Below are 113130 nucleotides of genomic sequence, written 5' to 3' on the forward strand. Positions count from 1 at the left end.
CCTGAATTCTGGGGCCTGTAGGCTGTATGTAAGTTCCCCTTAATTCCTAAGGTCTTAGCTACCTGATGTACTACTTCAGCTATAAAGGCTGGGCCATTCATTATCTGACCCTATGGTTAAATGCCCTTCAGTAACACCTTAGTGACTTATCTCGCCTTCTCCATGCAGGTAGGATATGATTCAACCCAGTCTGAAAAGGTATTTGCCAATGTTATCTCTGATAAAGGTTTAATTTCCAATATTTATAGGGAAATCATACAACTTAACAAAAGGAAGATAAGCAATCCAATAAAAAAATAGGCAAAGAATCTAAATAGACACTTTTTGAAAGAGGACATACAGAAGGTGGAGAGACATATGAAAACATGTTTAAAGTCACTAATCATCCAAGAAATGCAAATCAAAACAATGAGGTACCATCTCACACCTGTCAGAATGGCTACCATCAACAAATCAACAAATGAAAAGTGCTGGGAGGATGTGGAGAAAAGGGAACCTTAGAACACTGCTGGTGGGAATGCAGACTGTTGTATCCATTATGGAAAACAGTATGGAGCTTCCTGGAAAAATTAAATATGGAACTGCCATTTGACTCGAGTGTTCCCACTTCTGGGAATATATCTTAAGAGACCCAAAACACCAATCAGAAGAATTTATGCAGCCCTATGTTTATAGCAGCACAATTTACAATAGCTAAGATTTGGAAACAGCCTAAATGCCCATCAGCAAATGAGTGGATTAGAAAACTGTGGTACATCTACAAAATGGAATACTACTCTGCTTCAAAAACAAAAAAAACAAAAAAAAAAGGAATTCTTGCCAAAACTGGTTTTGCTCAGTGGATAGAGCATCGGCCTGTGAAAGGTCCCAGGTTCGATTCTGGTCAAGGGCACATACCTTGGTTGCAGGCACATCTCCAGTAGGGGTGTGCAGGAGGCAGCTGATTGATGTTTCTCTCTCATAGATGTTTCTAACTCTCTCTCTCTCTCCCTTCCTCTCTGCAAAAAATCAATAAAATATATTTTAAAAAGAATTCGTACTATTTGCAACACCATGAATGGACATGGAGAGCATTATGATAAGTGAAATAAGCCAGTCAGTGAAAGAAAAATACCACATGATCTCACTCATTTTTTAGAATATAAAGAACATTATAAACTGATGAACAAAAATAGATACAGAGTCAAAGAAGCATTGAAATGTAGCTTCAGAGACTTTGCATTTCATGTGGAAATCTTAAAAATAAAAATATCTCAGAAGGAAAAAACACCAAAAAAAAAAACCCCCAAAAAACTAAGATATTTATTTCCTCTACTAGGCCCTATTTCTGTAAAGTCTACCTATAGATCTTCAAAGGGAGCCTTCCCACAGTGCTGAATTCCTATTGGCCCTACAGGACCCTATCTTGCATGGTTTTGTGCACAGAGAAGGCAGCACTGAGAGTCTGAGGTGCATAAGGAGGGGAAGTGGGCAATTAGATGGTATCTGCTTAACAAGGCTTCTAGAGCCATCTTCTCAAAATGGGTAAGTTCATGCTGCTGGAGGACTACTCTATGAGCTAATTGTTCTGGAATGTAGACCCTATGATCTGGGAATATCTACCAACCTTCCTTGGTCTTTTACTTCCTTCTCATTGAGCCCATTCTTCTTCTTGAGGGGTGTATTTCGGAGGTTCAGGTAATTCAGGAACCAGCATGATACACCACAAGGCTGCCTGCTCCTTAGCAGCTAGCCTTGCCACTGTGTCTGTACAATGGTTTCTCCTGACATTGAGTCTTTTTCTTTTTGGTGTCCTCTACAATGATTACTGCTACTTCCTTGGGCTCCCAGACTGCTTCTAATAACTTCAAGATCTCATTCTTATTTTTTATTCCTTTTCCTCCAGCTGTCAGGACCTCCTTTCCTTGTATATGGCCCCATGAATATGCAGGTTAGCAAAGCCATTGCTCCCCTGGTTGTAAGTCTCATGGGGCCCCTTAGAGGTAAGGGGATATGTGCCAGGGGAGGGAGTAGGTAGAGGGGAAAGGGAATGACAAGGGTGTGCTCCCTGGAGAGCATGCCGGGACCTTCATTTTTATGGGTTTTAAAGTCTGGACATTTAGGAAATGTATTTGGGATGGATCAAGATAATATTCATTAGCTTTATGCTGAAATAAAATTTATTCTCTTAATTTGTCTGTCTTTGGATGTGGTTGGCAAATGGCACTTAATTGGATTTCTATTATGTCTCCCTGAGTAGTGTGATTGAAGCAATTTACCCACTGGTGGGGAGGAAGTGAAAACCATTTACTTTTTTAAAAATTTAAATTGTTTATTGTTTAGTGTATTACATGTCTTCTTTTTTCCCCATTGACCTCTCCCTGGCTGCCCCCAACCCCCAGCACATGCCCTCACACTGTCCCTCCCCACCCCCCAAAAAAAATCTGTGTCCATTGTTTATGCTCATATGCATGCATACAAATCCTTTGGTTGATCTCTTACCCCCTCACATTTACTCTTAAGTGCCCCTGGTTTAAGGAAGATAAGATTTACTAGGTGTCTGAAAACCCCTGTTTAACTATATGCCTTAGTTTCCCTATTTTGCTTGTCCTGGAATTTTCCTAGCCTCTTACTATTCTATAACATAACCTCCTCAGAGATTTCCACCCATAAAATCTTTTGGGGTTGATGAGGGCAGATGGTCTGTCTTTAGTAACTGCTTCCTGCTGATAATGGGTGTGTTCCCTACCTAAATTAGGGACCTAAATTAGGGTATGGAAATCTCTCTCGCTGCCTGATCTAATGGGGACAAGAGAATGGGATTTGAGACTGAAATAGAGAGGCCATTGGTTGATTTTTCTAAAGTAGGGATGGGCTGGAGTTCCGGGAGGGTCATCATTTTGACATGGAGTCTCACTTCAGGATATGGTGATGTAGATAGTGATAGATTAAATAGAGAAGGTAGACCGGAGACCGGGATGGCAGGACACACAGGCTTTATTGGAGGGAAGGGTACCCCTGCCGGCTGCTTCCACGGAGAGGAGCGGAAGAAGCGAGCAAGGGGTTTACAAGCACCTTTAAGGATAGAGGGTGGGCCAAAACCGGTTGGGCTCAGTGGAGAGAGCATCGGCCTGCGGACTCAAGGGTCCCAGGATCGATTCCGATCAAGGGCATGTACCTTGGTTGTGAGCACATCCCCAGTAGGAGGTGTGCAAGACGCAGTTGATCGATGTCTCTCTCATCGATGTTTCTAACTCTCTATCCCTCTCTCCTTCCTCTCTGTAAAAAATCAATAAAATATATTAAAAAAATAAAAAAAGGATAGAGGGTGGGGCTTAGGGCACTCAGCACATGCTGATTGATTAGGGACCTAGGGACTTAGGAATGGGGGCTTTGGGTATTTGGCAGGTGCTGATTGGTGGTTCAGAGCTCAGGAATGTCTGGCCGCAGATAGGGTTTATGTCTGTCCATCAACTGAGGGAAGGAAGGATCTATCATTCCAGGCTTCTGATAATATTTTTTAAAAAATTGAGAGTCCGGGCAAGGTCAGGGGGCGAAGGTCAGTCTTCCGTAGCTACTTCCAGCTGTGAGGGGGCGTCGTCTTTTAGGGTGTCTACCTGGGGTCTCAAAGATTCTGGTGTTCGGTTCTGAATTCAGTGCCAGATAGATCTTTCCCACCTTCTGGTTGGCGAACGCCTGCATTCTGTTCTGCAAAAGACTAGTGAAACAATGCATGAGAAATGGGCCAAAGAGCAAAATTAAGAGTATAATTAAGGGCCTAATAACGGGAAGAGCCATGGGGTACGTGAGCAAAAAGCAGGCAGTGTTTTTCCGTGCTGTTCAAGGGGTGTGCAGCAGCATGATTTCCCCAAGAGAGTGGTCGGTGACAAGAGCGATCCTGTTGAGAGCAATCCTGTTGAGTCACTTGGGAGGTAAAAGCTGGTCATGAGGCTGCCACGACATCACTTGTCTGGTTTTGCTGTTTTTCTGGGCCTGGAGCTGAAAGACAACCTGGGGGGTAAGATTCTTGGGGACGTAAAAAGGTGTGGCTCCTTGGTGTAGCCCGGATTCCAGTCAGGACCATGGGCAGAAAGTCCAGCCAGGAGCTGTAAATTTCTAGAGAGAGAGAGTTTAGTTTAGGGGTGTCGAACTCAATCAGAGAAGGGGCCAAAATCTAAAATCCAGCCTAAATCGCGGGCCGAATGGTTTACTGAACAGTCATAAACTGTCATTGTGATGGAAACGCAGCGGAGTGAAGTGATGACAGCGAGGTGCGGGCCACATTGCAAGGCCTGGCGGGACGGATTTGGCCCGCGGGCCTTGTGTTTGACACATGTGGTTTAGTTAGATGGTCTTTAAGAAAGCTGTTGCTCTTCTGGATCTTACCCAATGAATGTAGGTGGTAGGGTATGTGCAGTTTCCAGAAGATGCCAGAGATTATGTGTGTTATAAAGATCTCAGCCATAACCTCAGCAGTTTCCTTGCAGGTAGGGAAGGCCTCTGTCCACCCTGTCAGGGTGTCTACCATGGTGAGTAGATATTTGGTGGTCTTGTGGGGAGGCATATGGGTGAAGTCTACCTGCCAGTCCTGCCCTGGGAGGTGTCCCCTTCATTTGATGGGTAGGAAAGTTGGGGTACATTCCTCCCTGGAGTGAGGCAGCTGCACACGTGGAGCAGGAAGAGCAGGCCCTCATGACTACCTCTCGCAGTGTGGATGAGGTGAAGAGGGATGAAGGCCATCTCCAGGGTCCGTTCCAGTGTTATAATCGCGTAGGAGGCTTTCCAACGTTCCTGGGGGACTAGACACAAGCTTCCATCCACAAACAGAGTTAAATCAGGATTAGAGAGAGGAACCTGTGAGTCCCACTTGAGGTTGAATGAGGGCCTCTGACGACCTCAGGGCAGGAGTGCTTTGCTGCAGTTTGGGTAGAGGCAGCAAGAAGGAGAGTGGCTGAGTTCATCGCTGGGGACTGGGTTAGGGAGATATCAGGACTCTCGAGGAATAGGAGATAGAGTTCCTGCCACCACAGTTGTTACTGAGCCAAACCAGGTAGGGTGAAACTCAATTGTTAAAGAGACAAGAGTGAAAAGAGTCAATCCAATCATGGATTGTTCTAGGCCCTACAATCTAGGGTAAATAGAATTAATAGTAAAGTTGGAGAAAAATGGGTGATTCTTGGTATATTTTTGCAGATTACCACAAGGTAATCTCCAGGACTGCTTATGGATATATGTAGAAAGTGAGAGGAAGCTAGGAATGAAGAACATAATTAAAAATAAATTGGATGGTAGTGCCATTTGCTGATGAGGGAACGACTAGAAAAACGATGGGTTGGTGGAGGTAAATATCCAAGTCTTCTATTTTGAACATGTTTCATTTGAGATGGATTTAGACATTCTGAGGGCCTTGTTAGGGAGTCATTGTATATAGGAATCTGGAGGTCAATAGAAAGGTCTGAGCTGAAAATAAACAGTAGATTTAGAAGTCATAAGCCTATAGATAGTAAAGTTGTGAAACTAGATGAGAGTTTTAAGGGAAAGTAAAGTCAGAAAAAAACAGACTAGGAAGAAGGGAGCCCTGGGGTGGTATAAGATTTAAAGAAGCAGAGAAGGAGACATAAAGGGGATTGAAAATCTATCAGTGAAGTAGGAAGAAAAATTATGGTGGTACAAAACTCAAGAGAATAGAGTATTTAAAGAAAAGAAATAGTGGTAAACTGCATTGAATGCAGCTGAGCAGTTGAGATAGAGTATAGGGACAGAGAAATTACCATTTCTTTGGATAATGGGGGTTACCAAAGACCCTGTCAAAAGCAATGCCATAATAAAGCAGATTTAGGAGAAAAAATACAAGTGGAGACAATGATCACAGAGTACTTCAAGAAATTTTGCTGTTAAGAGCAATAGCTTGATGGAAATATGAGGTCATAAAGTTTTAAAAAAATAAATAGGACATATTAGAACACATTTTTATGCTGGTGGAAATTACAGATTGGTCATGCAGAGGAAAATCAAAGGACTGGAATACAAAGTACAAATGAAGGGGATGGCCTTTGAAAGGAGAATGGATATTTTCCACATTATAATAACCTAACATTTATTAAGTTTACTATGTACCAGGTAATATTCAAGACACCTTACGTGTATTCATTTAATCCTCATAACAATCCTGTGAGGTAGATACTATTATTGCCCTCATTCACATGAAAAATGAAAAGAAAAACAAACAAACAAAACAATGAAGAAAAACCTACAAGCTCTGGCTGCTTTGGTTCAGTGGATATAGCACTGGCTTGTGAACTGAAGGGTCACAGTTTGATTTCCATAATGGGGATGTACCTTGGTTTCAGGCTCAATCCCAGGCCCCTGTCAGAGCATGATATTTCTCTCTGTGTGTCTCTCCCCCTCCCTTCAACTCTATCTAAACAAGTTAATGGAAAAATATCCTCAGGTAAGGATTAACAACAAAAAAGAATGCAAAAGTTAGTGAGGAAAAATATGATTAGAAACAGAATATATCTTCCTACAAATATTTATTATAAAGAAAACGAGTGGCCCACTGCATGGCTTTGTGCACATTGAAAGGAAATTAATTAGAAGAAATATTTTAATATCACTATTCGCCCTTTCTCTATAATAGAAGTGTCAGAGATGAAAGAAAATTAGTAAAATGTATATGAAAATATATAAATTGATTAATAAATACCAACATGATATAACATTTCTGAAATTTGATGACATGAATTTTAGCTATTACTTTGCCAAATAAGTCAAATTTATATATATAATTAAAAAAAAGCATTCAGCTTAATATTAAAAACCTTGGCTATGAAGTCAGGTCTGTTTTCAACTTTTTTCCAACGTTTTAAATTATTTATAACTAGAGGCACAGTGTATGAAATTCGTGCAGGGTGTTTGTCCTTCAGTCTCCAATCTGGGACTCTTTGAGGGCACAATTCAGGACTGCTGGCTCTCAACTGCTCATCTGCCTGCCTGCCTGATTTCCCCTAACCCAGTGGTCGACAAACCACAGCTCGCGAGCCACATGTGGCTCTTTCACAAAATACCACGTGCAGGCATGCACATACAGTGCAATTGAAACCCATGTTCAGAAGTCGGTTTTTGGCTCTCAAAATAAATTTCAATCATTGTACTGTTGATATTTGGCTCTCTTGACTATTGAGTTTGCTGACCACTGCCCTAACTGCTTCTGCCTGCCAGTCTGATCAACTTCTAACCACTCCCCTGCCAGTCTGATCAATACCTAACTGATCCCCTGCTGGCCTGATTGCCCCTAACTGCCCTCCTCTGCAAGCCTAGTCACTCATAACTGCCCTCCCCTGACAGCCTGGTCGCCCCAACTGCCCTCCCCTGCAGACCTGGTTTACCCCAACTGCCCTCCTGTGCAGGGTAGATACCCCCAACTGCCTTCCTGTGCAGGGCTGGTCCCCCCAACTGCCCTCCCCTGCAGGCCTGATCACCTCCAACTGCATTCCCTTGCTGGCCTGATCACCCACAACTGCCCTCCCCTGCTGGCCATCTTGTGTGTTGGAGTGATGGTCAATTTGCATATTACCTCTTTATTATATAGTATATCTACCCATTTGGAGTTGCATGTCATGGTTATGACTAAATCAGGCTTGCCATAATCATTACAATTGCAGTAGCATCCTGATATTGCTGCTGCATATTTCTGGGACTACCCTCAAAAAATGATGGAAGTATTATCATTTTACCAATTGGCACAACTGAAGGTGGAATCCCCTGACCCTGCTAGGAATTGGGCTCCTACTCTCTCATTACGGGGTGCTTCACCCAAGAACCACTACTGCCAAGTCACTGCAGTTTAGCAGTTCCTGTGTTGAGTGTCTGCCCCCTGTTGGTCAGTGCTCATCATATGTACCGGTTGGTTGGACAGTCACTTAGCCTTTTACCATATATATATAGATAATAACTTTACAGTGAAGAGATACAGTAGACACAATCTTAAGCATGTGATAAGCAAGGTTAACATCACCTTGAGGTACTAAGGTACCAAAGAGGTACTAAGACACATCAGCAAGAACCTCCTTATATAATGCACTAAAAAGGGCACATCACTTCTGTGGTATTCTTACCAAAAATACATAACCTCAATCTAATTATAGAAAAACACCAGAAGGAGAAAACAAAATGGCAGTATAGGTAAGCACCTAAACTGCTGCCTCGCACAATTTCAAAACTACAACTAAAGGACAGAACGGGTATCATCTAGAACCACAGGAAAGCTGGCTGAGTGGAAATTCTACAACTAGAAGGAAAGAGAAAAGCTCATGGAGAATCAGAGGTAGTGCAAAGGGTTGAGATACGGAGATATGCCCACAGAGATGAAGGGTGACTGAGTACCTGGCTGGCTTTCTCTGGCGGGAGGGAGAAGGAAGCTCCTGACTACACTGAACCTCAGTTCTGGGAGAGATCCTGTGGACCCAGGCTGTCAGGTAAAGAGAAAGGCACATAGAAACTCAGGGATCCGTGGAGGGCAGGGGTTTGGAGGCACGTACATGAGTGCACACAGAGAGGACTGAGTGCTGAGGTTGCCACTGGCTTTTCCTAGCAGGAGGGAGTCAGAAGCTCCCAACTGCACTGAACCCCAGTTCTGCTTGAGCCCCTGGGGACCAAGGCTCTTACGGGGGGAATCTGGACTGTCAGGTGGAAACTCAGGGGATCCTCAAAAGGCAGAGATCTGGAGGTGCACGCACAAGTGCGCAGAGAGGACTGACTGCTGAGTGTGCCGATGACTTTCTCTAGGTGGAGGAAACTGGAAGCTCCTGGTTGCACTAAACTCCAGTTCCAGGCAAGAATCTGTGAATCCAGATTCACGGGGGGGGGGGGGGGGGGGGGGGAGAAACAGGACTGTCTGGCAGTAGGCAAAACTCGAGGGTGGCTTTCTCTCAGAGGTGCTTGCAGCAATTATAGAGGAACAGTGAGACCCAGGGGCCTCAGGACAGGGCTAATGGGAAGCCAAGAATGTCTGCTTAGCCCTGAGACCCCGCCACATCCACGCTGAGCACAGAGGCTTTTTCAATTTTGCAAGTCTTGTCTCATAAGACTATCTTCATGACAGAAGATCTCCCAGCATAGACACAGCTCATACTCACAGCCAATTGGCCTGAAGGTCCATTCCTTCTAGTGCTACCAACAACAATCAAATTTAACTACACCAAGGCTATACATACGGTCCACAAAGAAGTGCACCAAGAGTGTCCACCTTAGATAACTGTGAGGCTGACCTACTGGCCCATATAGGAAACCTAGCACACAAAGCTACTCTAGCAACTCAGGGAATCAGCAAAAATGTGGAGACAAAGAAACAGACCACAAAACAAAAGAAATGGAGGAAAACAAATGACTGGATATAGAGTTCAAAACCACAGTTGTAAGGTTTTTAAAAGAGAATTTTCTAGAGAAGGCTGATAAATTTAGTGAGACCCTCGAAGATATGAAAAAGGACCAACTAGAAATTAAACATACACTGAAAAAAAAAATATGGAGAAACCAAGATGGCAGCATAGGTAAACACCTAAACTTGCTGCCTAGCACAATTTCAAAACTATAACTAAAAGACAAAATGTCTATCACCCAGAATCATGGGAAAGTTGGCTGAGTGGAAGTTCTACAACTAGAAGGAAAGAGAAAAGAGCACTAAGACGTGCACAAATGCTGAAAAGCTGAGGTACGGAGGCCTGCAATGGGTGTCTGGGTACACTGCTTCTTACAACCTGAAGGGAGACAAGCTCCTGGTTATTTTGAACTCCAGTTTCCGGGGAGATGCTGGGGATCCAAACTCCTATAGGGAGAAGCTGGACTATCTGCCATTGGGTTAGAAAGTGAGGGAGGCTTTCTTGCAGAGGTGCCCCCAGCAATCATTGTTTACTGCACTGGTGCACAAGATGTGGAGACTTGGAAATGCAGAAATGCAGAGAAGGCTGACTGGCAGCCATCACTGTTTGCCACGCCCTAGCCTAGTGACTACCTGAGACCCCACCCCGCAAAATCTACAAACCCACCCAAGTTCCATGCAGTAGCTTTTGCATAGAAATGGCCTGCCATATCACAGCTTAATCTAACAAACTACAGCTCTGGTCAGACAGCTCCAAAACCTCCAAACCCCAAGCAAAGAGGAGAAAACTATAGTTCTCACTGTAGCTCCTGATGGGTGACCTTAGACTGTAGTTGACCTGCACTCCATTGGAGATTCAGAAGCTAGTGTATATAGTGGTGAGTGTAAGATGACATCATATTTCAACTACTCACATCCGTAAGGGACACATTCAAGAGGCAGACTCAGTGAGCACCAAAGCCCCACTGAAGCAAGTCCTACCCCATAAGCGTGTCTCCAGCGCAGTTCTTCCATTATAGACACGGTGGGTCTTCACAGCCAATTGGCCTGGAGATCAATTCCTCCCAGTGATACCAACAACAATCAAGACTTAACTACAATAAGGCTGTGCACACAGTCCACAAAGGGGTGCACCAAAAGTGTCCACCTCAGGTAACTGGGAGGCCAACCCACTGGTCTATATAGGACACTGAGCACACAAAGCCACCCTAGCAACTCAGGGAAGCAGCAAAAATGCAGAGACAAAGAAACAGGTCACAAATGAAAGAAATGGAGGAAAACAAACAATTGTATATAGAGTTCAAAACCACGGTTTTTTCAAGAATTTCCTAGAAAAGGCCGGTAAATTCAATGAGACTCTCAAGGATATGAAAAAGGGCCAACTAGAAATTAAACATACACTGACTGAAATAAAAAATATTATACAGAGACCCAATAGCAGACTAGAGGAATGCAAGAATCAAGTCAAAGATTTTAAATAGAAAGAACCAAAAAACACTCAACTGGAAAAGCAAAAAGAAAAAAGAATCCAAAAATTTGAAGATAGTGTAAGAAGCCTCTGGGACAACTTTAAGTGTACCATCATCAGAATTATGGGGGTCCCAGAGGAAGAGAGAGAGCAAGATACTGAAAACCTATTTGAAGAAATGACTGAAAACTTCCCCCACCTGGTGAAAGAAATAGACTTACAAGCCAAGAAGCACACAGAACCCCGAACAAAAAGAATCTAAAGAGGACCACACCAAGACATGTCATAATTAAAATGCCAAGAGCAAAAGACAAAGAGAATATTAAAAACAGCAAGAGAAAAACAGCTAATTACCTAAAAGGGAGCACCCATACGATTGTCAGCTGATTTCTCAACAGAAACTATGCAGGCCAGACAGGAGTGGCCAGACATATTCAAAGTGATGAATAGCAAGAACCTACAACCAAGATTACTCTACCCAGCAAAGTTATCATTCAGAATGAAAGGTCAGATAAAGAGCTTCACAGATAAGGAAAAGCTAAATGAGTTCATCATCAACAAACCAGTATTATATGAAATGCTGAAAGGTATTCTTTAAGAAGAAGAAGAAAAAAGTAAAGATAAAAAGTATGAACAACAAATACATATCTATCAACAAGTAAACCTAAAAATCAAGTGAATTAAAAATCTGAGGTACAGAATAAACTGGTGAATATAATAGAATAAGGGGCATAGAAAAGGAGTGGACTGATAATTCTCAGGGGGAAAGGGGTTGGGGTGCAGGAAGAGACTGGACAAAAATCTATGGATGAGGACAGTGGGGGGGGGGAGGTAAGGGCAGAGGGTGGGGTGGGAACTAGGTGGATGGGAGCTATGGGGGGAAAAGGAGAAACAATTGTAATAGTCTGAACAATAAAGATTTATTAAATTTAAAAAAAAACAAAGAAAAACATCAAACTCTTATTTGGGACATTCTACAAAATAACAGACCAGTACTCTTCAAAATTGTCAAGGTCATCAAGACAAAGAGCAAACTGTCACAGATAGGAATGAAATAAGGCTACATGATGATGAAATGCAATGTGTAAACCTGAATTTGATCCTAAAACGATCTAACTACTATACTGTACACCTGAAACTAATACAAAATAATACTGAATATAAACTGTAATTAAAATAAAAATTAAAACAATTAAAGGTTCCTGGATTTGGATCGTTAAAGGACATTAGTGGGACAAATGGAAAAATCAACAGTAAATGATACACTATTATATCAATATTAATTTCCAAGTTTTGATAATTGTACTATTATATGAGATGCTAACATTAGGGATGTGGGTGAAGGATATATAGGAATTATTATTTTTTTGGTGACTTTTAAGAGTTCATTGTCCTAATGTGTACGGGTTTTTTTTTTGCTTATCAGTAATTTATATTTCAGTTTCCATAAATGTTTTCATTTACCTACATTTTAATTGGATAGTTGATTTTTGTAGATTAAGAAAATTATATAAATAAATCCTGTGTGTAGCAAATTATTTTCCTTTTATTGTTGATTTTTTAAAGAGGTATGTGTGTGTGTGTGTGTGTGTGTGTGTGTTTGTATGTTTATAGGGTGATTTTAACTGACCATTTCTGCTGACCTGTGGGCAGAAAATAAGAAATAGTCAAGTGGCTTTTAGTATTCAACTGTAATCAAAAGACCATAGAATAGGAACATTATGTTATGGAAATTACTTTGAGAAACGTTTTCTTTTCTCCATTAAAAACTACATTTATTTTAAAGTTTACATACAGTAAAATTCATCCTTTTTGGTATACAATTATATAGGTTTTGACAAATGCATACAATCAGGTAAATATAATCAAGATAAAGAAAATCCATTATTAAAACAAATTCCTTGTGCTACCATTTTGTAATCAGTCTCCCATTAACCCCTGGCAGCCACTGATTTTTTCCCCCTTACAGTTTTCTTTTCTAGCATATCATATAAACCGAATCAAACTGTAAGTAGCATTTTAAGTTGGTTCTTGTACTTAGGAAGATGCATTTGCGATTTGTCCAAGTTGTTGCATGTATCATAGTTTTTATTGCTGAGTAGAATACCATTGTATGGATATAACAGTTTATATATGCACCAGTTGAGGTTCATCCTCCACTTTTATTTTCCTCTATTGTTAGTGGTCATAGATCTAGTAAAGGGCATAGGTGAGGTTTTCCATTCAATAGGAAGAAATTCCTCCTGAAAAGTCAAGGTTAGAAGTATGACCCTGTGTAACATGTGCAAGAGGTTATAACGGATAACTTACTTCTTGTCCCTTAAACTATATTTAAAATTATAGATTTAATCCTAAGTGAGCAATAGATCACAGAAATAAAAGTTTGCCCTGAGTATAGCTAAATGATATCCTCAGAACAGGTCTGATGAATAGTCTGGAAGCCATCATTGGCAGAGTATTAAAAAACAAACAAACATTTTTAAATTAAAAAAAAAATGCTGAAAATAGTTAAAAAATCACCTGAAACTATACTACTTAAAAAATTTCGTAGAGCAAAAGTCCATCTAATCCCACCTCTAAAAGATTTACCAGGTGTACCAATTAATAATGCAGATTCTGTAATCAAAGAAAATACAGTAATAATTTCAAGAGAAACATCAAAATTGCTTTATTCAAAGTAATGTCCCTTACTAGCTACACATTTCCCCATCTTTCAGGTAATCTGTAAATACCATCCCAATAGAACTTTTCTTACCACAGAACAAATGGTAATCTGAAGGAGCAAGGTCTGGTGAATACGGTGGATGGGTTAATACTCTCAGGCAAGATCTTTTAACATGTCTTTAACTGGTTTTGAAGTGTGTGATGGTTCATCATCGTGAAGCAAAATTAATTTGCCGTGTCTTCTGGAATATTCTGGTCATTTCATGATCAAAGCATGATTCAAATTGATTATTTACTGTCAGGTAGCTATTAGTATTAACAGTTTCACCTGGTTTTAGAAGTGCATAATACACCACACCTTCTCGATTTCACCAAACACAGATCATTGTCTTCTTTCCTAAGCGATTTGGCCTTGCAGTGGATGTTGATGTTTGACTTGGATCAATCCATGATTTTGTGTTTGGGATTCTGAAAATAAATCCACTTTAATTGTCTGTCACAATTTGGTGCAAAAAGACTTTCTTTCATGCCGTTGAAGCAACATTTTACTAATGACTTTTCAGTTTTCCATTTGTCTTTTGTTCAGTTGATGTGGCATCCATTTTCCTTCCTTTAAAATCTTTCCCATTGCTTGTAAACCCTCAAAATTGTTTGTTGAGCAACATTTAATCTTTCTGCAAGTTGTTTTTGACACACATATTCATCCAATAATACTTGTAATTGTTTGTCTTCAAACTTATTGGTTGACCTGGACGTTCTTTGTCTTTCACATTGAAATAATCACCTTTAAAGCATTTAAACCAGCATTCACAAGGATCTTGAGACGAAACATGTTCACCATAAGCTTCCCAAAGTATATGGTAACTTTCAGCAGCCTTTTCTTCAAAATAAAGTAATGAACTAAAACTTCCTGCAAATGATTTTTTTGAGGCATGAAATTGGACATTTTTAAGTGTAAAAATATCTCTGATGTTAACACCTTCAACAAATTTGACATATGAAGTTTTGAAGCTTGCTATCAATACAACAAAATAGCATACATATCAACATATGTATAACTACTGAAAAAACAAAAAAACAAAAAAACACCCCGCATTATTAACCAGTACACCTGGTAAAATTTGGTATGTATATTTCCCAGTATTTTTCCTAAATTTATTTAGAAATAGCTATATATACATATACTATATATACAAATGCTTTTGTTTATAAAAATGTATTCATATTATACAGTTGACCTTTGAACAACATGGGAATTAGGGGCACCGATATCCCACGCAGTCAGAAATCCACATGTATGTAACTTTTGACTCCTCAGAAATCTAGTTGTCTCTGGGTATCCATGAGTGATTGGTTCCAGAATACCTTGCAAATACTAAAATCCATGGATGCTCAGAAATAAAAAAATAAAAAAAATCTGTGGATGCTAAAGTCCCGTATATAAAATGGTGTAGATTAATGCATAGTCAGCCCTCTGCTTCCATGGACTCCTAACCATAGATAGAAACATCACAGGTATTTATTGGGAAAAAAAATCATGAACAAATGAACCTGCAGAGTTAAAAGCCATATTGTTTAAGGATCATCTGTACATATTTCTTGCTTTTTAACCTGATATAAAACCGTGGACACTATACAATTCAGAATGTATTCATAGAAATGCCCCATTATTTTGATGGCTATATAGCATTCCACTAAATGGATATTCCATAATTTATTCATCCATTCTCTTACTGCTAGACATTTGGATTGCATTCAATTTATTTTTCGTGTGACTGAGATATAATTCACATACCACAAAATTTAACCATTTAAAGTTTACAATCATGGTCTGTAGTATATTCAGTATTGTACAATTGTCACTACAATCAATTTGAGAACATTTTTCATCATCTAACCAGCAGTGTTTCCCAAAGTGTGGTACGCATACCCCCAGGGGTACAGGAAGAGTTTGGTGGGGATACGTGTTGCACCGGAGTTTAGTGGGGATATGCACTGCACCATGCTTAGTTGTGCCTAATTCTACATTCTCATGAGTACGAGGGGTACTCAGCGTTATGAAAATTATAGAAGGGTTACACATATGTCAAAAGTTTGGGAAACACTGGAAAGCTTACACTTCAGTTATCACTCCCAGTCCTAAGCAATCACTAGTCCATTTTCTGTCTTTATATTTGCCAATTCTGGACACTTCATATACCAATAAATGGAATCATACAATATGTAGTCTTTGTAACTGTTAATTCATTCAGCATGTTTTCACGTTTTTTCATGTTGTAGTACTAATCAGAAGTGTTCCCTCCTTTATTTTTTGGAAGAGTTTGTGAAGAATCTGTATTAATTCTTCTATAATATTCACTAGAATTCATTTGAGAAGCAATTTGAGCTTGGCCTTTTCTTTGTATTTAAAAACATTTACTAATTAACATCTTTACTTGGTACAGGTCTTTTCAGATTTTTTTCATTGGCTTCAGTAGTATGGGTATTATATTTATTGGCAAATGATTATTCAGTGTTCCTTCATAATGCTTTATATTTCTATAAGGTTGGTATTAATGTCCCTCCTTAATTCCTGAGTCTAGTAATTTGGGCTTTCATTTTTTTTTTTTTCTGGTCAATCTACCAAAAGGTTTGTCACTTAAGCATTTTATAAAATCAATTTTGGTTTCATTGACTTTACTGTTTTTTCTATTCTCCATTTATTTAAACATTTTCTTCTTCCTTCTGCTTACTCTTAGTTTGCTCCTCTTTTCCAGTGTCTTAAGGTATAAAGTGAGGTCAGTGATATGTGATTTTTTAAAAACATAGGCATTTGTACTTACAATTTTTAAAGTATTGCTTTAAGTGCATCCCAAAAGTCTTGGTATGTTTTGTATTCATTTTCATTCACCTCAAAAGATTTCCTAATTTCTTTTGTGACTTGTTGTTTAACCCAGTAGTCATGTTAAAGTGTATTTAATTCATATTTTTTAGGTTTTTTTTTTTCTGTTATTGATTTCTAGTTTCATTTTTATGTGGTCAGAGAATTACTTTGTATGACGTCAGTCCACTTATATTTGAGGTTTGTTTTATGGTAAATCCTGTAGATGTTTCATGTACACTAGAAAAGAATATGCATTTTGCTCTTGTTGGATAAAGTATTCTACAGACCTCTTTAAGATACACACGAGCCGAAACCAGTTTGGCTCAGTGGTAGAGCGTCGGTCTGTGGACTGAAAGGTCCCGGGTTCGATTCTGGTCAAGGGCATGTACCTTGGTTGCGGGCACATCCCCAGTGGGGGGTGTGCAAGAGGCAGCTGATCGATGTTTCTAACTCTCTATTCCTCTCTCTTAAAAATCAATAAAATATATTAAAAAAAAAGATACACAGGATTGCATTTCTCAAGTTTTCTAATTTTTTTGTTTATCTTCTATATAGTTATTCTATTATTGAAAATGGGGTAGCAAACCCCCCAACTCTTATTTCAGATTTATGTATTTCTCCTTTTATTTCAGTTTTTGATTCATGTTATTTTGGAGCTCTGTTGTTTAGTGCATACATATTTATAATTTTTATATCTTTCTGATGTATTGATTCTTTTATCATTATGTCACTCATTATCTCTAGTAACAGTCATCATTTTAAAGTGCATTTTGTCTGATATTAGTATGGTCACTCCAGCTTTCTTATGGTTGCCATTTGCCTGATATTTCTTTCTATCTTTTTACCTTTAATCTGTTTGTATCTCTGAATCTGTATGACTCTGATAAATTGCATAGAGGTAAATCTAGTTACCCCACCCCCAGGCTGACACTCTATGCCTTTTGATTGAATTTTTTAATCCATTCATAATAATTATCATTCATATAGGTATATTTAGGATTGCAATTTTACTGTTTTCTATATGTCTTGTATTTTTGTTTCTCCATTTCTCCTTTTGCATTACTTCACATTAAAATTTTTCTAATGTAACATTTAAATTTTAAATATTTTCACTGTGTATTTTCAGTTATTACCTTGGTTGCTCTAAGAATTACCATGCATATTCTAACTAAATTGTCTTCAGATATGTCCTAATTCCAATGAGATATAAAAAACTTATTCCTATATAAACCTACTCTATTCCCTACTTCTTTATGGTATTATTGATATATATATATATATATATATATATATATATATAATTATTTCTACATGTTATAAACATAATACATTGTCTTATTACTTAACATAATTTTATGTCTTTTAAAGAAGCAGAGAGAGAAGAAAGCAGAACTACCGTGTTTCCCCGAAAATAAAACATCCTCCGAAAATAAGACCTAGCACATGGAAAGATAAGATCCCCTGAAAATAAGACCTAGCGCAACTTTGGGAGAAAAAATTAATATGACACTGTCTTATTTTCTGGGAAACAGGGTAGTATATATTTATAGCTTTTTATATTAGTCTTATTTCCCATTTTTTTTGTTTTCTTCATTTGTTCCAGTGGATTTGAGTTACCATTTGGAGTCACTTCTTTAGTTCAATAGTTTTGCTTCCACCCACTTCCTTTATTCTGTAATTGGAAAATACAGTACAGTTTCATATGTTATAGGCCCCAAAATGCAACTACATACATACTGGTCTATAAAACTTTTCAATTAAAAGGAAAATTAACTTAAACTGGCTTTTTACAATTATAGTAGAGGCCTGGTGCACAAAATTCATGCGCTCCGGAGGGGTCCCTCAGCTGGGCCTGCACCCTCTCACAGTTCAGAAGTCCTTGGGGGATGTCAGACTGATGGCTTAGGCTTATTCCTGGGCCTAAACTGGCAGAGGCTCCCACCACCACTATTGCACTTGCCAGCCATTAGCCCAGCTTCTGGCTGTGTGGTGCTCCCCCTGTGGAAGCGCACTGACCACCAGGGGGTAGTTCCTGCATTGAGTGTCTGGCCCCTAGTGGTCAGTGTGCATCATAGCGACTGGTCGTTCCACTGTTTGGTCTATTTGCATATTAGCCTTTTATTATATAGGATAATTAAATTTACCCATGTTATTTTTTCATGGGTATGTTTAGATTCAAATTACTGTCTGAGTGATCTACCTGAAGAAATTTCTTTACTATTTCCTGTAAATCAGGTGTGCCAATAGCAAATTCTTCATTTTTGATTACATGGGAATATCTTTGTTTCATCGTTTTTGAAAAATCATTTTATTGGATGTAGGATTCTATATTGACATTTTTTTTTTCCTTTGAGCACTTTGAATATGTTATCCCATTGCCATCTCCATTGTTTCTGATGAGAAGTCAGCTGTTAATCTTATTGGCAATCCATTGAGTCTAATTTTTCTCATGTTGCTTCCAAGACTATCTTTGCGTTTTAGCATTTTTATTATAATGTGTCTGTAGATTTCTTCTTGTTACCCTACTTGGAGTTCACTGAGATTCTTGGATGTGAAGATAATGCTTCTCATTGATTTGGGGTGTTTACAGCCATTATTTATTAGAATATTTTTTCTGTTTCTTTCTCTTCTTTTTTTCTGGTACTCCCATTCCAAGTGTGTTGGAGTACTTAATGATTGTATACTCTGTTCTTTTTTTTTTTTCTGCTCTTCAGCGTGGATAATACCATCTCATTTAATTCTTACAACCCAATGAGGTAAGGAGTATTATTCTCTTCATTTTATAGATGAGAAAACTGAGGCTCAGACTAAGTGACTTGTCAAGGTCATGGAGTGGTAAGTGTGGCTATGAAGTTCACAGGTGTGAGTCCAAAGTTTATACCACTTCCTCTATACCATACTGTCTTTCATTTCTCCAACAAATAAGTGGGGAATTTGGGAGTGGCCTCCTCTCTTCTAGATAACTCTTTTTTCCCATATCCCCTTTAGTATTTTTTCTAGTATGTTCCTCTTCTAGAATGCATATACCTAATACCTAACATATATTAGATTCTTATTCAATGTTTATTGCTTGAGATTCAATTATTACTCAATTGTAGCTAATTTAATGACCAGGGAAACATCACTATAGAGATCTAGATGGTTTCATTAGAAAAATATATGGCTTTTTTAAGACACTGATAACTTAATAGAAAGAATTCATTAAATATGTGTATTGACATGTGTATCAGATCCTACTGTTATTGCTGATATTTCTCATTTAACAGCATTTGTTGATGTTTAGGTTTAGGGCCTAGTCATTCATTTACTATGTGAATACAATTAGGGACAAATGGGCTCTAATAAATAAATATTTTAACCTTTAGTTTTTTAGTTCTGTATATAAATGGCAGTCTTGGAAATAATGCTATCTCTAGGGGTAAGTATTTAAGACTACAGATAAAGTATAAAGATTTAAAATATGCTTGGAAATAATCCTTTGTAATTTATCCTGAGAAAATGATACTCTTTGTACCCTATCCTTCATACTTGGTATCTTATTTGTCATGTATAGTCTTTGATTATAGAAAATATTTTCTACCAATTCTTTCCAAAAGCTAAAAGGATTATCTTAATTAGGTTTTTCTTCCTCAGTTTCTCTTCAATTCCAAACACACTGCTATCTATATAGAAATCCTAGATCCAAGATTCTGATGCAAGAAAGACTTCCTGGGACTCACAATCTATATATCTTCTAGCTGCCACTGGTTTTTGTAGTGTTTTCTGTAGCAGATGATCTGAGAGAAGCAGCATGGAGATCAGAATGTTTTTTGTTCTTTCCGAATTCTATCACCAAAATTTTTCCATGTAGTTTATATCCATTTATTAGATGAAATGCTTGCCATGCTATCTCCTTATCTAAAAGAAAGAAAAAAAAATCAATTTACACAGGGTTTAATAATACAATTCTATTTCCAGTTTATTTTTTGTTTGTTTGTTTGCCTTGGAGTTAAATGTAGGCTACTAGGCCATATAGCTATTTGATTTTATTATCTTTTCCATAATTTCATATTTTTATAATTCAGCAATATTACATAAATGGCTAAAAATAATGACTAGAAAAACTTAAAGTGGCTATATGAGAGTGCCTCATAATTTAAAAAAAGAAAAATATAGTGTGCAAAAGAAGGCTAAACTATAACTATTAATACACAAGCCTCTATCTTAGATAATAGATTATAGGTATTGTGAGAATTAAGTCATTTTCAAAATGGGCAACACAAATAAAAGAGGTTATCATGGTATCAAGGTCATTTTGCTACTTTTATCTTTTGATAGGAGAGTAACTGTGAGAGCCCTCATGGAGATAAATAAGTATAATAAACCTTGTAAGTATATGGAGATTTGCAGAGTAACAGTACATAGTGTACAGTAGTATGTGTCTCAGACCCTTGAAGTGGGAAATCAGGAAGGAGTGCAATTATTGACCAGAGTCTGTGAAATCAAAAGTAGATAAGCAATATCTTTAGACTGAACCAATTTATGTATATGCTACAAATTTTAAAATGTGGATAGCTGCTATTATGATTAGTAAAACAGCTATCCATTTGAAAGTACTTAGTTTATAAAGCCTTTTTATTACATATTTTCTTAATTAATATAGCATATAAAGTTTAAAAAGGGTCCCGACACTTAAAAAGTCTAAAAACCACTACTGAAGAACATCCACAAACCTTCTACAAGATAGCAAAGATGGTACAAGACTAGTAGACTTTGGAACTGCTCAAGTGTAAATTACTCGCCTGTATAGAGATTCCTAGGCTGTTTATAAATGATGATAGTTCAGAAATAATGAAAGGAAGAGCTAATAACCAGCCTGCACCAAAGGGGAAAAAAAAAGATAGTCTGGTCTGTCAGAGAAACTGAAATTCTTGTATTATTTGTTCCCTTTAGATTAGGATACTGAAATTATGAATTATGAATTCATAATTATCAATTCCTCTAATTGAATTACCAGTGAATTAGCATATTACTTTATAGTTTCTTAATCTTAAAGGAATAGGGCATTAAGCAAGTGTAAGAGTTCTGATCAGAATCCAAAAAGTAATCTATATAATAAAAGCCTAAGCAACCATTATGGTGGAACAATCAGAATGACAGGTCACTATGATGTGCACTGACCCCCAGGGAGTAGACGCTCAACGCAGGAACTCCCCCCTGGCGGTCAGTGTGCTTCCACAGGGGGAGCCCTGCTCAGCCAGAAGTCAAGCTCACAGCTGGTGAGCGCAGCAGCAGTGGTGGGAGCCTTTCCTGCTTCCAGGGCAGCACTAAGCAAGGGCTCCCAGACTGCGAGAGGGCGCAGGCTGGGTTAAGGAACACTCCCACCTCCCCAAGTGCATGAATTTCATGACTGGGCCTCTAGTATAATTATAACAGACTACAAACATTATTGTTATCAAGGGTAAAATAAATTTTTTAAAGGTAAAGTTAATTTTGCCCTGGCCGGTTTGGCTCAATGGATAGAGCACTGGACTATGGACTGAAGAGTCCCAGGTTTGATTCCAGTCAAGGGCACATGCCCAGGTTGCAGGCTCGAATCCCAGTTAGGGCGTGCAGGAGGCAGCCGATCAATGATTCTCTGTCATGATTGATGTTTCTATCTCTCTCTCTCCCTCTCCTTTTCTCTGTGAAATCAATAAAAATATTTTTTTTAAAGGTAAAATTAATTTTGATAAAGTGAGAAGAAAGTTTCAAGACTGGGGAAAATTGAAGACAACGGAGTAAGGTGGTCATGCACAGTCAATGGACGAGAGGAAGCACAGAAGCAGTACAGAGGAATATTGAAAACATTTTGCTTAATTCTCTTCTATTCTTCTCATGTGCTTGTTTAAGCACATGCTTCTCATGCGTTATATGTAAATCAAAGGATTGTATCCAAATTAGAAAGGGTATACTTAGTCTCTAATGCTGATGCTACAACTGAGTAATTATCCAGATAAAGCTACTTACTGGGAAAGGTGATAAAAGCTTGCCCCCTCATTCGTCCAGTCATCATTCGGAATTGAATTGGAGGTCCTTTTTTCTCCTGGAACCGAGCGAACAATGATACAAGATCTCTTTCGGTCACCCGAGGGCTAAGGTTCTTCAGGTATAACACCTAATATAAATTGAAGATCAACAAAAATATCACATAAGGGAAATAAGGCAACTATTTCATTGTGGTTAGAATAGATAAAGACGGTGGATTGAACACATGCATCTAATTTCACTCTCTCCAGAAAAATCTCAAAAACTGTAGGATTAAAAAAATACAACACAACTCTACAAGGTTAGGAAAAACAAGGAAAAGAAGCAATAGTAACAATATTCTGGAAGCTGGAAGCTTGGATAAGTATCCTCAAGAAAACTGAATCTTCAATCAGCAATAGGGAAAGCCAGAAACCAACCCCATCTACACCTAAGAATTCTCAAACAGTTCAGATATTGGTAGTTTTAGGTAGCACTAGAGATGGATTAAAAGTGGGGTTAAAATAAGGTGTTTGGTTGAAAGCTGTTTAAAAACCAACTAGACTTTAAAATATCCCCTCACCCCCCTTATAATTATGTTGCTGGGTAAAGGCCACTCCCAATCCTGGTGAATACTAGAGGTTTATTCTCTGAATATGGGGGATGCTAGATACAGTTGAAGGTGTGAATTCTGTTTCTGAAAGCAAGGTAATTAAGATAAATACTTCATATTGAATACTGAGGATACCCCAGACAGTTTCCCCCATTTGGCTCCTATATTGCTGGTAGTACCTTCCCAAGCAGTAGTGTCCTCTCTGAAGAATTTGACTAGCCCCAAGAGGAAAGATCTAAAAAGTACTAATTTGGGATGGGGAATTTCTCTAACAAATGGACCAGCCAGATGACTTTAAAGTGAAGCTCAAAGTCAACAAGAACCACTCATGTACTCAAAGCTTCTAATCTGTTTTTGGCTCCTACTCATAAATATGAGTATGGATCATCAGGCATCTGAGGAAAGACTCTAACGTGAAAGACAGAGAACAGAACAAACAAACAAAAAGGAAAGCAAATAGGAGAAAACAGAGACCATGCAAAGAAAAAAAAAAAACTTCAAAAATTATCACAAATACCCTCAGAGAAATGAGACACTATTCTATCTATTCAAGAAAATTTTAAAAAGCTCATTAATGTGATCCAAGTTAAACTCTTATTGACTTAAAATAGATTGTTATAACTTTAAGAAACTTGTTAAAAGTTTAAGTAAGCCCAGACTGTAAGCATAAAGAAAATACCTATAGAAGATACACAAAAGAAAATGAGGAAAAAGCATATAACAACAACAACATCAATGAATCACTAAGGTAGACATTAAGAGAAAAAAAAAGATAAAAGAGTTACAATTGTGACAGAAAACAACTAATAAATGGCAATAGGGAGTCCTTCCCTATCAATAATTACTTGTAAATGGGTTTAACTCCTTTGTCAAACACATAAAGTGGCCAAATGAATAAAAAACAAGATCAATGTATGCTATCTAAAAGAAACTCACTTTTGATTTAAGGTCACATATAGGCTGAAAATTGGAAGGATAGAAAAAAATATTCATGCAAATGGTAACCAAAAGAACAGGGATATATAAAAATAATAGACTTTAAGTAAAAACTGTCATAAGAGACAAAAAAGGACATTATATGGTAACAGGGTCAATGCATCAGGAAGATATAACCATTATAAATATATATGCACCCAACATTCAGAACACTTAAATATATGAAGCAAACATTGAGAGAACTGAAGACAGAAAATAGCAACACAATACTGTTAGTTTTCAATATCTTGCTTTCAATAGTAGGAGGAAAACTAGAAAATTCACAAATATGTGCAAATTCAACAAATTACTTTATAAAAATATATTTTCATTGACCTCAGAGAAGAAGGGAGTGGGAGACAGAATCATTGATTGGCTGCCTCCTATATGCCCCTACTGGGGATAGAGCCAGCAACCTGGGCATGTGCCCTTGACTGGAATTGAACCTGGGACCCTACAGTCCACAGGCCGATGCTCTATCCACTGAGCCAAACCAACGAGGGCTCAATAAATTACTCTTGATTAACTAATATGTCAAAGAAAAATGTAAAAGTAAAATTAGAAAATATATTGAGAGAGCCCAGCTTGTATGGTTCAGTGGTTGAGCATCAACCTATGAACCAGGAGGTCATGGTTCGATTCCGGGCAGGACACATGCCCAGGTTGTGGGTTCTATCCTCAGTGTGGAGTGTGCAGGAGGCAACCAATCAATGTTTCTCATCATTGATGTTTCTATCTCTCCCTCTCTTTCCTCTCTGAAATCATCATCATCATCACACACACACACACACACACACACACACACACACACACACACACACACAAAAGACCTTGAGATTAAAAAATGAAACCATAATATAAAATGTGATATGTAGCAAGAGCAGTACTAAGAGGTAAGTTTATAGTGGTAAATGCCTATATTAAAAAAGAAGCAAAGCCTCAAATGAACAACTTTATACCTCAAGAAGTTAGAAAAAGAACTAAGCCCAAAGTTAGCAGAAAAAAAAAAAAACTTTAGAGCAGAAATAAATAAAACATAGATTACAAGAATAATTCTTAAAAATCGACTAAATTAAGTTAGTTTTTTTTAAAAAGAGAATATTCTTTTAAAAATGTTTTACTGATTTTTAGAGAGAGAAGAAGGAAGAGGGACAGAGACAGAAACAATGAGAAATGTTATCCATTGGCTGCCTCCTATACACTTCCTACTGGGAATTAAGCCTGCAACCCAGGCATATGCCCTGACCAGGAATAAAACTGGTGACCTATTGGTTCCTTTGTTGACGTTCAAGCACTGAGCAACACTGGCCGGGCAAGAGCTAGTTTTGTTTTGTTTTTTAAGAAATTATTTATTAAAAAATATATTTTATTGATTTTACAGAAAGGAAGGGAGACGGAAAGAGAGAAACATTGATCAGTTGCCTCCTGCACACCCCTACTGGGAATCGAGCCTGCAACCAAGGTACATGCTCTTAGATCAGAATCGAACTTGGGACCCTTCGGTTCATGGCCTGATGCTCTATCCACTGAGCCAAACTGATCAGGACAAGAGCTAGTTTTTTTTTTTTTTTTAATCAACAAAATTGACTACCTTTAACAGTACTAAGAATAAAAAAGACTCAAAATCAGAAATGAAAGAGGACACAACTAATGTTGTATAAATAAAAAGGATTATAAAAGATTACTATGAACAATTCTTTGACAACACATTGGTTAAACTGGAAGTTTCTAGAAACATACAACCTACACTAAGACTAAATTATTGTATAAGAAATAGAAAATGTGAACAGATTTATAATTAGTAATGAGATTGAATCAGTAATCAAAAACCTCCCAACAAAGGAAGCACCAGAACTAGATAGCTTCATGGGTGAACTCTATCAAACACTTAAAGAATTAATGCCAATCCTTCTCCAACTCTTCCAAAATATCAAAGAGGAGGGAACAATTCCAAACTAATTTTTATGAGGCCAGCATTATTCTGATACCAAAAGCAGAAAAAGATATTACAAGAAAAGAAACCTACAGGACAATATCCCTGATCAATACAGATGCAAAACTACTCAGCATAAAATTAGTAAACTGGATTCAAAAGCACATTAAAAGGGTTTTACACCACGACCAAGGGTTATTTATCTGTGGAACATAAGGATGGTTCAACACATGAAAATCAATAATTGTGACACACCACATTAACAGAATGAGGAATAAAATCACGTGATCATATCAATTGATGCAGAAAAAGCATTGACAAATTCCATGATTAAAAATGCTCAATTAATTAGGAATAGAAGGAATTTACCTTAACATAATAAAGGCCATATATGCAAAGGCCACAGCAAACCTCTTACTCAGCAGTGAAAAACTTAAATCTGATCCTCGAGGATTAGAAACATGGCAAGGATGCCCACTCTTCTCACTTCTATTCAACATAGTATTACTAAAAGTCATAGTGAGAGCAATTAGAAAAGAATAAAATAAAAGGCAACCAAATTAGAAGGGAAGAAGTAAAATCATATCTGTATGATATGATCCTATATGTGGAAAACCCTAAAGACTTCATAAAACTTAAAAGTAATAAATTCTGTCAAGTTGCAGGATACAAAAACAACATACAAAATTTTGATGCATTTTTAATTTTTAAAAATTTTATTTTAAAAAATATGTTTTATTCATTTTTCACAGAGAGGAAGGGAGAGGGATAGAGAGTCAGAAACATCAATGAGAAAGAAACATAGATCAGCTGCCTCATGCACACTCCCTACTGGGGATGTGCCCACAACCAAGGTACATGCCTTTGACCGGAATCAAACCTGGGACCCTTCAGTCTGCAGGCCAATACTCTATCCACTGAGCCAAACCTGTCAGGGCTTGATGCATTTTTTAAAACAATAAATGGTCTGAAAAGAAAATAATTCCATTTATATAAGCATCAAAAAGAATAATATACTTAGAAATAAAGTTAACCAGGGAGCTGAAAGGCTAATAAACAGAAAACTAATTAACACTGAGGAAAAAATTGAAAAAACAAAACAAAAATAGAATACAGAAATAAACACAAATAGATGAAAAGATATTCCATACTCATGGATTGGAAATATTAACAATGTCAAAATGTCTAAACTATCCAATTCTTATAAAATTCCTAATGGCAATTTACGTAAAAAAAATCCTAAAATTCATATGGAACCACAAGAAACCCTAATTAGATAAAGTACTATTAAAAAGAACAAATCATATATATATAAAAAAAGAACAAATCAGGAGCCATTACATTTCCTGATTACAAATGACTGTTATCAAAATACCGTGTTTCCCCGAAAATAAGACATCCTCTGAAAATAAGACCTAGCGCATGGAAAGATAAGACATCCCCTGAAAATAAGACCTAGCGCAACTTTGGGAGAAAAAATTAATATAAGACAGTGTCTCATTTTCGGAGAAACAGGGTAGTATTGTAGTGGCATAAAAAAGACATATTGAGCCCTAGCTGGTTTGGATCAGTGGATAGAGCATTGGCCTGCCGACAGAAGGGTTCTGGGTTCAATTCCCATCAAGGGCACATGACTGGGTTGCAGGTTGGATCCCCAGTAGGGGGCGTGCAGAAGGCAGTTGATCAATGATTCTCTCTCATCATTGATGTTTCTATCTCTATCTTCCTCGCCCTTCCTCTCTGAAATCAATAAAAATATATTTTAAAAAATACATATTGCCCAGCCGGCATGGCTCAGTGGTTGAGTGTCGACCTATGAACCAGGAGATCCTAGTTAGATTCCTGGTCAGGGCACATGCCCAGGGTTGTGGGCTCAATCCCCAGTGGGGGGTGGGGGGGAGGATGCAGGAGGCAGCTGATCCATGATTATTTCTCATCACTGATGCTTCTATCTCTCTCCCTTTCCCTTCCTCTCTGACATCAATAAAAATATATTTTAAAAAAATACATACTGATCAGTATAACAGAATAGAGAGTCCATAAATAAACCACACATTTATGGTAAATTGATCTTCAACAAGGGGACAATAATACACAATAGGGAAATAATAGTCTCTTCAATAAATGGTGCTGGGAAAACTGTATATCCAGTGTAAAAGAATGAAATCGGATGTTTATATACAATAGAAGAAAAATAGTAATTCAAATGAATTAAAGACTTAAAAATAAGACCTGAAACTCTAAAACTCCCAGGAGAAAACACATGGAAAAAACTTATTGGCCTTGGCAATGATTTCTTGAATATGACATTAAAAGCACAAGGAACAAAAGCAAAAAAAGATAAATAGGATTATATCAACAAAAAAACCTGTACAGCAAAGGAAACAATCAGCAAAGTGAAAAGGCAACCTATGGAAATGAGTAAATATATTTGCAAATCATATATCTGATAAAAGGTTAATATCTCTATATAAGGGTATCCTAGTACTTAAATCTCCCAATTTTAAAAATGGGCAAAAGTCCTAATTAGGAGTTTCTTCAAAAAAGACATACAAATTGCCAATAGGTATATGAAAGGATGCTCAGCATCACTAATCATCAGAGAAATACAAATCAAAACTTCAATGGGATATCATCTCATGCCAGCAACAATGGCTATTATCGTAAAAACAAAAGTGTTGGTGAGGATGTGAAGAAATTTTAACCCTTGTAAACTGTTGATAGGAATGTAAATTGGTACAACCACTATGGAAAACAGTATGGAGGTTCCTAAAAAATAAAAATATAACTACCATATAATCCAGCAATCCCACTTCTGAGTTTTTATACCCAAAAGAACTGCAATCAGAATCAGGAAGAAATATCTGCATTCCCTTGTTCATTCACTGCAGCATTATTCACAATAACAAAGACATGAAACAACCTAAATATCCACTGACAGATGAATAAAGCAAATATGGTGTATAAATACAACAGAATATTATTCAGCCTTAAAAAATAAATCTTGTAATTTGCTACAACATATATTAACTTGGAAGACATGCTAAATGAAATAAACCAGACACAGAAGAACTAATATTATATGATCCCACTTATATCAGGATCTAAAATAGTCCAGGTCATAGATGTAGAGAGTAAAATTGTATTTACCAGGGTTTGGGATCATTAGAAAGGTATTCATCAATGGGTAGTTTCACTTATGTAAGATGAGTAAGTCCTACAGAACTAGAGTACAGCATAAAGCATATAGTTAACAATATTGTATTGGATACTTAAAAAATTTAGTAAGAGACTAGATTCTATGTTTACTAGTAATGTTATCAAAAGAAAAAGGAGGAAGGGAAAAAATCATGGAGGTGATGGTTAAGTTTAAGGCACTGTATATGATGAGTTTCACAGTGTATATTTATCTTTAAACTCATCAAGATACATACATTAACTATGTACAGTTTTTTTTGTATGTCAATCATATATCAATTTAAAAAAGAAAGTAACCAAGGAGATGAAGGACTTGTACATTAAACCACGAAACATTGCTCAAAGAAATTAAAGACTGAAATAAATGCTTCCATGGACTAAACGACAATATTGGTAAAATGTCCACACTACCCAAAATGATCTATAGATTAATGCAATTCTTATCAAAACCCCTACAGTAGTATTTTTATAGAAATAGGAAAAATATCCTAAAAGTCATATGGAGCTATAAGAAAACCCAAATAGCCAAAGCAATCGTGAGACATGAAAACTGGACTTTTTCATTCCAAAACATATACAAATCTACCGAAACAGTATGATACTATCATAAAGGCAGACATATTGACCAATGCAATAGAACAGAGAGCCCAGAAATAACTCCACAAGTATACTAGTATAGTCAACTGGTTGACAAAGGGGGAGGGCAAGAAACACAATAGAGAAAGGACAGTCCCTTCAACAAATGGTGTTGGGAAACACTGACATCCATATATAAAAGAATAAGATTGGATTCTCATACAGAAAAATCAACTCGAAGGATTAAACTTAAGAACCGAAAGAAAAATACCACATGATCTCACTCATTTATGGATAATAAAGAACATTATAAACTGATGAACAAAAAGATAGATACAGTGGCAGTAAAGCAGCAAACAGACTGTCAAATTACAGTGGGAAGTTTAGGGAGAGGTGGGGGCGATAAGAGATCAGCCGAAGGACTTGCATGCACGCATATAAGCATAACCAATGGACGCAAAACTCTGGGGGAGTGAGGGCATGTATGGGAATGGGGTAGGGGGTGGGCAATGGTAAGATATGTACACATATAATACCTTAATAAAAAAAATAAAACTCCCAAGAAAACCTAGAGGGAAAGATCCATGACCTTGATTTCTTGGATAGTACATGAGAAGCATAGGCAACAAAAGCAAAAATTAAGTGAGACTACATTAATCAAAATGCTTCTGCACAGCAAAGGAAATAGCAGAGTGAAAAGGCAACCTACAGAATGGGAGAAAATATATGGAAACCATCTATCTGATTAGAGGTTAATATCTAAAATATATAAGAAACTCCTACAGCTCAACAGCAGACAACTCGATTTTTAAAAATGGGCAAAATATACATTTCCTCAAGAGCACATGCAGAAAGTATGTGTTGATGAGGATGTAAAGAAATTGGAACGCTTGTGCATTGTTGGTAGAAATATAAAATAGTGCAACCTCTATGGAGAACAGTATGGAGGTTCCTCAAAAAATTAAAACTGGAACTATCATATGATCCAGCAATGCTACTTCTAGGTACTTATTCAAAAGAATTAAAATCAGGATCCCTAAGAGATATCTGAATTCACATGCTCACTGCAGCACTGTTCCCAACAGCCAAGAGATGGAAATAACCTAAATGCCCATCATGGATGGATGAAGAAAATGTGGAATATTATTCAGTCAGAAAAAGGAAATCTTGCCATACACAACATGAATTTTGAGGACATTATGCTAAGTGCAATAAGCCAGTCACAACAAGGATAATACTGTATGATATCACTTGTGGCATCTGCAGTAGTCAAATTCATCAAAGCAGAAACTAGAATGGTGGTTGCCAGTGGCTGTGGGAAGAGGAAAAGGAGTTGTTGTTGTTCATGGGATATAAAGTTCAGTCATTCAAGATGACTAAATTCTAGAGATCTGTTGTACAGCATTGTGCCTACAGTTAAGAATACTGTAGCCGAAACCGGTTTGGCTCAATGGATAGAGCATTGGCCTGCAGACTGAAAGGTCCCAGGTTCGATTCCGGTCAAGGGCATGTATCTTGGTTGTGGGCACATCCCCAGTCAGGGGTGTTCAGGAAGCAGCTGATGGATGTTTCTCTCTCATGGATGTTTCTAGCTCTATCTCTAGCCCTCTCCCTTACTCTCTGTAGAAAATCAATAAAATATATTTAAAAAAAAGAATACTGTAATGTACACTAAAAATCTTGTTAAGATGGTAGATCTCAGGTTATGTGTATTTTACTAAAATAAAAAAAGGTAGGGAGAAAAAAAGAGACCTATGTATTTACTAGCATAAGTTATATCCTACAGTATTTTGAAGGAACTTGAGAATAATTCAGACAGGAGCAGCAAAAGCAAAGAACTAGAAAATAGAGCCCACTTAAATTACTTAACCACTGAAACGTATTAATAAATATATTAAACATTGTAACAAGCAGATTTTTTAATTTTTCTAAAAGTCTTAGAAGCTGAATATCCACATATTTAGCATTTAATTATACTTTTATCTTAGACAAGGACATAGAACAATTGATTTGTGGCTTACTTAAGTAATTTTAGGTGATCTAGTGTTTTGGTTTTGAAATACTTATCATGAAAACATCACAAAATTAATTGACTAGCCCAGCCATCATGGCTGAGTATTTGAACTTCGATCTATAAACCAGGAGGTCACAGTTCAATTCCTGATCAGGGCACATACCCGAGTTGCGAGCTTGATCCTCAGTGTAGCACGTGCAGGAGGCAGCCAAACAATGATTCTATCACATTGATGTTTCTCTCTCTCTCCCTTCCTCTCTGAAATCAATAAAAATATATTTTAAAACAAGCTTTAAAAAAATTAAATGACCATAGAAAGGGGGATGTGAAATATATGGCAAGTTTCTCACCAAGTAGAAAAGATCCACACTAAGATTGTTCCCTTTAATATGAAAATTTTAAAAAAATTAAGATGACTTCTGGTCGAGGTGGCTCGGTCACTTCTTGCTTGGCTGCATCTTCTCTGCTCCAAAAACATACATACATACGTACATACATACACACACACAGGTATGTACATATGTACATATCTATAATATACATATATATATATATATATATGCATATACAAAAAGATAAACACAAAGATATAGCTAGGTTCGAAGACAAGATAAATATTTCTGGAAAACAGAAAAACAAACTCCAAGTGGTAATAGAGAATGAGTCTCTGGTATTCCTCTGTAATACATGGTATTGTTTTGTATTTTTAAAACTTTATATAAATGGTATTATACTATATACATTTTTTTCAGCTACCTGTTTAAATAAAAAAATAGTTTATTTTTTAGGACAGTAAAAACACATTTACAAAAAAACTGAGAAACTAGAACAAAGAGTTCCCATATACCCCACACCCAGTTTCCCCTGTTATCATTGTACATTACTATGGTACATGTTAAAACAAACAAATATTGATACATTATCATTTGAAGTCCATATTTATTTAGATTTCCTTAGTTTTTCCTTAATGTTCTTTTTCGGTTCTAGGATCCCATCCAGGATACTGCAGTACATTTTGTTTTCATGTGTCTTCAGGTTCATTTTGGCTGTGGCAGTTAGTCAGACTTTGTTTTTAATGATCTTTACAGCTTTAAGGAAAACTGATGAGGTACTTCGTAGGATGGCCCACTACTATAATTTTTCTGGTGTTTTTTTCATGGTTAGATTGGGGTTATGGATTATTTGAAAAAAGATCACAGACAAAAAGTACAATTTGAATTATCTTACAAGCATACCTATACACTATCAACATGATTTATGACTGTTGATGTTGGCTTTGATAACCTGGCTGAGGCAGTTTTAGGTTTCTATTCTGTAATGCTTTTTTCCCCTCTGCCTTCCCATACTGTACTCTTTGGAAAGAAATCATTGTAAGTAGCTCAAAATGAATTAGTGGGGAGTTATGCTCTCCACTCCTTGAGGTGGAGCATCTACACAAATTTTAAGAATTTTTCTGCATGGGATTTTTATCTCCTTTCTCCAATTTATCAACTTAACAGTTCTATTTATGGACTTATAGATATTTATTCTATACTTTGGGATATAGATCAATACTAATTTACTTAGTTTATTACAGAAATTGTTCCAACTTTGGTCATTGGAAACTCTTTCAGTTGGCTCCTATTCTCCTTTGACAATGTTTTGATGTTGCTGTTTTTAGCACTTCCTTATTTTCTGACACTTCAAAATGCCTATGGCTCATCTTATGTATTTCCTACCCCTAGTACTAGAATCAGCCATTTTTCTAAGGAGCCGTGGTTACTTTTATTAGAGAATGGTATTTAAAAACAAAGATCTGGGTGCTGAACATGCTTGTTACTACGGACTATCACTTCATTTAGATCCTCTTAGCTGACAGAAAAAATTACGTTTAATGCTAACCTGTGAATATACATGCATCTATAGATAATTCTATATGTAATCATCCATATATTAAGTTAAACATGAGTTCATAATGATTTTTCCAACTATAAACCATTACCACATGGATCATTTTATTTTTTAATTAATTAATTTATTTTAAAATATATTTTATTGATTTTTTTTACAGAGAGGACGGGAGAGGGATAGAGAGTTAGAAACATTGATGAGAGAAAAACATTGATCAGCTGCCTCTTGCACACTCCCTACTGGGGATGTGCCCTCAACCAAGGTATATGCCCTTGATTGGAATCGAACCTGGGACCCTTCAGTCCACAGGCCGATGCTCTGTCCACTGAGCCAAACCAGTTAGGGCAACATGGATCATTTCAGTTTTCTCCCTTTGCTTATCTATAAATTCCAAGGGTGAGAAACCTGGCTCCCACCATCCACCATTCATTTACTTAATTGCTCCATTTAATTATACATGTATATCAATACCAGAATTATTAACCTGTAGCCTCATGTTACAAAATCTTATCATCGAGGGCAGTGGTCGGCAAACTCATTAGTCAACAGAGCCAAATATCAACAGTACGATTGAAATTTCTTTTGAGAGCCAAATCTTTTAAACTTAAACTTCTTCTAACGCCACTTCTTCAAAATAGACTCGCCCAGGCCGTGGTATTTTGTGGAAGAGCCACACTCAAGGGGCCAAAGAGCCACATGTGGCTCGCGAGCCAGTTTGTTGACCATGGATCTAGGGTACAGTGATTATATACAGTTCTGTTTACCTCTGTTGCTTCCACATTCCACACATTTCCAAAGATACTTAGGCCAGCACCATTTCCCCCATAGCTTCATATATTTATAACAGATTCTCTTGTCATAATCTGCATTTTTTCCTGAGGTTCTCTAACCTCCTAAATGATTTTTAAAATATTGGTATACATTAAAGGTCATTCTTTGTGCTGTGCAGTATTATGGGTTTTGACAAATGAATGTTTTGTATCCACTATTACGTTATCATACAGAATAATTTTACTGCCCTAAAAATCCTATGTCTCTGTACTTCATCTATTCCTCTCATTCCCATGTCCCCCAAACTCGAGGCAATCATCAATCATTTACTGTTGCTATAGTTTTGTGTTTACTGAAATGTCATATAACTGGAATCATACAATATGCAGTCTTTTCATATTGGCTTATTTCACATATTAAAATGCATTTACAGTCCCTCTATGTCTTATTATAGTTTGACAGCTCATTTTTTATTGCTGAGTATACTACATTGTATAGATGTAGCACAGGTGAATGGAAACAGAAGAACATCTTGATTGCAAGTTTTTGGTAATTATGAATAAAACTGCTATGAACATTCACATGCTGGGTTTTATGTAAATATAGGTTTTAAAATCAATTGCAGTAAATAACTAGAAGTGCAATTACTGGATCATATGGTAAAACAATGTTTCACTTTGTCAGAGCCTGTCAAACTAACTTACAAAGAGATTGTGTTATTTTGTACTATCACCAGTAATGAATAAGAGTGCCTGTTGCTTAGCATCCTCAATAGCATTTGGTACTGTCAATTTTGTTGTGATTTTTAGCCACTCTAATAAGTGTATAATGACATCTCATTATTGTTTTATTTTGCAGTTTCCTGATGACAAATGATGGTGAGCTCCTTTGTATATGCTTATTTGACATGTAAATACCTTCTTTTGGGAGGTGTCTGTTCTTTTGCCCATTTTTAATTGGGTAGTTCATCCTATTACTGTTGAGTTTTAGCAGTTCTTTTTATATTTTGGATACACATCCTCAAAACATATGTTTTGAGAATACTTTCTTCCAATCTGTGGCACATTTTTTTTTCCTCTTAAAAGTATCTTTCACATAATAGAAGTTTATATTTTTAATTAAGTCTGATTTATAAAACCTTTTCTCTCATAAATCATGTTTTTTGGTTGTATCACCAAACACAAGGAGACTTTTCTCCTGTTTATTCTAGAAGTTTAATGGTATTGTTTTACATTTATACCTACAATCTATTTTATAGAGTTAATTTTTTGAAGACTGCATAATCTGTGTCTAAATTCATTTTTTAAAATGCTGACATCCAGTTGTTGCAGCACAATTTGATGAAAAGATTATCTTTCCTCTATTTAATTGCCTTTGTTCCCTTGTCAGAGAACAGTTCATACTATGTGAATCTGATATGTCTGTAGTCTTTATTCTGCCCAACTGATCCATGTATCTTTTTTTCACCTATTCTGGATTACTTGATTACAGTAAGTCTTAAAGTTGAGTAGTGTCAGTTCTTCAACTGTGAATATCTATGTACATACTGTATTAGATATTCTGGACCTTTTCATTTCCTAGAAACTTAGAATCAATGTGCCTACATCCACAAAATAGCTTGCTGGGATTTTGGTGAGATTGCAAAATCTACATATCAATTTGGGAAAATTGACATCTTAACAATATTAAGTTTCCCAATCCATAAACACAGGACATCTCTGCATTTATTTACGGTAGATCTTTTAAAAATCTATTTTTTTTTTTATTAGCTTTTAGATAGAGGGAGAGAGAGGGAGACAGAAACATCAGTGAGAGAGAAACATCAATAGGCTGCCTTCTGCATACTCCCTCCTTGGGATCAAGGCAGTGAACTGGGCATGTGCCCTGATTGGGAATCAAACAGGGAACCTCTTGGTTCATGGGATGACACCCAATCCACTGAGCCACACCGGCTGGACTTATTTAGATCTTTAATTTTTCAGTAGAGTTTTGTAATTTTCTGCATATAGATCCTGTACAAATTTTGTTAGATTTATACCTAATTATTTCACTATATTTGGTGCTATTGTAAGTAGTATTGTTTGTATTTCGATATCAATGGTTCATTTTTTGGTTTACAGGAAAACAATAGACTTTTACATATAAACCTTGTATCCTCCAAGTACACTATACTTACTTATTAGTTACAGAAGTTATTTTAGGTTTATTGTTTGGGATTTTCTTTTTTCGTTTTAAAAATATATTTTATTGATATTCTACAGAGAGGAGGAAGGGAGAGAGACAGAGAGCTAGAAATGTTGATGAGGAGAAACACTGACCAGCTGCCTCTTGCATACCCCCTACCGGGGATGTGCCCGCAACCACTGTACATGCCCTTGACCGGAATCGAACCGGGAACCTTTCAGTCTGCAGACCAACGCTCTACCACTGAGCCAAACCAGTTTCGGCTATTGTTTGGGATTTTCAATTTAGACATACATGTCATCTATGAACAAAGACAGTTTTATATTTTCCTTTCCAATATGTGTGCTTTTTATTTCCTTTTCTTATTTTATTTTACTAGCTAGCATTTTCATACAGTATTTTAAAAAGTAGGAAGAGGAGATATCTATTCCATGTTTCTGATCAAAGGGGAACACATCCAGTTTCTTACCATTAAGTATGATGTTAGCTGTAGGTTTTGTAGATATTCTTTTGCAAGTTGAGGATGTTCTTCTCTATTCCTAGTTTCTGAGAGATTTTTTTCATTAATGGGTATTGAATTTTGCCAAGTACTTTTTTCTACAGCAATTGAAATAATGACATAATTATTTTTCTTTAGTCTGTTGATGTGGTATATTATACTAACTGAGTTTCAACTGTTGAACTAGCTTTGGATACCTGGAATAAATCCCACTTGTTCATAATATAGAATTCTTTTGATATAATGTTGGATTTCATTTCCTAATATTTTGATTTTTAAATAAAAGTATCTCAATCAATTATTATGACTTTCCTAATACTTATGATTTTTACATCTATGCTCATGAGAGAGACTGGTCTGTAATTTTTTTTTTAATTGTAATATCTTCATCTGGTTTTGGTATTAAGATAATGCTGGTCCTCATAAAATGAATCAGAAAATGTTCTCTTTGCTTCTATTTTCTGGGAAAGATTGTAGGGAATGAGTATCATTTTATATGATTCCATTTTTATCCATCTAGTAGCACATCAATTAGACTTCTATTTATAATTTTTAGTGGTTTCCCTAGAGTTTGCAATATACATTTACAACTAATCTAAGTCAACTCTCAATTAACACTATACTAGTTCATAGGTAGTGCAGATATCTTATAACAGTATACTAAATACTAATTCCTCCTTCCTATACCTTATAACATTCCTGCCATTCATTTCACTTATCTTTAAGCTATAATTACCTAACACCATGCTATTATTATTTTGAACAGTTTCTTTTAGATCACTTAAAATAAAAAATAAAAACATTTTACCTTCAGATATCCCATTTTTATGCTCTTCCTTTCTTTATAGGGATCTGATTTTCTAACCTGTATAATTTTCCTTCTCCTGAATAACTGAAAATTTTTTTCTTGCAAGACAGGTTTACTAGCAACAAATTCCCTGTTTTTGTTTGTCTGATAAAATCTTTATTTTTCTTTCACTTTTGAAGGATACTTTTGCTGGATACAGAACACTATGTAGGTGGGGTTCCTTCTGGCCCAAATACTTTAATGTTAAATATTTCACACCAGTGTCTTCTTGTTTGTATGGTTTCTGATGAGAAATTCAATGCAACTATTATCTTTGTATCTCTAAAGACAAAGTGGTTTTCTTCTGGCTGTTTTCAAGATTTTCTCTTACTTCTGTATTTGAACATGATATGCTTAGGTGTTTTTTGTTTTGGTAGTTATCTTGCTTGGTGTTCTCTGCTCAAATCCTATATCAGTGGTCTGGTATCAGTTATTAATTTTGGAAAATTCTCAGCCATCATTACTTCAAGTTTCTTCTGTTCCTTTATCTCTTATCCTTCTGGTATTCCAATGATGTGTATGTTACACCTTTTAAAACTGTCCCATAGTTCTTGGACATTCTGTTCCATTTTTTATGTCTTTTTTCTCTTTGCATTTTAGTCTGCGTTGTATGTACTGACATGTCTTCAAGCTTACTGATTCTTTCCTTGGCCATACCAAGTATACTAATGAGCCTATCAAACTGTTATTCCTATTACAGTGTTTTTTATTTCTACCATTTCCTTTTAATTATTTATTTGAATTTTTATTTGTTTACTTGACCTATTTATTTTTGCATATTGTGTACTATTTCTAATAGACTCTTTAGCATTTAATTATAATTATGTTAAATTCCAAAAATGTATTCATTCCAAAACTAGAGCCATACCCGACTTCAGTTCTGATGCTTATTTTGTCTCTTGAAACTGTTTTTTTTTTCTTTTTTTAAAATAAACTTTATTGATTTTTTTTTACAGAGATGAAGGGAGAGGGATAGACAGAAACATCCATGAGAGAGAAACATCCATCAGCTGCCTCCTGCACACCCTTTCCTGGGAATGTGCCCACAACCAAGGTACATGCCCTTGATCGGAATTGAACCTGGGACCCTTAGTCCACAGGCTGGCGCTCAATCCACTGAGCCAAACCAGCTAGGGCCTGTTTTTTTCTTTTACTATGCCTTTCAATTTCTTCTATGTGAAAATCAAACATGATGTATAACAGTTAACAGGCTGTTAGTGTGATTTTGTTGTTGTTAATCTTGTCAGGCATTAGGCTGTGTTTAATGTTTATTCTAGCTGTAGGTGTCACAGGTTTCAATTTCTTGTAATGTCCTTGATTTTTTTCTCCCACGTTTTCTCTGGGTATCCCTGAAAACTTCTTAGAGTCTGAGCCTTGTTGGTTTTTCAGCGATACCATAGTTATTATCCTAAAGCCCTATTGATGTGGTGGTAAGGTGTAGGGTAAAGGAAACATTCTGAAATCCTATAATTAAGCCTCAGTCTCAATGTGCTTGTGTCCCTAGACTGTAATCTTCAAAAGTGTTTCACAGCTTTCTTTTTCTCTTTCTCTCTCTTCTGATGAGAAATCCAAATGCAATTGTTATCTTTGTTTCTCTATTGACAAAATGGTTTTCTTTTGGCTGTTTTCAAGATTATCTCTGTCTTCTGTATTTTAACATGATATGCTTAGGTGGGACAGGAAGACTAGAGGGGCGTGAAGTAAGATGATTTCCCCTTCTCCCACAGTGGAGAAGGCTTTGGGAAAATTGTTTCAAATTTGGATAGTCCTTTGTTAGGTAGAAGCTCCGGGTGTATTTCAAAATGATAGCTTTTCTGCTCCACATGGCAGGAACAGATTTTTTTCCTTATCTCTTCAACTTGAGAACCTACTGGGGTTCCTGGAGGTATTTATTGACTAATTTCAGAGGACCATGGCTACTATATATGGTGCTTCTAATGTATACTATCTGATTTATTACTAGCCAGGAACAGATTTTTTTCTTGGCTCTTCAAATTGAGAAACTGTTATGTTCAAACACTAATCTACACTCTGACTCAAGCAATTTGTCAAAGTTACCACTTAAGTATTCCTACTAGTTTATGGCTCCTGTGGCTTTCTGCTTCTAATAAGTAGATCTGGGCTGTGATTCTCTTTAATTGCCTGCTCTCCAAATTTCAGGTTGCAGTTTGCTCTGTGAATTCAATTCTCTGATGGGTCCAAGAAAAAGTCATTATTTAATTTGTTCCGCTGTTTTTCTAGTAAGACAGGATGGCAACTTCTAAGCACTTTGTATGTTGAAGCTGAAACCAGAAGTCTGCAACTGGCTTTTTCATTCACATTATGTTTGTGAGCTGCATTCACATTGATACCTGTTGTTATATTTTATTCATTTTCTCTACCGTACAGTATGCTACTTATGACTATACCACGCTTTATCCATTCTCCTGCTCATGAACATGTAGGCTGTTTACAAATAATGTTATAATGAGCATCCTTATAACATCTCCTAATGTGCATAAGTAAGAATTCTTCTAGGATAGACACCTAGGAGTGGGACTGCTGCTTTATACTGTATGTGCATCTTCCATTTTACTAGATATTGCCCAAATGTTCTTGAAACTGGTTGTACTTATTTATATTCAGCCAGAAATATATTAGCGTTCTTAGTGCTCCATATGTTCATCAACACTTGGCATTGTCATGTCTTCATGCCAACATCCTTAGTGTTAAATGTTATCTCATTACAGTTTTATTTTGCATTTCTTTGATTACTAATGAGACTTTGTAAGTTAATTGGCCATTCCTGTTCTCTCCTCTGTGAATTGCCTATTCATATCTTCTGATAATTTTTATTAGGTTGTTTGTATTTTTCTTATTGATTTATAGGAAGGAATTTCCTTGAAGTGACTCCAAAAATGAAACCATCAAGTAAAATACTGATGATATGATTACATTAAAATGAAAGGCTTCTGCTTAACACAAGACATCAGAAGCAATATTAAAATGATAAACCAATCACTGAAATAATATATTTGATAAAGAAAAAATTTGTATTCAGAATTTTAAAATAATCTCTATAAAGAATATGAAAAACTAAACAACCAAGTAATGGGTAAAAAGGAACAGGCAACTCACAGAAGGTTCCTAAAAGAATAAAAGCATGAATACATACATAATTTCACTGGAAATCAGGAACATGCAAATTAAAACAATGAGATACCTTTCAAATGTATTAGACTGGCAAAACTAAAGTCTAATACTACAAAGTCTTGGCAAGAATGTGGAAGAGATCTCTGAAATACTGCTCACAGAGTTGAAGATATACACATTCTATATGGCACAGTAATTCCACTCCTAGGTATGTAATCTACGATAGTGATTCTTAAAATGTCTCTCAGCAGCAATAGCATCTCCTGGGAACTGGTTGGACATGCAAATTCTCAGGCCCTACTTCAAACTTACTGAATAAAAAATTCTGGGGAAAAGCCCAGCAATCTTTATTTTAGCAAGCCTGCCAGGTGATAATCTAACATTTGATAATTACTACAACAAAGCAATATTTTCCAATGTTTTGGACTAAAATCTATAAGAAGACATACATTCTTGTCCCACACCATGTCTATCCCCTCCTTCTCTAATGTGCGTGTACATACATACGTAAAACAAAACCTTCAATAAACAGTAATTACTCTTACTCTATAAAACACCCATTGATATTTTCTATTATATTCTGTTTCATCTCCTTAAAAAGTTGCTGATTGTGACCTACTAATTGTACAATAATGTTTGTTGCAGAATTGAAAAGAAAAAATTTTCAGGAGAATGGACAAATGAATTATACTATATTTCTACAAAGTAATACATAGTCCCTTATAGCATTAGAAACAAATTTCAAAACATTATGTATATTGAGTTTAAAAAGCAAGTTATAGAAAGGTATGTAGAGCATGATTTTATCTATAGTTTAAAAATGTGTTGTTTATTACTATATAGCTATGTAGTAAGAATATAAAAAGATTATTTATAAGTTTACTTAGATATTTGCCAATTTCTCAAGACTTAGAGGGCCTGTGCTTTTACTTTGCTCTTAACTACCAGCACCTTAAGTCATATGTAATATGAAAGCCAGGTGGAGCCTTCTGAAGAGAAAACGCATGTGAGAATAACAAGCCCTACGCACAACTAGGAGGTCAACTGTTTACTGACTAGTTCCAAAGGCACCATGGCTACCAGATATGGAGGTTCTATGAATACTACCTGATTTATTACTAGCCTAAGAAATTGGAGGTTACTTTCTCTTCAATTCAGGTCTTTTAGTAGGTTTGAACTAAAGTCTCTTCAAGATTTCTTTAAAATTCTATGGGTACCTTCGGACCTTAGAAATGCACAAGGAACATCACAAGAAATATGCTACTTATATAGTATGCAGAGAAAGAATAGGAAGGACAAGGAAAAACACAGTCACTATGTCTATGTCACAATTCTTTGGTATAGTAGTAATTAAAGTGAATTTAAAAGTATTACTTTAGTTAGAGGTAAATTAAAATGAAAACAACCCATGTTTTTTGTCTTGGGTTAGCCTATACCTTGTTTGGCTCCCCTGGATTATATGAAGAAAACATAGGAATTTTTCGGATCTCTTCCTCTGACAAACGATTTCTCTGGATCTCATCTTCTGGGACAAATTCTATTGGCTGCGTCAGCTTCTTAGGCCCAGTCCAACACTGCTCAGGTGAATTATCAATAACTTTTGCCACATGGAGACTGGGACCTTTACCCTGTGCTGCCTGTTCTCCCTTGTCCTGGAGTAATGGCGGGTTCTCAGCTGGGTCACTATCTCCCACTGATGTAGCTGAGACCAGTGAGTGGGAAGCAAAGGGTTCACCTCTCATAAGTTGGAACTCTTCAAGACGTTTTTTCATTATCATCTCTTGGTAAAAATTTTCCAGGTTGTTCATGGGATCACCTTTGTTCTTCTTTTGGGGTTCATCTGGATTAAGACAAAGAGATAGGGAAGTTCTACAAAGCCTACCAATACAACCTTTGACAAATTAATTAAAATTAAATCTTTGATCTCAGATTTAGAAACTCTGCTTGGGCAGGTGTTTATAACCTGCAACAAGAGATAATAGTATATAGCTATTTAACCACAGTGCATCCCAAGCAAGGCTGGAACTATTGTGAAGCAAGTACATGCACTTAACTGATAAGGACATTTAAAAATGTAACCAGAATAGCATTATCACACTTCACAAAAGTAATAATTCCTTAATATAATCTAATACCAAGGTCATATTGAAGTGGTCCTGGTTATCACAAAGACATCTTTTTACACTTGGTTTTTTAAACCAGCTTTTGGCTATTATATTTCTTAAAGTTCTTTTATTTTAAAATAGTACTCCTTCCTTCCCACCCCTTCAATCTATTTTTTTACTCTATCCCATTGATTTATTAGAAGAACCACATTTGTTCACAGAACAAATAAATTTGATTGTTTTTCGTGGTATTGTTTAATTTCTTCTTTAATTCCCTCAATTTCTTACAAACTAGCAGCTAAATATAGAGCTATTCTATCTAATACAGTATCCACTGGCCACACAAACCTATTCAAATTAATATTTTAAGTATTAGTTCCTCAGTTAAACTAGTCATATTTTGAAGGTTCAACAGCCACCTGTGGCTAGTGGATACTATATTGGGGGAAAAAAGATAGAGACCATTTACAATATTATACAAGTTACACTGGGTAGTGCTGATCTAGAGGTTTGCTTAGATTCAGGTTTCATATTTTTAGGCAAGAATCCTCCATAGATGGCTGTATACTTCCTATTACATCACAAGGCACATAATATTTGGTAGACCCATTTTTAGTGATGCTAAAATTGATCAGTGTGTTCAGGTGGTATTAGTCAGATCCCTCCATTATGAAGTTTCTCTTTCATCTTTCACCTAATGGGTTTTACATCCAGTGATGACTACTTCTATTAGATTTATTAATTTATTAAGAGTTCTGAAATGGAGCTCCCCTAATTCCACTATTTCTTTGTGTTTATTATTTAGAATTCTCTAATAAACTTACCGTCATCAACTAGTTTCCCTATATACATACAGGAAAGGCAGGATAAATGCACTATTTCCCCCTATGAGAGTAATGAGTTGGTACCTTACAAATGTCCAGTGGTGACCAATGATTATTTTTAGTATAATTGTGAGATTGTGTAATCTTATTATATTTTATGTGTTTCAATTAAATATAGTCATTATTCTTTTTAGCGGTCAAATTATCCCACTTAGAACCAGTAGGAGTCCTTTCAAATTGACTACTATAGTGCTTTTCAGTTTTCTGGCACAGCAAGATATCCCAAGCTCATATTGCACATTTTCTGACTCAAATCTAGACTATTTTTCCAAGGACCCCTGACTCCTTTTAATGGGAAATAGTATTTAAAAAGTATAATTTGTTGCTAGGTGTGTTCATTGCTGTTAAGTTGTTATTGCTTCTAGACATTTTCAGTGGACAAAATCAGAAAAATTTTTTCAAAGAGAAAAAGAAATCATACTGGTATTTCTACTTCAAATGTATGATTATAAGGTTTTTACTCAGACTTTTTATTTTAGACTTGTATATCTCTTTTCACCTGTGCTTAAAATATTGTCTTTTAATATTAAGATTATTTATTTGCTTTTTTATATGTATTTATAGAATTTTTAAATGTCAATAACAATGCTAATATGACTATCAAGAATGAAACTACTGAATGGAGATTTACATCTCTATGCAGTTATCTTTATAGTATTTCCCATTAGGAATGTAAAAATATTGTTTTAAAGTTATTTTAAGTAATTGTTTTTTTCTGTACTTTTATGCTACCAACTTTTTTAATAGTTTAGATTCATTTGTTTCAGGTTGTTCATTAATTTTAGGGATGGATGTTTCCCTTTTTTATTTTAAATTGTGCAAAAATATTTAAATAGGTCTAGAGTAAAAACTGTTATACAGTACCTTCACAGAAATTTCAATTCCATCTCTGTCTCCTTCATCCTATTTCTTTCCTTCCCCATAAATAATAATTTTATTAGGTTTTATGGTTCCATTGATTCTTTTGAAAATATAAGTAAATAAGCATACACACACACACACACACACACACACGTGTGTGTGTGTGTGTGTATATATATGTATATGTATATATATGTATATACATATATCAATATATACTCCCCAAAATGTATATACTCATTTTGAATAATTATAAAGGCAGTATTTATTAAAATACATTTCATTTTCAAAACTGAGCTATCAGTTGTTAAAGTATGTATACATTTTGGGGACACACACTATAATTCATTAGTTATTCCTCTCTCCTACATAAAAAGTAACTTACTAGACACTATTGACAAGTTACATTTCTAAAATGTCTAAAATTTATTAGAGAAAGGGAAAGGGGAGGGGAGGGGAGGGGAGGGGAGGGGAGGGAAGGGGAGGAGAGAGAGAGAGAGAAACTTGGATTTGTTGCCTACAGCATGTGCCCTGATGGGATCAAACCCCCAACCTGGGTATGTACTCTGACCGGAAATTGAACCGGCCACTTTTGGTATATAGGATGACGCTCCAACAACTTGAGCCACACTGGCCAGTGCACAACTTACTTTTTTTGCACTTAACAATATATACTTTAGGTAACTCCCTATTAATATGTAAAGCTCTTTCCCTTCCTTCTGATAGATGTATAATACTCCACTGTGTGGATGTACCATAGTTTATTCAATTATTCCCTACTGATGCAACACTGACTGGTATTATATCTTAGTCTTATTTGCTGTCATGAATAATGCCATGAAAGACAACCTTGTACATACAGGATTTTGTATTTTTCCAGTACAATGTTGAAGTAGATTAAAAGAGGTGGCTTTGATGAGACAAAGGATCAAATGTGTATGTAATTTTTCTCTATATTGCTAAATTCCACATTGTAGAAGTTGTGCTATTCTGCATTTACACCAGCAAGGTATAAGAATACATATGGAAGGCTTCTTAAGTTCCCCAAGACACTAACTATTAAAGAAAAATATTGACAAATTCAACTACATTAAAATAAAAACTTCCGTTCATCAAAAATATCATAAAGACATAGGAAAGTCTCAGAATGGGAAAAGATATTTGCGTACAAAAAGCTGATAAAGAACAATGGGACAAAGATTGAAGAGGCAGCTCACAAAAGATAAAATACACATGGCTAATAAATATACAGAAAATTAGTCAACCATAACAGAATTCAGGGAAATGCTAAGTAAGAAGAAAATACTAAAAGAAAACTGCCATATTGGCAAAAAATTAAAAAGAATGTCAATATCACATATCAGTGAGATTGTAAAGCATATGAAACCCTCAGACATTGCTGATAGGAATGTGCAACCATATTGTAAACCACTATAACATCATTTACTAATGTGCAATATATGCTCATAACATGATCCATCAATTCCACTCCTACATATTTACACCAGAAAAATTTGGGTATATGGGTACCAGGATACAACAATAACAATGGATAGATCACTGGTATATATACAATAGCCTGAAACTAGCAAAAATACAAGTGTCCATTTAAGAAGAATCAATTATTAAATTGTATAATAGTAAGATTATATAATGAAATACTACATTCCAATAAAAATGGGAGATATCTGTAATACTATCAACAATAAAAAATATACTTTAAAAAAAGTGAACAAATTTCAGCTACATATGACTAAGTATTGATAGATGAAATACCCTAATGTATACACTCAAATATATATCTTTATTTAGTGACTATTATGATCCAGCAATTATTCTAGCTTTTTTGAGATACATCCATAAATAAAACAAAGATTTCTGCCTTCAAAGAGCTAAGTAAATTATATTAGAAGGCTATGTGAGAAGATTATGAGTGCTTTGAAAAAGAAAAAAAAATACAGCAGTATAAAGGACAGAAGTGCTAAGAGATGGTAGTATTAGTGGTTGCAATTTTAATATTGAACTAGGTTGGTCTCATTGAGAGGGTACATTTAAGAGAAGACAATGAATGGAACTCCCATTTGACCCAGTAATCCCACTCCTAGAAATATATCCTAATAAACTAGAAATACCGATCAAAAAAGATATATGCACCCCTATGTTCATAGCAGCACAATTTACAATAGCTAAGATTTGGAAATAGCCTAGGTGCCTGTCAGCAGATGATTTGATAAAAAAACTTTGGTATATCTACACAATGCTGCCATCAAAAAGAAGGAATTTTTATCATTTGCAGAAACCTGGATGGAATTGGAGAACATTATGCTGAGTGAAGTAAGCCAGTCAATGAAAGAGAAACACCACCTGATCTCACTCATTTATGGATAATAAAGAACATTATAAACTGATGAACAAAAAGATAGATACAGAGACAGTAAAGCGCCAAACAGATAATAAAAGAACATTATAAACTGATGAACAAAAAGATAGATACAGAGACAGTAAAACACCACACAGATTGTCAAATTACAGCAGGGAGGGTAGGGAGATAGGGGGGAGATAAGAGATCAATCGAAGGACTTGTATGCATGCATATAAGCATAACTAATGGTCGAAAAACTCTGGGGAGGGAGGGCATAAATGGGAGGGGGGGCAATGGTAAGATATGTACACATATAATACCTTAATAAAAAAAAGAAGAAAAAAAAAAAGAGAAGACAATGAAAGTGAGGGAAGCTACATGCTGATATTAGAGTGAGGGTCCCAAGTATGTCTCAAAAATTTTAAAAAGTCTGAAATCATACAATGGGTTTCTCTAACCACAAACAAATCACATTTAGAGATCCACTACTGGAAGAAATCTGGGAAAACACAAATATTTGAAAATTAGACAACACACTTCAAAATAACCCATAGGTCAAATAATTCACAAAGGAAATTTAAAAATATTTTGTATTAAATGAAAATGAAAACACACATACCCAAATTTATGGATGTAGCTAAAAGAGTACACAGAGAGAAATTTGTAGTTCTAAATACACACACACACACACACACACACACACACACACACACATATATATATATATATATATATATAGAGAGAGAGAGAGAGAGAAGGGGGGGGGGCAGTTTAGAAACTGACAGCAGCATAAGTGACACTCTCCCAGGAGCAAGCTGGAAATACAACTAAAATACCACCCTGAAATATCAATTGAAGACTAGCTGGAGAGAACCCTGATAACCAAGGATGGAAAATGGAGACCACATAGAGACAGGTAGAAGTGTGAAGGTGTGAAAGGTGGCCAGGATCCCACAGATAACAGATGAAGATCTTGAGGCATATCTCAGTAGTGGGGGGGGTTCTCACTGAGAACTCTGGGGTCTAAGCCCCAAGCTGGGCTCCCCAAAACAGTGCCCACAGAACAACTGGCTGTGAAAAGCAGCAGGGTTGATGTCCGCCAGTGAGAGAGGACTGGAAATGCAGGAACCCTGTTAAAGAGCCAACACACAAAATTTTACGTGCAGACACTCACCTTGGGTTCCAGTGAAGAAGGGCAGCCAGGTGGTTTTTGCCTGGGAGGATGGAAGTTGCCCCACCCTGTTGGAAGACCTCTAGTTCCACCCTACGGTCTATAACCTGAGGATAATTAAGTCTGGGTGTCAATAGGACTGCAGACAGAGGCAGGTGTCTAGAGGCCAGGAGTCTTTGCCTGGTCTCCTTTTGGGCTAGGGGCTAGGAAAAGCAAAGCTTGGTGCACATCTTGTTATTTTCCAAAGGCACCCAGCCCCAGCAGATGGAGCCACAAGCTTTGGATTGCAGATAGCTCCCAACAGGGCACTCAGGGCTAGTCACAGTGTCTGACACTATCCTGCACTAGGATTTGGGATTCCTAGCAGATCTACTTAATACACAGACACAAACCCAAACAGGTAGCTAAAAAAGAGAGACAAAAAAATCAAGCCCCAAATGGAAGAACAAGAGAATTCTCCAGAAGAAGAGCTAAATGAAATGGAGAAATAAATTTATTAGATTCAGAGTTCAGAATAAGGATGGCAAAGATGCTCAACAGCATGAGAAAAAATATAGTAATTATGAAGAATGACATAGCATTAATGAAGAACACAGCAGATTAGGGGAAGCAGAGGATCGAATCAGTGAATTAGAAGACAGAGTAGGAAAAATTATTCAATCAGAGAACCAAAAAGAAAAACAAAACAGGAGGACAATTAAGGGAGCTGTGGGACAATATGAAAGTAACAATATTTGCATAATATGTATGTCAGAAGTGAGCAAGGGATAGAGAACATGTTTGAAGAAATAATGGCAGAACACTTCCCTAAACTGATGAAGGGATAGGTCACACAAGTTCAGGAGGCACAGAGAGTCCCAGACAAGAAAACCCAAACAGGCTCACATCCAGACACATCATAATTACAATGCCAAAAATTAAAGACAAAGACAGAATCTTAAAGGCAGCAAGAGAAAAGCAATTTGTTTCCTAAAAAGGAGATCCAATTAGGCCAGTGGCTGGCAAACTCATTAGTCAACAGAGCCAAATATCAACAGTACAATGATTGAAATTTCTTTAGAGAGCCAAATTTTTTAAACTTAAACTTCTTCTAATGTCACTTCTTCAAAATAAACTCGCCCAGACCATGGTATTGTGTGGAAGAGCCACACTCAAGGGGCCAAAGAGCAGCATGTGGCTCGCAAGCTACAGTTTGCCGACCATGGCATTAGGCTATCATCAGTGTTCTCATCAAAAACTCTACAGGCCAGAGGGAATAGCATAAAGTGTCCAAGGAGATGAAAAGCAAGGATCTGAAATAAAGATTTCTATATCCTTTATTTCACCATCATTCAAAATAGATGGTGAAATAAAGAGCTTCCCGGGGGGAGAGGCTAAGGGAGTTTATAACCACAAAAGCAGCACTGCAAGAAATGCTAAAGGGACTGCTGTAATGAGAAGAAGAAATACATAGAAACATAGGAATAAGGAATTAAAATGGTAATAAATACGATCCTATCAATATAAACTTGAATGTAAATAGACTAAATGCTACAATCAAAAGATATAGGGTAGCTAAATGAATACAAAAACATGACCCTATTATATGCTGTCTACAAGAGACCCACCTCAGAACAAAAGACTCACATTGAATGAGAATGAAAGGATCGGGGGGCGGGGGGGGGGAGCTGGGGTAGCAAGACTTAAAAATGAAGGCCATTACAACAGACAATGAAGATCACTACATAATACTAAAGGGATTAATTCAAAAAGAGCAAATAACCCTGGTAAACATATATGCAAACAATACAGGAACACAAATATATGAAAAAAACTTCTAGAAGATTTTAAGGGAGAGACCTACAGCAATACAGTAATAGTAGGGGACTTTAACACTTCACTGGATAGAACTTGCAGACAAAAAACTAACGAGGAGCAGAAACCTGTTTGGCTCAATGGTTAGAGCATCAGCCTGTGAACTGAAAGGTCCCAGGTTTGATTCTGGTCAAGGGCATGTACTTTGGTTGCAGACACATCCCCAGCAGGGGGTGTGCAAGAGGCAGCTAATCGATGATACCCTCTCATTGATGTTTCTAACTCCCTATCCCTCTCTCTTCCTCTCTGTAAAAAAACAAACAAAACACAATAAAATATATTTAAAAAACAAAACAAAACAAACAAAAACAAACAAACAAACAAAAAACACTAATGAGGAAACAGAGACTCTAAATGACAGACTGGATTAGGTGGATTTAATTGATATTTATAGAACACTTCACCCCAAAGCTGCAGAATATATATTCTTCTCAAGTGCTCATGGGTCATAATCAAAGATAGACCACAAGTTAGGATACAAAACTAGTCATTACAAGTTGAAGAAGATTTAAATAATTATCAAACATCTTCTCAGATCACAAAGCAATGAAATTAGAAATCAACTAGAATAAAAACACTAAAAAATATTTAAACACATGGAGACTAAATATCATGTTATTAAACAATGAATGAGTTACTAATGAGATAAAGAAAGAAATCAAATACTTCCTGAAAACAAATGAATGTGAACACACAACAACCCAAAATCTATAGTACACACATCAAAAGCATTCCTGAGAGGGAAGTTTGTAGCACTATAGGCCTACCCCAAGAAACAAGAAAAATTAATACTAAATGATTTAACTCCACAACTTAAAGAATTAGAAGAGAATAACAAGAAAAGCCCAGAGTAAGTAGGAGGGAAGAAATAATAAAAATTAGATCATAAACAAATGACATAGAGATTAAAAAAACAACAGCAATATAAAAAAAAAAAAATCAATGAAACCAAGAGCTGATTCTTTGAAAAGATAAACAAGACTGATGAATCGGTAGCCAGATTTGTCAAGAAACAAAGAGAGAGGACCCAAATAAGCAAAATCAGAAACAAAATCAGTGAGGTAACAACTGACCCCACAGAAATACAAAGGAATGAAAGAAAATACTATGACTTACTATATGCCAACAAGCTGGAAAATGGGGATGAAATGGACAAATTCCTAAAAAACCAACAACACACCTACAATCTTCTTAAACTAATCAGGAAGAATCAGAAAACCTGAATAGGCAAACTACAACTGATGAAACAGAAGCAATAATAAAAAAACTCCCAGTTGACAAAAGCTCTAGTCCAGAGGATTCACAGAAGAGTTTTATCAAACATTCAAAGAACAACTAACACCTATCATTCACAAACTATTCCAAAAAATCCAAGAGAAAGGAACTCCTCCAACCTCTTTTTATGAAGCCAGCATTATCCTAATTCCAAATCCAGACAAGAAAGAGAACTGCAGGTCATTATCCATGATGAACATAAATGCTAAAATCATCAACAAAATATTAGTATATTAGCAATATACTAAAAAGATCATACACTATGAACAAATGGGATTTATTTCAGGGATGCAAGGTTGATACAATATTTACAAATCAATAAGTGTGATACATCATATAAACAAATTGAAAGACAAAAATTACATGATCATATCAGTAGATGCAGAAAAAGCATGTGACAAAATCGAATACCCATTTTTGAGAAATCATTTTTCAACATAATAAAGGCCATATATAACAAACCTACAGCCAACATCATACTCAATGGGCAAAAACTAAAATCATTTCCCCTAAGAAAAGGAACAAGACAGGAATGTCTGATTTTATCACTCTTATACAACATAGTACTGGAAGTCCTACCCACAATGATTGGACAAGAAGAGATAAAAGGCTTCCAAATTGGAAAGGAGGAAGTAAAACTGTCATTATTCACAGATGACATGATATTGTATATAGAAAACCCTCAAGACTCCTCCAAAAAAACACTAGATTTAATAAATAATTTGGCAATGTAGCAGAATACCAAATTAATATCCAGAAATCAATGGCATTTTTATACACCAATAATGAATTCTCAGAAAGAGAAACTAAACAAAAAACCCATTTAACATTGCAACAAAAAAATTAATAACACATAGGAATAAACTTAACCAAGGGTGTAAAAGCCTTGTACTTGGAAATCTATAGGGCACTGAAAAAAGGAGATAGAGAAAGATAAAAACAAATGGAAGAATATACCATGCTCATAGATTGGTTGAAATAACATCATTAAAATATCCATACTATCCAAAGCAATCTACAGATTCAATGCAATCTTCATTAAATTACCAAAGCAATATTTCACAAATCTAGAACAAATAATCCAAAAATTTATATGGAACCAAAAAAGACACCAAATAGCTGCAGCAATCTTGAGAAAAGAGAACAAAGTTGAAGAAGTCACAATACCAGATATCAAGGCATACTGCAAAGTCACTGTAATCAAACCCGCATAAGAATAGCCATATAGATGAATGGAACAGAACAGAGACCACAAAAATCTACCAAAACCATTATGCTCTATTAACATTTGACAAAGGAGGCAAGGACATACAATGAAGTCAAAAATGGTGTTGGGAAAATTGGACAGATACATGCAAAAAAATAATAATAAAAAAATAAAACGACACCACCAACTTACACCATGTTCAAGAATAAACTCAAAATAGATAAAAGACTTAAATATAAGGGGTGAAACAAGAAACCATAGTTAGCAAAATCTCATAGCAATGTGTTGTCCGATATATATCCTAGAGCAAGTGAAACAAAGGATATATAAACAAATGGGATTATATCAAAATAAAAAGCTTCTGCACAGCAAACAAACTATCAACAAAACAACAAGAAAGCCCACTGCATGGGAGAACATATTTGCCAATGTTAGCTCCGATAAAAGTTTAATCTCCAACATTTACAAAGAACTCATACAATTTAACAAAAGGAAGATAAACAATCCAATAAAAAATAGGAAAAGGACCTAAATAGACACTTTCCAAAAGGGGACATACAGAAGGTGGAGAGACATATGAAAACAAGCTTAAAGTCTCTAATCATACGAGAGATATAAATCAAAATGACAATGAGGTATCACCTCACACCTGTCAGAATTGCTACCATCAACAAATCAACAAATGACAAGTGCTGGGAGGATGTGGAGAAAAAGGAACCCTCATGAACTGCTGGTGGGAATGCAGACTGGTGCAGCCACTGAGGAGAACAGTATGGAGCTACCTGGAAATATTAAATATGGACCTGCCATTTGACTCAAGTGTTCCCACTTCTAGGAATATATTCCAATAGACCTGAAACACTAATCAGAAAGAACTTATGCACCCCTATGTTTACAGCAGTGCAACTTATGATAGCTAAGATCTGGAAACAGCCCAAATGCCCATAAAAAAGAAAACTATGATATATTTACACCATGGAATACTATGCAGCAGTGAAAAAGAAAGGATGCCTTAGCCTTTGCATCAACATGGAGGTACCTGAACAGTATTTTGCTAAGCAAAAAAGCCAGTCAAAGAAATACAAGTAGCATATGATCTCACTCATATGTGGAATATAATGAACAAAATAAATTGGGACAAAAGAGACCCAGAGACACAGAAGCATGGAACAGACTGTGGAATATGGGAGGAAAGGTGGAGGTGGATGGGTGGGCAGAGATTAACCAAAAACTTGCATGCATATATGCATAACCCAGGAACACCGACAACAGGGTGGTGATGGTCTGGGGTGGGGAACGGGGGTGGGATTGAAGGGGTCAATGGGGGAAAAATGGGGACATATGTAATACTTTCAACAATAAAGATTTAATTAAAAAAAACTGATAACAATGGCTTTAAACTTATAATAGGAGCTTTCAATTTATAAAAGTAGAAAAAGCAAACTAAACACAATACAAGCAGAAGGAAGAAAATAATAAAGATTGGGGAATAAACTAGCACAATAGAAGACTGAAAAATCAATGAAACCAAAAGCTGGTTCTTTGAAAAGGTTATCAAAATGGCAACCCCTTAGCTAGACCAACCAAGAAAATAAGACAGAAGACAAAAATGACCAAAACAAAGAACTAAAGAGGAAACATCACTACTGAATGTATAGACATGGAAAAAAAAAAATTTAAGATTTATACTAATAAAAGAGTAAGATGCAAATTGACCATACCTTTATGACACCCACCAGCCAATCAGGAGTATGTAAATTAACCAAAGATGGCGGTCTAATTTGTATATGCAGGGCCAAATGGCCTGGGGTGGGGCAGGACGCAGGTGTTCCACACCACTCCCAGCTGCTTTGGGCCTCTGGGCAGTGTGGGAAGGCAGAAAGGTGGCTCCAGGATGGAGTGAAAAGGTGGCGCCGGCAGTCATGGAAAGGAAGGCCCATTCTTGCATGAATCTTCATGCATCAGACCTCTAGTAATATTATAAATAACTTTAGGCCAACCAATTAGCTTAGATGAATGAACAAATTCAAAGAAAGATTTCAGTTACCAAAGCAAACTCAAGAAGAAAGAGAATAACTGAAGAAACTTATAATAAGTAGTAGAGAGGTTGAATTAGTAATCAACAAACTGCCCACAAAGAATAGTCCAGGTCCAAGTGTCTTTATTAACAAATTCTACCAAATATTTAAAAAAATAATACCAATCCTACACACATATTGAAAAGAACAGAGGAGAAGAGAATATTTTCCAACTTTTATGAGGTCAGTATTAGACAGAAGCCCAAGCTGAATAAAGAGACATAAGAAGCAAAGGAGACTACAAATCAATATTCATCATGAACATAGGCACAGGAATCTCTAATAAAATATTTGCAAACCTAATCCATCAACATATAAAAATTATATACATATAAGTAGGATTTATCCCAGGAGTGAAATATTGGCTTTCCATCTAAAAATCAATGAATATAGAGGAGAAACCAAGATGGCAGCATAGGTAAACACCTGGTCTGCTGCCTTGCACAACAATTTCAAAACTACAACTAATATACAGGACCTCTATTACCCAAAAACACGGGAAGGCTGCCTGAAAATGAAAGGAGCTCAAGCGCTGAAAAGCTGAGGAGCCTAGGTATGGAGGCAGCGAATCGGGCTGGTGGTGGGCAACTGGGCATGAGGCTTTTTTTCAACCCGAAGGGAAACAAGCTCCCGATCACTTTGAAATCCAGTTTCTGGGGTCACTTGGGGGACCCAGATGCCTACAGGGAGAAGCTGGTCTCTTGGCCATCGGGTCCGAAAGTGAGGGTGACCCTCTTGCAGATGAAGGCAGCCATTGCTGTTTGCCACGCCCCAGCCTAGTGAGTCCTAAGACCCCACCCCACCCTGAGGCCCCACCCCAAGGCCCTGCACCACACATTCTACAAACCCACCCAAGCACCACACAGCCGCTTTTGCATATAAATGGCCTGTTTTGTAGCAGCTTAAGGAAAGAAATTGCAGCTCCAGCAACAAAACCACCAAGTCCCAAGCAAATAGGACAAAACTGTAGTTCTTGCAGTAGCTTCTGCTGGGTGGCCTCAGACAGTAGCTGAACTGCACCCCATTGGAGATCCAGAAACTAGTGTATCTAGTGGTCAGTGTGAGACGACACCAGATTTCAACTACTCTCATAAGAGACACGTTCAAGAGATAGACTCAGTGAGCACCAAAGCCCTACAGGAACAAGTCCTCCCCCATAAACGTGTCTCCAGCACAGCAATTCTTCCATTATAGACACAGCGGGTCCCCAGAGCCAACTGGCCTGGAGGTCAATTCCTCTCAGTGACACCAACAACAATTAAGACTTAACTACAACAAGGCTGTACACACAGTCCACAAAGGGGTGCACCAAGAGTGTCCATATCAGGCAACTGTGAGGCTGACCCATTGAGCCATATAAAACACCCAGACCCAGAAAGCAACCCTACCAACTCAGGGAAACAGCGAAAATGCCGAGAAAAGGAAACAGATCTCAAACCAAAGAAATGGAGGGAAACGAAAGACTGAATATAGAGTTCAAAACCAGTTATAAGGTTTTTCAAGAATTTCCTAGAAAAAGCCGATAAATTTAAGAAGACCTTCGAGGATATGAAAAAGGACCAACTAGAAATTAAACATACATTAACTGAAATAAAAAATATTATACAGAGACCTAATAGCAGACTAGAAGAATGCAAGAAAAAAGTCAAAGATCTGGAATACAAAGAGGAAAGGGGCACTCCTCTGCAGAGGCAAGAAGAGAAGAGAGTCCAGAAAGTTGAAGACAGTGTAAGAAGCCACTGGGACAACTTCAAGCATACCAACATCAGAATTATGGGGGTGCCAGAAGAAGAGAGAAAGCAAGACACTGAAAACCTATTTAAAGAAATAATGACAGAAAACTTCCCCCACCTGGTGAAAGAAATAGACTTACAAGTCCAAGAAGCATACAGAACCCTAAACAAAAGGAATCTAAAGAGGACCACACCAAGACATATCATAATTAAAATGCCAAGAGCAAAAGACAAAGAGAGAATCTTACAAGCAGCAAGAGAAAAACAATTACCGGTAGTTTTACCTACAAGGGAGCACCCGTATCAGCTGATTTCTCAATAGAAACCATGCAGGCCAGTAGGGAGTGGCAAGAAATATTCAAAGTGATGAATAGCAAGAATCTACAACCAAGATTACTCTACCTGCTGGAAACCAAATCAGTTTCACTAAAAAAGAGATGTTGACAGGAAGCCAAGAAGGCTGGTCAACAACCTTAATTGCTCTAACCTTTAGTTGAGATATTGTTAGCTGAAGCAGCCTCCACCTTGTTTGTCCCGTGTAAGTTTCTGTTATTTCCTGCCTAAGGGCTACATGTAAATTTCTGTTTATGTTGCCTAAGATGTTTTCCCCAAAGCCTCAGTAAAAGGGGATGGCAGGGCCAGAGCAGGTAGTAGTTCTCCCACTAGAGCTGGACTACCGCCTGGCCCCCCATATAACCAAATTGAATTTCTTCAAGTCTCTATTCAATTGTGTGCGGCCCTTCTCTAAAAGCTGAACCCTAAATTGGAACTCTTTCTACGCAGGCCGTGAAAGAGAGTCCTATATCTACCCCACAAAATTATCATTCAGAATTGAAGGGCAAATAAAAAGCTTCACAGATCAGAAAAAGCTAAAGGAGTACGTCACCACCAAACCAGTATTACATGAAATGCTAAAAGGTGTTCTTTAAAAAGAGGAAAAAGAAGAAAAAAGTAAAGACAAAAATTATGAACAACAAATACATATCTATCAACAAGTGAATCTAAAAGTCAAGTGAATTAAAAATCTGAAGAACAAAATAAACTGGTGAATATAATAGAATCAGGAGCATAGAACGGAAGGGGATTGATAATTCTCAGGGGGAAAGGGGTGTCTGTGTGCGGGGTACAGGAAGAGACTGGACAAAAATCATACACCTATGGATGAGGACAGTGTAGGGTTGGAGTGGGGGGGAGGAGGTAAGGGCAAAGGGTGGGGTGGGGACCAGGTGAAGGGGAGCTACAGGTGGGGGAAGAAGGAGAAACAATTGTAATAATCTGAACAATAAAGATCAAGATTTTAAAAAAATCAATGAATATAACATATTATATTAATATATTAAAACCTTAAACCATGTGATAAACACAATAGGTGCAAAAAAAGCAATAAGCAAAATCCAACACTCACTCATGGTTAAAAACACACACATAAAAATAACAATAACCCTCAAGTAACTAGATATAGAGGGGAACATCCTCAATCTGCATATGGTAGGCTGAATATAATGGCTTCTTCCTTCCCTCCCATCCCCGTCCCTAAAGATGCCTACTTCCTAATCCCTGGGATCAGTAAAAAATATTAATGGCAAAAAGGACTCTGCACATGTGATTAAAATACAGCTCTTGTGATAGGGGAATTATCATGCATTATGTAGATAGGCCAAATCCTTACTAATAAAAGGCTAAGTGACTGACCATCTGTCCATCCAACCAAAAGTCCAGTACATATGACATGCACTGGCAATTAAAAATAAGGGTTGATGCCGAAACCGGTTTGGCTCAATGGATAGAGCGTCGGCTTGGGGACTGAAAGGTCCCGAGTTCGATTCCGGTCAAGGGCATGTACCTTGGTTGCGGGCATATCCCCAGTAGGGGGTGTGCAAGAGGCAGCTGATCGATGACTCTCTCTCATCGATGTTTCTAACTCTCTATCTCTCTCCCTTCCTCTCTGTACAAAATCAATAAAATATACTAAAAAAAATAAAAAAATAAAAAAATAAGGGTTGACTTGCATATGCATGATACACACAAAGCTCCTGCTTGCACCAATCAAAGAGCATGTGATGTTAAAGTTGTAAATACTTCATCACAAGGGAAATTATTCAAGCACTCTGAAAGTGTTTTTAACTCTTCATGTGGTATATAGAGAGATATTAGAATAAGTTTAATCAATTTATCAGTCATTGTTTTTATCAATGTTTTTATATAATCTTTTTGTTGTTTTTATATCATGTTGTTATTGTTTATTAATCAATTTACATATTATTTTCATGTACATTTTACTAATTTTCTTTCATCTCTGACACTTTTATTATAGAGAAAGAATGAATAGTGATGTTAAAATATTTCTTCTAATTAATTTCCTTTCAATGTGTACAAATCCATGCACCAGGGCACTAGTGTAATTATAATGGTCCTTATAAAAAGGTGGCAGGAGAGTTAGGGACAGAGTATAAGAGATGTAGTGATGAAAGTAGAAGTAGAAATAATGTGAAAAAGGGGCCATGAGCTAATGAACACTGGTAGATTCTAGAAGCTGGCAAAGGTTCCTCTGGAGCAGTGGTTGCCAACTGGTGGTCCGCAGACCACTGGTCCGTGAGGTCCGAAAGGTTGGCAACCGTTGTCTTAGAGAACTCCAGAACAAATGCACAACTTGATGTTAGGACTTTTGGCCTCTAGAACAGTAAGAAAATAAATGTGGTGTTTTAAGCCACAAAGCTTATGGTAACAAGTTATAGTACCCACAGGAAAGTAATATAATGCTGGTGTGGCTCAATAGTTAAGTATTGACCTATGAACAAGGAGCTCATGGTTTGATTCCTGATCAGGGCATATGCCCAGAGTTGTGGGCTTCACTCCCAGTGTGGGGTGTGCAGAAGGCAGCAGATCAATGATTCTCTCTCATCATTGATGTTTCTCTCTCTCTTTTCCTTTCCCTTCCTCTCTGAAATAATAATTTAAAAATGTATTTAAAAACAAGCAATTATAAAAAAACAAAAACTAATGTTTTCCCCCTAAGACTGGGAATAAGACAAGGATGTTCACTCTCACCACTTTCATTCAACATTGTACTGAAAGTTCTAGACAGTGCAAATAGACAAAGACCTCCAGATTGCAAAGGAAGGGTAAAACTGTCTTTATTCAGAGGCAACATGATTATCTTACCTAATAACAGAGAAACATGTAAATTGACCGTACCTCTGCTACGCCCACAGCCAATCAGAGTGAGCATGCAAATTAACCCAATAAAGATTGTGGTTAATTTGCATACATACCTGGGTCCTGGGAACTTCCTCGGCACCCAGGTCATTCCCATTTGGCCATCGGAGGGGCAGGGGAGCCCCCTTCCTAAGCCTAAAGCCTCGGGTGGCCCAAGCTGGCGATCAGAGGGGCAGGGTGAATGGGGGATGGTGCTTGAGGCTTTAGGCTTGGGCAGGGAATGAGCCTGGGATCAGAGGAAAGGGAAAAAAAATCAATGGAAACATATCCTCAGGGGAGGATAAAAAGAAAAAGAAAGAAAGAAATGCATATCTTATGAAAGACACACCTTGAAAATCTCTAAAGAAAGTTTTCTTTTTTTCATGGTGAAGGGACTGGTCCATGTTGATGAAAATGCCTTGGCAGCTGTGGTGACTGGCAGTGGCTGCAGCAGCAGGGTGATGAGGCTAGCGCCTTTAAAGGATCAGCCTGGTCACCTCCCACAAAGGGAGGCCAGATTGCTCCAAAGGGGAGCAGGCCTACCTAAGCTATTAGTAGGCCATCTCCTGGGGGCTACCAGTATGTGAGAGGGGGCAGGCTGGGCTGAGAGACCATTCCCCAGTGCACAAATTTCATGCACTGGGTCCCGAGTCTTAACTAATAAAAGAAAAACATGCAAATTAACCATCACTCCACTACACCCACAGCCAATCAGAGTAAGCATGCAAATTAACCCAACAAAGATGGGTGTTAATTTGCATATGCAGGTGTAGAGCGGTATGAAGCCTGCTATGAGGGGAAGGGAAACAGTGGAGGGAGCTACTGGAGTGGTGTTCCAGACAGAGTGGGGGCTTGCCAGCTCCCGGGAGGCCAGGGAGCGGGGATGTGCCTGCTCTCAGGTGGCCAAGGAGGGGAGCGGAAACATGGCAGCTCCCAGGAGGCTGGAGAGCGGGGACTTGCTGGCTCCTAGGTGGCTGGGAGTGAAGCCAGGGGCCTATTCTTGCACGAATATCGTGCAATGGGCCTCTAGTCTGTATAGAAAATCCTAAGATATCTACAACAAAACTACTAAAATTAATCAGAGTTTAGTTACAGATTATAAGATCAATATAAAATAATCAACTTCATTTCTATATTACTTTTATGCACCAATCAGAAAATAAAATAGGAAAACAGTACTGTTCACAAGAGCATAAAATGAAAAAAATATTTAGACATTTAGAAATTTAATAAAAGTATATTATGTATAAACTTAAAACTATGTAAAACATTACTGAAACAAATTATAGATCTAAATATTCATGGATTAGGACAAGCATGTCAAACTTTAAATAAACAAGGCATGCAACCTTTGACATGTTTGGATTAGAATATTCAATATTATTAAAATGTCAATTTTTCCCAAATTGAACTACAAAGTTACCGTAACATAATTTTTATCAAATTCTAGCAGTCTCCTTTGTAGAAAAATTAACAAGCTGCTTCTTCTAAAATTTACATGGAAATACAAAGGGCCTAGAATAATCAAAGCAATTTTGAAGGAAAGGAACAAAGTTGGAGAAGTTACACTGCTGAATTTCAAAACTTACTATAAAGATAAAGAGATTCAGAACATAAGGATAGGTATATAGATCAATGAAGCCAAAATAATGTCCTAAAATAAACCCTTACCTTTATGGTTAATTGATTTTCCACAAAAGTGCCAAGACAATTGTAATAGTCTTTACAATAAATTGTGCTTGAACAACTGGACATCCATTTACAAAAATATGAACTTGGATCCTTTATCTCACACACAAAAATTAACCCAAAATGGATATTATATCTGATTTTAAGATCTAAAACTAGAAACATTCTAGAAGAAAATAAAGGATTTTATTCTGACCTTGAATTCAGCCCCAGATTTCTTACCTATGATACCAAAAGCCCAAGTCATAAAAAAACACAAATTGATAAATTTAACTTCATTTAAATTAGAAACGTTTATTAAGATACCAGTAAGAAAATAAGGCCCTGGCCAGGTAGCTCTGTTGGTTAGAGCTTCATCTTGATACCCCAAGGCTGCGGTTTGATCCCTGGTCAGGACACATACAAGAATCAACCAATGAATGCATAAATAATTGGAATAATAAATCTCTGCCCACCCCCCGCTCAAATCAATAATTTTTAATTGAAATAAAAAGACAAACTACAGAGTGAAACAAAATATTTACAAATCATATTCTATCTTATAAAGGTTTTATATTCAGAATATATAAAGAACTCTTACCACTCAATTGTAAGAAAACAAACAACCCAATAAAAATTGGTAAAATACTTGACTAGAACATTTAATCAAAGAAGACATGGGAATGACTAATGAAAAAATAAAAAAAGCATTCAAGATTATTTGTTATTATAGAATTCAAATTACAACCACAATGAGATATCAGCACATCTCACTAGAAAGGCTGCAATTTTAAAAAGGCAATAACAAGTATTGCCAAAGATGCCAAGAAGTAGGAATGCTATTACATTGCCCTTGAGAAAGTAAAATGGTGTAACCACATTGGAGAATAGTTTGGCAGTTACTCAAAAGATTATACAGAGAGTTATCAGATGGCCCAGAATTTCCATTCACTCAAGAGAAATGATCATAGTACTATTCATTATAGTAAAAAATTGGAAACAACACAAATGTCATCAAAGTGCTGAAGGGATAAACAAAATGTGGTAAATCTATACAATGGAAACTATTTAGTAATAAAATACACTGAATTTCTGATACATACTAAAATATGAACAAACGTCAAACACAGTATGTTACCTGAAAGAATCCAGATTCCAATGGAAGATTTCATTTATATGAAATATCTAGAAACAACAAATTTATAGAGACAGAAGGCTTGGGGTAGATGTGAGAGTGATTTACTCAAATAAACTAAAGGATATTTTGTAGAGTGATGGAGATGTCCTAAAATTGAATTATTCAATAAAATAAAAATCACCTAATTGAGAACTTACAACAGGTGAAGTTCATCATATGTAAATTACATGCCTCAATAAAGCTGTTTAAAAATTAAGAAAAAACGATTTAGTCTCACAAAATGTTAGAACAGAAAATAGAGAAAATACAGTAAAAGACATTAAAGAAATAATTAAATGAATAAAAATATATACTGTACTCACAGCTAAAGATTTGAAGACTCATATTGCAATATGTCATTGATTTAGGTACTTGATACAATCTCTATTTCTATCTATAGAGATAAATTTGATAAGCTGATTCTAAAATTTTCATAAAAAGCAAAATGTTCAAAATAGACAAAACACATTTGCAAAGCAAGGTAGAGGAAATTGTTCTTGTGCTGTACCACACAGCAAAACATTTAAGAAGTTAAACTGTGTGATATTGATTTTGCAATAGCCAAAAAGACCCAAGGAACAAAAGAGAACCAAGGAAAACATCCATGCATGTATGAACATCTGATATATGATAGAGCTGGCAATATAATAACAGTGCATGGAAAACAATTTTAATATATGGTGTTGGAATAAAGGATTATTTACATAAAAAATAATCTAAAATGCCACTTCATATCATGCACATAAATCAACTCCAAGTGGATTAAAGATTTACATGTGGCCGGGACCGGTTTGGCTCAGTGGATAGAGAGTCGGCCTGCGGACTGAAAGGTCCCAGGTTCAATTCCGGTCAAGGGCATGTACCTTGGTTGCGGGCGCATCCCCAGTAGGGGGTGTGCCAGAGGCAGCTGATCGATGATTCTCTCTCATCGATGTTTCTAACTCTCTATCCCTCTCTCTTCCTCTCTGTGAAAAATCAATAAAATAAAAAAATAAAAAAATAAAAAAGATTTACATGTGAAGGGAAAAAAAAAGTTTTCAAAAAAAGAACAGTATCTTCCTAAACTTATTTAGGGAAGGATTTATTAATCAAAGTACAAAAAGCACTAAGTAGAAAGAAAAATTAATAAATTTTATTACATAAAAATGAAGAAATTTTATTCATCAAAAGACACCATAAAGGCAGTTGAAATGATTAACCACACATAGGATGAAAGACATTTTCAACACATAGAACCAACAAAGAGAAAATATCCACAATAAAGAACTTGTACAAATTTATAAGAAATACATGTAAGATTAGAGAAAAAATTTGAAGACAGAATATTTAGGACATAAAACCAGAATACTTTCCTAGCTCCCTCTTCTTTGTAACAATTACTGAAATCTGTCATAACCAACAGCTTTGGGGCTGAGCTACTGCTTTGATATATGCCTAAGTGACCAAGACTGCATCTGGACACAGATGCAAACAGATGAAAAGATATTAAGGCAGGAAACAGACATTTCCACATTTGCTAAATGGGCAAAAGAATTAAGTAACCATTTCATAAAGGAGGCTATCCAAACTGTCAGTAAATATGTGACAATGTATCCAAACTCAGATATCAAGAAAATGAAATTAAAAACACAATGAAACAAATAATATAGACTCATGAAAAATATTAATGTCCTGAAAGACAGACAGCAGACGCAGACGCAGACACACGCGCGCGCACACACACACACACACACACACACACACAGGAACAAGCACTTTGATCTGGAGAGTTCTCAGCTAATGTGCTCTGGAAATAGCCAGTTGGTATGGCTGGACAAAACTTATACTTACGAGATTAGATATATGACTCATGGACCCATTTAACCATATCAGTAGAAGCCAGGAATAGAGAGAGAAAGGGTTATCCAGAAAGGATCTGTAAAAAACACTCATATCTAATGTCAAATCTTGACATACACGAGACTGACAAGGTTTTTAAGAATTGTATAGCAACTCAGCTGGTGAGGCTCAGTAGTTGAACATTGACCTTTGAACCAGGAGACCACAGTTTAATTCCAGGTCAAGGCACATGCCCGGATTGTGGGCTTGATCCCCAGGGTGGGGCATGCAGGAGGCAGCCAATCAGTGATCTATCTCTCACCTCCTCTCTCTTTCTCTCTGAAATCAATAAAAGTATATTTTTAAAAAGAACAATTTTCTAGCACCAGAAAAAGTGCCAGCCTGGTAAGAAAGTGAAAGAGACAGAACAATGGGGAGGAATGGTGACTCTAAGGGCAAACCTACATATGCAAAAACTAGATAGGATGGGAAGCTAAAAAGGTGGGGTTGTTCCAGAGGGCACAGATAGTGAGACTACCCTTGGGGCCAGAGGACAGAATACTGAGCCCAGAGCATTTTTCTTTTTTTTAATATATTTTATTGATTTTTAACAGAGAGGAATAGAGAGGAAAAGAGAGTTAGAAACATCGATGACAGAGAATCATTGATCAGTTGCCTCTTACACACCAGCTACTGGGAATGTGCCCGCAACCAAGGTACATGCCCTTGACCAGAATCGAACCTGGGACCTTTCAGTCCGCTGGCTGATGCTCTATCCACTGAACCAAACCAATTTCAGCCAAAGCATTTTTCTTAGGCCTTGAAACCTAATAGAATTTGCCATGCTGGGATGCTAACTCGTTTTAGACCAGTAACCTCTTTATTCTTTTCTTTTTTTTTTTTAACCTTTTCAAAATGGGGATACCTATCCCATGCCAATCTCACCATTGTATTTTGGAAACAGATATCTTGTCTAGTTACATAGGTGTCTGGAAACAGAGAAATTTTAACTTAGGATGGAACATACTCAGAGCCTCACAAACACCTGATTTAGATGATTTAAATAAAGAGAGTTGGGACTTTTTGAGTTGATATTTAGATGAGACTTGGGACTTGGATTTGATGCTAGAATAGTTTAAAACTTTTGGAGACGATTTGATGGGGTGAATGTATTTTGCATGTGAGATGGATATGAGATTGTACTGGATAGAATAGCATACTCTCAAAATTAATACACATCCAAAGCATCATGATGTGACTTTATAGGGTCTTTGTAGATGTAGTTAGTTAAGATGAGGTCATACTGGATTAAGCTGGTCCTAAAGCCAAGACTAATTCTATTTAATAAAAGGCTAATATGCAAACTGACAGAACGGTGGAACAACCGGTCACTATGACAGGCACTGACAACCAGGGGGTAGACGCTCAATGCAGGAACTTCCCCCTGGTGGTCAGTGCACTCCCACAAGAGGAGTGCCACTTAGCCAGAAGCCAGGCTCACAGCTGGCGAGCACAGCAGAGGTGGCAGAAGCCTCTCCTGCCTCTGTGGCAGTGCTGAGGATGTCCGACTGCCGGCAGACAGACTTAAGCTGTCAGCCGGATATCTCCCGAGAGCTCCCGTACTCCAAGAGGGCATAGGCCAGGCTGAGGGACTTTCCCCAAGTGCACAGATTTTGTGTACCGGGTCTCTAGTGTCATTATAAGAAGGCCATCAAAAGACAAAGACACAGATCCCACAAGGAGACTGCCACAAGATGACAAAAGCAAAGATAGGAATGATACATCTATAATGCCAAGGAATGGTGGCAACCACCAGAAGCCAAGAGACAAGGAGTGATCTTCTACAGCCTTCAGAAAAAGCATGGCTCTGCCAACACCTTGATTTTAAACTTTTAGCCACCATGAGACAATAAACTTCTATTGTTCTAAGCCACTAGATTTCTAGTAATTTGTTCTGGCAACCCTAGAAAAATAATATAGAAAACTCTTCCAAGAAATTCTGTTGTAGAGAGAAGGAAAACTTTTTCATACACATAGTATAAATGAATTTTAAAAATATGGTGAGTTAAAGAAGGCTTACAAAAGAATATAGAGTATATGTATGGTTTCAGTTATCTAAATTCTAAAACAGGCAAAACTAACCTATAGTAAAAAATATTCATCAGAGAGGGAATTATTGAGAAGTATTATGGAAATTTCTGGAATGATAGGCATCTTTGTGTTGACAGAGGTTACGTTAAACAGATGCAGTGGTGTGCTGGAGATGGGTCAACAATTTATACATCTCCTGCCAACTTCATGTTCAGTGATAACACATTGGTAGCTTGAAATTAGCCATGGGAGAGTATGCAAACCATAGAAACTGGCAAATGATACAAATCACAAGCCTTTTTCTTTCTGAAGATCTGAGTATTAAACATTTACCAACACATCACTACAAAGATGCACACATTGGTCAAAAGTCAACAAATGAACATAAGATTTATGCATTTCATTGCATGCAAATTTACATAAAAGAAAAAGTAAATATTTAATTTTAACTAACAATATGCATACTGAAGTATTTAGGGAGAGCACATATTTGAGTTGATTATTTTAAATGCATCAATAAAGTAAGATAGATTATAATAGAGGGATAGATAGATATGTGATAAAGTAAAATATTAATAGTTGAATCTGAATCTAGTCAATTATCCAATGGATGTGTGTGATAAAATTCTTTCAGCTTCTCTGTCTTTGAAAATTTTCACTAAAGATTAGAAAAAGATTTCCCATTTGGTTATCAAAATATTAACATATGCACTAATTCTATCTTTTTAGGGCTTCAATTTTTACCTTGCATTTTTTAAACCAATTGCTATTTATGGTATATAGTGAAGGGAGATAATTTAAATGTATTATTTACTCAAGTAGCTAAACAATTGAAGGGCATTTACAAAAATTCTAAAGACAGTTCATAGTAGGAGTATGTACACCATGGAAACTGGCAAATAGTGCAAATCATGTTAAAATCCTAAAAGAAAAAAAGCAATACTGGGGATAACTGACTGAGGTCCCCACAGGCAAGAAGAGGAATAGGATCTAGCACAAAGGTATAAAGTTTAACTTTAGGCAGAAAAGTTGTCCCTAGCACTGAGCTGAGATTTAAAAAAAAAAAGGATGCAGAAGTTAGCAGTGTCAGAAAGAAGGGGGTGAAGGTTCTTGCAGATGCCAATGCTTCCTTTGAAGCAGAAAAGAAGATTATCTGTTAAAAAAGAAAAGAAAAAGTAGAATGGAAATGAGTAATGAAGATCTAAAACAGTACTTGAAAGGGATAAAACAGACCACTTACTAGGGTCTAGACTGACTGCTGAATAAGGAAGAAGGCTCTATGCAAGAGATGAGAAACTAGTGGAGGCCCTAATCAACAAAGTTTTATGATTTTTCTCTAGTAGTGTTCAAAAGCCATCATGCATAAATAAAGAAGGCAATTATTTGGACTGATTCAGAGTTGAGGTTTTGCTGGGTGGGTATGATTCAAAGACAAGAAAGCAAGGGGAATGATTCACTGGCAAGAGCATGGGTAAATAATGGATGCTAGAATCTAAGTAAGAAAAGGAGACAAGAAGAAAATGACATATTGGGAGAAAAGAAAAAAGTCAAGGAATTAGAGTTTTTGACAGGGTTAAAAAGATGGTATAATAGGTAAGAGAATTGTGATAGCCCTAACCAGTTTGGCTCACTGGATAGAGCATCGGCCTGCGGACTGAAGGATCCCAGGTTTGATTCTGGTCAAGGGCATGCACCTTGGTTGCCAGTAGGGAGTGTGCAAGAGGCAGCTGATCAATGATTCTCTCTCATTGATGTTTCAAACTCTATATCCCTCTCCCTTCCTCTCTGTAAAAATCAATAAAATATATTAAAGAGAGAGAGAGAGAGAGAGAGAGAGAGAGAGAGAGAGAGAGAGAGAGAGAGAGAGAGAGAGAGAATTGTGAGAGCCAGAAAGATTAGGAAAAGGTTATGGTCACAGAGTAATATACTGGAGTTTAAAATTTTAAAGCAAGTACATTTCTAGAGATAATGTATATTGTTTTCCCATAGATGGTTAGAAAATAGGAAATACGTTAGCCCTCTAAAAAATTTGTATTTTTTTTGGGGGGGGGGTAACATTTTACTACCAAGATATAGTAAGATCACATTTAATAAACCACAAAAATCTTTTTGAATAACATATACAAGTGTCATGATCAGTATTACAAAGTAACATGTAAGAATAGATCCAGATTTAAGTCCTAGCATGGCCACGTAATAATTGACTTTGAGGAAGTCACTTATTCTCTCACAAACTTAATTTTTGTTATCTGTAAAATAGTTATAATACTGCCACTACCTCATATGGCTCAAATAAGTTAATGTGCAAAATGCTTAGCACAAGGACTGGTACAAATAAGCCCTAAAAATTTATGAGCTATTAAGACTTCTGTTTTTGGATAAGATGAAGTAAGTACACTTCACCCTGTCTCTCTCACTGAATACAGTTATAAAACCTAGAGAGAATACATGGAGTATTTGAAGACTGTGAAAAGTATATAGTAGCAGGTGGAATAGGTAAGAAGCCCAGAATTTGAAATAAGAAAGAACCCATGCACAGACACAGTATAATCAAATTGCTGAAAAGTAAACAGAAAGAGTAAAAAGAGACAAATTATTTGGGAAAGGATAGTCTTTTCAACTAAAGGTGCCAGGACAATTGGACATCCATATGAAAAGAAATTAACATAACCTATACCAAACATATAATTCAGAAATTAATTAAAAATGGTTCATTGACTTAAATGTGTGAGTTAAAAGTATGAATTTGCTAGACAAACACATATGGAAAAATCTTCCTGACCTTGGGTTAGAAATAAATCTTAGTTACAAGATTTAAAAAGCAGAAATAAAAAATTAGAAAATTAGACTTCAACAAAATCACAAACTTTTAAACTTCACCTCCAGAGAGGTGACATCAGTGAAAACAGCAGAATAAGGACCCCATAAAACTCTCTCCTCTATAAAAGCAATAATAACACTGGCAGAAACTGGCAGAACCAACTTTTTCAGAACTCAAAATCAACCAAAGGCTTACAGCAATCCGGGGAACATTTATTCAAAAAAAATTTAAGAACATTTAATGCTGAGCTGAATCTCAGTAAGAATAATACGTTTTGTGGCATTTTAAAATGGCGTTTCTCATCCTTTTATACAAGGTCTGTGATAACCCTGAAAACCAACAACACCAAATCACAATGAAAACCAGTAGCCTGGAAGCCACTGGAGAAGGAAGAACAGGGTTGAAGTTCCCTAAATGAGCCATTCTCAGAGTTTTCATTACTTGATATGTCTACTGATTCTCTGTAAGATCCCACAGGCAATGCTGTTTTTATTTAACCTGACTCAAAGCTAACTCAGTGCCAATAGCCTTTTCTCCCACAACTTTTCTGAAAAACAATCAGAGGCACTTGTTGAATTTTACAGCCATCTGAAGTGGTGAAGTTGGGACAAATAATAGGCTGGCTAAAAAGCTGAAAAAGAAATCCTGAGGAATTAAATGTCCTTAAGGACCTCTGAAAAGCTCTGAAGTTATTTCTAGGAAACCAGGAGACCACACACGTGAATAATAGGCTGTCCACATGGCCAGAGCTTTTGTGAATATTCAGGAAAGATCTGAAAAAGCCCTCAGCTCTTAGCTCTGACTAATCTTGAGTCTCTGAGCAAATAGGAAGTGAAGGCTAAAATGAAATTATAAACTGCCTGGCTGAGGGTTGAAGATATCCTCAGCTTGCACACAAAATCCCTCAGTACTAGGAACTCCTTCAAAAATGGGAAAAGTTCTAGACATAATAAAAACATTGTGCTAAGTTAATAAAGGCCACATATTATATGATTCCATTTATATGTAATGTCCAAAATAGGCAAATACATAAGGCAGATAGTAGATTAATTGTTGCCTAGGTTGGGAGCGGAAACAGGAAGTGAGAACAATCTCTGGAGTGATGAAAATGTTCTAAAACTGGATTGTGGCGATGGTTGATCAACTCTATAAATTTACTACAAGTCACTGAGTTGTACCTTTAAAATGAGTGAGCTTTAAGGTATGTAAATAAGTATATAAAGAAGTGAAAAAAATGATCCAATAACATTCTATAAAAAAACTTACTTTTGCAACAAGATGAGGAAGTTATTCAAGAAAAACAGCTGAGTCTCAGTAAGAATAGAAATACTTGTTGTTTGCCAACTTTCCATAATCCCATTCCCTCTCTCCAGCTTTGCAGTAGCCTTATAAACCAATAATCCACAACTATGGTAGTTATAAAAAAAACAAAAACAAAAAACAAACACACACACACACACACACACACACACACAAACACAGCAGACTAATCAATGCTAGAGAAAGAAGAGCAATTCTGGAGCTTCCCAAAACCTTATCCTAGAATAATCTAGTGTCACTGTTTGATCAGTCTAGCACTTTAATGAAAACCTATATTATGAGGACTTGAAAAGCTATATTATTTTGACTCGGTTCACATTTCAGTCTGTGATAACATCTCATCCCTAAGGCATTTGTCAAAAACTAGTCAATGGATATTGTTTAATATTGCAGCTGCCTGAGATGACATTACTAGTTGGGGTAAGAAGAGTGTGATAAAAAAAAAAAACAAAAACAAAAAAAACAACTTTTAAAAGGAAACAGGAATTGAGCATCATAATTTCTCATTTCACAAAACACTATAAAGATATAACAATTAAAAATAGTATGGTACTGGCTTAAAGATAGACATATAGATCAATGGAACAGAACAGAAAGTCCAGAAATAAACCACATATTTATGGTCAACTGATCTTTGACAAAGGGGCCAGGAATACACAATAGGGAAAGGACAACAAATGGTGCTGGGAAAACTGGATATCCACATGTGAAAGAATGAAATTGGAATCCAAACTGACACCATTCACAAAAATCAATTCAAAACTGATTAAAGACTGGAGATCCAAGATGGCTGCTGATGGAATGGCATGCTGTAAGATAGTGTGTGAGTGAAAGAGCATAAGAAGAGTGGGTGGATATGCGGGAGTGTCTGTATTTGTGAGTGAGGGACACTTATATTCCAAGGAATTGTTGGGGACTGCTGGACTGGGCTCCCCTGACTGGACAGCCTCTACTGCTGCTGAAACCTCTCCCGGAGTGGCCAGCTCTGCCGCAGAGACCATGCCATCTTGAAGGGGAGAGTAGCACTGATCTGAATCCCAGCCTTACCTTCAACCAGGGACCTTGGATACTTCCTGAGACCCTACAACCACAACCCCCAGGGATGAGCTGCCTTAGCTGTGAACCCAGGAACACCAAGATTCCAGCCTCTCCGATCACAGGTGCCTAGAAAGTCTGTCCAGAAGGAGACAAAGTGATACAAATATGTAGACAAACCGTGCACCTTCTCACAGAGCAGGTAGAAGGAACAGCTGGAACATGCACCTGGAATTGGCAAATCAAACACAGGTCAGATATCGCCTAGGGAAAGTCAATGCAGGAGAGAGAGCTACTTAACCACACATCCAGAGAGGAGCAGGAGCGATCATGGGGAGACAAGGAAACAGTCCACATATGAAAGAAAAGGAGAAATCACAGAAAAAGGAAGTAAATGAAATGGAGACAAGCAATATGTCAGAGAAAAAATTCAGAGCAATGGTCATAAGGTTGCTGGAAATGATGGAAGACAAATTCAACCACAGGTGTAAGAACCAAGAGGAAATGAAGAAGAACCAAGAAGAAATGAAAAATGAAAAAGAACTCAATAGAAAGCATCAACAGTAGACTAGAAGTGGAGGACTGCATCAGTGAGCTAGAAGACAAGGTAGGAAAAAAATCCAAGCAGAGCAGCATCTAGAAAAAAGAAAACTTAAAAACCAAGAGGAGATACTAAGGGAACTTTAGGACAACACAAAATGCAACAACAGCCACATAATAGGAGTGCCAGAAGGATGGGAAACTGAACAATGAATAGAAAACCTGTTTGAAGAAATAATGACACAAAACTTCCCTGATATAGGGAAGAAAAAACTCACGCAAATCCAAGAAGCTCTAGAGTCCCAAACAAGATGAACCCCAAAAGACCATAACCAAGACACATTATAATTAAATTGACAAACACCAATGACAAAGTAAGAATATTAAAGGCTTAGAGAGAGAGAGAGAGAGAGAGAGAGAGAAAGAGAGAGAAAGAAAGTTACCTACAAAGGATCCCCCATTAGACTAGCAACTGATTTCTCAACAGAAACACATCAGGCCAGAAGAAAATGGAATGAAATAAACAAAGTCATGCAAAGCAAAGGTCTGAATCCAAGACCCTTACTGTACACAGCAAGTCTATCAATCAAAATTGAGGGTGAAATCAGGAACTTTACAGACAAGAAAGGACTAAGGGAGTTTATTACCACCAAACCAGCAAAGCAAGAATTGCTAAAGGGTCTGCTGTAAAAGGAAAAATATGAAGGAAAGGAGGAGCATAGGCATAAAAAATAAAAAAGGCGACAAACAAGTACTTATCAATAACTTTGATTGCAAATGGATTAAAAGCTCCAATCAAAAGACATGGAATAGCAGAGTGGATAAGAAAATATGACCCATATATCTGCTGTCTACAGGAAACTGACCTCAGAACAAAGGACTCACACAGACAGATGGTGAAGGGATGAAGAAAGGTTTTTAAGGCGAATGGAAATGAAAAAAAAAAAGAAAAAAAAAAAGAAGAAAAAAAAGAAAAAAAAGAAGAAAAAAAAAAGCTGGGGTAGCAATACTTATATCTGACAAATTAGACCTCAAAGTGAAGGCCATAACAAGGCTACTTCATAATACTAAAGGGAGCAATTCAAGAAGAAGGTATATCTCTGATAAACATATATGCACCCAATATAGGAACACCTAAATACATTAAAAAAAACAAAAAACTTTCACCACTCCTGTTCAATATAGTACTGCAAGTGCTAGCCATAGCGATCAGACAAGAAGAAGAAATAAGAGGCATCCAAATTAGAAAATAAGTAAAACTGTCCTTATTCGGAGATGACATGGTACTATATATAGAAAATCCCAAAGACTCCATCAAAAAACTACTAGACCTAATAAATAAATTTGTCAATGTAATAGGATACAAAATTAATACCTAGAAATCTATGGCCTTTTTATACACCAATAATGAACTTACAGAAAGAGAAACGAAAAAAAAAAAATATCACATTTACCGTTGCACCAGAAAAATTAAGATACCTAGGAATAAATTTAACTAAGGACGTAAAAGACCTGTACTCGCAAAACTTTAGGACATTGAAAAAAGAGATAGAGGAAGACATAAATAAATGGAAGAACACATCATATTCATGGATTGGTAGAATCAACATCATTAAAATGTCCATACTACCCAAAGTAATCTACAGATTCAATGCAATCCCCATTAAAATACCAATGGCATATTTCAAAGATCTAGAACAAACTCTGCAAAAATTCATCTGGAATTAAAAAAGACTCAAATAGCTGCAACATTCCTGAGAAAGAAGAACAAAGATGGAGGGATCAAAATACCCAATATCAAGCTGTACTACCAAGGCACGGTTCTCAAAACTGCCTGGTACTGGCACAAGAACAGACATAAAGACCAATGGAAGAGAACCGAGAACCCAGAAATCAACTGAATCCATTATGCTCAAGTAATATTTGACAAAGGAGGCAAGAGCATACAATGAAGTCAACAGTCTCTTTAATAAATGGTGCTGGAAAATTTTGACAGATACATGCAAAAAAAATGAAACCAGATCACCAACTTACACCATACACACACACACAGACACACACACACACACACACACACACACAAAAAAAAAAACCACCTCAAAATGGATAAAGGACTTGAATGTAAGATGGGAAACCATAAAAATCCTACAAGAATCCATAGGCAGCAAAATATCTTTACAGACAACTCCTAGGGCAATGGAAACTAAGGAGAAAATAAACAAATGAGACTACATCAAAATAAAAAGCTTCTGCACAGCAAAATATGTCATGAACAAAACAACAATAAAGCCCACTGCATGGCAGAAATATTTGCCAATGATATTTCCAATAAGGGCTTAATCTCCAACATTTACAGAAAACTCATACAACTTAACAAAAGGAAGATAAATGATCCAATCAAAACATGGTCAAAGGATGTAAATAGACTTTTCGAAAGAGGACATACAAAAGGCTGAGAGACATCTGAAAACATGCCCAAAGTCACTAATCAGCAGAAAGATGCAAATCAAAACAACAATAATGTACCATCTAACACCTGTCAGAATGGCTATATTCAACAAATCAAAAAATAACAAGTGCTGGTAAGGATGTGGAGAAAAAGGAACCCTCCTGCACTACTGATGGAAATGCAGACTGGTGCATCCACTGTGAAAAACAGTATGAAGTTTCTTCAAAAAACTAAAAATGGAACTTCCATTTGAACCAGTAATCCCAGTCTTAGAACTATATCTCAAGAAACCAGAAACGCCAATCAGAAAGGATATATGCAGCCCTATGTTCATAGCAGCACAATTTACAATAGCTAAGATTTGGAAACACTGTAAGTGCCCATCAGCAGATGAGTGGATTAATAAACTGTGGTACACACAATGGAATACTATGCTGTTATAAAAAAGAAGGAACTTTTAACATTTGCATCAACATGGATGGAACTGGAGAACATTATACTAAGTGAAATAAGTCAGTTAGAGAAAGATAAATATATCTTACTCATATGTGGGATATAATGATCAACATAATTTGATGAACAAGACTAGAATGATCTAGAGACAAATGGTAGGAGAGGGGGGGTTAGAGAGCAACCAAAAGACTTGTATGCATGCATATTAGCATAACCAATGAATACAGACATTGGGGCAACGGGGGCTTTCCTGGGGTGGGAATGGCTGGCGGGGAGTAGAGGTGTTCAATTAGGAAAAAAGGAGACATATGTAAAACTTTAGACAATTAAAAATATTGATTAAATACTTAAAAATAAGCCCTGAAACTCTAAAGCTCCTGGAAGAAAACATAGAGGAAAGGACTCTTGACACTGGTACTGGCAATGATTTATTGGAAACAACTCAAAAGCATAGGCAACAAAAGCAAAAACAGATAAGTAGGACTACATTACATTAAAAAGTTTCTGCATAGCAAAAGAGCATAAAAAGGCAACCTATAGAATGGGATAAAGTATTTGGAAACAATTTATCTGATAAGGAGTTAACATCCAAAACATCAAGGAAACTCTTACAGTTCAATGACATAAATACAAAATCTGATTTTAAAAAATGGGCAAAGTATGTGAATAGATGTATCTCCATAGAAGATATATAAATATCCAACAGGTATATGAAAAGATGTTCAGCTTCACTAATCATCAGGGAAATGAAATAAAAACCACAATGAGATTATGGTGTGACTATTAACAAAAGAAGTATAAGCAAAGATCTGGAAAAACTGGAAAACTTGTACACATTTTGGGGAATGTATAATGGCGAGACTGCTACAGAAAACAGTCTGAAAGTTCCATAGAAGATTAAAAACAAAAATACCATGTGATAAAGCCATTTTATTCCTAAGCATTTATCCAAAAGACACTAAGAAATCTCATTCACATATTCATTGCAGCACTGTTCACAATAGTCAAGATGTGGAAATAACCTAATGTCTGTAGATGGATGAACAACAACAACAAAAAAATTGGTATATACATGTATTAGATATTATTCAACCTTAAAAATAACTTAATCCTGCTATGTGACAATATAGATGAACCTTGAGGACATTATCCTAAGTGAAATAACCCAGTCAGAAAGAGAAAGATATTATATAATATCACTTATATGAGGTAGAAAAATAATCCCACACAAAGAAGCAGAAAGTATAATGCTGGTTACCAGGGGCTGCAGGAAAGGGAAAATAGAGAATTACTATCCAATGGTTATAAATTTTCAGTTATATAAGTTCTAGAGATCTGCTGTACAACATTGTATTTATAGTTTAAAATGCTGTATTGTACACTTAAAAGTTGTTAACAGGTAAATCTCATGTTAAGTTCTTACCACAATTTTATAAAAGAAAGAATAATAGAAAATGAGATGTCCATAGCAATCTTCACTAATTTCTAATTTCTGGATGAGCTTGAGGCTCTAAACTAGGGGTGTCGAACTCAATCAGAGAAGGGGCCAAAATCTAAAATCCAGCCTAAATCGCGGGCCGAATGGTTTACTGAACAGTCATAAACTGTCATTGTGATGGAAACGCAGCGGAGTGCAGTGATGACAGCGTGGTGCGGGCCACATTGCAAGGCCTGGCGGGACGGATTTGGCCCGCGGGCCTTGTGTTTGACACATGTGCTCTAAACAAGCAGAAAGTAAAGTCTAAGGAACAGCTGCAAACTATCTGCACTGAAAGAGTGACAACACACACACACACACACACACACACACACACACCCATGACCAAGGCTGGTAGGTTTTTGGTTCAAGGCATTTAAGGAAAACTCTCTCCAAGCAGACCAGTATGCTAACTGAACAGAGACTTTGGTGGCTGCACATGAGAAAAAATACAAAATTTACAAAATTGGCCCAGTAAAGTCATTAAACAAACAGCAACAACAAACCCTGGATGGGGGTAATTGGTGGATTCTCAAAGTTGTCACATTATATTATTTTAAACTAGTGCCCTGGTGCAGATTCATGCATATTGAAATAAAATTAATTAGAAGGTGGCCAGTGGGTGAGACTGGGCGAGATGGGCTAGACATGCCCTGGAGCCAACCTCCTGCCCTCCCCGCCCCCTCACCTGGCCAGCCAGCAGCACCTGGGGAAGCGCAAGGGCTTCAAGGGCATCTGCAGAGTAAGTGGTGTCCCTGTGGCAGGTGGGGTCCCTAGGCCTGGACTGCGGGGATTGGGCCAAAACAACATCCCCTAAGGGGTCGCAGATTGCGAGAGGGCAGTTCTTGGGTGATGCACCCTGTAATTGAGCTCTCTCTTCTCTGGTTCTGGGTGCGTCACCTGAGAACCACAGCTGCCAAGTTACCGCAGCTCAGCAGCTGCTGCACTGAGTGTCTGCCACCTGGGTCAGAGCGTCTGTCCCCTAGTGCAGTGTTTTTCAACCTTTTTTGGGCAAAGGCACACTTGTTTCATGAAAAAAATCACGAGGCACACCACCATTAGAAAATGTTAAAAAATTTAACTCTGTGCCTATACTGACTATATATAAAGTAATTCTCTTGAATAGGAATCAAATAAACACAAAGAAAGTATTTTATAATTACTTTATTATGAAATATTAAACAAAATAGTGAAAAATTATAAAATTCTTGTCTTGTCTGCACCTACGGCACACCAGGCAACATCTCGCGGCACACTAGTGTGCCGCGGAACAGCGGTTGAAAAACGCTGCCCTAGTGATCATTGCCCATCATAGCTACTGGTCAGATGGTTGGATAGTCAGATGTCTAATTTAAAACAAAAATTATAAGACCGTTACAAACTAGTATTTGTGTCCCTCTTCCTTAAAATTCATTTGTTGAAATTCTTCCCTCAAATGATGGTAACAGGGGGGGGGTGTCATTTTAGAGGTAATTAGGATTAGATGAGGTCATGAGGGTAGATCCCTCCAGAAATGGGATTACTATCCTGATAAGAGTCATTAGAGAGAGCTTCCTGCTTTCCGCTCTCTGCCACGTTAGGATCCAATAACAAGTCGGCAGGGTGCAACCTGGAAGAGGGCTCTCACCAGAACCTGATTATGCTGGAACCGTATACTTTTAGCCTCTAGAACTGTGAGAAATAAGTCTCTGTTTTTAATAAGTCACTCTATGGTACTTTGCTAAAACAGCCTGAGCTAAAATGTAGACCTTGGGGGGGGGGGGGGGGGGGAGGGGAGGGGAGTATGGCCCCAGACATAGGAAATTGATCAAAACTATCCTGAGGAAGCACATTTGACTTTTCAGGCAAAACTTTAAATCAGTTATTATAAGTTCTTCAAACAATCAAAGGAAATCATGTATAAAGAACTAAAAGAATGTTTCAAAATGGCTTGCCAAATAAGGAATAAAAACAAAAAGAAAGAAATTATAATAAAGAACCAAATAGATATTCTGGCATTGAAAAGTACAGAAACTAAAATAAAACAAACAAACAAACAAAAAAAAAAACCCACAAAAAAACACTGGATAGTCTCAATAGAAGATCTGAACTGACAGAAGAATCAGCAAACTTTGAGATAGGTTGATGACCTCATCTAAGAAAGACTGATCTGAGTAGTGGGGGGAAAATAATGATGAAAAAACAACAGGGACTCAGAAACCTATGGGAGACCATTGAGCATACTAGCATATGATACATAAGGGAAACCTCAGAAGAAGGAGAGGAAGGGAGCAAAAGAATATTTAAAGAATTAATGACTGAAAGCTTCCCCAAATTGATGGAAAAAATTAATTTACACATCATAGAATCTCTACAGACTTCAAGTAAGATAAACTGAAAGAGATTTACTTTAAATCTGTCCAAAGAAACACTTAGACATGTAGCCAAATTATCAAAAGAGACAGATGAAGAACAAATCTTGAAAGCAGAAAGAGATACAAAATTCATCATGGACAAGGAATCCTAAGATTAACAGCTAACTTCTCATCAGAAACTACAGGGATTAAAAGGCATATTTGATATGCTGAAAGAAAAAAATAACAGCCCAAAGTTGAATGTCCAGCCAAAAAGCTATATTTTAAAACTAAATGATAATTTAAAACATTGCAAGAAAAACAAAAACAGAGATATCATCCCTAAAACACCTGACCTATAAGAAAAACTATAAGGAGTTCTTCAGACTGAAATAAAAGTATACTATACAGTAACTCAAATACACACAAAGAAAGAATTACTAAAATTGACTACAGGATTCTCAAAATGGCAGAAAACTATGTGGAAGTTACATAGACACTATCCCAAAATAAGACTGAAAATAATAACTAAAACAGAATAACCACTCTGAAATTAACTGAAAACTAGCTGGAAAGAATCCTGATAACCAAGGATGGAAAGTGGAGACCGCATGGAGACTGATAGGAAGTGTGATGATGCAAAAGGGCTGGCCAGGCTCTCACAGACAGCAGGTGAAGACTGGAGGGATATTTCAGCTGTGGAGGGTTCCAACTGAGAACTCTGGGGTCTAAACCAAAGTTGGGCTCCCCAGCACAGAACACAAGAACTGAGAAAAGTGCTTACATAACATTTGGCTGTGAAAAGCAACAGAGTTGCTGTAAGCTATAGTGAGACAGCTGGAAATACAGGAACCATCTTAAAGGGCCAACACATAGCATTTCACATGCAGCCGCTCATTGTGGGATCCAGCAAAAGGAGGGCAGAGTGGATTGCAGCTGTGTGAGCAGAAGCCAGGATTGGAGGCTCTGGGGTTGGAGCTGGGAGGGCAGCAACCCCGATTTCCTATGCTGAGTCATTCCTTCTGGCAGTAGAGGACTTTTTCTCCTAAAGACTTTTGACAACCAAGTGGTTTTTGCCTGGGGAGAAGGAAATTACCCCACCCTGTTGGAAGACTTCTTGCCCACTTGTGGTTGATAGCCTGAGGCTAATCAAGTTTGATTATCAATGGAACTGCAGGCAGAGGCTGGTGTCTGGAGGCTTGGATTCTTTGCCTGATCTAATCTGGGGCGAGAGGCTACAAAAAGCAGTCCCTGGTGGCCAGCCTGGGCCTTTCCAAAGGCATCTAGCCCCAGCAGAGGGAACTATAAGCTATGGATTGCAGAAAGCTCCAAACAGGACACTCAGGGCCAGTCACAGTGTCTGACATTGTCCTGCACTAGACATTGGGACTCCTAGCACAGTGTTTCCCAACCTTCTCTCATGATGAGAATCACCTGGTGGAGTTGTTAAAACACAGATTCCTGAATCCCAACTAAGAAGTGCTAAACTAGAATTTTTGGGAACATATAGGTAAAATTGTATACTTAACTAGTGCTCTAAGACAGATTTTATATACAGAGCACTAAGTTAGGTATGCAATTTTACCTATATGTTCTCAAAAATTCTAGTTTAGCACTTCTTAGTTGGGATTCAGGAATCTGTGTTTTAACAACTCCACCAGGTGATTCTCATCATGAGAGAAGGTTGGGAAACACTATCCTAGCAGATTTGCCTAATACACAGACACAAACCCAAACATGTGGCCAAAATGGAAAGACAAAAAAACAAACAAAAAACCCCCCACAAAACAATAACAACAAACAAAAAACCCAAAATGAAAGAACAAGAGAATTCCCCAGAAGAAGAGCTAAATGAAATGGAGAAAGAAATGTATTAGACACAGAGTGAAGAATAAAGATGGTAAAGATGCTCAACAGCATGAGAAGATATAGTAATTAAGAAAAATGATATAGCACTAATAAAGAACACAGTGGGAGAAACACACAGCAGATTAGGAGAAGCTGAGGACTGCATCAGTGAATTAGAAGACAGGGCAGAAAAAAAACAAAAACAATGAGAAAACCAAAAAGAAAAAAATGGAAGGACACAAGGGAGTTGTGGGACAATATGAAATGTAACAATATTTGCATAATAGGTGTGCCAGAAGGTGAAGAAAGTGAGCAAGGGATAGAGAACATGTCTGTGGAAATAATGGCAGAAAACTTCCCTGAGGAAGCATCTTTGATTGTTTCCCAACCTGATGAAGAAAAAAGTCACACAAGTACAGGAGTCACAGAAAGTCACAAGCAAGAAGAACCCAAATAGGCCCACAACTAGACACATCATAATTAAAATTCCAAAATTAAAAAAACAAAACACAAAAAAACAGAGAATCTTAAAAGCAGAAAAAAAAAAAAAATCAATTTGTTACCTACAAAGGAGCTCCCCTAAGGCTGTCAGTTGATTTTTCATCAGAAACTCCATAGGCCAAAAGGAAATGGAATGAAGCACTCAAGGCAACAAAAAGCAGGGATCAGAAACCAAGATTACTATATCCAGCCAGGCTATCATTCTAAACAGATGGTGGAATAAAGAGTTTCCTAGACAAAAGAAAGGTCAAAGGAGTTTATTGCCACCAAATCAGCACCCCCAGAAATGCTAAAGGGACTGTTGTAATGAGGAGGGAGGGAGGGAGGAAAGGGGGGGGGGATTGAGAGAGAGAGAGAGAGAGAGAGAGAGAGAGAGAGAGAGAGCATGAGAGAGACATAGGCATTCAGAATTAAAGTGGCAACAAATAAGTACCTATCAATAATAACCTTAAAATTTAAATGGATTAAATGCTCTAATCAAAAGATATAGGGTAGCTAAATGGATACAAAAACATGACCGAATATATGCTATCTACAAGAGACCCATCTCAGAACAAAAGACTCACACAGGATGAGAGCAGGGATGGAAAAAAATTTTCCAGGAAAATGGAAAGAGAAAAAGCTGGGGTAGCAATACTCATATGTGACAAAATAGACTTTAAAATGAGGGCCATCACAAGAGATAATAAAGGTCACTACATCATACTAAAGGGATCCATCTAATAACCTTGGTGAACATATACGCACTAAATACAGGAGCACCTAAATATATTTAAAAACAAAAACAAAACAAAAAACTTCTAGTCTAACCAGTTTGGTTCTGTGGACAAAGCCTCAGCCCGCAGACTGAAGGGTCCCAGGTTTGATTCCGGTCATGGGCACATACCTTGGTTGTAGGCTCCCAGGCCTGGGGTTGGGGTGTGTGCAGGAAGCAATCAATTGATGTGTCCCTCTAACATTGATGTTTCTCTCTGATTCTCCCTCTCCCTTCCATTCTCTCAAAAAAAAAAAAAAAAAATCAATGGAAAAATATCCTTGGGTGAGGATTAACAGGAAATAAGCACGCGTGCGCGCACACACACACACACACACACACACACACACACACTTGTAGATTTTAAGTGAGAGACCTACAGCAATACATTCATAGGGGACTTTTAACACCCTGCTGATGTCACTGGAAATCATCAAGATAAAAACTTAACAAGGAAACAGAGACTCCAAATGACACACTAGATTAGGTGAATTTAATTGACACATATAGAACATTTCACCCCAAAGCTGCAGAATGCACATTCTTCTCAAGTACACAGAAGTCATTCTCAAAAAAAGGCCACAGATGTTAGGATACAACACAAGGCTCTACAAGTTGAAGGAACCTGAAGTCATATCAAGCATCTTCTCAGATCACAAAGGAACAAAATTAGAAATCAACTACAGTAAAAACATTAAAACACATGGAGGCTACATAGCATGTTATTAAACAACTAGAGGCCTGGTGCACAAAATTCGTGCACAGGTGGGAGGGGTCCCCTCAGCCTAGACTGCACCCTTTCCAATCCAGGACCCCTCGGGGGATGTCCCTGGGATCAGGCCTAAACTTGCAGTTGGACATCCCTCTCACAATCTGGGACCACTGGCTCCTAACTGCTCACCTGCCTGCCTGCCTGATAGCTCCTAACTGCCCCCCCAAACACACAAGCCTGATCACCCTTAACTGCCTCTGCCTGCTGGGCTGGTCACCCCTCACTTGCCCCCTCTGCTAGCCTAGTCACCCCACATGGCCTTCTGTTCAGTCATTTGGTTGCCCATCACTGCTCAGTCATTTGGTTGCCCCCTCTGTTAGCCTGATCACCCCACGCAACCTGCTGTTCAGTCATTTGGTTGTCCCTCACTAACACCCCTGCCGACCTTGTCACCCCACACAACCTGCTGTTCTGTCATTACTGTGAGGGCATCCTGAGCAATTTGCATATTACCCTTTTACTAGTATAGATGAATGGGTTATTTATGAGATAAAGAAAGAAATAAAAAACATCCTGGAAACTAATGAAAATGATCACACAACAACCCAAAATCTATGGGACACAGTAAAAGCAGTCCTGAGAGGGAAGTTTATATAGCACTACAGGCCTACTTCAAGAAACAAGAAAAATTAATCATAAATTATATAACCATACATCTTAAAGAATTAGAAAGAGAACAACAAGAAAAGCCCAAAATAATGAAGGAAATAATAAAGATTAGAGCAGAAATAAATGACATAGTGGCTAAAAAATATATTTAAAAAATCAATGAAACCAAGAGGCTAAAAAATATATTTAAAAAATCCATGAAACCAAGAGCTGGTTCTTTGAAAAGGTAAGGTAAACCATATTGAATATTTCAATATGGCCAAAGGAGTTTATCTGTTGGCCAGACTCATCAAGAAACAAAGAGAGAGGACCCAAATAAGCAAAATCAGAAACAAAAGAGGTGAAGTAACAAGTGACACCACAGAAATACAAAGGAATATAAGAAAATACTATGAACAACTGCATGCCAATAAGCTGGTAAATGTGGATGAAATGGACAAATCTCCCCCCCAAAAATACAATTTTCCAAAACTGAATCAGAAAGAATCAGAAAATCTAAATAGGCCAATAACCACCTATGAAATAGAAGCAGTAGTAATAATAATTATTAAAAAAAACAGAAACAAAACAAAAAAAAAACTCCCAGCAAACAAAAACTATGGTCCAGACGAATTCACAGGGGAGTTCTCTAACCTCTTTTTATGGGACCAGCATTATCCTAATTTCAAAACCAGATAAAGACACTACAAAAAAAAGAGAACTATAGGCCAATAAAACCTGATCAACACAGATGCTAAAATCCTCAAAAAATATTAGCAAATCAGATCCAGCAATATATTAAAAAGATCATACACCATGACAAAACAGGATTTATTCCAGAGGTTCAAGGCTGGTACAATATTCACAAATCAATAACTGTGTGACATCAAGTAAACAAATTGAAAGACAAAAATCACATGATAATATCAATTTGTGCAGAAAAAGCATTTTTAGAAAAAAATTCAACACCTATTTTTCATAAGACCTCTCAGCAAATTGGAATAGAGGGATCATATCTCAACATAATAAAGGCCATATATAACAAACCTACCGACATCATACTCAATGTGCAAAATTATAACCATTTCCCCTAAGAACAGGAACAAGACAGGATGTCTGCTTTCACCACAGTCATTAAATATAGTACTGGAAATCCTAGCCACAGCAATCAGACAATAATAAGAAACAGAAGGCATCCAAATTGGAAAGGAAGAAGTACAACTGTCATTATTTGCAGATGACACAATGTTGTACAAAGAAAACCCTAAAGATTCCACCAAAAACTACTACAGTTAATAAAGGAATTCAGCCATGTAACAGTATACAAAATTAACACTCAGAAATCAATGGCATTTTTACGTACCAAAAATGAATTCTCAGAAAGGGAAAAGAAACAATCCCATTGACTATTTCAACAAAAAAATTAAGACACCCAGGAATAAACTAACCAAGGATATAAAAGCCTTGTACTTGGAAAATTACAGGGCATTGAAAATAGAGATAGAGGACAGTTAAATCCGGCAGGAGCAGTAGGGGCTGGCAGACCAGGCTCTCTTGGACAGGGAGAGACTACCACTGCTGTGGGTACTTCCCAAACTGTGGGACTCGGGCAGGGAGCCTACACCATCTTGAAGGGGAGAGTGGCCTTTTCTAGGAACTCATCAGCACCACCACCCAGGCAGGCCATGGATACTGCCCGTGACCCAGCAGCCACTCCAGCCAAAATGCTGTTGCCCCACCCACAGACCCATGGACCCTGTGATCTCCACCTGCAAAGGTGCACACTCCCACAGCAGTGAGTCCGACTTCACCCTCCCCGACTTCCAGATAGCACAGTCACACACGTTTCCAGTGCATAGGCCTCCAGGGCACACCACTCCACACCACTCTTGAGAGCCACTGTGAGCCCCCACTGGGTGTGATTTTGTACACACAAGGGTGGCACTGCCCTGCAGTAGAAATTCTGAATTCACTCTACCTGAATAACTGACCACAGACCCCCAGCTGCGCAACTTCAGTGCCAGGGTCCCTCAGAGTGTGTCAGAGCTTTGCACCTGCAAATACACGGCCACAGTCATGCATTTCCAGCAAGCAGGCCCCCTGAGCTCATCTATCCACAGGGCACTCGTGGGAGCCGATGCAATCTTGGACTAACAGGTATGCACTCCCCCAGCAGTAGAAATTCTGAATTCACTCATTCTGGATACCTGCCTATAGACACCTCGATTGTGTTGTTTCAGTGCCAGGGTCCTTCAGAGTGCTTCAGTGTACCACATTAGCAAACGCACCACAGGTGCCCTTATGAGTTGCCACTGGGAGTGTGCATATCCAATCACAGATGCAGCAGCAAAAACTGAGTCTTCCCACCCCACAGCTGCAGAACTCTGGAAACTACAGGCACACAATTTTCCAGCATGCAGGGCTCCCAAACCCAATGCTCCACAGGCAGCCCTTGGGTGCCACTGTGAGCCCCGCTGGGTGTGCACTTATACAAACAGGGACACACTGCTGGGCTGTAGAAAATCTGAATTCCCTCTTCTGGGATACCTACCCAAAACACTGCAATCTCGAGGCTTCAGTGCCAGATAACTTCATAATGCCTCAGTATACCCTGCTGGCAAATGCACCATGGGTGCCACTGTGAGCTGCCACTGGGGGTTTCGTGTATCCAAGCACAGAGGCAGCAACAAAAGCTGAGTCTGCCCACCCCAAAACTACAGAACTCTGTAAACCACAGTCACACCTTTCCAGAGCACAGGCTTCCTGAACCCTATCACCCTAAAAGAAAGCTCTTGGGTGTCACTGTCAGTTTCTGCTGGGCATGTATGAGTTCAACCAAGGGCCCAAGATTGAAAAAATTGGGACACCCCCCTCCATGGCTGCTGACTTCTAGACACCAAGCCTTTCCAGCTTGCAGGCCTTCAACAAGAGAACACCAATAGCTTAAGTAAGGAACTACGCTAGATTACCAAGCCCAGGAGACCTGGGATATCACACCAGTAGCACACCAAAAGAACTTGGGTAGCAAAACAATCGGATCTACAATTAAAACGTTACAACAAAACATGGGAAGACAAAAAAGCAATCCCCAATGGAAGAAAAAGAGGAATCATCATAAAGGGGTTTAAATGAAATTAAGGCAAGTAACTTGTCAGAGAAAGAATTCAAAGTAATGGTTATAAGGATGCTCAAATGGCAGGATGACAAATACACACAACTCAATGACACACACAACTCAAGGATAATTATAAGGAGCTGAATGAGAATGTCACCAACATGAAAAGGAACCAAGAGGAAATGAAGAATAACATAGCTGCAATAAAGAACACAATGGAAGCTGAAACCGGTTTGGCTCAGCGGTAGAGCGTCGGTATGCGGACTGAAAGGTCCCAGGTTCGATTCCAGTCAAGGGCATGTACGTTGGTTGTGGGCACATCCCCGGTAGGGGGTGTGCAAGAGGCAGCTGGTCGATGTTTCTCTCTCATCGATGTTTCTAGCTCTCTCTCTCCCTTCCTCCCTGTGAAAAATCAATAAAATATATTTTTTAAAAAAGAACACAATGGAAGGCCTAAACAGAAGAATAGAAGAGGCTGAGGACCACATCAGCAAATTATCATAGAATACAAGGCAGGAAAATACAAAGAGAGCCTAAGGGAGCTTTGGGACAACACAAAATGAAACAACATTCACATAATAGGCATACCAGGAGGAGAAAAATAGAAGCAAGGAAAAGAAAACCTGTTTGAAGAAATAATGACACAAAACTTCGCTGATATTGGCAAAAAAACAAACAAAAAAAAAACCAAACACACACACACAAAAACAACAACAAAAACACCCAAAAAACTATGCAGGTCCAAGAAGCACACAGATTCCCAAAGAAGATGAACCCTAAAAGACCAACACCAAGACACATCATAATTAAATTGAAAACACCAATGACAAAGTAAGAATCTTAAAGGCTGCCAGAGACAGAAAGTTACCTACAAGGGATCCCCTATTAGAATATCAACGGATTTCTCAACAGAAACACACCAAGCCAGAATGGAATAAAACATACAAAATGATGCAAAGCAAGGGACTGAATCCAAGAATACAATACCCAGTAAGGAAGGCTCAGTTTTTGCTGCTGCGTCTGTAATTGGATACATTCAAAATTAAAGGTGGAATCAGGAGCTTCACAGATAAAAAAGGGCTAAGAGAGTTTATTACCACTAAGCCAGCAATGCAAGAAATGCTAAAGAGTGCTGTAAAAAGATGAAATAGAAAGGCAAGAAGAAAGACAAACATTAGAAAAAAAAATGATGACAAGTACTTATCAATAATAACATTAAATGTAAATGGATTAAATACTCCAATCAAAAGACACAGGGTAGCTGACTGGATAAGAAAACATGACCCATATATTTTCTGTCTGCAAGAGAACCACCTCAAAAGAAAGGATTCACACAGACTGAGTAAAGGGATGGGAAAAAATTTTTTTCAGGCAAATGGAAATGAGAACAAAGCTTGGGTTCCAATACTTATAGCTGACAAAATAGACCTAAAAGTAAAAGCCATAACAATAGATAAAGAAATCCATTACATAAGCTAAAAGAAGCAATTCATCAAGAAGATATAACTCTGGTAAACATATATGTACCCAATACAGGAGCACCCAAATACATAAAACAACTTCTGGAGGATATCAAGGGAGAGACTGATAGAAATACAGTCATTGTAGGGGACATTAATACCCCACTGACACCACTGGATAAATCCTCTAAATAAAAAATCAAAAAGAAACAGCAATCCTAAATGAATAACTAGATCAGATGGTCTTAATTGACATCTTCAGAATATTTCACCCAAAAGTTACAGAATATACATTCTTCTCCAGAGCACATGAGACATTTTCAAAGATAGACCACATATTAGGACACAGGCAAAGTCTCTTCAAATTCAAAAGGATAGAAATCATATGCATCTTCTCAGATCACAATGGTATAAAACTAGAAATCAACTATTATAAAAACAATAAAAAAACAACAACAAACACTTGGAGGCTAAATAGCATGCTATTCAACAATGATTGGGTTACCAAAGAGATCAAAGAAAAAATGAAAAGCATCCTGGAAACAAATGACAATGCAAACACAACAATCCAAAATCTATGGGACACAGTTAAAGCAGTCCAGAGAGGGAAGTTCATAGCTCTACAGACCTGCCTCAAAATGAAGGAAAACTGGTAATAAAATTATCTAACCTTGCAACTTAAAGAATTAGAAAGACAGCAACAAGAAAAGCCCACAGAATCCAGAAAGAAGGAAATAATAAAGACCAGAGCAGTAATAAATGACATAGAGACGGGGGTGGGGTGGGGGGTGGGGGAAATACAAAAGATCAATGAAATCAAGAGCTGGTTCTTTGAAAGGATAAACAACATTGATGAACCTCCAGCCAAGCTCATCAAGAAGCAAAGAGAGAGGACCCAAATAAACAAAAACAAATGAAAGACGTGATGTAATAACTGACCCCACAGATATACAAAGGATTGTAAAAAAAAATACTACAAACAAGTCTACTCCAACAAACTGGACAACCTCAACAAAATGGACACATTCCTAAAAAAAAAAATAAAACAAAAAAAACACACAAAAAAAACACAACCTTCCAAAAGTCAATCAGGAAGAATTAAAAAACCTGAATAGACTGATAACTACTGATAAAATTAAAACAGTAATTAAAAAGCTTCCAGCAAACAAAAGCCCTGGATCAGATGGCTTCACAGGGGAGTTTTACTGAACATTCAAAGAAGAACTAAAGCCAATCATTATCAGACCATTCCAAAAAATCCAAGAGGAAAGCACATTCCCAAACTCTTTCTTTGAAGCCAGATTACTCTAATCCCAAAACCAAATAAAGACACCACAGAGAAAGAGAATTACAGGCCAATATCCCTGATGAACATAAATGCTAAAATCCCCAACAAAATTCTAGCAAAATGGATCCAGCATTACATTAGAAAGATCATACACCATGACCAAGTAGGATTTGTTCCAGGGGTGCAAGGTTGGTACAATATCCGCAAATCAATAAATGTGATACATCACATAAACAAATTGATAGACAAAAAAAAATCACATAATCATATAAATTGATGCAGAAAAGGCATTTGACAAAGTCCAACACCCTTTTCTGATAAAAATGCTCAGCAGGGTGGGAATAGAAGGATCATACCTCAACATAATAAAAGCCTTATATGACAAACCTACAGCCAGCATCATACTCAATGGGCAAAAACTAAAACCATTTCGCCAAAGAACAGGAACAAGACAGGGATGCCCGCTTTCACCACTCCTGTTCAACATAGTGCTGGGAAGTGCTAGCCAAGCTATCAGACAAGAAGAAATAAGAAGCATCCAAATAGGAAAAGAAGAAGTAAAATTGTCATTATTTGCAGATGACATAATACTGTACATAGAAAACCATAAAGACTCCATAAAAAAATTATTAGACTTAATAAATGAATTAGGCAATGTAGCAGGATACAAAATTAATGCCAAGAAATCTATGGCATTTTTATACACCAATAGTGAACTTACAAAAAGAGATTAAGAAAAACAATCCTATTTACTGTTGCACAAAAATAAATGAGATACCTAGGAATAAACTTAACTAAGGAGGTAAAAGACCACTACTCAGAAAACTACAGGATGTTGTAAAAAGATAGAGGAAGTCATAAACAGATAAAAGAACATACCGTGTTCATGGACTGGTAAAATCAACATAATTAAAATATCCATACTACCCAAAGCAATTTAAAGATTCAATGCACTCCCCATTAAAATTCCAACAGCATATTTCATAGACCTAGAAAGAACTCTCCAAAAATTCATCTGGATTAAAAAACAAACAAACAAACAAAAAATCGAATAGCTGCAGCTGCAGAGATCCTGAGAAAGAAGAACAAAGTAGGAGGGATCTCAACACCAGGTATCAAGCTATATTACAAAGCCACTGTTCTCAAAACTGCCTGGTAGTGGTACAAGAATAGACAGATAGACCAATGGAATAAAATAGAGAATCTAGAAATCGACCCAAACCACCGTGCTCAATTAACATTTGACAAAGGAGACAAGACAGTCTCTTCAATAAATGGTGCTGGAAAATTTGGTCAGACACATGCAAAAAAATAAAAAAAATTAAATTAAATTAAAAATAGACCACCAACTTGTACCATACACAAAAATAAACTCAAAATGGATAAAAGACTTAAATATAAGACGGGAAACCATAAAAATATTAGAGGAATTCACAGGCAGCAAAATCTGAGATATATGCCAAAGAAATATCTTTACTGACACAGCTCCTAGGGCAATGGAAACTAAAGAGAAAATTAACAAATGGGACTATATCAAAATAAAAAGCTTCTGCACAGCAAAAGAAACACCATCAACAAAACAACAAGAAAACCTACTGCATGGTAAAACATATTTGCCAACAATATCTCCAATAAGGGTTTAATCGCCAACATTTATAGGGAACTCATATAATTTAACAAAAGGAAGACAAACAACATAATCAAAAAATGGGCAACGGACCTAAATAGACACTTCTCGAAAGAAGACATAAGGAAGGCCAAGAGACATATGAAAATATGCTCAAAGTCACTAATCACCCAAGAGATGCAAATCAAAACGACAATGAGGTGCCATCTCACATCTGTCAGAATGGTTGTCATCAACAAATCAACAAATTACAAGTGCTGGTGAGGATACGGAGAAAAAGGAACCCTCATGCACTGCTGGTGGGAATTCAGACTGGTGCAGCCACTGTGAAGACCAGTATGTAGTTTCTTCAAAAAACCAAAAATGGAACTTCCACTTGAACCAGTGATCCCACTTCTAGGAATATATCCCAAGAAAATAGAAATACCATTCAGAAAGGATATATGCAGCTCTATGTTCATATCAGCACAATTTATCATAGCTAAGATTTGGAAACAGCCTAAGTACCCATCAGCAGATGAGTGGATTAAAAAACTGTGGTACATCTACACAATGGAATATTATGTTGCCATAAAAAAAGGAACTCCTACCATTTGCAATATCATGGATGGACCTTGAGAGCATTATGCTAAGTGAAATAAGTCCGTCAGAGAAAGAAAAATATCACATGATCTCACTCATTTGTGGATTATAATGAACAACATAAACTGATGAACAAAAACAGATCTAGAGGCAGAGAAGCATCATTCATATGCTCAAACCTCAGAGGGAAGGTAGGGGTGGGTGGGGTAAAAGGGAGATCAACCAAAGCACTTGTATGCATGCATATAAGCATAACCAATGGACATAGACACCAAGGGGGTGAGGGCATAATTGCGGGAGTGGGGTGGTAGAGGACAATGGGGAGATAAGGACACATTTATAATACCTTAATAAAGAAAAAAATGGGGGGGGGGGGGGAGAGAAAATAGAGATAGAGGAAGATATAAACAAATGGAACTATATACCGTGTTCATGGACAGATAGAATTAACATCATTAAAAGGTCAATACTACCCAAAGCAATCTACAAATTCAATGCAATTCCTATTAAAATGCCACCAGCATATTTCTCAGATCTAGAACAATACTCCAAAAACTTATATAGAACCAATAAAGACCCCAAATAAGCAGGACAATCTTGAGAAAGAAGAAGAAACGTGCGGGGGGAGGGGGAATCACAATACCAGATATCAAGGTACACTACAAAGCTATTGTAATCAAAACAGGCTGGTACTGGCACAAGAACAGGCATATAGATTAATGGAACAGAACAGAAACCCCAGACACTCAGTATGTGACAAAAGGAGGCAAGAACATACAATAGAATAAATACAGCCTCTTCTATAAATGATGTTGGGAAAATTAGGCAGATACATAAAAATAAAAAAAAAAGAAAGAAAGAAAAAAAAAAAAAGAAACTAGACCACCAACTTATACTGTACAAATAATAAACTCAAATTTATAAAAGACTTAAACATAAGCCATGAAACCATAAAAATCCTGGAAGAAACCACAAGCAGCAAAATCTCAGATATCGCTCACAATATGTTTGTGGATATATCTCCTAGTGAAAAGGAAACTAAGGAGAAAATATGTGGAACTACATCAACATAAAAAGCTTCTGCCAAAGAAACCATCAATAAAATGAAAAAGGATCCCACTGCATGGGAGAACATACTTTCCAATGATTCACATGATAAGGGGTTAATTTCCAATATATACAGGGAACTCATACAACTTAACAAAAGGAAGACAAACAATTCAATTAAAAAATGGAATGGGTAAAGGATCTAAATAGACACTTCTCCAAAGCAGACATACAGATGGCCAAGAGATATATGAAAAAATGGTGGAAGCCACTGATCATCAGAGAGATGCAAATTAAAACAACAATGAGGTATCACTTCATACCTGTCAGAATGGCTACCATCAATAAATCAACAAATGACAAGTGCTGGTGAGGGTGTAGAGAAAAGGGAACCTTAGAACACTGCTGGTGGGAATGCAGACTAGCGCAGTTTCCTCAAAAAATTAAATATGGATCTGCCATTTGATCCAGTGATCCCACTTCTAGGGATAAAGAGACCAGAAATACCAATCAGAAAGAAAGTATGCACTCCTATGTTCATAGCAGGACAATTTATAACAGCTACGATCTGGAAACAGCCCAAGTTCCCATCAATAGACAAGTGGATAAAAAAGCTGTGATACATTTACACCATGGAACACTGATTGGTTGCCTCCCATATACATCCCAACCAGGGATTGAATCTGCAACCTAGGTATATGCCCGACTGGGAATCGAACTCGCAATCTTTTGGTGTACAGGATGATGCTTCATAACTGAGCCACAGTGGCCAGGGCAATGTCCTTCTATTATTGATTTCTAATTTCATTCCACTGTGAATGGAAGTGGTTAGAATGGACATTCTTGCCTTATTCCTGATATTGGGGGAAATTTTCAATCTTCCACCATTAATTATGATGCTCATCATTAATACAAACATATAGCCAGATTTCTGATAAAAATGCAAAGGCAAGTAAATGGAGAAAGAATACTCTTTTCAACAAGCACTAGAACAATTGGATATACATAGGCAAAAAAGTAAACCTCAACCTAAACCTCACACCTTATATAAAGTAAATATGGATTACAGATCTAAATGAAAAATATACAGCTATAAAACCGTTATAAGAAAACCAAGGAAAAAATATTTTTCGTAATCTGGTATTAGAAAAAGACTTCTTAGGCATATGAAAAACAAGCCACCATCCATGAGAGAAAAAATTTGATAAACTGGAATGTACCAAAATTTAAAATATTTGCTGAGGCAAAAATATTTGTACACTGAAAACTACAGAATGTTGCTGAAAGAAATTAAAGACACAAATAAATGTAAAGACATCCCATGTTCATGGATTGAACACTTAATATCTTTAAGATATCAATATTACCCAAAGTGATCTATAGGTTCAATATAATCTCTACCAAAACCCCAATGACAATTTTTGCAGAAATAGGAAAAGCTATCCTAAAATTCGTATGTATTTCAAGGGACCACAAATAATGAAAACAATTTAAAAATATATATATTTTATTGATTTTTTACAGAGAGGATGAGAGAGAGATAGAGAGTTAGAAACATCGATGAGAGAGAATCACCGATCAGCTGCCTCCTGCATACTCCCCACGGGGAACATGCCCGCAACCAAGGTACATGCCCTTGACTGGAATCGAACATGGGACCTTTTAGTCCACAGGCTGACGCTCTATCCACTGAGCCAAACCTGTTTTGGCATGAAAACAATTTTTAATAAGAACAAAATCATTGATTTAAAATCTACAGTAATTAAAACAGTGTGGCACTGGCATAAAGACAGAAATATAAACTAACGGAATAGAACGGAGAACCTCTCATATTATGGTCAAATGATTCTCAGAGAGGGTGCTAAGTCCATTTAATGGGGGAAGGACAGTCTTCAACAAGTAGTACTAGTAAAACTAAATACCAACATTTTAAAAATCAAGTTGGACCCCTTATCTTATACCATATACAAAAAGTAACTCAAAATGGACTAAAGACCTAAATGTAAGAGCTAAAAATATAAAGCTCTCAGAAAATAATAGATGAGAAAAGCTTTATGACATTAGATTTGGTAGTTATTATATTTACTGGATAAGACAGCAAAAACACAAGTAAAAAAAGAAAAAATTGAGAAACTGGACTTCATAAAAAATAAAAACTTTTTTGCATCAGAGGATACTATCAACAGAGAGAGAAAGAAGGCAACCCAAGGAACTGGAGAAAGTATAGGCAAATCATAAATCTGATAAAGGATCAATGTCCAGAATATATAAAGAATGCCTACAACACAACAACAAATAAACAAACAACCTATTTAAAAAATAGCAAAGGACTTAGTCATTTCTCCAAAGATATACAAATGTCCAAAAAGCACATGAAAAGATGACCAACATCACTAGTCATTAGGGAAATGCAAATCAAAACTATAAGGAACCCAGCTGGTGTGGCTCAATGGTTGAGCATCGACCTATGAACCAGGAGATCATAATTCGATTCCTGGTCAGGGCACATGTCTGGGTTGTGGGCTTGATCCCTGGTAGGTGGTGTGCAGGAGGCAGCCAATCAATGATTCTCTCTCATCACTGATGTTTCTTTCTCTCCCTCTCCTTTCCTCTCTGAAAACAATAAAACTATATATTTTTAAAAACTACAAGGAAATACCACTTCACACACATTAGGATGGTTAGTCTAAAAAAATAAATAAAAGAAAATAAGTGTTGGCGAGGGTATAGAGAAACTGGAATTCTTGTACATTGCTGGTGGGAAGGTAAAATGATATAGCCTCTATGGAAACCAGTGGTGATTACTCAAAAGATTAAATAAACATAGAATTACAATATGATTCAGCAATTCTACTTCTGGGTATTTACTCAACAGAATGGAGAGCAGCTACTTCAACAGATACTTATACATCCAGGTTCATAGCAGCATTATTCACAATAGTCAAAAGGTAGAAGCAAAACAAGTGTCTATTGACAGATGAATAGATTAAAAAAATTAATATATCCATACAATGGATTATTATTTAGCCTTAAAAAAGAAGGAAATTCTGACATATGCTACAACATGAATAATCTCGAGGACATTATGCAAAGTGAAAAAAGGACAAATACTGTATAATCCCACTTACATGAGGTACCTAGTGTAGTCAATTCATAGAGACAGAAAGAACAGTGGTTGCCAGGGGCTGAGGAGAGGGGAGAAAGGAGAGTTAGTGTTTAATGGGTACACAGTTTCACTTTGAGAAGATGAAAAAGTTGTGTAGATGGATAGTGGTGAATGTTGCAGAACAATGTGAATATACTTAATGCCACAGAACTGAACACTTAAAAAAGGTTAAAACAGTCCATTTTAGTAAGGTATATTTTACCACAATAAAAATTTTGTACTACAGAAGACAGTGTTAAAAGAATGAAAAGACATACTACATATTGGGATAAAATATTTGCAAATCAGATACACAACAAAGAATTGTGTTTAGAATATATAAAGAACTCTCACAAGTGATCAGGAAGAAAATAAACAGCCCAATTAAAAAAACAGCCAAAGAACTGAACAGACACATCAGCAAACAGGATATAAGGATGGCAAATAAGCATATGAAAAGATGTTCAACATCATTAGCCACTAAGGAAATGCAAATTAAAACTACAATGAGATACCATTTCACAGCTAATAGAATAACTAAAATAAGTACCAACAATACCAAATGCTGACAAAGATGCAGAACAACTGGAACTCTCATACATTGCTGGTGGGAATGCAAAATGATTCAGCCACTCTGGAAAATGGTTTGGCAGGTTCTTATAAAGTTAAACAAACACTTACCATATGACCCAGTAATCCCACTCTTAGATATTTTACCTTGGAAAAATAAAAATTTTATGTTCACACAAAAACCTGCACAAGAATGTTCATATCAGTATTATTCATAATCACCATAACCTGAAAACAGCTCAAATACACTTCAATGGGAGAATGGATAAACAAACTTTGGAACATCTATACAATGGAACACTACTCAGCAAAATGAATTGATACACACAACTTGAATTAATTTCAAAGGCATTATGTTGAATGAAAGAAGCTACTCTCAAAAGATTACATATCTTGTGATCCATTTGCATGAACATTCTCTAAAACACAAAACTACAGTGATGGAAAACAGATCAGTGATTGCCAGAGATTATGGGTGGAGTTGGGGTGACTACCAATGGTCAGTATGAAGAAGTTTTAGGGTGATGGAGCTGTTCTTTATCCTGACTGTGGTGGTGATTACATGAATCTACATGATAAACATGCTTTACAATTCACAGAATTGTACACCCCTCAAAAATCATTGTAAGTTCATTTAAAAAATAAAATATTAGCTATTATATTATCATCATCATCATCAATATTTATACTTTACTGAATAATAAAAATATTCAGAATTACTTGTGAAATAAGATGTAAAAAATATTAAAGTTGTTTTATGTCTGGTACAATAACTTAAAGGTATAGAGAAAAAGCTCAACAACACTAAATGTAAAAGCTTTACAACTTCTTCTAGCTCCTCTCTTTAATATTCTATATAAGAATAATATGCTCCCTCTGGATAATTTCCTATAAACATTGTCATATATCAGATATGGAATTAAATAAGCACTCAACTTAGAAGTCTGGGACCCTAGGTTACATTCCTAAATCTAACACTGTAAGAAAACTCTCAACTTGCCTTTTGTGCCTAATTTTATCTTCCTCTTCATTGAGGTCATGTACTTGTCTGCACTTGTCTTTTTGTGGTATGCTGTGAAGGTTTAAAGCAAGGAGTTTCAAAGATAGGAAACAGAACAGATTTATATACTACCCACCCACCCCCAAATAACAGGCACTGCTCTGATTCACATGTATTACCTCAATCTTCTGAACAATCCTACTATATAGCTACTATTAATATTGTCACTTTACAAACAAAGAAACTGAAGGACAGAGTGATAACTTGCCCAAAATCTTATAGCACCAGAATTAAGTGGGGCACCAGAATTTTCCGAGTCTGCCTCCAGGACTCTGCCTCTAGAACCTATATTCTTAATCAGTATGTATTAACGCCTCTCTACAAAAGGCTATTCATTTGTTCTTTTCTTCCTTCACCACTGCTCTTCCATGTCTATGGTATCTAACAAACCATTCATTCATTCTCATGGCTTTACTTCTGATCTAAGCATAGATGATTCCCAATTCTATCTAGTTCTGACCTCTCCCTTGAGCTTCACTGTTGCATTTCTAACTGCCTCCTCAATATCTGCATTAATGAACCTGCCATTCTCACTAATTCAACATGTTCAAAATCAAAGTCACTATTTTCCTCAAAATTTCCCCATAAAAGCTTTCTTAATTTTGACAAGTCACACAGCCTTGAACCATCTGAATTATCTTTGATACACTTTTCTCTATTGACTGTCCTCCTTCAGCCTCAGTCAACAAGTTTTACCAATCCTTACCTTGTAATGTCTCATATCTACCTCTTTCTAATTCCACTGCCATCATTCTAGTCCATATCTTCATGTCTAAGAACTCTATTACCTCCTAAATCATTTCCCCTGCTTCCATTTCTTCCTCTCTCTCATCATACAGGGGGTGGGGTGGGGGAGTAAAAGTAGGCTTACAGTTATGAATATGTAAAACACAATTTATTCTTGTATTATTATTTTTTAAGTATTGTATTATTTTTCCATATAAACCTACTTTTGACTCACCCTGTATTTCTTGGTCACCAGATTAATCATTTTCAAATACTGGTTTTCTCATGTTACTCCTGGTTCAAAAACTTTTAACCATATCCAATCTAACTAACTGAATAACTAACTCTGTATTGGTCTATATTGTCTACCACAGAAAGGTAAAAACTTTTAGCTACCTTGTCTCTCACAACATCCCAGAACACATCATAGTGCTCACAACATCTGCTGTGATGCCTTTCCTTCTCACCCTACAGTATTAAAGGAACATTTAAATCTTACCTCCGAGAGGCCTTCTTCAGTTATGCCAATGCACAGTAGCCTTTTCCTCCTCTGAACTCCTACAGTACTTAACAACTGTATCTAGCATTGTTAGTAAAATGTCCTGTTTCTCTCAAACTAGACTGTAACTGGCTTAAAGTTGGGAACTATTTCTTAAACTTCTGTGCACCTTACACAGTGCCTAGCAAAACTTATCTGTTACACTCATTCTTTCTGGTTAAGACACAGACCATTTCTCTATAGATTTTGTGCTAATTTATGGTTCAGTCTAAAAACTTTTACAATTTAGCCTCACCTATCTTTCTAGTGTCATCTCCTGTAATTAATTCCCTGCCAAAACCTATACTACCTGCCACACTGACCTTTTCATTGTTCCCAGGTCCTTTCACAATCCTGTTCCTATTCACCTATTATCCGTAATGTCCTCTCCACCTTGTTAATCTGACAAATTTCTGTTAACCCATCAGGACTTAGTAGAAATGTCAATTCCTGACTACCCCAACCACACTTGATGCTCTATGTTCTGTGCTCCCTCAGCATTTTATTCACATGTCTACAAATAGCAATTGAATTGCAACTAACTCTGAACATATTTGTCTCTCTCACACATTCCTCAAAGTAGTGAAAGTTTGTCTTTCCCCTACCCACTTCACTAACTCTTCATATTTAATGCGCTAATGGTAAATCTCTCTCTTAGTGAAAGAATACATCAACGTTAGTGCTGATCACGTACCTTGGTAATAAAGAGCCTTAAGGAAGGAGTGACGATCAGCACCCTGAAATAAAGATTTTTCTATTTCCATTTCTCGCCGGGTCAGCTGTTTGCTCTTTGCAAATCTCTGTGGCAGGCAAAGGATGCGCTGACGCTCCGAGATCCTTTCTTCAATATCTTGAAGGCAGTTCTGTATTGCTTCAGGGGTTGCCCTCAGTCTTGTCCTCTGAAATCAGAGAAATGAGAGGGCATATATCATAGAGGACATACTCTGAAAGGGATGGTCTGATACTTAAAGAGCAATGATGATCAGGGTCCAGAATGAGCATTTATAGATGTGGTAGCTAATCAGTCAAGGGATAGCTCTTTTTTCCCAAGGTCTGTCCTAGGAATCAAAGAAGATTCAGACACAAAGCTTAGTTTTGTGAGAATTAAAAATAAAAAGGGTCTCAGTGCCAAATGAAGAGATATTGCTCTGCATTTTCCTGAAAAAAAAATTGCCCCGCTCACCTTTTCACCTGAAACATGGCTCTTCCAGATCAAGATTTCTGTTTCATTGAGCCCTAGTTCCCTGAGAGCAGCAGTTTCCTGGTCCTTCTCATGCAATGTTTGGAACTGGGACAAAGTCATAGTTCCAGCTGCTTCCTTCCCAAAGGGCTTGTACATGGTACCAGGAGCAAAACTCTCTTTCTTAGACACACATCTGCAAACCCAGAATGAAGAGAGTAAGTACATCTTCGAATTACAATTCACAGAAATAGGGCTTATCATTAAAAGAAGCACAATAAAACTCATCTGCAGTTTCTCACTCATGTCCTATTTCTAGGCTGAAGTGCCACTATAACAATATGGAACTCTACCAATAGTCCTCTCATTCAGGACTAATAAATGACTGTATCAAATATTTGATTATTGAATATCTACTCTACATCAAATACTGTGCTGGGTATTGAGGCTTTAACAATTAAAAAGATAAAAATGGTTTCTGCTTTTATGGAAGAACAGTAGGAGAGGCAAGTAAACAGGCAAATGATAATATTGGATTATAAGTGATATGTATGTTAAGGGAAGATATAGGAAAGATACTTAACATAGATGTAGTAAAATATAGGAGGATTTGCAGAGGAAGAGACATAGAAGCAAAACCCTGCCTAAAACGTAGAAGTTTGCCAAGGAAAGGGGGGGTGGCGAGGAGTGTTGAATCCAGGCTTTAAAAGGGGCCACCTGGAGGTGAAGGTCTATGATACTCTACCTGTTTGCAAAATCAGTACTTACTCCTCAATGGAGACAGAGGTGTCAAGTTGATGCTGAAGGAGGCTTTTCAGCTGCCTCTCCCCTTCTGTTTCTAACTCTTCTAGGACATGATCATCACTCTTCACACAGCTGTTTACCCTAGAGTAGCACAGCGAGCAGAAGAAATAGTGAAACCTCAAATTCGATTCTTTACCTATATTATCTACCTTTAGTGATCACACTTGTTCAAAGACCCTTCTCTAACAATCCGTTGCACTTTATATTCATTTCATAAACATTTTTTAAATACCGACTTACACACAACACACTGTAAGGTACTGATGGAGTCAAAGGTATTCATAGGCCCTATCCTCAAAGAGCTTGTAATTTATTTAGGGAGAGGAAATATATATGTGTGTATGTATTGTGTGCATGTGCCTGGCAAGGAGGGCAGTAAGGGAGGAGAGAGGAGAATGAAAATACGAAGAAGCGTATGCCAAATTAGTAGGAGTTCACAAAAGAAAGAAATAACTGGGAGTCAGGAGGGTAAAGGAAGACTTTTTTTTTTTTTTTTGTAATATATTTTATTGATTTTTTACAGAGAGGAAGAGAGAGGGATAAAGAGTTAGAAACAACGATGAGAGAGAATCATCAATCAGCTGCCTCTTACACCCCCCCACTGGGGATGTGCCTGCAACCAAGGTACATGCCCTTGACCGGAATCGAACACGGGACCCTTCAGTCCACAGGCTGACGCTCTATCCACTGAGCCAAACCGGTTTCGGCAAGGAAGATTTCTTAAGCAGGCATTTAAAGGACTGTATGATGAAAGGAAGAAGAGGGACAGCAAGTATGAGATGTTCTGGGGTTAATGAGAAGTTCAATTTAGCTGTCATTCAACTATGGGATAACTGGGGAATAATCTTGGAGGGGTAATTAGACTCAGATCTCAAATGGCCTTAACTATACCAACTAAGGGGCCTGGATCTTAATGTATAGGTATTAGAAAGTAATTTATTAGGCACTTAAGTGGCATGGTACAAGTGATGCTTTAGGAAAAAGAATGCAGTTATAACATGCCTTATGGATTAGTAGGAGTAAAAGCTAAGTAAAAGATAACCTCCAAATTTTTCAAACTGAGAGAACAATGGTACCAATGTAGGAAAAAGGAAGCTCCAGATGAAATAGTTTGGGAAGAGGGAACATCAGTATTGTTTTAGCCATGTTGAGTCAACTACCTATTACAATGGAAACACCAGGAATATTCAAAGACATATTGAGTCTTAGGTGACAGTATCAGTGATACTGGCTTAAAGGAAAGTGATATATGGAAGAAATGTCGCACAGATAAGTATTAGGCTGAACATGGAAATATCAAGTCATATGTAGTGTCAGGATCTGGAGCTGTGAAAAGGAGATCTCCAAAGGAAAAAGCATAGAAACAAATGTGAAAGGGGTCATAACATTTTATAGCCTAGGCACTACTGTACAGAAATCTAGGTAATGCTAACATGAGCCAACTAACCATAAATAACTTAAAACACTTACTAGAGTATAAAGAAATAGCAGAATTATTTAAGTAGGCAATGACAGATTATAAAAGACAAAAAAAACTGAGCTAACTGCATGAGGAAGATAAATATTAAAATACCTTATAAAATAGTCCTTTATTATTGAGGCCTAGGAAAAGTATCCCTCATAATTATAAGCAAGATTCTCATGCTCTAGAAAGACTTATACCTATTTTAGGAAATAGGTATAAGTCCCATTTGTTAAAATATTCTTAGGCCCAGAGTTTTAAAAATTCCTTTTAAGTATCTTAATTTTTATTTATTATTTAGAATTCAGAAAGTTTTTGCTAAGTTTAAGGTGGCTTTGAAATATGTAAACCATAGCTAAATACTCAAAATGTTGAGTAAAAAAAGCAAGTCACAGAAAAATGTATACAATATGTGTCCATTTATATAAAGTTGAAAAATGGATAAAACAAGCAATATTTTGTTCAGGGATAAAGTCATAAATTATAAAACTATTTTTTTTTTTTAAAGAACGGGAATGATAAGCACAAAATTCTGGATAATGGTCCCTTGAGGAGGGAGAGAGGAGAAGTAATCTGGGAGGGGGACACTGGGGAATGGCAGGTCTAAAGCTTATAGTGGGTATGAGTCTACTATTATTCTTTAAACTCTATATATACATTATTTTGCATGTATGAGATATATCACTAGAAACATTTTTTTTAAAGTCATTTTGAGGCAGGGAAAATCAGAACCAGTTTCTTAAAAGATGCAGAAACTGACAATGCAGGACAGCATAGTATCAGTATGAATTGTAAAAACACATCACTATTCCAGAGCGATTATTCTACTTGCAGAGTGAATACAAAACTAATTTGAGAACCTTAGAAAAGGCTTGTGGACTAATAGGGAAGCTCAGGCTCTCAACAATGACCCGCCAAGTTAAAGCTGCCATTTCCTGCAGAACCAGTGGGGGGAACTGCTCGCACCAGTGCCTTTCTTTTCCTATGACATTGAATCGGTTTTGCCTTCTAAATTTGTAGAAACAAAGTATGACTTACCTTAAGATTTGAAAACGTTACATGCCCGTGTTTTCTTTAATACACAAACCCTGCAAATAAAGGAGCCTACCCAGGTCCCCTTTCTGAGGACAGGGTGGAGGTAGGGGGAGGAGCTGGCCTGTGTTCCCCCGGCACAAGGCATTAGTCGGCCAAGACTCTTTCACCTGGGTGGGTCCATGTGCAATAGGAAGAAGCCACTGCACGTGTCCGGCTCCCGTGGCCCGCGCTGCGGCTGAGATGCCTGGGCTGGAAGGGCATTTCTGTGGGAACCAGCAGCGGCGGCGGCGGCCCTTCCTGAACTTCGCCCAGCAGGCCTGCCTAGCCGGTCTCCTCTGGTCCCTCTTTTGTCTCCCCTCTCACACGAAACCGCATCCCGAGATCGTGATACACCCCCCCCACACAAAGTAATAAAAGCCACTTTAAGTTAAAAGGTAAAACAGAGTTCCCTTCGCTGTCTGTTCAGACAAGCCCTTACCTCTTCATGTTTCCACAGGCCCTTTTCTCTAACTTGGATCAACAGACCTCGGACTTCAAGTCCCAGAAATCTGCGCGGCCAACTCTGAGGGGATTGTGGTGGAGTGCGGGGCTCTGGGAATTGTAGTAGTGCAGAGCTAAAGAAACGGAAAGAGAAAGTAATGTATTGAGTAACTGGTATGTTGTAAATTGTTCAAGTATTTCTCTTAAATTTCTTTTAAAGGTTAAAGGCAACACCCAAAATATCCAGTTCATAAACTTAGAAGTAACCTTTGACTTCTTCTTTTTAAAAAAATATATTTTATTGATTTTTTACAGAGAGGAAGGGAGAGGGATAGAGAGCTAGAAAAATTGATGAGAGAGAGAGAAACTTCGACCAGCTGCCTCCTACACCCCCCCCCCCCCCCCACTGGGGATGTGCCTGCAACCAATGTACATGCCCTTGACCGGGGAACCTTGACCAGAATGGAACCTGGGACCTTTCAGTCCTCAGCCCGACGCTCTACCACTGAGCCAAACCGGTTTCCGCAACCTTTGACTTCTTGACACTCTCATTCAGTATCACCAAATCCTGACGCCCCCAATTTAACGTGTCCTTTCTAGCCCGCTTCTGCTTCCAAGGACTTATTATCCCGCCTACCTGCTGTTTCCAGTGGAGGTCAGTCCTGTGTAACCACAATGATCAGACACAAGTTTGACATCACTTGCGCTAATGGTTCTCCTCTATCTGTAACAGAGACTTAAAAGACATGTACTTCTGGAGAATCAGAAATCCATATGTATTCAGGCCCGTGAACGTTTTATTAATTATGGTTAATCAAGAAAGGGATACAGCATAATGGTTAAGAGCATGGGCTCTTAGTTCCCAGAAATGAAAATACTGATGTTCTTAAGTATATGGGGGGTGGGGGGGAGGTGTTTAATTTCACTACAAGATGGAAATTTCAAAGTACGCTGATTATGAAACAACTGACCTGTAATCCTCAAAACCGTCAAGTTAAAAAACATGAAAGGTCTGAGAAACTGTCACAGCCAAACGAACCAAGAGACATGGTGATGATTAAATGCAATGTGATATCTGAACTCACAAAAAGAGCCCGAGATAAAAACAAAGGAAATATGAATAAACTTGCACTTTACTTAATAATAAGGCTCATGAGTTGTGACAAATATACCAGTTATGTTAAGACTTAACATTAAAGGAAGCTGAGTGGAGGTATATGGAACTCTGTACTGTGCAACTTTTCTGTAAACCTAAAACTGTTCAAAAATAAAGTTTATTTTTAAAACGCACACTATAGTAACATTTTTTACCTATCAGATTGGTAAACATCCATAAGTTTGAGAACGCACTTGTTTTGTTGAGATCATGGGGAAATAGGAACTCTTAATACATTGCTAGTAGAAAAGTAAATTGGTACAACCTTTGTGGAAGGCAATTGAAATCATAAATGCTCATTCCCTTTAGCATAGCAATTGATTGTGTATGAATTGTTTCCTCAATGTTATATAGTCTCAACTATATATATATATATATATATATATATATATATATATATATATATATAGCAACATTGCTTTTAATTTAAAAATACTGAAAAAAATTAAATATACATGAATTTGATACATCCACTCAATGGAAAACTCTTAGCATTCTCAAAGATGACCAAGTTCTATATAGAGAACTGGACTGTGAGGGACAAGAGTGGGAAAAACTCTTCAATCTATATATATTTTTACACCTTTTGAATTTTGAACTACATGATTATATTATCTAACTGACCATTAAAAAAATTAAATGGAACAATTTTTATATCACAAAAAGCCAAAGAAGAAAAATGGGTTTGGGGTGGGGGTCACACTGTTTGGATTTCTCAGTTCCCACAGTTATTGACAGTATAGCATAGTAGTCATTCTGGATTTTAATATTTGCTTTGTCAAGTTATAAGACTATGTGAGTTTTAATAAGTTTCTTTATAGGCAGGTTTCCTCATCTGGAAAATGGGGATAATATCTCAGAAGAGAGTGACTATAAAGTAATATACAAAAATATGGTTTTAAAATCACTTGGCAGAATGGCCATCCATGAATAAATATTCCAATACATTATCCAATAGGTTCAGATGTATTAAAACTAGCTGTATTGCCATGGTCAAGTTAGAAGATAAAACCAAAGAGCAGCTTCTGAAAGACATTGTACTTTCTATCCTGAGAATTACTAATAGATAAAAAAAATCTCATGGGAAATATTAGCCTACACCAAGTAAATCCTATATAGTGTGGGGCTGAATTCTACTGCTCAAGCAAAATATCTAATTGATAAATTAATCAATAAGGAAATGGAAAAATACACCAAGATTGCTTGTGTGTTTATTCCTTGGGAAGGTGGCAAAGGGTGAAACAAAACTACACTAACCACCACATCAGACTTATATACAACTTTAATACATACTACATTACAAATGCACTAAGTGGGATGGGTGGAGAATGAATGGTGAAAAAGATATATTCACATAGGCTGAAATTGCAACTGGATAGCAAGGTCATAAGAAAGTAATCTATGTGCCTGCATATGACTGTAGCCAGCCGAAGTGGCAGGTACCAAGGGACAAACATTCAGAAAATTACACCAGGTGGAACACCATGCTATTTCTAGCTCTGCCAAACTTATTAACTGTAGAATAATAGCTGTTCTGTTTCCCACGGCACCCTTTACCTACTTTAAAAGGATATCAGACAGTATATGAAAAGCTTTGAGATTTCTAGATGTTATTCACAAGTATAGAGATATTACTATGAGGTCATTTCACCCCTAGAAAAATTTATGACTAACTGAAAAATACCCCTCATTTGTCTTTCTGACAATTTAACAAACATTGTTTAATTAAGCCAGAAGCTCCTCCTTAAAATAGACATATTTTCAGGATTTGTTCTTTTTGAGCCCTTTGTTAATACCACACTTCTGATGAATACATTATGAAGCAATTTCCAGATATGGAAGAAGATGCTAAAACCAAAAATCTTTGCTTAAAGAAAGATAGGATCACTCATCTAACATGAGATAGCATAAATGCTGATATAGAAAACAAATACAGCATCTTTAAAAAAAAAAAAGTAGTCAAGCACTGGGAAAGTGTAAACAAACAAATTAAAAAATTCTCCTTCATATAATTTTAGCTGGCCTTTAACAATGATTACGAGTGGCTCAAGATTTCAGCACCTTACATAAATACTGCCTTAAAATTACTGGCAAAAATAGGTTATTTATCATCTTTTAATTAATATTAGTTCAACAGTGTCGTGTTGAACCAGAGTCAGGAGGAACCTTAAAGATAATTTAGTGCAAGGATCTAGATTCCAAACAGTACCAGTAAATTTTGCATTATTACTGTATTAAACTAGAAACCACTTGCTATCCACTGTCCTTTTCTATTTCCTGGAAAAAAACAAACACAAAAACAGAACTCCCAGTACAAAGTCAATAGGAGTACTATAGCCTCCTCTTTCTTTACTAAGGGAATTTATTTTTTATTTATTTATTTTTTACTTTTTTTATTAAATTATTATCTGTGTACATATTTTACCAATGCCCGCCCCCCTCACATACATACCCACACTCCCCAGAGTTTTGTGTCCATTGGTTGTACTTATATGCATGTATACAAGTCCTTCAGTTGATCTATTATCTCCCCCAGATCTCCCTCCCCTCCCCACTGTAAATTGACAGTCTGCTTGATGCTTTACTGTCCCTATATCTATCTTATGGTTCATCACTTTATAATGTTCTTTATTATCCATAAATGAGTGAGCTCATGTGATGTTTCTCTTTCATTGACTGGCTTATTTCACTCAGCATGATGTACTCCAATTCCATCCAGGTTGCTGCAAATGAAGAAAATTCCTTCTTTTTTATGGCAGCGTAGTATTCCATTCTGTAGATGTACCATTGTTTTTTGATCCATTAATCTGTTGATGGGCACCTCAGCTGTTTCCAAATCCTAGCAATTGTAGATTGTGCTGCTATGAACATTGGGGTTCATATATCCTTTCTAATTTGTGTTTCTAGTTCCTTGGGATATAATCCTAGGAGTGGTATTACTGGGTCAAATTTTCGGTTTTTTGAGGAAACTCCATACTGTTCTCAACAGTGGTTGCACCAGTCTTCATTCCCACCAGCAGTGCACCAGGGTTCCTTTTTCTCTGCAACCTCGCCAACACTTGTCTTTTGTTGATTTGTTGATGTTGGCCATTCTGACAGGTGTGAGATGGTACTGCATTGTTGTTTGGATTTGCATCTCTCGGATAATTAGTGACTTTGAGCATGCTTTCATGTGCCTCTTGGCCTTCCTTCTGTCTTCTTTTGAAAATATTCTATTTAGGTCCATTGCCCATTTTTTAATTGGATCATTCATTTTCCTTTTATTTAGTTGTATGAGCTGTCTGTAGATGTTGGAGATTAAACCTTTATCAGTGATATCATTTGCAAATATGTTCTCCCACACCGTGGGATTTCTCATTGCTGTGTTGATGGTTTCTTTTGCTGTAGAAAAGCTTTTTATTTTGATGTAGTCCCATTTGTTTATTTTCTCTTTAGCTTCCATTGCCCTAGGGGCAGTATCAGTGAAGAAGTTCTTTTGGCATATGTTGAGATTTTGCTGCCAGTGGATGCCTCTAGTATTTTTATGGTTTCCCATCTTATGTTTAAGTCCTTTATCAATTTTGAGTTTATTTTTGTGTATGGTGTAAGTTGGTGATCTAGTTTCATTCGTTTGCATGTCTCTGTCCAATTTTCCCAACACCATTTATTGAAGAGACTGTCATGACTCCATTGTATATTTGTGCCTCCTTTGTCAAAAATTAATTGAGCATAGTGATTTGGGTTGATATCTGGGTTCTCGATTCTATTATATTCCATTGATCTATATGTCTGTTCTTGTGCCAGTACCAGGCTGTTTTGAGAACAGTGGCTTTGTAATACAGCTTGAAATCTGATATTGAGATCCCTCCTACTTTATTCTTCTTTCTCAGGATTGCTGTGGCTATTCGGGTTCTTTTATTGTTCCAAATGAACTTTTGGAGAGTTCTTTCTAGGTCTGTGAAATATGCCATTGGTATTGTAATGGAGAGTGCATTGAACCTATAAATTGCTTTGGGAAGTATGGACATTTTGATGATGTTGATTCTACCAATCCATGAACATGGTATGTTCTTCCATCTGTTTACATCTTCCTCTATCTCTTTTTCAGTGTCCTGTAGTTTTCCGCATATAGGTCCTTTACTTCCTTAGTTGAGTTTATTCCTAGGTCTCTTAATTTTTTTGGTGCAATGGTAAATGAAATTGCTTTTTTAGTCTCTGTTTCTGTAAGTTCACTGTTGGTGTATAAAAATGCCATACATTTCTTGGCATTAATTTTGTATCCTGCTACATTGCCAAATGCATTTATTAAGTCAATTAGTTTTTTAATGGAGTCTATTGGGTTTTTTATGTACAATATCATGTCATATGCAAATAAGGATAACTTTATTTCTTCTTTTCCAATTTGGATGTCTTTTATTTCCTCATCTTGTCTAATTGCAATGGCTAGTACTTCCAGTACGATGTCAAACAGGAGTGGTGAGAGTGGGCATCCCTGTCTTGTTCCTGTTCTTAGAGGGAATGGCTTTAGTTTTTGTCCATTGAGTGTGATGTTGGCTGTGGGTTTATCATATATAGCCTTTATTATGTTGAGGTATGATCCTTGTATTCCTACCTTGTTGAGAGTTTTTATCAGGAAAGGGTGTTGGATTTTATCAAATGCCTTTTCTGCATCAATTGATATGACTAAATGATTTTTATCTTTCAATTTGTTTATTTGATGTATCATGTTTATTGATTTGCGGATATTGTACCATCCTTGCATTCCTGTAATAAATCCTAGTTGGTCATGGTGTATGATCTTTGTGATGTTCTGCTGGAGTCGATTTGCTAGAATTTTGTTGAGGATTTTGGCATCTATAATATGTTCATGAGAGATATTGGCCTGTAATTCTCTTTCATTGAGTTGTCTTTTTCTGGTTTTGGTATTAGGGTGATGCTGGCTTCAAAGAAGGAGTTTGGAAGTATCCCTGCCTCTTGAATTTTTTGGAATAGTCTGAGGAGGATAGGTTTTAGTTCTTCCTTGAATGTTTGGTAAAACTCTCCTGTGAAGCCATCTGGCCCTGGGCTTTTGTTTGCTGGAAGCTTTTTGATGACTGTTTCAATTTCTTCTCAAGTTACTGATCTATTGAGATTTTTAGATTCTTCCTGATTGAGTTTTGAAGGTTGTATTTTTCTAGGAATATGTCCATTTCCTCCAGGTTGTTCAGTTTGTTGGAATAGAGTTGTTCGTAGTATTTTGTAACAATCCTTTTTATTTCGGCGGGGTCTGTTGTTATTTTACCTCTTTCATTTCTGATTTTGTTTATTTGAGTCCTCTCTCTTTGTTTATTGATTTGTCTGGCTAGAGGTTCATCAATTTTGTTTATACTTTCAAAGAACCAGCTCTTGGTTTTGTTGATCTTAAGTATTGTTTCTTTGGTCTGTATGTCATTTATCTCTGCTCTGATATTTGTTCTTTCCTTCCTTCTGCTTACACTGGGCTTTTCTTGTTGCTCTTTTTCTAACTCTTTGAGTTGTAGAGTTAGATAATTTGTTACCATTTTTTCTTGTTTTTTTTTGCAATAGGCTTGTAGGGATATGAACTTCCCTCTCAAGACTGCTTTGCTGTGTCCCATAGATTTTAGATTGTTGTGTTTTCATTGTCATTTGTTGCCAGGATGTTTTGAATTTCTTCCTTGTTTTCTCTGGTAACCCAGTCCTTGTTTAATGGCATGCTGTTTAGTCTCCATGTGTTTGATTTCTTTGGATTATTTTTATTGTAGTTAATTTCCAGTTTTATGCCACTATGATCTGAGAAGATGCTTCATATGATCTCTATCTTCTTGAATTTGAAGAGACTTTGCCTATTTCCCAAAATGTGGTCTATCTTTGAGAATGTCCTATGTGCACTTGAGAAGAATGTATATTCTGGGTCTTTGGGGTGGAATGTTCTGAAGATGTCGATTAATTCCATCTGGTCTAGTGAGTCATTTAGGATTGATATTTCTTTGCTGATTTTTTGTTTAGGTGATTTGTCCAAAGGTGACAGTGGGGTATTCAAATCTCCTATGATTGTATTGCTATTAATCTCTCCCTTAATGTTCTCCAGCAGTTTTGTTTTGTTTTTTTGTATTTGGGTGTTCCCATATTGGATGCAAATATGTTTTCAGGGGTATTTCTTCTTGTTGGATTGCTCCCTTTAGTATTATGAAGTGGCCTTCATTATCTCTTGTTATGTCCTTCACTTTGAGGTCTAATTTGTCAGATATAAATATTGCTACCCCAGTTTTGTTTTTTGTTTTTTTTTATTTCCATTCGCCTGGAAAAACTTTTTCCATCCCTTCCTTCTCAGTCTGTGTGCATCTTTTTTTTTGAAGTGGGTTTCTTATAGACAACAGATATATGGGTCTTTCTTGTTTTCTTATCCAATCTGTTACCCTATGTCTTCTGATTAGAGCATTTAATCCATTTACCTTTAAAGTTATTATTGATAGGTACTTATTTGACGCCATTTTTATTCTATACCCCTGTGTTCCTTCTTCGCTTTCTATTTCTTTAATTTTACAGTAGACCCTTTAGCATTTCTTGCATTGCTGGTTTAGTTGTGATAAATCCCTTAGTCTGTTTTTGTTTGTGAAGCTCCTGATTTCACCTTCAATTTTGATTGATAGCCTTACTTGGTACAGTATTCTTGGATTCAGACACTTCCTTTGCATGACTTTGTATATTTCATCCCATTCCCTTCTGGCCTGATAAGTTTCTGTGGAGAAATCAGTTGCTAGTCTGATGGGGGTTCCTTTATATGTAATTTTCTGTCTCTCTCTGGCTGCTTTTAAGATTCTTATTTTGTCGTTGGTGTTTGCCAGTTTAATTATTGTATAATGTGTCTTGGGGTTGGTCTTCTGGGGTTCATTTTGCTTGGGACTCTGTGAGAATCTTGGATTTGTGTGGGTTTTTTCTTCTCTATGTCAGGAAAGTTTTCTGTCATTATTTCTCGTTATACATTTTCCATGTCTTCCTCAGTTTCCTTTCCTTCTGGAACCCCTTATTATTCTAATATTCTTTTGTTTTGTATTGTCCCAAGGTTCCCTTAGACTCTCCTCCTGCTTTTTAATTTTTTTTTCCAGAAGCTGCTCTAATTGGGTATTTTTTTTCCGTCTTGTCTTCTAGCTCACTGATGCGGTCCTCTGCTTCTTCTAGTCTACTCTTGATGGTTTCAATTGAGTTCTTTACAGTAGCGATGTCATTTTTCATTTCTTCTTGGTTCTTCTTCATTTACTCTTGGTTCTTACTCATAGTGTCAAATTTGTCTTCCATTCTTTTTAGCCATCTTGTGATCATTACTCTGAATTCTTGTTCTGGTAGGTTGCTTGCCTCTAACTCATTTACTTTCTTTTCTGGTGATGCCTGCTTTTTTTTCATATGTGGGCTGTTTCTTTGTCTCTCTATGATCTCTCTATTTAGGATGTCTGGTTGTGTAGTTCTCTCTCTCCTGCTTTGATTTAAAGGCACAAAATCACAACACAACCAGGTACAACACACAAGGCACTGAATAGAAATATATTTGTGATATTAATATCCCCCAATAAAGGTGACTAGAACTCAGCTAACAAAAACATACAATCAAACAAAAATAGGCAAATCAATCTTATAAAAAAAAAAAGCATACAACTTCAATATACTTAACATTCAACATACAACCACAAAGAGAGAGAGAAAGACTGTTTTTTGTTTGTTTGTTTGTTTGTTTTTAGGACAGCGACGAGGGAGGTCTGAATGGGCTTGGAGCAGGGGCTTGGAAATTAGATATATACAAGTAGGGTGAAATTTTAGGAGGGTATAAACAGAAAGAATGGGGAAAATCTAGAGCAGGAATGAGTTAAGATAAACAGGGCACCAAAGGAAAAGGTCAGGAAGAGAGTGAAAGCATAAAGGTAGGATTGAGATAGAATAAAGAGTTGGAGGAACGATAAATATAAACTGTAGAACAATAATCCTGAAATTAAAAAAAATTAAAAAAATAAAAATAAACAAGAGAACATAAGTTAAAAAAGGTAAAATAGTAGTAGTAATAATGTTAATTACGTATACAATGTAATAATTAAAAAGGGTAAAATCAAGTGAGGAAAAAGAAAAAAAAATAGATTCTTTAGTAAATGTTGCAAATAATGAAAACAAAAACAAAAAACAAAAATTTAAAAATTTAAATAAAATTTGCAGTAATGAAGGTCATTCGCTTCCTCTATTGTTGTAATCCAGTCCTGATTTTTAAGCAGTTCTTGCTTTGATTTTATTATACTAAGGTCAATTTGTGAATTGGCCTCTGGGTGGCAGTGTTTCTAGGTTGACTTCCCATGCTCTAAAGCCTCTCTAGCTTTTTTTGTTTTTCCCCCTCTCTGGGGCACTGATCTATGGAGGCAGGGAGGGGGCAAGTCCGAGCCAACTATAATCTCCTGTAATTCTCCTATATCCCTTCGAGTCAGATCCAAATGTGTTGCTCTTTAGTTATCTCCCCTATTAGGGGCCCCATCCACTTTCACGGGTGACACTTGCCTAA

General features: G+C 36.9%; 1 protein-coding gene across 3 annotated transcripts; it reads right to left on the reverse strand.

The window, feature by feature from the left end:
* Positions 1–12860: 12860 nt before the first annotated feature.
* RBM41 (RNA binding motif protein 41) lies at positions 12861–103582 on the reverse strand. 3 transcript variants are annotated; one of them, XM_045570468.1, is made up of 8 exons: positions 103458–103580; positions 100447–100563; positions 99682–99874; positions 99193–99397; positions 42407–42810; positions 22342–22489; positions 20073–20250; positions 12861–13069 (listed from the first exon to the last, which is right to left on the reverse strand). In XM_045570468.1, the coding sequence occupies exons 1-7, from the start codon at positions 103463–103465 to the stop codon at positions 20087–20089; spliced, it is 1239 nt and encodes a 412-aa protein (XP_045426424.1). In that variant the 5' UTR covers positions 103466–103580; the 3' UTR covers positions 12861–13069; positions 20073–20086. The 3 variants fall into 3 exon arrangements, with proteins under 3 accessions (XP_045426424.1, XP_045426425.1, XP_036316643.1); XM_045570469.1 differs by lacking the exon at positions 12861–13069 and adding an exon at positions 97175–97246 and having other exon boundaries at positions 18517–20250; positions 42407–42861; positions 103458–103582; XM_036460750.2 differs by lacking the exon at positions 12861–13069 and having other exon boundaries at positions 18517–20250.
* Positions 103583–113130: the final 9548 nt, after the last annotated feature.

The sequence above is a fragment of the Pipistrellus kuhlii genome, unplaced genomic scaffold (genome assembly GCF_014108245.1).
Source record: "Pipistrellus kuhlii isolate mPipKuh1 unplaced genomic scaffold, mPipKuh1.p scaffold_m20_p_33, whole genome shotgun sequence".
In the NCBI taxonomy this organism is placed as follows: Eukaryota; Metazoa; Chordata; class Mammalia; order Chiroptera; family Vespertilionidae; genus Pipistrellus; species Pipistrellus kuhlii.

Coding starts and splice junctions, on each gene's coding strand:
- RBM41 (XM_045570469.1), bottom strand. Junction 97,247..99,192: donor TAAGGCTCTTTATTACCAAG/GTACGTGATCAG, acceptor AAACCTTCACAG/CATACCACAAAAAGACAAGT. Junction 22,490..42,406: donor ATCCAGGGGAGCCAAACAAG/GTATAGGCTAAC, acceptor AATTTATATTAG/GTGTTATACCTGAAGAACCT.